Source organism: Thunnus maccoyii, chromosome 20 (genome assembly GCF_910596095.1).
Source record: "Thunnus maccoyii chromosome 20, fThuMac1.1, whole genome shotgun sequence".
Taxonomy (NCBI): domain Eukaryota; kingdom Metazoa; phylum Chordata; class Actinopteri; order Scombriformes; family Scombridae; genus Thunnus; species Thunnus maccoyii.
Genome location: NC_056552.1, coordinates 6,561,027 through 6,671,098, shown reverse-complemented (window position 1 = coordinate 6,671,098; position 110,072 = coordinate 6,561,027). Strand labels below are relative to the sequence as shown.

The 110,072-nt window shown below is 39.9% G+C and overlaps 1 protein-coding gene and 2 long non-coding RNA genes across 5 annotated transcripts; 1 reads left to right on the top strand and 2 right to left on the bottom strand.

Moving 5' to 3' along the window:
• Window positions 1–716: 716 nt before the first annotated feature.
• On the bottom strand, window positions 717–2,842 carry LOC121886462. The gene is made up of 2 exons (XR_006092742.1): window positions 2,062–2,842; window positions 717–1,907 (listed from the first exon to the last, which is right to left on the bottom strand). It is a non-coding gene; the product is annotated as an uncharacterized LOC121886462 (long non-coding RNA).
• Window positions 2,843–18,992: 16,150 nt separating this feature from the next.
• On the bottom strand, window positions 18,993–26,846 carry LOC121886461. 2 transcript variants are annotated; one of them, XR_006092741.1, is made up of 4 exons: window positions 26,291–26,846; window positions 25,829–25,884; window positions 20,855–20,959; window positions 18,993–19,735 (listed from the first exon to the last, which is right to left on the bottom strand). It is a non-coding gene; the product is annotated as an uncharacterized LOC121886461 (long non-coding RNA). The 2 variants fall into 2 exon arrangements; XR_006092740.1 differs by lacking the exons at window positions 25,829–25,884; window positions 26,291–26,846 and adding an exon at window positions 21,967–22,654.
• On the top strand, window positions 20,687–61,333 carry meox1 (mesenchyme homeobox 1). 2 transcript variants are annotated; one of them, XM_042396435.1, is made up of 6 exons: window positions 20,687–20,805; window positions 20,898–20,973; window positions 48,299–48,421; window positions 51,342–52,336; window positions 57,073–57,245; window positions 60,981–61,333. In XM_042396435.1, the coding sequence occupies exons 4-6, from the start codon at window positions 51,823–51,825 to the stop codon at window positions 61,101–61,103; spliced, it is 810 nt and encodes a 269-aa protein (XP_042252369.1). In that variant the 5' UTR covers window positions 20,687–20,805; window positions 20,898–20,973; window positions 48,299–48,421; window positions 51,342–51,822; the 3' UTR covers window positions 61,104–61,333. The 2 variants fall into 2 exon arrangements, with proteins under 2 accessions (XP_042252369.1, XP_042252370.1); XM_042396436.1 differs by lacking the exons at window positions 20,687–20,805; window positions 20,898–20,973 and adding an exon at window positions 47,862–47,897.
• The last annotated feature ends 48,739 nt before the right edge of the window (window positions 61,334–110,072 follow it).

Below are 110,072 nucleotides of genomic sequence, written 5' to 3'. Positions count from 1 at the left end.
AGTGATAAAGAGTAAAAGACACAGAGAAAGAGAGTGAGGAAGAGAAAGAGTGCGTGGAGCTTTTTCTTTTTTTCTTTATTTATTTTGATTGCTCTTCAACTTGGGCGGAGCAGGGTTTAATCTGTTTTACTGGTTAACAAAAGGGCTGTCACAGTGGTATGATACCTCCATACACTGAGCTCTAATCGAGCATCAGCCCTTGAAACAATCCCACAACACCCAGAAATAACACAACACACAACTCAGCAGGCAACCACAACCAGCTCTCCCCGACTCTCCAGTTTTCCTGAGTAAACTGTTTAACCTTACTACAGCTTTACCTCTCACTTCACAAAAAGCTGAATATGCACTACTCCTCTAAATTAAAGCTGCACTATCTTTTTTTTTTTTTTAAATGACCAATACATCAAATGATTATGTGCAATGTGAAAGGTCACTCTTAGTGACATACCCATGGAGAATTATCTCCAAACTCTGTATAGTCCCACTCAGCTTTTGAGCCTCCTTTAGCTCATTGTTTTGGTTTATGAACCACAAAACCCTCTCTGCACTCTCATTAATGTCTTTTCCAACATCTATCTTGCCGAATTAAAATTTCCTCAACTAACCGGGTCTTTGACAATTGAAATTACACACTAAAGTTGCATGATATGGGCATGGATTTTATGATACTTAAGTAATTTCACACTAACTTATGTCACTTTGAGTACATCAACTCTGGTTTGAACAGACTTTATTTTCATTGTCAGTCAGAAAGGTAGCAAGCCACTCCGCCAAGCAATGGGACTTTACAGAAGAGCTTTTACAGACCTGTGTTTTTTAGTCTGGTTGAATTAGACACTTTTTCCTTTTCCCCCTTGGTGCAATTTGTTTGGCAGGTCTGAACACAGTAATCATACTCAGTTGCTAACCAAAACGACCATACCAAGACCTTTTGAGGAGGTGGTCTCAGTCCGGTTCCAAATGAACTCTGGAGCGGTTTGTATGTGGTGGGAACGTGATTCAACCTTGATCCAACTCTATTACTAAACGGCAGATATAGGACCTTCTTATGGACCTTCTTCCTGTGTTTATGTTTTTGCTCCCACCGATGCATCTGACCATTGAGCAGAGTGAACGTTCTCACATGGCTTTTAGTGATGCATTTTCTTTCGCTTGGATTTCTCCTTGTGTAAAATGCTTAGCTACTCATCCTCTGATTTGGACCGTAGCAAAAAAAAAAGGTAAAGTATCACTTAGACAGTAAATGCTTATGACAACAAAGTATAATATTTTAACAAAAAACATATTACATATTTCAGCATTATGAATGAACTGAAACTTCAAATGTGTACAGACAAGCAGTATGAAGCCAACATCAATTTCTAAGGATCTTTCACCAAGAGCTGGGTCTGGTTCAGTGTGGTCAGGTCTGGCTTGCACTGGACTGTATAGAAGAAGGTGCAGGTAACATGGATAATGGTTCTGTCTGCAAGACTATGATGTGCAAAACATTCATGGATCTGCCCATTCAAATAACACCATATCATTCAGCCCCGAGTGGTTGATCAGCTTCCAGAAGGGTATGTCCAGCGGGATGCCCTGGAGGAAATGAGGTCATTGGAACAGACTGTGTGGAGTAAATGAAGTAAACCATGCCGATCCAACTGTTTCGCCCCTGCATTTGACCTGTTATTCCTTTCAACTGGAAAACTCGAATTTAACTGTTAAAGATGACTTCATAGATATACCTCCTGGTTGTCTTTGAACACCCACGCCACCGAGGACGCTCCCCGCCAGCGGTTTCATACTCAAACAAAGCTCCTACACATATGTCCATTTTAAGACGCTCAAAGGTCTGCTGAGCACGCTCCCATCATCCTCAGGCTGTCCAGCTTCCAGACAACAAGAACAGGGAGGAGAGACGGCTGGGAGAAGAGAAGAACAAGTGAGGTTTATAAGCTCTTTGTTTTTTATTACTCAGTGTATAGTAAAAACATAGGGGAAGATGATTGAGAGAGGGGAAAAATAAGAAAGAAAGGTCATGAGCAACCTTTTAAATCACACAAAAACAGTTTGCACCTTGGCCTGTTGATCCTCTTGCACACCCCAAATAGAGGGAATTTGGAGGAAGGGTAAAAAGAGCTCATGTCTCCGTGCCAAGCATTACGTCTTGCCTTAGTCACCAACCCCTGAGCCCTCAGTCTCAGTCTCAGGCTACATTTGGCCACATGGCTTTGAGGAGGACAGCCACTTAAACAGATGATTTTTGTTTTCAACACAACCACAGAAACTGGAGGGGAAAAAAAAACTTTCGAATGGCACGAGGATGTCAGATTTCAGATCAAAACCTGCTGAACGAATACACATACACAAGGATTTCCTGTTTCACCATTTATTTGTGTGTTTCTTTTCCAAGTCAGTATCAACAGTATTCCTTCACTATCATTGGGCTTTGATGTTTCTGCCAGTTTTTCCAATATGCATTATGATTTGGCAAGGACTAAGGCTGAATTACAGTGGCAATGAAAACATTTTTGAGACAGAAATGTTTTTTCTTTAAGCTGGTGGTTTGTGATGTCGCACTGAAAGGAAAATGTTGTACACAAATTCAGTCATTTAAAGGCAAGGGTCACTTGTCTTTTGCTCTTCATGGGCATGCCGAAGAAGCCTTTTAAAATAAATAAAATCAAATACAAAATAGACAACATTTTTGATTTCTACTGATATTGTGCACCTTTTTTGACTTTTATTTCATATGATTTCTCTCTTAAAAATGACCTTTTATACTTTACCTTATTTTCAGTCTATACTGTATATAATGTTACAATGTTGGATGTCCATATTAAATGTGGCCAAAGTATCAAATAATGAGGTAAACATATGTAGAAGTAATGTGAGCAAAAAGCACTGGCTGCAGACTGCTCTGAACGCTTGGTTTCCAACTTTTTTTTCTACTTTCAGCCCATGCCGATGTCAGCTCCATGCACAGCGCACAACCTCACTGCTCCGGTCTGCTAACATTACAGCATTTTTCTGTTGTTTTGGGGGTAGTCATGCTGAGCGATGACTTGAGTTGAGCTGGCACGCCGTGAGTGTTTTTCTGCTTGTGCTATTCCTCCCTGCATTATTTCTAACTGATCCGCAGACCAAAGAGGTCCGAATGTCTCCATATGTTTTGTGTAGACTGGTTTTTAACTTTAGCATTATATAGTCATGTAAAAGCTTTTAATATGAAGCAGTAAAGGAGGAAATGTTGGGTTTACATTGGAGGTAACTTAAGGCTTCTGGAAAGCTGGCCAATCAGAACAGAGAGTGGGCTCATTAGGAGGGGGACTTTAAAGAGACAGGAGCTAAGACTGCCTGTTAAGAGACAGAAGCTGAACTGAGGGGTGGCACAAAGGGCCAGTATAAGATAAATAAGGAGTTTTTGAACTGTGAATCAGGCAAAGCTAGTGGAGTCCCAGAATAAAAATATAGAGCTGGAAATAAAGTAATAGGGGTAATAATAGATCCCCTCAAATCTAGTTTAGGCAGTATTACAATCGGCTATCATTGATAATTCCTATTGTTACTTACAGTATAAGTTCAACTGATACAGAACAACATGGGCATCCCATTTGAGTCCTCTTTCTTACCACTTAATGAATGCCACTCCAATAACAACTTAAGTTATTTAGAAAAAAATATTTTAGTCCTTTGGGTTACAATATTTAAATTTCTTCATTTACTTACTTTCACTTTATGCCATTTAGGAGTATGCTCCCCTTTGGTTTCCTAACTAGTCAATTTAAGTGTATCTCTTATCATTGCTATGCAGACGATACACAGCTATACTTTTCTTTCAATTCAGATGACCTAAGAAAACTCTCCACCTTGCAAGACTGCCTAACAGCTATCAAGGACTGGATGTCAGATAACTTCCTCCAACTTAACCCTAACAAAACAAAAGTCCTTATTATAGGCCCGGGGAGCATTTCTGAGAAAATTCAGCAGTGTATTGATCCTTTAGCAGTAAATGTTAAGCGAGCCTCAAAAAACTTTGACCAACACATGAACTTTGAGTGTCACATAAAGGAAGTGGTCCAATCCTGTTTCTTCCATCTAAGAAGCATTGCAAAAACCAAAGCTATATCATCCTTTTAAGATCTGGAAAAAATAATTCATGTTTTTGTCTCTCACTGTTCACAACCCTGAGTTGCTCTTCTGTATCTTGGCTCCAGTTGGTCCAAAATGCGGCTGCCAGACAGCTAACTGATACACGACATGGGTCACACATCATACCAGTGTTGGTGGCCAACTTACATTGGTTACTAATAGAATGTAGAATTGATCTTAAAATTCTAATAAAATAAAGCACTACACAGGCTGGCCCCACTTTATTTTTCTTAATTATTGTGTCCCCTGGCCATGGTGAGATCACTGAGGTCTACTGACCAATGCCTTCTGGCTGTCCTGAAAACCAGGCTTAAGACCAAGGGTGACCATGCTTTTGCGGTTGTGGCCCCCACCCTCTGGAACCGTCATCCCCTAGTTATAAAAATGTCTGTTGCTAGTTTTAAGAAGCTGTTAAAAACTCATCTGTTTCATAGGCGCTTTGTCTCGTAATGTGTGATTGCCCTCTGTGTTGCTTTTATTGTTTTTATTGTTGTATCTGACTTCTGTCTCTGCCCTCTGTGTAGTTTTATGGTTTTATTTTTTATGTTGATATTTCCTGTTTTTAACTTTTTATTTTATTTTATTTTTGTCTCAATTGTTTGCATTGTACAGCACCTTGTAACTCTGGTTTTGAAAAAAGTGCTTTATAAATAAAGTTTACTTACTTTTAAGCTGGGCAGGTAATGTGCAGTAGAACAAGCAGCCCATGGTTTGATGAGCTGGTAAGAACCATTAAAATTGTATCACATAAAGTGGCTAAAAAGTGTAAAATGCTGCAGAGTTTGTTGTTCATTCTCAGTGGAACTGGTAGTAATAGCAACTTATTCACATTACAGGTTCTGGTTTGATGTAAAAATAGGAGTATTAAAGAGTACCCAGTATTTGACCACTACAGGGCAGAGCTCAAAGCAACAGGGCCTTCATATAAAAATGGCACAATACACAGGTATCCCATCTTTGTTATCACCAAATGTGGGTCTAATTATCACTTGACTTTTACACTAGCTTCTGGTTTGGCCCAAAACCCCCTGAAAAAAATGTGTTCATCTGTTGGCTTACCATTTTCAAATTTTCATTTATTTACGTTGGCTCTTTGCCAAGAGTTTTATATTGTGAAGTTTGCTGAGAGACATCAATGCTTGGTGAGACACAAAATAAAATAAAAGTGGCTAAAAACTGTAAAAAGCTGCAGTGTGTGGTGTTCATTACCAATGGTATCGGTAGTACTAGTAATCCATTCAAGTTGTAGGAACTGAATTGATTAAAAAATACCAGTTTTAAAGAATACGTACTAAGGTTAAAATGTCATTGATGTGGATATAATGCAGATAAACTCTATGATGTCGATAGAATTCTTAAATGGTTGATAAAATACAGCAGGCTATTCATCACATATGTTTCGCAGAGTCCCTCATTGGCTTTGTTGAAGTAACTAAGCAAAATTGCACTTGACATAGATAGGGCCCATATTGGAGTGTGATCAAAACATGCTATATTTAACAAATATGCATCTGAGTGGTATGGGAACAATTGGTCTGAGAAAAGCCCCAAAACATGCTTATTGTCTTGTGAGGCAAGCTGCATTGAGCACACAAAATGCCCTAAATGACTTGAACCACAGCATGTAAGGTTTTGGTTTTTTAGAGCATATGACAAACCAAAGTAATATGATAATAGCAGGGCGCATGTGCTGTTGAAGTGCTGTAGCTTCAAGCGAGGATAACTGTTAAAACACAGTGCGACTCCTTCAAATGAAACATATATAGAGTTTCTTTAAAGGGTTTGTGTCTGTAGGAAGTGCATGAAAGAGTATACTTTAGATCCTTTATATGCACAGACACAAAGAAAAGCCATCACTTCGACAAAATATGTCATGAAACGGAAGGTCCCACCCATGCTTTACCTGAGTCCCTTTGAAAGAAAGAGTGCAGAACAGGATATCATTACTATTAAAGAGGAAACAAGGCTTAACCATTGCCAACAACCTGCTATTAAAAATGTGAATACCTTATTGTGTTGGTGGTCTAAGCTCTGAATCTTAAAATAACAGGGTTTTACATGGTTCTCACTCCCCCTAGGCAGTGAGTTATAGCCATGCTTGTCTTTGAAAGATTTTCACTTTCCTTATAATCGACACACTCATTCACATGCTTGTTCACAGAAACCCCTAGAAAAAGATATTTTAAAAAAGGATTTGCCCTCTCTTACTCCTCGATTAGTATTCTGAGAGTCAGACAAAGAAGGCTGCGGCAGAATTAATAGCCTTTGACATTTTCAACTTCCTTTCCAGGATCCAGTTTGATTGGTGGGGAGGTTTTGTGTAGGTGATGATAAGAATGCCGGAAGGCAGGCTGACATTGCAAGTCCCCAGACAACGGTGTTCATTAGTAATGTCTTAACCTGAGCCCTCTTTTGTTCAAGTCGGCTTCTTTTTCCCTTTGGGGCAGAAGACTACAAATTCCAATGTATTTATCACCTAAAAGTAAAAGCCAAAGAAAAAAATTAGAAAAGGAGATTTTAATAAAATATAGTATATAAAGATGGATGTATCAAGGTGTGACGTCACGCATTTGTTTGCATTGGAGCCAGTTTGAAGCCCAGAGTTGCAGCTTATGGTCAGTGCCATCTTTTTTGTTCGGAGCCAGGACCTTCCAAATAAGGAGTGTTGCCTTTCACGCTCTGGAGACACACCAACGCTCACTTACCAGGAACACCAAGCGGTGCAGACTTTTGCTAACATTAACTAACTAACAGGGCAGGTCGTTATCAAGTAACATTAAATTTACTGAAATATTGCGACAATAGTCCGACTCACTGCCAGTTCGGAGCTGGGGAGTGAACTGTCAATCACAGCTGTCAATCAACGCCCACATAGCAGACATCAAAACTACTATTCATCTTTATATCTTATTAATAGAGAAATGATTTTCCAAAATGACCACCAGCACACTTATTAGAGGGCCCGAATATAGAGATTGAGTCCATAATGACTCGTTGAAAAAAATTACTGACTTAGTATTTCATGACAGAAGTTGGCTTTTTTAATGAATGGGAGTCTATTGAAGCCAGGATTTTTTGGAGCTAGCATCTAGTGACCGTCAGTGGTATTGCACTTTAAGGGACTTCTGCAGTGGCTTCAATTTCAAGCCGTGGTTGTTGCCGCTTGGGCTAATGTTGATAAATAAAGGATTTTTAAAATTCGTTAGGCATTGGGTTGGTTATTTTCCCAGGCTGTGTGAACAATAAATATGATCTTGTCCCTGCGGACACTGTATGTGACTTATAGTATTTCATCATGGTCTAGTCTGCAAAATGATCAAGGCTGATCAGTAGTGATTTATGAGAAAGATACACAGACAAGATGACTTGGTTTACTCCCACCTACTGATAAATAACAGCTGCGGTGAAAAACAAATACTGCACATCTGTTAAGGAGTTGTTTCAAGCTTCCTACTTTCTCAAGAAAGTTTGTGGAAAACATGCTTTATTGTTCACCTGTGGCTACAGACTGCATCCTCTCTGACATGTTAGGGCCTCAGTATGCTTCAAAGGAAGTGCTTTGAAAAGAAAGTTTGAACTTCTCTCTTTTTTTGTACGTACGAGTGCATTTGAGGAGAAACTGTCCATAGGTGGACGCCGTTTTTCCCATTCACACAATTCATCATGTGTCGGCCCTCACTATGACAGTAGGCTTTCAAAATATCACAAAAGCACCTACTTCTGCTTCCTCTAATATGGTCAAGCATTCATTTCATGCTGCCACTCAATGTTACATACCTTCGAGCCTAGATGGAGGCCCTTGTTTCATGCAATGTTGCTCTGTTTCACCAGAGAAAGCTGAGAAAGCATTACGGTAGATGCAGATCAGAAGAGACAAGTTCATTAGGTTCTAACCATTGCATCTCTCTAATCTTCTGTTTGTTTGTTCCACTAGCACATGAGCGCCCAGGCTGTGTGCCCCTCTCTGTTTTCTCCTGCTCTCTCCCTTTTTATCCTCCTGTTCTCTCTTGTCTCTCCGGCATCTTTTGCTGGACCATCACCCATCCTGGAACCTCTCTGCTTCCCTGGCTGTCGGTTTTAGATCTGGTTCCCCATCCTGCAGGAGTTCAGTCTCACCTCATGTCTCTCTATCTGAATGATATCTTTATCCTTCTTTCTCTCCTTTGTGAATAATATTTCTTCTTGTTTCCTCTCCCATTTATGTGAATGGTGTGATGTGAGTCTCCCTGCAGTCTATCCTCCCGCCAGGTCTCCATGTTGATGGAAGTCGCACCACATTCTTTATATATATTATAAATCCATTATGATTTTGTTATCCTGTTCAGTGCTGTATTTTGTAATATTTTGTGTTCTCTTCTGTTCATACAACATCTATTGCATGTCTGTCCATCCTGGGATTCTCCTCTGTTGCTCCTCCTGAGGTTTCTTCAATGTTTTTCCTTGTTAGAGGGGTTTTTTAGGGAGTTTTTCCTTATTTGGATCAAAGGTCTAAGGACAGGGGATGTTGTATTGCTGCACAGACTGTAAAACCCCCCTGAAGCGAATTTGTGATTTGTAATATTGGGCTACACAGAAAAAAATGGACTTGACTTGTCTTGACCGGTGGTCAATTAATGACTTAATCTTGTGCTCTTGAATTTTTTACTGGACATATGCATTTTTTTCTGTTTAAGCAGCCTACCTGCATGCTTGCCATCCTTCCTACTGCACCTCCCAACATATATGACTTTTCATGCTACACCTTCCACTCTTCTTCACATCTCTGCAATGCTGTCACGGCACACAGTCACCCTTTAACCTCACAAGCAAACCTCAGGAATTCAAATTACCTCGTCAAATTTGTCCCCTCTTCTCCCCTCTCCTTCAAACTTCTCACACCCTTCCCTGTCCTCTCTTCCAGCCAGCCATTTCTAAACACGCCTCCCGCTCAGCTGACGAACACAGCCCGAGACAAATCACGCCACATATAAACAGGAAAGTCAGTGAATAGACCTGACCTCCCTCCGTTTTACATGCCAGCCACCATGCTGCCTGTCAGTCAAGAGTTGCTGGCCCGTGAAGAGCCCTTCGTATGCGTGTGATGTTTATAGTTTTATATTCCTGTGTTTGATCTTCACATGTCCTGGCTTTTGGTTTTTTGGTTTATAGAATTTTCTCCCACTGCATTTGAGGCGAGGAGCGTGTGAGAATGACTGTGGGAGAGTGTAATAGCACTTGTCAGAGGAATATCTGTCACAAGGGAATAACAGCTCTGTGGTCAGATTCACAGTGAAAGGAAAGTTCTCTGCTTTCGATGGAAGGATTTGCATGGGAGTTTCCATTGAAGATGCTGACTTTGAGGGTACACATGCAGCACAATTTGATTCATCCTTTAATTCTGGGCATTATTTTTGCTGCCAAACGCTGCGGCCAAACAAAGATTCATAATTTTGATCAGAATTTCCATACAGTTTCCACTGAAGACATAGCAAAGATGGACAGTCTTCAATTCTGGACATTATTTAAAATTCAAAACATCATTGCAGAATTTCCAATCACTCTTGCAACATAATGATTTTCCAAAGAAATGCAGCTGCCCAAATGTAAAGGGTGGATCCCCTTAATGGTGCACATAAATCTGAGGTAATGTTCACCACGAAGGGTGTGTGTGGACAAATCTTCATCATATCCACAAAATACAATCACTTGACAGCATGTTTGCTTATTTTTAATTTTCATGTGATTAGTCATATTTCTGTGGTGGCAAGGAAATGGATTATTATTATTTGGGCCAAATATTTAATGTTCCCATTATTTGAGTGAGCGCATAAACAAATGCGTCATCAGCAATTCATTGCGCGTACAATAACACAGAGGCTGTTTCCCACAGTGGGGCCAGGCCTGGCAGCGGGGCTCGCCTCTGCCTCTGCCTCGGAGCTGCTGGGAGGGAGCCAGCTCAGGGTTCAGACCACCACAGCACTGACACACACACACACACACACACACACAGACCACCAATGCAGAATCATACTCACTCTGGGCTATAGCACACACTTGCACACAGTAACACATTTGTAGTTACTGTGGACACACACACACACACACACACATGCCACCATGGCTTTACTTTATAGGCACAGAGTGTTTGAAGCATTAGCATCACTTTTGATGTTTGACCAACTCGTTATTTCAAAAACCAGCTCAGTTTTTAATTTATAATAGATGTTCCTTACAGATTTATCAATTGCTGTGTTAGAGAGGTTAATTTGCTCCCAAGATCTGTGCAGTAAAAACTACAAAGAATCACTAGACTGACCAACAAACCATCAACAAGTAATACAGTCAAGTAATACAGCAGGACAAGAATACAAGATTTTCACAACTAGAACATGAGGTACAATAAAGGATAAGGCTGGTGATTATAGGCTTTCTATATTTTTCTTACTTCCAACAAATCTCATGTGCAGAGTCAAACCAACAATGAATTGATCCTACTTACAAGTTTTGTGTGTGTATCCAAAGCCTTATATTCATTATTCCTCTGTGCCGAAGACCTCCGTTGTTGTCCAAAAACGGTTAAAAACACATAATTGAGTCACACCATAGCACTGGGTGACATGTTCCTTCATTGGCGTCTGCTTTACGCATTGATCCCACCAGGCACGGCTGCGTTGCGTTCCGGCTGCAACATGGTTTTATTCTGTCCTCCGCATGGCATCATACCCCACCATGAGCATTTCAGTAGCAGAGCGTTTGCTCCGGCAACGCCAGAGAGAAGAGAGCCACCCCTCTACCTGGAGAGTAAGCCAGGGACCGGGGCATTCATGGCAGCAGTGGTGTTATATAAAATCTTGTGATTTTCTGCTTCCAAGATGAACCTCTCATCGTCCATGGTGACGAATATCCTCTGACCGATTGACTTCTGGCCTGGTGTCACCCTGGTGCACCAGTTATAACATAATGTTGATGTAGTGATGTCATATATGATTGGGAGTGTGCACAGGGTGTTTTATTTTGAAAATTGACAGATGCTCTATGCTGTTCCCGTGTTTGACTTCCTACCTGGCTCATCTGCTCTGTGCAGCTTGATGTAGCTTCCGTCAAAAATAGATAGGTGCGTATGTTTAGTGGAGCAGAGCGGAGAGCCGCTTCTGGGAGTTCTGGGATCACAAACATTCACTATAGTGGCTGCGATCCGGCTGCGTCAGAGCTGGTTGCGACACAGACGGTGGAATCAAGCTGTTACACATAACTGCTCTCCAGAGACTGAAAATGTGATTGCTGTTATTAGTCTTTGGAGCCGTTCCTAAACAAACTACCATAGCTGTAGTCTTTGGGGCAAGGGAACATGTCACTCAGTGGCAGTGTAGCTCAGTGACGTGTTAGTAGTAGTAGTTTTCGGACAACAACGGATGTCTATGGTGGAATAAGATATATCAGGCTTTGGATTCAAACCTTTTTTATCCCTAAAACTACAACCATTCATTTAGTGACGCTGTAGCGAGTAGTGGCGCTAACATTAGCCAGCTAAAACCATAATATCACAATATATTTCACATGCTTTGCAGTAATGTTAGCTTACCTGTCTTGTAGGAAGAAAGCCAGCTCAGGGTCAGACGTTAGTGGACTCCGTTTCTAAGCTAACGTTAGCTGTTGTACCCTGTTTGCACTGTAGGGGGACGGGAGAGAGGCAAGGCACTCAGGAGCACGCATAAACATCACATCCTTTGGATTTTCCCAGCAAAACCCTCCCGAGACCTTTACATAGAAATCAGTCCACCAGCTGTTATAAGCAACCAAGAAAGTCAGGGAAGGTCTAATTTTATTATCTCTTCACATTCTGTTTATAATTTTAGTTAATTTTTGAATGTTTTAAACTAAATTTTTTACATAATTCTTACATATTACACCTTTAATGGTCCATTTAGCACTTTATTACCTTGTCAATCTCTAACATTGACCAGTTGGGCTCAGAGCAACACTGATCAGCTTATCCACTCCAGCACAGTATTCTGGCAGTTTTCTTACCACAAACCTTCACATTTTCACAATAAAATCCAAAAGAAAGTGCAGAAAGGAGTTAATCTACAGTAAGTCACTGTATAATAAGTTAATACCCTGCAGTAAATACTGCCTGTTGAGTAGCTGACACTTAGTACTTAGTGGAGTTTGAAAGTTCATTCCTGACCTTGGAAACAGTTGTTTCACAAATAAAAATTCTAACTTACTTACCAGCTTTTTCCAGAAGAACGGTGAAATAGGGTTGAAAGTTCAGGAAAAAGCTAGTATGTGAACCTGGAAATAAGATTTTACTTCTGTACTGTAGTTGGCTGTTCTTTGTGGTGGTATTGCATATTGAAAGAAGAGTAGAATATTTTGTCCATCTTGTGATGCTAATGCTAATCTACAGTACTAACTTCAGCACTAACTACAGGCTCATACATAACTATAGACTTGAATCAACAGCTCACTGACTGACAAGAAAATGTATGTTTCACAGAGATGGTATCTATTAAATGACTGTTGTATTTAATTGCACTACTTCTTTCCCTTTATGGCCTTTGTGAAATTAAGGTAAGATTGCAAAATCATCAAATAGACGAGTATTTTTTTTCTCCTGAAAATGTGTATAACTTGTACTATAAGATCCGTGAGACAGATATCCGCTGAAGTGTTTTTAAATCTCTTGAACTAATCAACAAACCACATTTAGATCATTTTCAGGTCATTTTCGTACTATGTGGCAGGAAGTCATCACCACTGGTTAAAGCTAATTGCATCTTTCTGTCTTTAAGGACTTCATTGACAGAGTAAAAGGTCATGACCAGACTGCTCTGTCTTGGTCATCATTATAGCTCCAGGGAGTAATACAGAGAGAGGTGATGTCACCATGTATGGGGCCTCCTACACATTCCTGGATCAGACCGAAACCTCAAGCAAAGCAAAATGACATACGACTGCGCTCTCCAATTCACGCAAATGTCACCACAGGGCTACATTTACACACTCAGCATAAACCCGACATGTTACTCGTGGGGACGCAGGCTGTATTGACACGGTAACACACATCTGTTTTTCAGCACTTTTGTGGCACACATGCGGTCTCTTAATAACATCCTAAACTAGGAAAAAAAGATATTTTCATGTGGTTTGCCATTTATTTCTCAGCAAGGAAAAGATCACATTCATGCCATATCTTAAAATTATATGACAAATAATTAAACAGATCTTTTAGGCACGGTGCATGTCTGACCTGTAAAAGACAGCATAAAATCTGATGGTTAGCCATTTTGACCGCTTGAAATGTGACATTTCCTTCTCTGTACCACAAAGAGTTACAAATCTGAAAGTTTAGACGTGTGTAAGTAACCCCTAGTTAAGACAACGAATAAAATATCAGATGCATGTCACCTAAATCGAGGGGAAAAAAGAGATCTGAGACAGCAGTGCAGCCACAGTGGAGCCATTGTGAATCCTGTATCATCAAGATTAACAACTGCACTGCAGTCTGGATGTAGTCTCTGGGAGCTTGGAAGTGTGTTGTGAAGTTATTGTAGCATCTCAGTCCATTTCGTGGGAGCCTTTCCAGAGTGCAGAGGCTGCAGTGAAAGCCCACTGATCACTTCTTCATTCTTATGGTCTGACATGCTGCACTTGCATGGAGGAAAATCTGCAATCTGAGTGAAATATATTGACCGCAGGGAATACTGAGTAAAACCACAGTGCTGGTCATCTGGTATAGAATCTAAATCAAAAGTGTAAATGGGAAATGTCAAGAGAGACCGCTCTGATTCTCCTTCAACCAGCAATAAAGCAGCGTGGCAACAATTTGATGAGATGCAGTCAGCCACTTGTGAACATCCCAGCAAAGGTGTGGTTGATTTATCCTTTAATCCTCAGATGACAAGGCAGAGTGCATCAAAAAAATCTGATGTGTGTATGTGCATGTACAGTATGCATGTAGTTATTTCTCTGTATATGTGTGTGCTCTGGTTAGGGGAAAAATACACTGATTTCTGACTTCTGATTTGATCAGATATATTTCCTTTAGTTGGGTTGCTATTTACAGAACTACTGTAATGACTCAGAGCGCCAGCATGCATGCCGATACCCATCGCCAGAACCTGGAACGTGGCCATGTCTGAGCATTTGACTGGGTGCACAGACACGCAGCATGACCTTCAAATATTGTAGTTTGTATTTCTAGGCAATAGAGAGGAGGAACACAATAAGAGTTTTCTTTTGCAGTTCTTGAATCATTTGTTTGTGTTTAGTACTCTTTGCAGTGTACAGGTTGAATTATGGGTATGTGTTAGGCCATGAAGGCATGAAGCAGCCCTGCATAAGGAACAGGTAAATACGAGGAAGAAGAAGAAGAAGAAGAAGAGTTGAGAAGATTGATTCCACTCTCATATTTGTGCAGCCGGTTAACTTAGCTTCACATACAGACTGGAAACAGGGGGAAACAGCTAACCTGATTCTGTCCAAAGGTAACAAAATCAGCAAGCACCTCTAAAACTCACAAATTTATGTCTTGTTTGTTTAACCCCTCTGTTTCCAGTATTTATGCTAAGCTAAGCTAACTAACTGGTCTGTTGATGAAGCCTGGTATAGAAATGGTTGTAGTGAGGTGTGACATCACCCACTGGTTTGCTTTGGAGCTGGTTTGAAGCCCAGAGATGCTGCTTATGGTCGGTTGCATCTTTTCAGTTGGGAGCCAGGACCTTCCAAATAAGGGGTTGCCTTTCATGCTCTGGGAACACGCTCCACTACTTCAGACCGATGTGAATGCTAGCCCACCAACCAGTGCATGCTTGGGCTAATGTTAGCAACTTCAGCTAAATTGTGCTAACAGGGCAGGAATTGTAATCACGTAACATTCAATTTACTGAAATATTGCAACAATTGTCCAACTCAGTGCAAGTCCAGGAGCTGGGAAGAGCATCAGGTGAGCCAACTGTCAATCACAGCTGTCAATCAACACCCACAGGGTAGACATCAAAGCTACCGCAAGTCTTCAAATCTTATTAATGGGGCAATATTTTCCATGTAAGTACACATATTAGAAGCTTGTAGAAAAAAATACTGACTTATTATTTATATGATATAATAAAGAGAAGTTCACACTTTTTGAATGGGAGTCAGTTGGAGCCAGGGATTTTTTGGAGCCAGCATGTAGCAACCACCATTGTACTTTAAAGTACTTCCACATTGGCTTCAGCTTTAAGCTGTAGTAGTTGCCTCTTGGTACATACATGAGAGTGGTATTGATCTTCTAATCTAACTCTCTGTAAGAATGTGAATAAGCTGCTCCTTTAATGCTCTGTCAACTAACAAATTCATGTTGCATGCCACTTCTGGAAGCAACTCTGTGCTACCACAGCACTGAAGGAGTGCACAGAAGGAGTTTTCAGAGACAAACCTTCTCCTTGAAAAGAGCGACCAACCAACTGCGCTCACACTGTGATACACACACCGTATACACACACGCACACACCTGACTTTATACTCATCAATCATCCTTTTTCCACAAGAGTGTCCTCTAGGATTGAGTCTTAATGTCTGTTATGAAATCTGGACCATGTGTTGTAAACCAATATTAGTTTACAGTCCCTGGGCCTTTCAGCCTAGTTTGGTCCTGTGCCTAAGTACTCCTCAAAATCAAATCCATTTATAATGCAGTGGTGCATGAACATTTGCTTTCCCTTAAAGGCCCAAGCTGGATTTGAAACAGCATCATTAAAATCACCCTGTCAGCTTTGTTATAGCATGCGTCATTGTACTGAAGATATTTTTTGACTGACTGACCCAGACTTTGAGTTTAACATGTCATTTTGGAGCTATTTACAAACTTTTCACTTCACTTTTGGCTACTGCTGGACACAGAAAGTTGCAAAGAGACAATTTTCCACCATAAAATTGTTGTGCATTTCTTTGACTCGAAACTAAACCCACACTGCGGCTTCAATGCAAGAAATATTTATATGTAGATGCAATGTCTTTTTCTCACCCCTCCCTTCACATTTATTCTTTTCTCAACTGCAGTGGAGGGACAAAGGGCTCCTCCCCTCAGATCAAAATCCAGACAATCTGACAGTGATGAGGGAGAAGGTGTGGGAAACATGAGGCCCTCTGCTGGGTGTGAATTTGTGGTCAACAGGAGGGAGACGTTTTCCTCAAATTTGCATTATTTCTCTGGATGACTGCATCATTAACACATGATCTAGCAGCTGTCCTGATGTGTAATAAGATTTTTTTCTTTTGTAGGGATGGAGTGTTAGATGAGTAAGAGACTACACTACATTCCCATGCGGACAAACAGCTATTTACAAAAGTGAAAACAAGAAGGCAGAATAGAACAAAAGAAGGACAAAAAGACAGAGTGTTTTATAGAAAGCAGACAAATGCATCAGTGTAATTATAAGCCTGCAGGGGTTTTCGTTTTGTGCCATGACTGTAATCAAAAGAATGAATGTCATCATGTGTTTGTGTTCAGGTATGCATATGCAAGAATAAGCCTGTATTTGTGAGTGTATCTACCCCACTTCGAGGCCACGTTTGCATCCACCCTCTGGGGTTTCCCTGCACAGAACCCTCCCTGACGCCGCACCCAAGAGAGAAGACAGGAGAGCAAAGGAGGGTCTCTGCCTGACAGCACCAGGGAATGACTCCCTCCAAATGCTATGCAGGGTGACATCTGCAAACCATAACAACCCCCTAAAAATGTGATACAAAGAACAGGGCCACGGCCTTTTTCTGCTCACATAATGAGGCCAGGGGATAAGCATCTTCATGGAGCGAAGGAGGAGGAAGAAGAGAAAGGAAGAAGAGAGGCTCCTTGAAGTTCAACCCAAGTGTCAACTTTGTTTTACACAGATGAATTAATAAGATGTCACTTTTTCGCTAAACATTTATATTACACCTCTCCGCTGTAATTACATGCATGACACACTCCATAAGCATCATCATACTGATTGATTCAGTATGTTGGTGATAAATTATCCCAATTGTCATCATTAACCGGGATGTTATTTATCAAAATTATTTCAAACTGTTGCTCTTTTGCACTCTTGCCTAGCTCCACTCCACTTTGACAAATACAGACTATTATTACACTCAGTCTTTGATACAATCTATGCAAGGGAGTAGTGAGCTTGGAGGAAATTCACTCTGCTGCATGATGGCATGGCCTCTGAAATTCCACCGCTCTTTCCTGCCCCAGCAATTGTTCCAATTGTGTGGGTGCGTCGAGTCATGGCAGATTTGGGGCCGGGGCAGTCCTGAAATAGAGGCTGGCTCCTTCAAGGATCAACTCCATCAGACGCCAAAGCAGCCTGAGGACTTACTGGTTCAACATTTGAACATGGAGACCAGTTTAACCCAGTTTTCTATTTACTGCAAATATAACATGTTATCTATAATTATTTCTATTGAGAAATGTTAGAGGTGTGACTGATATTCAAAGCTTCTGGGACACTCGGTATCAACTCACACAAAGTGTTTTTCAGATCATTAAAAACTCCAGAATATCTGATATCAAACTGAAATAAAAGGGCCTGCAGACCTCAATCAGTGCAAACTTACCCTGCGTATCAAGACTTCTAAAAGCTTAGGCGCAGTCATCCCCTTGTCAAAGACAAAGTGATATTCAATCAGACTGAACTCGGATAAAGTTTGCTTGTCTGACCCAAAGAGGGAGTCGACCAGATGTCTTATCTCTGTTTAAGTCAGTGGAGGATCAGTGTCAGAAATGCCAGCACGCTCCACCAAAGCCCCCCGGCGATTCCCGGTGCAACTCTACCTCAATGGCCGACTTACAGACAGCTGAGGAGAAGCTCCGCTGCTCAGACTTCACCTTGGCTTCCTCTCATTTCCTCCTCTGTTGCCATTTTTTGTTGAACACATGTAATTGTGGTGTACTTTTCCCCTTTTCCTTCTCTGGCAACAGGGAAAGCCCTGTGAATTCATAAGCATTGAACCCTAATTGGGCTAATGGTGGTGGTATATCTAAATTACCTCCCTCCATCCATGAGGGTTGCTGTGTTTATGTCTGCTGCCTTGGGTAAACTCCCCCCCGTCCTGTCATTTATCGGGGCACTTGTTTGTTGTAGAATGCAGCTCCACAGCAGATCTTTATCGGCTTGGCCAACTGACCTGTCTGGCCCATGCAGACAGTACAGCACAGTACTGACTTTTTTTTTCCTCGAGACTGTATTTTCTAACCACTGTTTAACCACGGAAGTCTTTTGAAAGAGCTGGAGTAGCGAAAATGATTAAAAATGTACAGCAATTTCATATGGTTAGGACTGGGGATATTTTATGTTATTGAAATGTACACAACCTAAAACAGGCTTTGACTATGAAAATACATAACTTGCAAACATAAGAAATAAAGAAATTACTGCTCTGAAGATTTAAAGTAATAGTTGGTTTGACATTTTGGGAAATATATGCTTAGAATAAAGAATGGTTCTCTCCAAAGTTAAAAAATTCTAATCTAAATCTCACTAAAGCTCACCACCTAAAGCAACATATCTTGATTGTTTAATTCATACACAAACAGTAATGTAAAAACCATTTCCTTGGGAGTTATATGCTCCCACAGACACGAGAGCGGTATGTGGCCCCTGACACGTCAGTAACAATCTGTCAGTGCACATAAAAACTCTCTGTGTGTGTCAAACACAAGCAAGTTCTGCAAATCAAATCAGGTCTAAATAAGTTCTGCTAACCTGCGGGTTTGTTTATAACCTGTCTGATTGCTTGACTGCTTGTGTTTCTTTCCCCATCTGACCTCTTTTTTTAAAAGAACAGCCAAAACTGTGAAAAATAAGTTAAATTATAATAAACTGTAATTTTCCTTTAAATTAACTTACATGGGTCTCTGTCTTGAGGCGACTTTTTAACACCTGGCAAGAATGACTGCAGATTACGTGACGTATCATTTTATTTATGCAGCACTGCTTCTCCCCTAGTGTGATTAGATCATATTTGTTAAAATGAAAGCCAAATGACAAATAAGAACTAAAAGCCAAGAGCTTGTTAGAAACAGGCAGTACAAACAGTCATGGTACAGTATTTATCTACTCTGACCATCCACTGGGTATTTGATGACATGTTATTGTTCTCCTACGCAGTGAGGAGGCAAAAATGTGTCTACCAGACTCTGACAGAAGTTCCCATCGAACAGAAGTCATGTTTATAAACCAGCACTCTGAATACTAACCCAAATAACACTTCCGACCCCATTGAGAATGAAAACAAAACTAGGAGAAGGAACCGCACTGCGGTTCCTCGGTGGCCATCACGCCGCTCTCTTCCCTCAGGAAACATCCCACTGCTACTCCCTCATAACTTCACTGTTGCATGTAGCTCGCTCCCGCCAGTGAGGAGGAATAGTAGCACTGACAGATGGGATGTGTAGGCCCGCATCAGCAGACCCTTGTTAGGCTGCAGAGTCACATCCTCCTGCAGTGCCTGCCGGTGACCTGAGGTGACCCCTGGCTGCCCCTCCTCTCCGCAGGATCCATGTGAACACACTCTGCCTCCATGAATCCTGCTGTTGACACCCAGAGTGGTGTTGAGGGAAATCCTTCAGAATAGAGCTTGTTCCAGCAAACTGAGAAGCGAAGAAAAGGCCTTTTGTTTAATTTAGTCTCTGATGCATTCAGAGTTTTTTTTTCTCACCAGCACAAGCCTACTTCCTCTTTCGCTGCTACTTTGGGAAGACAAAGAAAACATATGACGGCTGGCGTCCTTTTTCCTGCCCTTGTCCCATCTATCTAGTGAGTTTATAACTGTCTCCCCCCAATAATAAAACAAAATATTGAACGTGACAGTGAATACTACTCAGTGATGAGATTTTGCTCTACAATCCACTACAAAAGCGAAAGTAGACATTTCACAAGATTATTCATCATTTTGTCATGTGATTAGAGCCTGATAAAGACAAGATTAAATGAGATTAGACAAATGAAAATAAACAAGAGGAAGGGAGACGAGAGGAAAGGAAACAAAAGTCAAGAGTCAAGACGAGAGGAGAGCAGATGAGAAAAGAGGAGTCAAAATGAGATAAGCCAAGATGAGGAAACGAGAGGAAGCAAGACAAGATGTGAAGAGATGAGAGGAGGGGAAAGGAAAAATGAAGGAGAGGAGTAGAGATGAGAGGAGACAAGAGGAAGGGAGACGAAGAGGACGGGAGTGGAAACAAGACGAGTTGAGAGAAAAGCTGAAGAGAGGAGATGAGACAAAATGAGAGGAGACGAGACAAGAGGAGACAAAGAGGATGAGATAGGTGACATGACGAGATGAAAGGAGAATAGAGGAGGAGAGGAAAGGACAAAGGTGGAGAAGAGTGGAGACGGGAGGAGACAAAATGAGAAGAGACAAGTCAAGAGGAAGCAGAGGAAACGAGATGAGATGAGAGGAGAGGAGATAAGACAAAAGGAGATGTGACTAGACTGATCTAAATGAGAGGAGAGGAGAAAAGAGGAAACGAGGAAAGCAGTTGAGACAAGATGAGAGGAAAGGAGACGAGAGGAAATGAGTGGAGATGAGAGAAAAGGAAAGAGGAGATGAGAGGAGACGAGACAAAAGGAGACAAGGCTAGACTAGAGGAGACAAGAGACAAAAGGATAGGAGACGAAACGAGGCAAGACGAGAGGAGACGTGAGGAAAAGGAGCAAAGAGGTGTGTGAAAACTCATTTTCATGCTCTCATTCCCTCCTCGCTTTCTCACTCCCATTCTTTTCTTCATTCTCCCTAATTTGCTTGCTCCCCAGTGCCTGCCCTGGTCCAGGTTGAGGAGTCCTGGAGCGAAGGTCTGCGTCAGAACCTGCAAGGTCTGCAGGAAAAAAGGTGATTGAAACCATGTGAGATGAAGCAAGCTCTGGAATCAGCTTTCCATATGAGCTAACCCCCGAAACCTTAGCTGACAAAAATCTGGAGAGGATGAAGAGGTCCCAGTGTCCCACACCCAAGCATAAACACAGGCATAAACAAAAAATAAGAAAGCAATATCCTTATATGCTGGAATAAATTTGCTTGTGTACTCAATGCAGGTGCCAGTTATATACATACACTTGACACAAATGATAAGTTGATTACAGAGAAATTTGATCAAAGTGACATTGCTAACACATCTCTGGTATCAATTATACACCCTTGTGTATTCTCACGACAACACACCCCTCCCTTGGTGACTTTGTACCTGGGTTTTCCAAAACACAAACAGACGCGTCAGATGCTATATTTGCATCGCATTGAAAACAGTGACACGTGACGCTAAGTGTCAGGAATGTGATGAACAGGTTTCGATGAGATTCCTAATGAACTGAAACACCGCAACATTACTCGGCGCCCTGCGTCATCGTTACTGTATTAGGAAAATCCATCCCCGAGAAGAACGTGTCATTACACAAACACACGTGTGTTTGTGTGTGTGTGTGCGAATACGTTTGTTACGGTGAAATTAAGAGAGGTTTAGAATCTTTCACTCCCTCACACACACATACACACACGTACTGCCCAAACTCCTTTGTTTGTTTGTTTTGGGTGTAACTTGGAAACCATGGTGCCGGGCCACACATCGCTTCAGTTTCAAATGGCAGTAAAGACATACCAATCCCGAGTAGTATTACAGTATCTCTCTCTGCTTTTTCTCTGTTCTTATTGTCTCTCTCAGTCTGTTGCTCTTTTCCTTCTTTCTCTCTTTCACACATATACAAACACACACACACACATACACACACACACACTCACTGACAGATGAGAACTGGCTTCACTGGAGCTGGCAAAGCACCACTGCAGCTCAGCTAATCACGCTCAGGCACTGCTCTCAGTGAACTCAACTGTTCCAGTGGCGTGGCCAAACTCCCATCTCCACCACCGCTGCTGCCACCTTCTTTCTTCTTCTGTGTCATGCAAAAAAAATGCCCTGCCATCGATACCAAGAAGCAGGAAAAACATGCTAGCAGGGGGAGAAATGCTGTGATCTTTTGCAAGTTAGCTGCACCTTTAAATTTTGTTTCTGGGTGTGCTTATTTATTGCACTTATTTTCTGTCACAGTTTCCTACGTCTTGAAACATGTCATCAGTAACTCATTCATTAATCACCCATTAAAAAAGTTATTACGTTACTAATCACTCAACAGCAAAAGTAATTATTTGTAATGCTCAAAACAGTTTGTTTTGTTACTCAGCTCAGCTCTGTCAAAGGTGTCTTCCAAGCAGTAACTATGACGGCTTGAGGTTGAAGCCAAAGGGGAAGTACCTTAGAGTGCAATGCTACACACAGCCACTTGATGATGGTTCCAATTGGCTCCCATTCAAAAAGCGTCAATTTCTTTCTAGAAATGCTAAGTCAATAACTGTTTTCAGTAAGTTATTATGGTCTCAATCGCTAAATCCAGGACCTCTAATAAATGTGCTAGTGGTCATTTTGGAAATTATTGCTCCATTAATGAAATTTGAAGACTTATAATCATCAAAACGCTTTGATGTCGAAGGTGTGGGCGTTGACTGACAGCTGTGATTAACAGTTTACTCACCTGTTATCCTCCCGGGCATTTGCACTGAGTCAGAATATTGTTGCAATATTTCATAAGTATAATGTTACTTGAATGATATGACTGCCTTGTTGGTGCAATTTAGCCAAAAGTAGCCAGCGTTAGCCCAAGTGTGCACCACTCGACGTTCCCAGTAAGCTGGCATTAGCTTCGCTCTGAGATAGTGGGCCGTGTTTTCCAGAGCGTGAAAGTCAACATCCCACATTCCTTATCTGGAAGGTCCTGGCTCCAAACAAGGGGAAAAAAGATGGTGCCGACCATAAGCGGCAACTCTGGGCTTCAAACCAATCGGTGACGTCACATTTCGCTTCATTGATCTTTATACACAGTCTATGGTGTCTCCTAACAACTCCAACACATTTTTTGTATTTAAAGCTGCATGAATTTTGTTTGACTGCTTAGAGACAGCAGAACAAACTGTCAACACAACATTGACATGTTGTTGTAAAGCAGTGAAGTTGTAATGGCAAACACATTAGCAAACAGTTTCCTATTTACAGACAAAGAGACACAGAACAACATTAGCTTTCATTTGGAGTTATGGTGCAGACCACCTGATGAATACAAGTCCAATATTCATTCTCCTTGCTAGGCAGTTTACAGTGGGTTTGTCAGAGTGTTTTCGTTGAAAACAGCTTCCTCTGGTGCTGGTTTGTGAAGCGGGAATCCAAAGCAACGCTCCGTACAACTGAGCAGAACTACACAGTTGGACGACAATTCTACGATAACTCCTTTCACGTTGCATATAGTCATTTCCATTAGCTCTAACATATGTAATAAACGAAAATGAGACGTGTGCTAGCTGCACATTTCAAAAAACCCCGTCTCCAGCACCTGTGCCAAGCTAACGTTCATAGCGGATCTGTCTCTCCACTGAACATACAGAGATGAAGTTGATGTCAAACCTCGCATCCAACTCCTGCGAAGACAGTAAACAAGCTAACCCCTAGTTTAGATTAGTAACTGTGATGAAATCACTAAATTCTAAACAATAATAAGAGTAAAGCCTGTAAGACTCTACTCCTAATACCATAATGCTCCACACTGGTCTGTGATAATCCAAAAGCAGTGTTATATTTCTTGCTTTTCAAGTGTCAAATTTCTAGCTCTTCAAGTGCATTTGTTTGGCCCTCATTGTCAAGTCTGCCTTTTCAAACAGAACAAAGTTGTCAGAAACCAACCACTTCCAACAGACTCCAACAGATACTCAAGTGGCGCCTGGTCATTGTGGTCTACCACCATGTAACCAGCCCAGGTTACACATATCATATCTGTGGTGAAGTAATCAATCCACCAGGTTATCCCCCTCCTCTCATCCTCAACCAGAGAATTAGTACAAGATGGTTTGCACTGATTTAGGCTCTTTTAAAGTGGTCGGCCCTTGGTTAACCGCGACACAACATGTGGTACAGTTCCCCTTCACCGCGGGGCCGCCAAGGACAACAGGGCTGTGACTGTGTGTTCCTGGGAGAAAGAAGGGGAAATGAAATGCTGACATAATGGTGGATGTTTCACGGTGGGGGTGTATGCGGTGTTTTCTGTATCAAGGTCATGGTAAGCAAATAAATGTAATGCGCTTGGACACAAGACAAGAACAAGTTTCTATTTTTGAATTCTTTTTAACGAGGCTGAAAAAGAGCATCATCAAAGTAGACACTTGTATTCCTGTTCCAAAAGTGTTGGCAACTCAGGATTACAGTATCAAACACATGTGTCTCTCAAGGACACGCTATATTTGTTTGGATCACCAGTAGGCTTTAACCAAAGATGAAGCTGTACTATTCCACTGTTCCACATTACATCCTCTTAATGTTGCTTTTCATGTAAGAAACCTAATGTAGCAAGCCTCCTGCTGATACTATGAAGGATACAATATTTTTCACTACAGAACAGAGTATAATGAGCACTCCACAGACCCCTTTGGACATACTGTGTCCTGTAAGTCCCGTCAGTAGAAGTCAGTGATTTCCCCCCATGGTCATGGCATGAACAAAGGACGCACGGGTGTGTGTCTGTCTATGCGTGTTTATGTATTCCCGTGGGTATTTCTTGTGTGTCAGTGTGGAGGTGGGGCCGTACTCGGAAGGGAAGTCAGAGCAAACTCAGTCCTAAGACGAAAAAGTCTCCCTATTAGAGGAAAACAAGCGTGATTGGAAGTCAGCAATTACCATGTTGGAGATAACGAAATGGGAGAGATAAGGGTGCCACGATTTAGTTGAATAGGCAAATCCCCTGTAGGCTTCTGTGAATGCAGCTCCACACGCACAGCACACGCAGACTACATAAATAGACACGAGTCTTGTCTCTGACCATTCTTTCACTCAGAGAGATGTCTCGCTGGATTAAACATATTCCCTCATTACCCTTGCCATATTCTGTGGGCATTTTTGTCATAATAAATTATTGTCCGATCAGAAACAGTTAGTGTTTCATGTCCTTGTATCGGCATTTCCTACTAGTTGGTCATGACACCTGCACTGAAGAGGGTGGGATCTGGATCTAGCAGGAGATGGTATGAACAAGAAGTGAGGCAGACGTGTGTCATGTCTGTCTACTCCCTCCATAGGTCAACAGTGATGAGTTAGCAGTGGAAATTATGAGATTTACTGTGGTCATGTGGTTGCTTTTTTTTCCTAGTCCAGGAATGAAAGTATGAAACACCACAAGAGGCAATTGAATTTTAAAAATATTTTAGAATAAAGGTTTGGGCTCTAGTTACACCGGCAGACATATACGTAAATAGACTGTAAAAGTAGTTTATAGAACAGGACAAATTATAATTTTTATGCCTAAAAGTAAGCAAAATTCTTCACTTGCTTATTTTAATGTTGACTGGCCCCTATAAAAGGAAGTTACTGCATTGCTGTCTCATTACAAGTTCTTTTAGTCTACATGGGCATAATTTATAACACTTGACAAACAAGGCAAAAAAGTCATTTTCTCCATCTTCAGTTGTCTTAAAATATGATACATTAACACTATGTATGTTAAAGACACATAAAGCTTTGAGAGAGCAACTGAAAACAAGTGACAAAGGAGTTTATGTATCAAATCCATATAATTTGTATTAGTTTTAAAAATGTCCTCTTGCAAAAATATGCACCATGAAACGAAGTACAACCCCCAAGCAGTGGTGATTCACTTACTCTGAAGATCTACTCCACGATGTCAGGAGCCCAGTCAAGTTGATTTTGATCAGCAGCTGGCAGAATGGTACACACAGTCAAAAGACTCATTCAAGATAATGGGAAGGTGTGTCCAAACTTTTGACTGGTTCTGTATACCCCCCCAGCGTACACACACAGGCTTCACAATCCCTCTGGGAGCCATAATCTTTTAACAAATGCACGTGTCTCTTCTTGCTGCTAAAGTTAAAGAGATCATATTATGCCCCTTTTTTTTCAGTTTAATATTTTCATTTTTGTGGCTTATTTTCAAACATTTGCATGTTTTATGGTTATATTTGGGTGAGTGATGCCATAATTATGTGGCGGGGCTCAGAAATTTGTAAAACCACACTTATCATTTTTAAATTATACAAAAACGTTAAAAGCTTTTCAATATTACAGACCATAAAATGTTATTCTTCAACACTATAGCTCACATACCTTGATGCCCTGTATAGACCTATTGATGAAGTATTTATAAGTATAGTTTTTGACGGTATGTCATCTATTTATATTCCACTGTTCTTAACTGTCTATTTATACTGTCTATAGCATTAATGACTTTATAATTTTATTTAAAGATCGACACATTTTTCATAGTTAGATGAGGCTGGCACAGCGGAAAACTAATTGACAGAGTGCAGCAACCAATAAGGAGAAAGCCCACCCACAGTTGGTGTAGTAATGGTACCAGTAACTAATAGTAGTAACTCGCCATTTCTCACGCAGTAACTCGCCATTTCTCACGTGTTTCACCATTTCCTCTCGCAATTTTCACTCAGCTTTTGTCCGGTTTGGCGCCACTTTTTCTGGGTGACCCATGCTCAGGACAACCACAGGTAACGGATTGTAGCCTACTGTAGCCAGGTAAAACCAGGGCTCTGAATAAAACTCACTGGTAAATTGCAATGGCCACAGCTAAGGATAATGTTATCCAACCTTTGAAGGTTTTGCGTTTCTTCTGCGACTGTCTCTCCTCTGCTCCCGTCTGTGTGTGTGTGTGTGTGTGAGCCCCACCCTCAGTGAAACACAGACAGCAGAGGAGAGGAGAGAAACTAGCGGGACCATAAATTACAACAAAATGCAGTAGAGACTCTCACACTGAGCTGAAATGAAACAAGTACACATAAGTGAGGTAAATCACATAAATAAACATATTTTGTTTCTTTCAGGAGAGGCGGGAAGGTCCCGTCGGCTCGTTTAAAGGCACAGTTTCTGACTTTAAACGAGCCATTTCTCTGTGGACTGAGCGTTTAGATACTTTCACAGTATTTATATATCACCTAGATCTACTTTATAATCAAAAAAGAAATGTAAATCTCCTTTAGCATAATAGGTCCCCTTTAATTCATAAATACAGAGAAACACAAGGCTGTATTTATTTTTTATTGCCCAAAATTGTTGGACAAAAATAACTTTCTGCACAAATTCTGCACAGAATTTTGTCTCTAATTTAAATCCATAATTTAACTCCTCCTCTCATCGGTGATTTTTTACAAATGAAATATTGTAATAATATGGGCTACAGTGGAGCCATGAAAGCCCAACCATCATGATGCAGCAGTGGGTCAGAAAGTGGCTCTTCTGTGAAATCCCATTTTGTCTTTGTAGTTGTGTTTGCTGTACAAATAGAGACGTACTCAGGAAGGGCTGTTTATGGGTGTTTCAATAGCAAACTTAGCTCTACTGTGAAATCTGATGTTAATCTTGAAGCTTGTTTTAAATGTCCCCTCAATTGTTCAAACATTATTTCTGATATTAATCGCTTCTTACCATAATATTGTTAAGCCTGGTGAAACTACCCCACCTATTGTGCAACGCTGTTAGTTTTGAAAGGGGCCCATATTGATTTTTCTAAATATTTAGGCTAGTGTGTTAAATTGTTTGTATTAAATTGTATTATTTAATAAAACAGTTCTATGAACAAACACATGTCGAGTTATCCAATTAGAGAGAAAAGCATGAGTGTGTGTGTGTGTGTGTATCTGGTGTTTATATATGGGTATATTTGTTGGTTGTGTTTCTATGTGCATTGTCTCTATGCGTAGGTGTCTTTACATGCATTTTGTATAAACGCCCTTGCTTATGCATGTGTTTATGCACGTAAGCATGGACACAATTGCGCAGAACTTTGTGTATCCATGTCACACAAAAGCAGAGTTTCTGTTGGCGTCCTGCCTCCGCTCCCTGCCAGAATATCCACACACTTAATCTCTCGCTCTTCTTCTTCTTCTGCTCTCCCTCTCTCCTTTCTTCTTCTTTTTGTCTCCCTGCCTCGCATGCCAGCCCCTTCATCAAAGACAAGAATGTCTCTGAGCCCTGTGTAAAAGAAGACTCTTCAACAGCACACAAATAAACAGGAGTTGTTGTCATCATATTTACTTTCTGGCCCGGTCCCAAAGACACAAACTCGCCTCTTTACTAAGCCACGATTTTATTGTTCCTCTTCATGTTTACTTCTCCGGCGAGGTTACGGTTAGATTCAAGGTTCTGATCAGCCTTTTATGATAAGCTCCGTCCTTGCGTTTTGGCCAGCAAAGTAAGATAAAAGCCCATGTGATGGCGTATACTAGTGAGAAACACAGACGAGCTTTGAAACAGCTTGCCATTTTCCTCCAAGCAATGACATAGCCGACAAGCAAAGCATAATTCAAAACACGATAAATCAACGCATATTGCAATGGGATTACGATAAGAGGAAAAAAATGACTAAAAGCTTTATTCTCAGGCCCAGTGAGTTATGGACTGTCTGGTTCTACCAAGAGCAACGGTCTACATTCTGAATCTGTATAAATAATCATCGGGAAAATTAGGACTACTTGAGCATATAAGGTATCGGTCAAGGCTGTGAGCACCATATGTTTTCAAGCGACGCTGAAAAGCCCGGTGTTACGACCCAAGTCAGAATGTAAAGAAGTGTTCTTTTCACATGACGCAGCTGCAACAGATTCACAAAACATACAAACACCTGTTAATATTTTTCCGTGAGCCAGCGGAGGCTTTTCATTGGAAATAGCAATAAAGGGATTCACTGCCTCGCAAAATCATGATGCCTGTCAAGCTGACATCTGAGTATCAGAAACATGATTGGGCCATAATGTCTTTACAACCAGCGCAGGCTGTTACTATGTTCAGACACCTTCTTCTGTTTTCCTGCAGATCCATGTGGGCTTTGTTACTCTTCCATTACCGTGATGGATCTTGGGACCGCGCTCAGTAGTGGAAAGTGACGTTGATCTGGCCAGATAATACTTTATGCTAGTGGGATCCCACAAAATTATCAATTTTTACAACACGATGTAAAAAGACAAACCTGTAGAAATCATAAAGGGGGCAATAAAATGACATCAAGAATTTTTTGTTTTTTAAAACGTGGTGTGCTGCCAGCTGATGTTTCTTTTTCCGTCTTATCTCGGCCCTCCCATCTATGAGCAATGGGTTATATGGGGATGAATAAGAGAGGATCAGAGGCTCCAATCTTTCCAAACACTGCAAAAACAAACACGTCACGGTTCTAAAATTAGTCTGTGTAAAAGCATCTATAAATAGCATATACAAGCAGCGAGTTTCCACGTGAAAAGATCTATCTGAAATCCTGTAAAATCTCTGTGTAGACTAAACGAGTTGTGGCGTGACTGCAGGGGGAGCTACGTCATCTGAACCCTTTATATGAATACAACTTTGATCAATACATTTCAATACATCTCAATACTTCTCAATACATCTACAGATCACAAAGGACAGAGGCAGGCAGGAAATCCTTAACTTTACTCCTTGACCCCATAAGTGGATCTTATATGATCAGCCTATATTATTCCACTCTTTTTTTTTTTTTTTGCATGATTACATAAACAGACAACAACATAAACACCCACTCATACACCGTACACATATACATACACACACACAGGAAATACAGGGCATCCGTCTGACAACTAATCACCCTTAATTGTGTGCTAATAGTGAAAGCAATGCATGTAGAGGGGGAAGGAGGAGCAGAGTGGGAGGGGAAAAAGGAAAATAAACAACAAGCAATAGGAAGGGGAAAAGGGCAATTTCAACTGAAAAAATATTAATGTAATCAAGGCAAATTAGTAAGTTTGGGATAACATTCCTATGGTTCGGTGTGTTTATTTTGCAAGCAAGTAATGGAAACTAGGTAGGGTTGAGGGAAGGCACAGAGAAGGCCAGGTCAGATACACTCACCCACCAAACTGCATGAATGCCTGCACTTTAATTGCCACTATTTTCTAAACTTTTACCCTTTTGTCTGTTTATTTGAGGATTATGTATATGCATTGTTTCACTGGGGCTTAAAAAAATAAAGTTTAAGTCAATAACAAGCAATGGTTCTCACAATTGTGGTGGTAAAATGCACACAATTGTTCTTTTTCAATCAATCATGTCAGGGTGGAGTGTCTACAAAATTTGTTAAATTCAGGCCAAACAGTGGATACGCTTCATCGAGAAGTGTTTAGTCACCCTGACTCACATTCCCATTCAAATTCAATTGCGTAAAGGATGGTGATTTAGCCGAGGGAGCACATACTGTTTTGTTTGTGTGCCTGCGTGCGCACACGTATATACATTTCTGTGAAACTGTACATATAGTATGGTTGATAATGTGAATGTGTGTGTGTGTGTGTTGTGTGTGTGTGTGTGTGGGTGGGAGGGAGGGTGTGGGTGTCTCAGTCGGTTTTATTTCTCCCCTGTTAGCCGAGGCTGAGTGATGAGCAGTGGGGAGGGAGGGAGGGTCGAGACAGCAGCACAGAAACACTGTGATGCTTAACTAAACAAGATGTGCTTTAGGGCTTGAACTGTGCACCGTCCCTCATCTGACACACAAGCGCACAAAGCTGTCAGACACACACATAACGCACTTTTCCCAGTCCTCAATTACGTACGCACTTCTGAGCACACGTGCAAAGACACCAGTGACTCCTGTTTATTGAGTCGGATGTTAAATTATCCTCCAGTGAGGAGTGCAGAGGTTCACAAGTGTTGAAACAGACTGTGCCTTGTGTGAAAGATATCCAAACACACGTCCAAGTTCCCTCTGGAGACGGTCCTGTAAGAGCTTGACCAGGCCACATCACAGACTAGATCGATTCTAGCTTCTTCTTGTCCAAGAGCTACAACAATCCATCTGTGTACTGCGGGATGTGAAAAAAGGCAGTCCTCTATGAATGTCAGTGCATTTATATTTGTCCAGAAGTCCAAGAGGTACCTGTGGTGCAGGTCTGTGTCCCAAATACTAAATGATATTGATTCTATATATTTAACATAACTGGATTCTGTAACTTCACTTTGTTATCTGTGGAAATACAAGACTGATGAGCTGGATTTCAGCAGAAAATATATGTATTTTTCTTAATCAGAAGGATTGAAAGTGGTCCAGGTTGGATGGCAGAACATCAAATGAAGTACGCAGTCACATAGCTCCCACTTGTGGTTATACAAAATACAACATTCCCTCTACATATCACATACAGTAGGGCTTCACTAAAGAGATTCAGTAAAGAAACTCTGTTGCCCAACGCCGCAACAAACTCCAAAACAAATGACAGTGATGTAACAGAATCACACTTGCCATTACTCTTTGTATATCAGGACAACCTAACCCATGAGGGAGCCAATTTTGGGAAATAAACCTCAATAAAAGTTTCACAATGTAGCCTTTTCAGTCAGCAGGGCCTCGTTGTCAAACAGCATAAACAAATATGACGTAACCGGACTGGTGTGAAGCACAAAAGTAACTCGTTGTCTATGAATAATGAGTGGTCACGGTCTCGGTTGGTTTGTTGTCAATTGGAGACAGATGTGGGAGAGAAGGGAGCGCATGGGTGGCGTAATCTGGGTCAACCTCACATGGGGAGAAACAAGCAAATCCAAACACAGTGGTCCTCCGCGAGTATTGTTTGACCTTTTTTTGTGATGGCCGTTGAGTCATTGTCTTTACTGTGGCAGCTCCCACTGGCAACAACAGAGAATATTTGGTGTCAAAAATATCACATTGAGGTCAAGACTGACACTATATTTAGACAGTTTGTTTATTTTTCATAAAAGAATACATTTATACATGGGACCTCAGGTTGTAATATGCACCATGATGTCTTAAATACTAGACAAATCAGTATATACCGCAAAGAAATTTTGTTAAAAACACAAAAAAGAAAAAGAAAAAGAAGAAGTAAAACAATATTTATAACTTTGTACCTGGGAATACTGCAAATTTTATTCTGTAGACCATATAGTTTTTCACCATGCCATAAAATAGCTCATACATATATATATCCTGGAGGATTGTTTTATAGAGAAAATAAATAAATAAGTAGGGTAGATAAAATAAAATAATGCATTACAGGTTCTCAATTTGGCAAAATCCACACCATCGTAAATCCTAGGCCTTTGTTTTTGGCCAATATTAACACAGTTTAACAAGATTTCATATTTTGGATCATGGTCAACAGTCACTGATGAAACAATAATGCGTGACGATGATACTGAGAGGAGATGCAGCTCAAGATCATGGTTTATTTACTCTAATTCTTTAGGAATAAGACACCAGGCAGTTGTTAATGCCAATAATAGCTTTTAATATGCCAACACCTGCTTAACAGATGTGGGTGTGGTTAATGAAACTGTAGGGTGGCAAGCCTGAGTGTAAAACAGATGGAATGATAATGATAGGTGATAAATGATATCTGTGCACCGTAAATCCCACTTTACCACATCACCTGCGCTGGTTTAGACTGTTTAAATGTCACAGAACAACGGCATGTTCTCACAGTGGGAGGTCTTCATTACATGTGGCTTCATCTTGTCGTCATCTTGTCGAGTTTGCACTGTTTTTGGAGCTTTTTCAGTCATTTAAAGCTGATTATGATGATTATTTGCAAGAAAAAATTACTTTAAAGTCAGTTTGGAGTAGTTGTTTGGTATACATCACCAATTTAGAAACTCCAAAGATTGTCACATATTGTTAAATCTATTTTTTTTTATCAGATCTGGAGGTATATTAAATAATTTGGCCTCCTTAATAGAAGCTTCAATGATGTGAAGGTGTTGCTGCAGTTATCAGACTGAGAGACAGTAGGGAGGCCATTAACAGCACAGAAAGTTTTGGCTCGTACACTGTACTCAAAGCTGCATTATCAATATTTTTGTATTTAAAATGGATCAAATGACTATGTGTCACTTGAAGGTGTTGCTTTTAGTGATGACCCCACAGAAAATCACATGACTCTGCAGCTCTCCTCGGCTCTGCGGAGCGTTTTAGCGTCTCTCAGCTCTTCGTTTTGGTTTTACAGTCCAGAATCTTACTGTTTTGATTCAGTGTCACCACTCTCACCAGCTCTGTGTCCTGCCACAGCTGTTTCCGGCTAAATAAAACCCTGATACTACCGAGCGGCTTGCTAACACATTCACTATGACAACTTTGTAAGGTGTTAAAATGTCAGTGTTGAATCTTAATGCCCTAATGCCCCCCAAAATTAGTTAATGCAGATTTTTAAATTTATTTTATCTTAATATTTTTTTGAGGTATTACACCATTTATTATTTTTCATAGATGTTGCTGCAGTTTCAAATGTACTAACCATAACATATGATATTTTCTATCCACTTGGATGAAGTTATCACTGTGAAAGACAATGATTACCAGTTTTTTTTCTTCTCAAAATGTTAAACATAAAGATTTCCAAGGGTTGGATTCACTCTGCTTAAACTGAAATTCATCCGGTAAATACATGCTGTAAGAAAGTATTGTTTTATCCCCAAAAAGCTTCAAGCTCCATTCATACAGAGGAATTTCTCAAATATTGATGCATGATTACCCCCGCCAGTTTCAATCACGATCAGAATGAGGTTTCAGCATCCAGCTGGGAAGTCAGGGATGGGGATCCACAATAGAGCCAGAAAGAATTGTGAGTTGCTTTTCCTTTTTCTCTTTTCTCTCTCTTTTGGAAAATGTTCACAGGTCACTGTTCATGGGGTCAGTAAAAGGAGCTTTAAAATGTTTCTATTGGCATGGACTCGCATGTCAACAGGAGTTTGGCAGAACAAGAAGACGCTACACATTTCAGACCCAACCTATGAATCTACTCATACCCCAGGCTCCCTAGTGCACCTGACCTGCAGGAGTTGGAGACGGAGGAGGAGAAGGAGTTCTTGATTTAACTACGCTTCCTTTCTCTTTTTGACATCCAGCCATCACCTTCGTTCCCTGAGGGGAGCAGAAAGGTCACAGCGAAGCCTTTATTCTGGCTCGGGTTTAGCAACACGCAGCTCTGGCCTCCAGAAGAACTCCTATTCTCTCTGGCACATGTTAAGACGCTCTATCATCTCTCTCCCTCTTATACTCTCCCATGCTCTCTCTTCCCCATTCTTTCCTGTCAGATCTGTCTTCACAGGGGCTTGTAAAATTACCTGGCAAGAACAGCTTAAAGCACTGGACAGGACCAATGTCCCCAGTGTCCCACAAACCTTTACAAACTTTTTATTTTCATTAAAATGAAAAGTTGACTGAAAAGAGGTCCACGTTTCTGTGCCAAAGGGTCAATTATTACTGAATCTGCTGCAAAGTAACAAGGTGATTCAATATAAATTTATCCAATTCCAATCTCTTCTGAACGATGGGTATTAAATTTAATTTACTAAACATGTTGAAGCCATTGTGGTCCAAAGGGTGTGCATTTTTGTTTCCTCTTTCTTGGACGGGATTGTTGCTTCACAGTGGTTTCTGACTGTGTAGTGTTTGGGTAATTGTTTTCACTCTGTTCCCTGGCAGGACAACTTGTGAAGACACAGAAAGTATGGTTGAGTGGCCCATATTTTCAAACGGACAAACAATCCAAGTATTTTAGGCAATAAATGAAACAAATCTGTAAGATCTGAAATCTTACGATATGCTGTATAAATTGTGGACAAAGGGGGAAAAAAAAAAAATATGCGATGCAATCTCGCTGTGTATTTCCTCAGAACTTTTCGCATCATAATAGTTGACAGATTTGCAGACAGAGACTCCACCTGCCATCACTTAATTCCTTTACAAACTGTTTATTGTCTCAAGATAGTTGTGAAAGTTATTGAGATATCAGAATATGTTTTCTTGTAAAAGTGAATATTATGTTCCCTTTTGACAAGCAGCAGAGAACATTTTTACCCCTCAGAACTCGGATTTCATTGACTCTGTTGTGTTAAAACTATTATTATGAGATCACTGGAAATTGATATATAAATAAATGAACAGTCAAAGTCTCTCCTGGGCCACAACCTAAAAAACGATCCTACAGTGATGTCTAAGTACACAGTAGTTTTTGAATTAGGCTACATCTGGTCCATGCCACATGTAGAACAAAGTTGGGAAAACCAAATTAAACTAAATTTATCTTTCATCATTCATTCTCACATTTTATCATCTGTTGTTATAATTAAATAAATACCATCTTTTGCTGAGTTGAGAGCAAAGCCAAAGATTAAATCCCACATATGTCTGAAACTCCCTCAACATGAGGTAGAGGGCAGTGTTGTATAAAAACCCTTCAAGAGGTATTCTCATCCACTGATCCTTGAGCTGTCATCAGGTCCAAACAGTCCTTATGTAGATTTAGATTCATATATAACAGATTGACTGGACCTTTCCTTGGATAGAGCTGGCCATTAGACACCAGGTCAAAGATGTCCGTAGATGCTGGTGATTGAGAACACATGCAGAAAAGCAGGTTGGCTGTGAAACTAAAGCTCCATGACAACACTTGTTATGCAATGTGAAAAAAGGCAGTAAAATAAAATAATACAATTGCAACAAATGATGTGTAACGTTGAAAAAGAAATTTTGGACGGACGTGAAAGAGTGTCCATGAAAAGTGTCCATAAGTGTAACCTTGAGAGATAAACTATAGCAGAAGTTGCATGCATATATACACAGCTGATAATGTAAGCAACCACAAAGCATCATTTTAAGTGTGAAATTAGACCAGAAATACTAGAAGACAAATCTGATTGTCTGGTATTAACACTGACTACAGACCATCTCTCACATTTCTCTCTTTTCACGTCTGTTCTCTTTGTGCACATTCTGAAAAAGATGAAATTCCCAAAGTGGTTTGATAGCCTGTTCCCCCTAAATAACTGTTACACAGAAGGGAGCATCCATCCATGATTTTAGCAGAAACTATAAAATGCTTCACCGGCAAAAGACCACAGAATATATCATTATATTTAATGTCCTTTTTTTTTTTTTTTTTTTTTTAACTGTTAGACGTGCCCTTTAAAATGCATTTTTCAAATGGTGAAAACAGTCTGATTTATCATTTGATTGTTGTAACATTTGAACATCACACTCATTCATCACTTTGAAATGTGGCAACATCATCTTCTTTTTTATTATTCATCAAAATGCTAACGTTATTCAAAAAAGGGAGATTTTATTTAAGAGGTATCATTAGAAGGTCATAAAATGTGATGTTTTATTGCAGTGTTATGTCTGAAATTTTAAAAGCATAAGTGTTATAAATTTCATGTAATTTACACTATAAAATTCTCATCTTTCCACACTAAAACAGTGGGAAAAAAAGTGTAAGAGACCTGAGTAGTGTGTGTTTAAGCAACATTTTCAGTGTCATGCTCAAGGGTGAATTTAAAGCAACAAAAACAGTGAAGCTGATCACCACTAATGTCTTTGGCAGTCAGTTCTGTAACAAGCCGTGTACACAGCATCATATTTCCTTGTACTTGTTTGGCAGTTGTCTCTCATTTCGTGGTTGCAAAACATCTCTCAGAAAGCCCCCGGGGGAACCCATGGTTGGATTAGATACATGAGAAAGCCACCCAGGCTTCATCATCACATTATACAACACTCAACGAGCAACGTCTGGTTCAGCTCAATTCAAAGTGAAAGTGATGCGGTCCATTTTCTCTCTCCTGGAGGGAACTTACGTGGAAGAGAGTAGACCAGGGGTGGTGGTGGTGGTGGTGGTGGTAGTGGGGGAGGACTGGTAGGGGGGGTTGGTTGTGGTCAGAGCACAGCCATGGGAAGGAGAACATGGAAAAATTTTGGAAGTGAAGTACATCCATCCACAAAAATCTTGGAAGTGAAGTACATCCATCCACGGAGGTGACAAGCAAACTGAACAGGACTTTGGAGGACAGGATGATTATTCTGGAAAACCACAATCTGATCCCCAGACCTTTTATGTATGACACTCACACACAGGAAAAACATTTAACAAACACCCACACATATGCACATAATCAGAGGAATAAGAGTGGAAACTCACATTACTAGTGTTGAAAAAAGATATTCCGATTCTTCACTCAAGTAAAAGGAGCTTTTTATTACAAGTAAAGCATTAAAAAATTGGTGAAAGTAAAGCAAAAGTCCTCATTATGGAGACTGATATCACATTTTTATATATATTAGATATGTTAGATTGTTTATGGATGGATCTGAACAGTAATTCAATATTAAAGTTTACCAACTTTTGGTGGGATCATACTGTGATAATATGAACATATTGTGTCATCGTTTTACAAAATTCTGCTGTCCAGATTATTCTGACTTCAAGCAAATTTTAATCATAAGCAAACAATTACTAAAAAGTTCCACGAGAAAGTATTTGACATTTTTTAAAGGTTTTTTGTTGTTGTTGGCATTTTGCCTTTATTTGATTGTTGAGAGAGACAGGAAACAGGAGAGAGAGAGAGGGATATGACATGCAACAAAGTTCCCATGGCCGGACATTACCGTTATATTGTATGGCATTTGCCTTTAACCATCCGGCTACAAGAGTGCACATTTGTAAATGTGCTAGATTTGTTCACAACTAGAATATTTCTATCTGGGGATTCTGTCTATAATTAGAAGAGATCATTGACCTTAAATACTTTGTATGGATGCCAGGAATGTATTATTTCTTGTAAGAGTGTGGGATTATTGTTTTTCTTACAATTACATGATAAGAAAATGAATTATGGAATGCTTTACTACTGTATATGAAGAGTTTTGTCTGATGTAATTCACAGTAGTGGAACTCATTACACCCCTCGCTCCTCACATTTTTGCATACTTTTGTTATGGTCTGTTGGTCTATTTCTCATTGTTTGGGTTAGACCCCTTAGTTCCAGTTAAAGGAAACCTTAGTGCTGCAGCATACAAGGATATTTAACACAATAGTGAGTTTCCAACGTCGTAGGAACAGTTTGGGGAAGACCCTTTCCTGTTTCAACATGACAACGCCCGCGTGCATAAAGCCCGGGCCATAAAGAAATGATTTTCCCAGTTTGATATGGAAGAACATCACTGGCCTGCACAGAGGCCTGACAACCACATCCAACACTTTTGGGATGATCTGGAACACTTATTGCCATCCAGGCGTTATCGCCCGACATCGGCGGCCGACATCACTGATGCTCTTGTGGCTGAATGAGAGCAAATCTCTGCAGCCAGGTTCTAAAATGTTATGGAAAGTCTTCCCAGAAGAGTGGAGGCTGTTACAGCTGCAGATTAATGCCCATGGTTTTGGTTCAGCTATCACATATGGGCGTAATGTTCAGATGTCCGCATACTTTTTTCCATCTTCTGTTCTATACGCCTGTTATATGTTTTCTGGGTAAAATCCAGTGGAGGTAAAGTCGGAGAAAAAAAAAAACGGAAATACTTAAATGAGGTTTGTGGTACAGTGCAGTACTTTGGGTAAAAGTACTTTCCACTGCTGCACAATATGCAGTAATGTACACACATGCAAAAACACACTATCACACTTATCCAACATTACACAATACCGCAAGATCCGGGCACACACCTTCATCTTCTTTCTCACTTTCACCTTGTCAAATTAACAGTGTGCTATGAAGAGAGGGAGCAGCAGCATTGCCGGGACGATGTTGGAGAGCTTGATTGAAGGGCTTCCGAGAATTCTCTGGCTTTGTTGTGCAGCTCCCCCAGCGCAGCAGCCGGAGGTAATGGCTTTAGCAGGGGCAGGTACACAAAGCTCCAGTGGCCACAAACCGGAGCTGGACAAACTTTACTGTTGACATCTGGAATTTCTTTCCTCCCCTTCATTTTTATTTTCTTCCTTTCTTTAACTTTTTGATTGAGGACTGACTCACTCGGTACAGTATCTATCATCGTAAAAGCGTCAGCCAGCTAAATATAGACATTTGTTTTCTTGTGCCTATTCTGGCACTGCATATTTTACCACACATGATATCATGCCCTCCTCTGCTGTTGGCTTGACCGCACACTGAACCCCTATAGAGTTTCACTGGTATATGTACACACGGGGTAATTATCATAACGGAGGCTGTCACTGCCAATTTATCTCACATCACAGATACTTTGTGTCTTATCATACCCTTGTCTGCTGTGGCTTTGACAGGGCAGACAGCGCATTAACCCTAACATTACTCTGACTGAAGCCCAAGAGTTTTAGTGCTCAGACATTGTCATTATACAGTGGGAAATGTCACTGCCAATCCATTACATGCCTGGACTTGTCTCACTTGAATATGCAGCTCTCATTATTTCCACTGCAGTGATTGCACCTATAATTCAGCACATAAATACATACATATAAATAGATTTTTTTTTTTTTACTGAAGCTGAATCTTGTAGAAATTGGCATCCTGTTGTTGCAGTTTGAATTCAGGCCTTTTTTGTCATATTGTTTGCTGTCTCTTTATATATTGTCAAACATACCAGTAACAGCAATGTCATCAATCCTCAAAAGTTACAGCACAGTTCCAGTGAGGCATTTGTTTATCAAGACATACAGTCATGCTAGCAGCTCTGTGAGGCTGTGCAATAGTGCTTTGAGCTAAATGTTAGTGTCAGCATGCAAAGTTTCTCACAGTGAAAATGTTAACATATATACATACACATTTCTATCAATACATCCAATAATTGTCAGATATTTCACTTAAAACCACAAGTGGGGCTATTGGAAAATTCACCAAAGTCTTTAGGACTGCACCACACCACTAGCATGGCTAAAAACTCAAAACATCACTTTTTCTTGATTCTGAGAAGCATTAGTTTGACAATATTCCACTTACTAGCTCTTTCCAGAGCTTTCATCTGAATCAAATGGTCTTCATCGGCGTGTGGAGTCTGCTCTGTTGTTGTTGCTCATGTTTGCCTAACAGATCAATTCTTTCTTGACTTTGGAAAGTGAGCTCAAATGTCAACATGTCCACCTCGATGACAACTAAGCAAACATCTTCAGGTGATGAAGACTGTGTGATCCTGTTGAAAGCTCTAGAAAAAGCTGGTAAACAGACCCTGAGCTCACTTTCCAAGGTCAAGAAATAATTTATCTTTTACGTCAACATGAGCAACAACAACAGAGCAAACCGTTCGATACAGGTGAAAGCTCCAGAAAAAAATAGTGACTGTACCATTAGTTGAGATTGGTTTGTCAAATGTGTAAAGATAATCCCAGTTGGAAGACTGGAATAAAAGGTTTAGGATTAAGCTGATATTATTTTGTGCAGAATTTGCATGGAATTTGGTTTATACTGGTTTTTAAGTCATCACAATTTCACAAGTAAGGTAAATGTAGATAGAAGATAAATTGCATAACTAACAAATAAATTATACATTACACACAAGTTTCCTAATCCACTTTGTCACAAAGATTAATAATAGTAACACCACCCCTCCCACCCCATAGTCATACATGACTGTACACACACAGACGCAAAAAAGTCTACAGTGAGACAAACAGGATGCTTCTAAGACAAAACCCACCTCTTTCATCTGTAAGGGTCCCTCCCTGCATCCCTCCTTTTACAGGAATCATATGAGGAAAGATTAAAAAAACACAAATCTCTTTTTACCTACATCACTGCTGGTAAAACTTATTTATATGCATGTGGACGTGCGATTGGAAGATGGTCTATTTATGCTTAATGCTGCAGGGTCCAGTGTCGGCCTCTTTCGTGTGTGAACAGCTTCATTCCTCTGCACAGCTTAAAAACTCAGTGAGCATGAGGGATTTGGTGCCCCTGTGCCTTGGGAGTATAAACCCCAAAGAGTTTGTGATTGAGGAAATGTTTGGCCCAGAGAGCTCGCTCCCTTTTGAGGTGTTTGCTAGCCAAGGCTGATCCTGACTGCCCTCCAGGGAGCGCGCTCAGTAGGCCTCTTCAAAGAGTCCCAGCTCCCAACGCAGGAAGTCCAGCCCTGTGCTGCTTGGAAACAAGACGAGGCAGACGGGAAGGAAGGTAATCCATGAACACGTAATAGTGCTACTGTCCACACAGCTACACACACACATACACACACAAACGTACAAGCATGTCCGATCAGCCCTTCCTGACACCCGCAGAAGCAGGGTTACTCCTTGGACCCCACAGACATTTAGTTTGATTTATCTTGTGTTCCATGCTGTTAAATAGCCAAGGTGATCACACGCAGCTCGGTAGATGATTCTGGTTTCCTGTATTGCAGCTGCGTGCGTGTGCAGAAACTGTAAAGGTCACTGCAGAGAGCAGCTCTGCCACAACGGCAGATTCTTACCTTCTAAAATACCCTGAAATTTGAATGAAATTTGGTATGCACTATCAAAAATGATGGATGGGAGGTTAGTTTTTGGATCCGGATTGATTGTCGAGTTGGCGGTGGCAAAAGCACAGAAGCATATCAATTGCACAATATTGGAAACAAGTGAATATATGATTTTTCTTCACGGCAATAATGCTGCTTCCTGCTGCTAAGCTGTTTCACACAAGACTTACCTTTCAGAAAAAGATTGATGACTAGCATTGTGTGTAGTCCTTGAATAAGATAAACAACTATGATTTAAGATAAACGTGTTTCTTATTACATGCAGGTATCTGGAAATTATGAAAACCACTAATCCAATCACTGTCTAAAAAAATATATATAAATAAAAAATCTGTTTGTTTGGACAAAACGTCCACAAGGAGATGATCTGACTCTTAAATGAGGGAAGGTTCGGGCTTATTTCAGCTGTTCCAAGTGAAAACCACTAGAGAGCAGTCTTCAATTGATTTTCCATGAATGAAGTATTAACTCATCCTGTGGCCCACAGCTGAGTGAGAATGTGGCTGGAACAAAAACCCAACGCAGTTGCCAATGAAATCAGTAGCCTGGCTTCCATTGTCTGACCCAACCTGGCCCTGCTCATATTATACAGTGTGTGGTGATATTGTGGCAGCAGGGAAATTAGTTTCTGTGGTGTTGTGTCAATGAAGTAAAGATTAGCTGTTTTCATTGTTGTAATGACCCAACATGGAAGGTGAGGCCTTATAATATGAGACAAGGTAACATGTTTGGTTTCAGTTATCTGAGAGTCAAGAAATTCTACTTATTCACTGCAGTACAAGAAGAGAAGAGCGATTTATATTTAAAAACCACCACATTTTGGTACGGTGTCAGGGTGAGTTCACTCCCAAGTCACGTATCTCACAGATTTTTGTTTAAAAACATTGTAAAAACTGAAAATATTTGGCTTTCAGTTAATGCCGCCAGCTGTAAAGAAAACCAAGGAGAGGAAATTTTAGATGTATTATGTCACATTTTGCATCAACTCAACAAAATCCTCACTAGAAAAATTTCTTTCCTGGCTTTCTCTTATTTAATCCATTTTTAGCCTTTGATAGCTCACTAAAAGACAGCACTAATGCATCTGAATCTTTTCATTTCACTAAAATAAAACAGGCTTCATAAGGCTTATGTTTACTGAGGAGTGAGAAACTGTCAATCCAAGACCAGGTGGGTCCTCAGAGATTGCTCTTTTGTATTTTCCCCCTACAATGTAGTTAGATTTGCATTGTTTTTTCTTAAAGCAGCAATATTTTTGTACACACACATGGTTGCTCAGAGTGACGAACACACACAGCCATGACCTGCCCAGCAGCAATCAGCAGACAACATTAGCAACTAGCTGGTGACACCGAGAAGGAGCATTTAGCCAGCGGTGGGTAATAACTCATAACTCATAACACAAATGAGTAAATAAGTAGGTTTCTTTTTTTAGGAACGGTAACTTTTCACGTTCCTTTTAAAACTGTGCTTTTCTTTTTACTGGAGTATTTCTTTGGGCCAGTAATCTACTTTTAACTTCACTACATTTGTCATTCATTCCTTCGTTACAGCTAGTCTGTTATTTACTCTGCGTTTTGTGACATTAATCGTAATGAGCTGTCATCCAAGCTGTGTGCAGGAGAGCTTTAACAAGTCTCTCTTGTGGTGCAAAACGACATGCACTTGTTCTAGATATTAATGAGCTTGGCAAATGCAAAAATTGAGAAAATCAGGCAAATACCTTTTCAGTTTAAGGTTCGATTGTTCTACTAATGTAACTCAAGTCGAGTACCTGCACACTGTGCCACTGGTAGCCTTTTCACAAGCCAGCAGAAATACTTTCACTTTCCATTAATGATGTATTAAAAACGTATTTAGTCTATGCAGAACAAATGTAGACTACACACTGTGTAAAGTCAGGTGATCACTGGATTGATTCTGATATATTAACAGAATCCTCTCGTTGGCAGAGCATGGCTTTCTTTTGATGGAAATCAGCCTTTCTCTAGTTCGCATTGGTTGCTATTTGTTTTATAGCGATGACTGATGGTAAATTCATTAACTAGAATGTCGGCGGTGAAACTGATCTTTGCTTCCACTCGGTAGGCTACCAGTTGTTATTTATTCAGGAAACAATCATTTTTGAGAGGCATAGGAAGAGAGCACATATGGTCGGATAAAACAGTCCTGTTGGGCTTTACACATGACGCACAGGTCTTCCTCTGTATATAGGTTTACCCTACTTCATTCATCGTATTGTGTTGGGTGCCTGTGCTATTGGAGAAAGCAAATCATATGCAGCGCTCTTCATATCAAAGCAAGTGGTTTGTTTGGCTGCATCCATATCAAGATAACCACACATAGGCTAAAGATAACAATAGTAGGCTAGGCAGCTAGCAGGTATGATATTTTAAAGTGATATTATCGATACCTTCATATTGATAAAATCAAAGTGCATTCCCTAGAAATAATCATGTTGCACAGTGGATATTTCTAACCTGATACACAGCGGATGTAACACTTATTATTCCACAAAGAGACTTGAGACTTGACTTGGACACGCTAAACAATATTAAAACACAAAGTAATTTGTACTTTGTGTAGTTTATTGACCAAGTACTTTCATACTTTTACTTGAGTACATTTGTAAAATGATAATTTCTACTTTTACTTGAGAACGTTTGTAAAATGATAATTTCTACTTTTACTTGAGAATTTTTTGATGAGAGTAATTGTACTTTTACTTGAGTACAACATTTTCAGTACTCTACTCATCACAGCATTTAGCACCTAAAGAGCAAGATATTTCTGTTGAGAGAGTAAAGGTCAATTCATCCTTTCCACGCCCACGTGGCCGCAGTCGGTCAGTGTGATGTAAAATTTGCCATCCGCCCATGTCTGCGTGGACCCCTGGGAGTCTGCACGCAGCTGAAAATTTGAGACCACGTAGACTGTACATGCAATCGTGCCGACTGCGCATGTGCTAGAAAAGCAAACAGGAATACTTGTCTCATCTACTGTATGTACTGTATTCCTATTAAGCAGTTTCTTTACTTTTTTCAACTTTTTCTTGTTGTTCTGCAACATACAGAACAACAAAAGTTTAAAGGCTTATCAGATAAACACTGGGCAGCAGTTTATAATATTCATAGACTGGATTTTACAACTCTGGAAACTTATCACGGCTGCATTCTTGTTTACTAGTGCACACATATGGAACACGTCTGTGTCCGCGGACCCCCGATTGTAGTATTTATGGAACTGTGTGTGCATCCATGGTGAGTCCACAGCTGTCTGCGGATGCAGAACACACAAACCATGAATTGGCCTTAAAACAGAGCTGACAGGACAGTGAATAGTGGAATTATTCATCAGGTGGACACAAACACGAAAAGGTGAAAATATGTCAACAGGTTCATTTCACATCCACCTGTTTTGCATTTTCCATTTGTGTATAAGAAAAGCTGAGAGGAAATGATGAAAATTCAGAAAAATGTCTAAATATCACAAAAAGTATTTACACGTGGCTGAGGTGGGAAAGTTGACATATCAATAAAAGCTAAATATGACTAAAAATAACTTAAATGTCTAGTTACGTTTCCACTCCACAAAAAAATAGCAGCAGACAAAAACATTTGTCATTTGGGATTTGTGTGGACAGAACACTGTAACACTCCTCAAATGAATACATGAAGCAGACTGAAATGTCATATTTCCATCATGTTTTCTATTTTTCACTGTTTGAGGTTTGACTGGCAAACTTACTCTTACTCCCATTTCACCCGCTTCCTCTGAAATGGTTTAATGGCCCCAAGTGGAAATATAGCACCACTGACTGTTGATCTTGACAAACCAACCAACTCCAATTCTTTGACAAAAAAGATGATGAATGGAAATGTGTATTATTTCAAATTTTATTTTGCCTATATTGTGGAAATTTGGTTAAAATTTGTGCTAAAATTGGAAATGGAGACCTAGCTAGGGTTGTGTTTACAGCTTGGTTCTACTGCCTCCAAGTGGTTAAAAATCAATTAATGCAGGTTTACAGTGACCGGCTGACCAGCATTGCCTTTCTGACCTCCATGCTATTTACTTTTAAGAATGATCTTGACAGATATATTGTGGTATAAACTGGCTTAAACTTGTCGGATATTCTCTGAAAATCTGACTGGACCTTTTGTGGAAAAATGGTAAACAACTTCACAATGTGAGATGATGAGAGGCCAAAGCCTTAGAGAGCTATAATATTCCCTCACAATAGCAAGAAACTGTTGCCAAGCACCTGATTCCAATCATATGTGATCATATGTGATTATTAGCACCTGTGGGTATCCCTCCTACCATTTTTTCCTCCCACACACGCATGCACATGTAAAAATGCTGTAATACTCCCAGACAGTACGTTTTCAGAAACAATCAGCAGATAGTTTACAGATTACTCCTAGTATCGGAATTATTGGAGTAAATAGTGTCTATGATGGATCTGACACCAAAATTTCCAGAGAATTTATATTAAAATCTGAGCCAAATCTTTGCAACAGAACCATTAGTGAAAAATTCTGAGAAATGTTCTGTTCTGCCCAAGCACTAATGAGCAATGATCACATGTACTGTTCATAGTTGCTGTAGAATGCTGTCTTTTCATTTTAACATTAATAAAATACCACCGATGTCACTGGCTGGTTTGCCCAACATGATGGCTGTGTGGTGATGTAATGGATCCTATGTAGTAAGGATGTTATTCAATAACCTTACATATGAGGCTATTTAAAAAGACAACCACAAAACATTTCACTTTAGCACAAATTCATTTCATTCTCTGCATCTGCATTAGATTTTATTTTGTGGACACAAATGATATTAATAAACATTCCTCCAACTGAGATTGGATCCTTTGAGATGGTTTAGCTATGTCAACAGCTTTGGTTGAAGTTAAGCAACTACAATTTTGGTTATGGTTATGGGATTTGGGTTAGGAAAACATTTTGGGCATAGTTGAATAACAAACTTGTTGCTTTAATCAATGTTTTTCAGCAAAGGATGGAATGACTGTATAATGTGAAAGGTGTCACTTGTGGGGATGAACCCACAGAGAGTTATCACTCAACTCTTGGGAATTATCAGCATCTTTCAGCTCTTTGTTTTGGTTTTCTGACTTGCAACTTTATTGTTTTGATTCAGTCTCAGCTCTTTGTGCATGAAACTATTGCTTTTTTTATTCAGAGAACCTAAACATCATTCCACTTGAATTTTAAGAATCTTTCTTCCCTCCAGAAGAACTGGCAGCATCCTTCTGTTTTGGCCAGCAACCTCAAAATCCCATCCATTTGTCAGAAAAGCAGTCAATCACTTTGCCAGCAAAGCTAATGACTTTAGGTGATGCTGTTGGCAAACTTAAGAGTGAAAGACACACCATCCTTTTCACTCACGGCTCCGTTTATATGGTCTTTTGTGTATTATAAATGGTTATTGTAACAGGTTGGGCATGAATAACCCCGTCCAGCTCTTTCACAGTCTTCCTTGTTTACAGCAGACCTCAATAAAAAGGTATACTGTATGGTTCACTTAAGCTTAAAAACATCTCACATCTCACTGCACAACATAATTACATGCTGTCACTTTGAAATTGTACATGTTAGCTTTGTATTAATAATAAATCAGTCTGTGGTTCAAATGCAGAAATATTGCTTTGCAGGAAGAAAAGCTTTTAAAAGCCAAACATACAATGAGCTCATAAAGGATGATGCAATGAGCATTAAATAGCCAGCATTGTTGGACCAGCTACAATATGAAAATAGCACAACAGTTTAAGGCCGTGTGACCATATAGGATGTGAGTTTCTGCTGCTCGTGTGCAGGTGTGGAAGTCTTTGCAAACAGAGATGCACTGATAAGAGTACGAAAGGAACAGTTCCTCAGACTTAACACTTTTACTTTTGATACTTGGATAATATTTTACTTCTAATCTTTTAAACAAAAAATCAATGCAGTTGCCTTACTGTTAATGAGGCATACTCCTCTGATACTGACACATTACTCAAGTACTCAATCGTTTAACATGATCAAAGTTCCATAACTTGAAGTGAATGTATGTAAAAATGCTCCCTGCAAGACAAAAGCCAGGGCTTCAGCCTGCTGTGACAGTTACCTCTACTTCCACCTCATGATGACATCTGATTGTTTGTGCATGCCCACAAACAGCTATCTGTCTCCTAGTCTTCATTGCTAAGGTTGTTCCATGGATTGTCGTCCACTCACATTTCAGATCGGATTCGGGCTCAAACATGACCAGAAGTATCTGAGAAGTTTTCATTTCAAGTAAAGTACCAGAAAAATAAATGAAATCCTACTACTATTGTTTGTCTACATAGCCTACTGAACCACCGGAAGTCTGCCGAGGGGCAGCTTCCTGGAGTTGGCCAATCAGAGCAGAGCTGGCTTATCAGGAGGCGGGCCTTAAAGAGACGGGAGCTGAAACAGCCCGTTTCAGACAGACGCTGAAGTGAGGGGCTGCATAAAGAGCCAGTATGAAACAAATAAGGAGTTTTTTTTAACTGTAAATCATACAAAGATATTTCAGTAGAGCCCCCACATGTAAATATAGACCAGGAAATGTGCATGATATTCTCCTTTAATGCTCTAATTTAACAGAAGATTACACGCTGTCATTGGGTTCTTGGCTTTAACAGCAGGAGTGAAAGAAACCAGCCTTGTTTATTGGCTCCCATCTGTCTGTCAGCTGGTCAGAAGAAGTTACACAATCATGCAATCATGGACTAAATTACTGATTACTGAGAAGTGATTCTTGGGAATTAAATATTCGCTTATTATGTTCTTCATTAAGCCTCTTTTTCCCTTTTCTCCCATCCGTCCTTCTCATGTTTATCTCCCGCTTGTCCCTAGGACAGTAGCAGAGATAAGGGGCTCCCACAGTCCGGTAAGACCCAGGTGAACATGGGTTCACAGGGGGTCAACGCTGTCAGACACAAGAGACTGATGGAGGGCCTTAATCCTGCCAGTGTCACGGTGATGGATCAAATGAAAACACACACACTTTACACTCACACGGGTTCACACACATTCATGCACAAATGCGTTTGGAAGCATGCAGACATGGACATATTTCATACAGTGAACCATTTTACATTTTGCATACACTAACTTACATGCATAACTCTCTATTTTTCTCCATTTTATACTCTCTCCCACACTCAAACACACACACTCTTATGCACATACCCGGTGCTAGACTGACAGAAACAGGTTGTCGGCAGGGTGAGGGGAGATGTGACTCACGTCCAGCTCATTTATCTGCAATTTGCGGTGTGTATGATTGAGATAGAGTTCACATACTCCCAAGCCTCTCAAACAAAGGGGTTCTCTCTTAAACTAACACAGACATGGCAGAAATAACAGTCACATTCACCATATTGTGCAATTCACTGAATGATATCATGTTCATCTTGAGAAATAGACAGTCCAGCATCTCTGTTCTACTTTATTTTATCTAATTCACTAAAGTAATTGAAGGATATTCTATATCTAGTGTTATATATCTTTATTATTGTTAAAATTAACAGACCAAAACCACTAATTTGTTAGTCTGTCTGTCAATACTTTCTGACTTCACAAATATAGAGTTTTTTTTTTAAAAGCTGGGCACTGTAGTTTTTAGCAAATGTCACTCTATCATGACTAAACAGTGCATTTTGTGGGGACTATTCTCATCTGTGGATGAAAACACATTTGGTTTGCTAGTGAGTATTTCAAGCAGCAGGATGTTGTATGTGGGATCAACTCAAAGTTAACCACAGTGTGTGTGTGTGTGTGTGTGTGTGTGTGTGTGTGTGTGTGTGTGTGTGTGTGTATGTGTGTGTGTGTGTGTGTGTGTGTGTGTGTGTGTGTGTGTGTTCATAGTAATGTCACCCATTGCAATGATGATGGGATTTCTTGACAACACACACACAAAAAAAATAGTCTTAAGAAGTATCCTTTGGTAATGTTCAAAACCTGTTTGTCTGCTTTTTAACATTCACGGAATATATACATATACATATAAACACCCTCTATCTCTTTCACTGAGACACGTAAACATGCACTAATGATGTATATTTTCTCAGCGCACACACAGACACACACTCTAATTTATACTGACACACAGATGGCCCCTGCTCTGACCACAAATGTAGTGTAACCCCTGCTCCCTGTGGTGCGTCCAGGACTCCGACTGCCAGTAAAAGCAAGGGATGCTTCATGGCTCAACAATTCGCTGGGTAAATGGAAAGGGTTTGGTGTGTGACCTCAAACACTCTCCTTTCTGTCTCTCTTTCTCTAGCCCACTTTCTCTTTTTTATTTCATTTTGACCACTCCTAGTTTCGTTGGCTTTCATTTAATCTGATTTGTCCCTTGTCTTCTTTTTATGTCTTGTGTTACTTTCTTTCTGTCCTTCGCCTTTGGGGCGGTGGACGTTTTGATCTTTTTTTGCTCACTTTTTTTATTCTCCTTCTATCTGTTTTCCACTCTTCTCTATTTCCTTAAATGATTATGTGGCAATCGACGTGTACAAAAGAGGATCAGATTATATTCTAGTATCCCAAGAGTGATAGTGAGTAATTGTAGCTACTTTTTACACTAAAATATTGGTCTGTGATATTGAAAGACTTTCTTCTTAACCGACCCTTTTTTTCTCTTTCTCTTGCTTTCTGGCTATGACAAAGTCACCAACAGAGGTACAAAACAAGTTCTCTCATTCTCTAAGGTGCACTTTTAAATCTTATTTTTCCCTTTCCTATTTTTGCTCTTCTTCTCTCATTGTCTCTATCTCTTGATCTTGCTTTCTCTCTCTCTCTCTGTCTCTCTCTCCCTTCTCGGTAGAGGTGTGATCCACCTCCCCCTCTGTCTGAGGTCAGGAGCAAAGTGAGGACACAAGGAAGGCAAACCTCAGCTCACAAATATGAGCAGTATGAAGAAAAACTGTGCATTTCTGTAAAGTCTGGTTCAGTGGGTTTATTGGGTAACGGATACGCTGAAATTGAGTCCAAACTTTGGTTTAGCCAAAAAGGTTTTAATGGTATTAGAGACATTACTTCATGGGGAAGTGGGTTCTATCATGAGTAGCCTGCCGAGATTAAAAATCAGTGATCAGAAAATTGAATAATTACATCTTTGCTATGTGACTCCTGTCACCGACAATTGCTACTGCTGTTTAATATCTCAGAAGTAATGAGTAGGAAGAGCTGCACACAGGAAACACAACACATTATACAGAATAAAAAGGCACCTCAGTCAGTGTTTTCAATGAGAAAAAAATTAGCTTGTATGTTTGAAATATGGCTCTGAAATTCCATATTGTGTTTCAGTAAAGTGAGAAAACCTCAAGAGGTGTGAGAGCCTGTAGAGCCAATATCAAATCCAGTACTCCTATCACCTTAACGTTAAGGAAAGTCCAGCTAGGTGGATTTGGGTGTGTAGCACAAGTACACACACACACACACACACACACACACACAAACGTGCACACGCACACACACATGCTTCCACAGTCATAAAAACAGCGAGAGAAAGAAAGACTTTTTAGATTGGAGAGGACAGGCAGGGATCAGGAGTGCAGAGGGAAAGGGTTAGGGTTAACTTTCCTCTAAAGGGTGTCAAAAAAGGAACTAAATTGGGTGTCAGAAAGCACTAAGGAGCTGGAATAAGTCGGGGTCCCCAGCTCCCATGTGGGTGGGTGCTCGCTTTATATTTTACAGACAATGTCCCTTTAAAAAGCCCCACGTCTGGAAAGCCCATTAGATGTGCATATAAAATTTCCCCCGTGATTAATAGTTGATGAGGCAGGGTTGGTTGGAGGGTACTACCAACATGTGGCCGGCAGGGCTCCTCCTCTGCAATCTCACGTTACACTCCATAAACTTGCCACTCTTTCCCACCTATACGTTTAAAAAGGAGGAGGGCTCACTTGTCAAGAATGCCTTAGAAGAGTTGTGAAAACAGCCAGCCCGAGAAGGGGAGTCATGCAGTTGCGGATGCAGTTCTCCTACCAAGCCACAAGCCAGTCAGATCAGTCAGGGAGAGAGAGACAGAGAGAAAGTGTGTGAGAGTGTATCAGGACCAGAGGCTCTAAAGGACGTCACACACACTCCCAGAGAGAGAGGGAAACACGCTGTCACAGGAAGGCGTCTATCCTCACGCGTTCTGGGCTGTGGAGGAGTCAACAGCCTCTGCCAGAAGTGAGTATTCCAGAGGTGGATGCAATGAAACGATGATGTGCATTTAGTCAGCTGAACTGGATATTTCTCAAGAGTGACAAAGATACTGATTTCCCACCGTAACTTTCTTTGTGAGGAGGGTTTTTGAACTCCTCAACACGGAAAGAAGACTTGTAATAAGACGCTATTCGAGAGTGTGTGAAGGTTTTTGCATCACCATGGATCAGCCAGCCAGCAGCTGCATGCGGAGCGCCCATCCCAGCAGCCCTATCTGGGGTTGCATGAGGAACCCTCACTCAGGGGTCCCAGGAGCCAATCTGCAGTCTCCCTACCAGCAGGCCCCTTTCTCCCTCCACCAGAAGCCCGAGTTCCTGGCCTACACAGACTTCTCCAGCTCTTGCCTGGTGCCAACTGCGCCTCACGCAGCCTACCCCCGTGACGACAGACTGTACCAAGAGAGCCCGGGGGGTTATCAGAGAGTTGACTGGCAGTTCAACCCCTGTGAGACACGGGTGAGAGCGTCCGAGGCCTGCCCGCCCGTCGTCACCCCCGCAGCAGTAGGTGGCGGTGGGGTCGGAGGGGCTGGCGTAGGGCCTGAGCTGGACAGTGTAGGGGGAGAACGGCTGCCAGGTGCCGTGTCCGGATGCCTGGAGGGAGAATATTCGCCCCAGAGCGTGGCATCGGCCGACTCAGACAAGAAGAGCTCCAATAAGAGGAAGAGAGATGTCACAGGTGAGTCAAGGCGCACTGGGACAGATGGGAGTCAGATGGGGTGTGCTGGTTTATGGGAAAATGAGAACATCCAAAAATTAATAACAGGAGCCTTATAAAAGGAATACAGTAATAAAATGCACATTTGGGAGTATTGTAAATGATAGTGGACATTCTTCCTTTTCTGCTGAACAGTGGTTTATATAGTGGTGGAAATATATAGGAAAGATGGGAGGAATATGCCAGAGAAGCAGCACAACTCTTGATCTGGCAAACTTTATTATTTACTTAGAATAAAAATGAAAAACTGATATTAATCCCTTTATTTATTTTTTTTTTTTTGCCAAACATCTGCAAAAAATAGATGCCATTGTTTCACCAGTAAACATTCAACAAATTTTGACTATGTCAAGGTTAAGAATTTCATCCGTAGCTTGTGCCACAGCTGGCATTGACACAACTTCTCTATCTGCTTCCTCAACCAATTGGTCTTAAAGCAGCACTCTCACCAGATTGCTATGTGAAAGGTGAGTAGGTGACAAGACTTTTGTGTTCAAGACACACATTTTAAGTAGCAGTTGCATCCTCTTATTGTTCGAGGCTTTTCAAAAGCTTAAAATGATTAATGGGACTTTTGAACGTTTCATTACGCCCCTGTATCCGTTGGAAATAGACCATTGTTTTATAACGTTCAAGATGCTGGCAAAAAGGTGACATCAGGCATCTGTGGTCAAAAGTCACAGGTGCTTCAGACTGTATTTATTTTGTGTCTGGAAAGTGAAATGAATCATTTTGTGGTTATTCGTTAATCAGCAAATTATTGTTAATTTCAGACTTTGTTCCAAAAACCAGCAGAAATCAAGTAAAAAATAATGTTCAGCAATTATTTTCAGTGATTTTCAGTTTTTCAGAGTTTATTTCCAGAACATTTTGCCACAAAAGAATGAGTTAATGTGTCCATACATTCTCTTTATGGTAAGATTTGTGTTGTAAGCATTGGAATAAGTAGCACTGTATGCTTTGGGATTATAGTGAAATTCATCCCCCGATCATATGTCACTCTTTCAAATAGGAAGCAAAAGTAACTGATATCCATGACAAATTAATTTCTAGAAGTTTCACATGAAACATTAACAATGAGGGCAAAAGAAATGTTTATATTTAAGCTAAATTTATAGGTGTGAAAGTTTAAATACGTTGGATTTCACGCTTGCAGAATGAAAATAAAACCACGTCCAACACATCTGGAGCTTTCACATTTCACTTTTCTAAACTAAGGAAAATGACAGCCTGTTTACTTCACTCCCCTCACAAAGATAATGATTTATGCAGTGAGACTGATACTTGCACCTACATTATATAGCTAATGAGAGAGAGAACGTTTGCAATGAATAACATTTCTACTTCAGAGAAATTCATGTACCCTCTAGTAAAACTTTATAGAATTTATTTTTGAACATTTTAAATGACATTTGTTTGTATGGAAAAAAAATTCCTGGCTCAGCATTTTACAAATCTTACTTTAATCCACTTAGAGTATTTGATGGGTGGAGTTTGCTCCATCATAACAGTCCAGATAGTGTCACATTAGTATGACTCGACCTCAAGTGCGTCACTGTGATTTGTCCAAACGTAACAACCCATATCTGATCAGAAAGAGCACGAATAATTATTTGGAAATGTCTGCAACAGACATGAACCTAATTGAAGAGGAGGTAGGGGGAGTACAGAACCCCCCCCTTACCCCCCCTCCCCCCATCCTCCCCCTTCTTACCTTATTGTAACCTCCACTCACAACAGTGAAAACATGCCAGACCACGTCTGGTAAAATCACTTGCCTGTGAGCCCACTTTTTACATTCTTATCCATTGACATTTTCCTGTCGTTAAGCTGTAACACAATCTCCCACTGAGTGCATGCAACATGTCTGACCACTACATCAGTTCTTGGTTTCAGAAAAGAGCCATTCAGTCTTGTATTGACTAGCTGGTAGAAGAGCATATATTAGGAAAATGTCCTGAAGGCATTCATATTACAGACAGAGCTGCTGTACAGTCTGCTTGTGTCTGTGTGTATTTATGCAGATATGGAGATGTGGTGCATGTTTCCAAAAGCCTAAAATCAAACTGGCAACTAATATTGACCTTAATGCAAAGTTTGACCAATAATTTATGTCTAGAATTAAATATAATATGTAATTATTTATGATTATAATGATGATGTGTATTATTATTATTATTATTATTATTATTATTATTAGTAGTAGTAGTAGTATTAGTATTAGTATTAGTATTATATTGAATTGTCTGGTAAATTGAGAACAAAAGCATCTATTAAAAAAGCTTTATTATAATATCAAACAGTAAGCTCCTACTTAACATTTATTAGCAGTATATAAACATTTAATAATAAATGGTAAAAAACACTATAATGTAATGTAGTCAGATATAAATACTTTTTTTGCTACGTACATGTTAAGTGTCAAATGTGTTTGTCAACAATTTAAACTCCTTTTGACACATCCACAGCTGATTTATGAACACTTAACGAGTGCTTGATAACACTGTATAAATTTATAACATAACTGCATGATCACACTCATGAACAATTCTTATAATGTGCTCTAAAACATTCATCAACATGTACAAATCATTCACAGGCGGGTTAACAAGTGTTAATAAATATGTTATAAACTCATGAAGACAATTCATTATATATAACTGTATTATATTATTTTATCAAGCATTCATGGATGCATATACGAGGAGTTGTAGTTGTTGACAAACACATCAATAAACACTTAAAATGTCCTTATATCTGCTTGTGACTACATTACAGTGATATAGTGTGTTATAAACCGTTTATTAATCGATTACTGCTAATAAATTCTAATAGGGGGTTAAATAAAGTGTTACCAATAAAACATGCTAACTCACTGTGAAATCATGGCTCCCACTTGTACACACACAAATTATGCAATCAATCAAACATGCATTTTTCACCAAGAGGCTTTTGCTTTTAAAACAATCGTTAATTTACAACAGCTTTTATTCAGTCCTGATTAAGAGAAACTACTTTAGCACCATTCGCACAAAAAGGCACCAAATGCTGTTGTCTTTGGGACCCTGCTGGGTGCAGAAGCCTTCTCCCCGCAAGTTTACGGCCTCTGGCTGTGCAGGATATTTATTGGGGGCCTGTTTAGTGAGAGCCAGAATGTGCCCTGCCAGGTGTTCAGTCTAGCTAAACCTGCTTGACGCAGCTCCAGACCAGACCTGATGAGGTCAGGCAGTGCCGGCAGAGCGTCAGTAATGACGCTTCAACAACAATAAGATGGTTTTTCAGCATGACACATGGATACTCTATAGCAGCTCTTTGTTTTTGTGCGCACACGTCAGGCGTTTGTTCACTTAAGCAGTTATGCACAACTTCAAACTACACACATGCACACATTATGTCCTGGTCTGCCCAGTCACATCTGGCCCAGGTATTGCAGTCCATTTCACATTCTGGCCCAATGCTCTGGCAAGCACCAAGCAAAACTTCTCACTCTGACAAATTAGAACCATTTTCTAGAGATTACATCAGCTGCTAGTGTCGCTACCAATGCACAATTATTACCAAACTCATTCCCTTCAATACACAGGAGAGATTTTTACTGAAAGTCAAACCAACTAGCCTTCATTAATAATATTCCTGGTAAAGGACCTTTTAAATTCTATCATTTCCTGAAATATAGAGGCGGATACATCCCTGAATCTTAGCAATAAACTAACTGCACAACTTTTGTTTTGTGAAAGCTTGGATAATTAGGCTGGGTTTCTTCACATGACAACAACAACAACAAAAAAAGTTTTAACACTTAACGTCAAAGGAGGTAAAATCACATTTACCATTTGACCCTTACAACCGCCATAGAGACATCGCAGGCTTTTCCTGATGTATGTACGTATTTGCTGTCATGTAGAGATGAGTTAATGTGAGTCTCTCTTGAGTGCTCCGGAGGGAAATCTTCAGACACACACATTTACACACACACACACACACACACACGTAGAGCTCAGACCTGGACACATCCGCACCTTTGTTCTTTTGTTAGAGGCTTTAACGATGTTCCGCTGCATTCCTCTCCTAACTCAGTCCCTCTGTGGCTGGATTGGTGGCCCCTGCCCTGCACCGATATGTTCTCACACACACCATGAATAAATGTACAAATCTGTACTTATATATACACATTAGTAGACAAATTAAAGCAGACAGGCAAAATACATACATGCAAATGCACATATATAGGAATACAGGTGGACGGGTCTCATAAGCTCAAGTCAGGGTGGTCGTTTTTTAAAGTGGTGGTTTTGGTGTTTACTATATAAGGGGCCTCCCACTAAAGTGTCTTTGGAGTTGTGGTTTGTTGGTCCATAAGGTCTGCTTAATAGTCAGCAAGAGCCTGGTCACAAAATGAGTGCAGAGCTAATTCAAATCAGATTAGCTGTGAATAAAATGAGAACAGAGCTGAGGATACATCCACTAGCAGAGAAAGAAAAGATTGGAACATTCGGACATATACATTTTTGTTCTTTATTCAACATAAATCTGATGAGAAGGACCATGAAATTCATACTGCACCCTCATAGAAAATACGGTCAGAATATTTTCCATTTAACCGGAACCAGCTTTGATAATAATAGTTGCAGGCAAATGGGGTGAGCAGACAAACCCACAAAGCACAAAATGCATTTCTTTTTCTGTTTCCCATCCAGATATCCAGGAGTCCAGTTTTAAAGTGGACTCCAGCTGCAAGGCCAGGAAAGAGCGCACAGCGTTCACCAAAGAGCAGCTGAGAGAGCTGGAAGCTGAGTTCACCCACCATAACTACCTGACCAGGCTCCGCCGCTACGAGATCGCCGTCAACCTGGACCTCACAGAGAGACAGGTACACCACGAATCTTTTGCATACGGCTCCCAGTAGGACATGAAAAATGTAATAATTATCAATTGTCTTATCTGCTCATATTCATTTTTTAAAATCTCTGAAATTTAAACATTTCATTTAAATATCAGGATCCTATCAATCACCCAAAACAAAATACAAAATGTAGCAGGAGGGTTTATGATGCCAACATTTTTATAGCTTGGAAATTTGTTTTCAGAATTAAATATTAGAAACAATAAAAGGTTTTGTCAAAAGAAGTGCACAACGGTCAGCTACCGTTATTATTTACAAATAGTTTTTTGGGGTTTTTTTTCTATTCCTGCTGTTGTGCTTCTCTTGAATTTCTGGGAATTTTACCAAAAAACAGAGAGATAAAGATCATAATATCTTCAAATTTTAGGAATTTTACCAAAAAAACACAGAAAACACCACAATAACTTAAGAGGCATTCAGTTTTTAAAAAGAAACAAATCTTCCAACAAGGTAATCATCTTTATTTTAGGTGTACAGAAACCACAGTATAAACGTCTCTCCTTCCACTATACAATAATGATAATGCATAAACATCGCATTTAAATTACAATGAACAGTTTTTTCCTGAATATTTTTCATCCTGTGGTTCTAGCAGAATGACATGCAGCTTTAATGAGTGGGCGGCAGGTCCAGACTTGATGAAATCGGGCTAACATGTGTAGATGCTGCTGGATAAAACCCCTGTCTGCCTGTCAAGCCCAGTGTCCCAGCTCTTCCTAATGAGGCCACGGTGCCACAGTGACCACACATACTGCCGTCTACTCCTAAATCTATTTCCCAGACCTCTGGAGCACACACACACACGCACACACACACACATACACATTCACACAGCCAGGTTCCATCTTCAAGCGAAGCTCCCACTGCAACTCGCTGACTTTTTCCAACTCATCCTACATGCTTTGGCTTTTTGCCGTCCTTTCAATCAGTCACGATGAGTAGACGAACTTGGCGATGAGGGGGCTTCAGTATGTGGGAACAGATTTATCTAACTCCCAGAGTTGCATGGTGGGGGAGGAGGGTGTCTGGGTGGGATGTGCAGAGGTCACCCAAAGCTTCCCTGACCTTAGATGCTAAACTGAAACAGTGCAGAGGTTGGATGGACACAGAGAAATAGAGCCTTGAGTTGCTACAATCATCCTACACAGTGAATTTAGTTTAACACTTTGCATGATCGCAGTTTTTCGCATATCATGGCTGTCCAGTGAAGAACTCTCCAAAATGTCCAAAAAAGCTTTGTGTCGTTGCATTTTGACACATTCCAACCACTGTTTTTTTTATGTGTTTTTAATTATTGGATGCTGTCTTTAATCCTTTATTTAATCTGAGAATGTGAAAAGCAAATCACGAGTGGTGGAAGAAGTAGTATAGTAGTAATAAAAGTAAAGTACAAAAGTATTAACCGCAAATTTTACTTAAAAGTGTCAAAAGTAAAATTACTTATTATGCAGAATGAGCCCATTCAGGGAGTTATACTTGTCATATGTATATATGTGAATTACTGAAATACTTTATCCAATGCATTAACATATGATCTACATTTTAATGTTGTCAAAGTGGAGCTCTGGGTAGTTTAATCTATTTTAATCTTATATTTTATAAGATTATTATATATTTTATATGCAATATCCTCATCTGCACACTAGCAACTATTGTATAAATGTAGTGGTGAAAAAAAGTACAATATTCCCTCTGAAATGTAATGTAGAGGTGTAAAGTAGGATAAAATTTGAATACTTAAGTAAAGTATAAAAATTTTACTTACAATTGTAAGTACAAAAATTTGAGTAAATGTACTTTGTTACTTTCAACTACTGAAAATCACCAAATGCTAGATTATATGTGCAATATACAAATTGTTTTAAACATTTATATCACTTAATCTGCTACAGTATATCAGCCTTATGAGTAGAGCTGACCACGTGGTTATTATTGTAGCCATGACGACAAGGCCATCTCACCTTAACAAAGTAGTAATTTTAACGCAAACGATGAACTTTCCCCTTAAACCTAACCAAGTTGTGTCTGTGCCTAAACCAACACGTAACCACAGTGTTGTCACATCATAAACTGATTTATTTTTCAACGGTGATCTGTAACGATTTTGGAAGATACAGATAAACGATGTCCTACTGATACCTCTGTGTGTCGTCCTGGAATGCAAAGACCAATGACCTACTTTATCATTCAATCTGGAGGATTTATAGACTCTAAAACATCTTAAGTGAGAATCTCAAACACAGATTTTCTCCCTTCAGATGCTTTTTCAGTCCTTTTCCCTGTTATTTTCCTGACTCTCAGGAAGTGTATGTTTTCGCTGCTATTCTCAACTTCGCAGTTAAATCATGATATCATGCTCATTTCAGAGCAGCACAGTGATACAGATGAGCATGGCCCACACTGCAAGTAAACTTACATCCTGTGTAGGCTGACATCCTGATAGGTGACTCCTTTGACCAACTGTCAATATGATACTCTCTGCCTGCATTCGGAGAGATTTTTGAGCCAAGTGCTTTGTACTGGCTATTCATGCTCCTTGCAAGGCCAATGCAAACTGAGCCAATTTATATAATGCACAGGGAGATTTGAGGCGGATTATTTGTCTGTTTTTCTGCTGACTGTGTCGCAAATTTTGCAAAAAAATTTGCAAAACAGAAAGAAAAGCCACGGTGATCATGTTACAAGTTCAAATGCAATGAAAAAAAATACATTCTGCAATTCTTAGTCCTGCGTTAGTGTTACCTTGTATAGACACTTGTATATACACTTTTTTTTGTAGTATTAAAGGTGCAGTGTGTAGAATTTAGCAGCATCTAGCGGAACAGACTTGGAAGAAATGGAATATAATATTCATGAGTATGTGTTAATTAGTGTATAATCCCATGAAAATATGAATTATTGTGTTTTTGTGACCTTAGAATGAGCCCTTTATATCTACATAGGGAGCGGGTCCTCTTCCACAAAGCCCGCCATGTTGCACCGCCATGTTTCTACAGTAGCCCAGAATGGACAAACCAAACACTGGCTCTAGAGAGAGATTTTCGCATTTTTGCGGCGACCGTAGGTTCTCCTACATACTTGGAAGGGGAGGGGGAGGGGAGGTGCATTCAGTTGGTTGCAATCTGCAACCTCACCACTAGATGCCGCTAAATCCTACACGCTGGTCCTTTAATGGTTATATACTATAGTAGGGCTGCAACTAACGTTTATTTTCAGTATCAATTAATCCACTGATTATTGTCTAGATCAGTGGTTTTGTCCCTGACAATGTCAACCAATCACAATTTACTGAACCTAAATTTAAATCGTCATATACAAGATATTACAAGAAAGATATTCAATTTGGTATCAAGAAAACCATTAAATATTCATATTTGAGAGGCTAGGACTTGTGAATTCTTGGCATTTTTGCTTAAAAAATATTTACAATTAACTAAAAAACTAGCAGATTCATTTTCTGCCAATCCACTTATGAATAAATATGCTATTTATCTAAAATTACTGCAAAAGGGGGACACCAAGAGGTAATTTATCTGAGGCAAATTTAGCTCAGATTTACCTCAACAATTTTATCCACGTATGACATTGCATTGGACCATTAAACACAGTACCTTTATTAAAATCATGAACTCATTTTTAATTTGTCTCTGTCAACGTTAACGCGTATTCTGATGTAGAGTTTCCTTTGTTTCTCTGCAACAGGTGAAAGTTTGGTTCCAGAACAGGAGGATGAAGTGGAAGCGAGTGAAAGGAGGACAGTCAGCTTCACCCAACGACCTGGAAAATGACGACATAGACTCCGCTGCCTCGCCCAGCTCCGAATGAACAAGAAAGCCGGCGCAGTGAAAAGGAGACACGAATGTCCCTCGGAGAAAAAGGGCGACTGGACACCAATGCAGCACAGTGCAACCTCTGCCCATTTCTATGGAAAGGAATCAAATAATTTTAAAGACTTTTTTTTATTCCCAGGCAGAAAACACTGGGCATCTCTTGTTGTTTTCTATTGTAAATAGTTGATTTATGTCCATAATGAACTGCTTTTTTTTTTTTTTTTTTATAAACCAATGATAAATATTCTGTTTGAGAGGCCACCTCTTGATGCAATGACTGTGGTTAGATATTAAAGATGATGACATAAATGGCAAATCTATGGTCATTGTAGATCAGTGACAAAGTCCGTACAGCAGTTTTAAGGCCAGTGATGACATATCAGACCATGATGTGATTGTGGTTGAGTGCATCCCCTTTGGTTCCATTATTGTAATCATGGCCTTTGACGCTTGACTACAACCACCTGGTATAACTGAGACTGCACAAGTGTTGCCAAGCCATAAGTGCCTCCGAATATGATTTTTTTTTTTTTTTTTGTAAGTTTTTTCCTAGAATATAGTTTTTTTCTGTCAAGATTTTTTTTTTTTTTACTATTCTTTTTTATACATTTTGAATGTTATTGATAAAACACAGATGTTGCCTGTTTCTGCAAATAGAATAAATCATCTGCTGCAAAATGGGGAAAATATCTTGATAATTTCTTCCACCCGCAACACTTGAGTTGTGATTCAGCAGTAGATAGGATCTGTAATCTTGGCTGATGCCTTTATCACGTAGACTTCTTGGTCAGACATTATTTGAATTGCTTCGAGCAAAATAATAAGCAGGTCGGTGCCCACAGAGTTCTTCTCTTTCATTTGTGTTTGATGTAAGTTGCTGATATCAAAGGTATAAATCATGCGTGTGTCTGTGCGTACAGCATATGTGTGCAGACAGTACATATCCCTTTAAGCAGCTTACTTCCAAAATTCTGAGTTATCACCCATATTTCAGATTTTCTTCAGAGATTAAAACAGGTCTGGTGTTGTGCTCCTAAATGATTGTTTCCATAGTTTGAAAAACAACCGGCAATCAGAGCTGCGTAGGCGTGATTGAGAATGAGGATGTCATCTTTCTGTGCCACGACTAAATAAGCGCCACGAAAATAGCGACAAGCGTGGATGAGATAGACACAGCTGCACCTTTGCCGTCACCTGTAACTTTCCAAACAGACACTGAAAATAAAACTGAATAATAAAGTGAAAACAATATGGAAATTCAGTTTGATTATCATGCTAAAAGCATATGTTCATGTGCATATTTGTGTTCATGCACCTCATGGGCATTGACCCAGATGCAATGAAACAGTTACACAGTTCAGTAAAATCTTCCTGTATGGGGACACAATCTTATCAAAAGGGATTATACAGCCTGATGTGAAATATGGGTGTTCTGTGAGAGCCCCTGCGACAGAAAAAGCTCCTTACGAAATCCCTTCCGATGATGGCATAATTATCTTCATTAATATCTCATATGGAGGTCGGATATCCCTGAGGTCAGATTGGAATCAGCTCTCATCAACGCCCACCTAGATCCTGGCTATAGCACCATAATCCTTAAGAATGTTTTCATAGTGGCAAGTGGCCTCCTGTAGACCCAACGCACATCATTCTGATTGGTCTACAGTGACCTGACAAGCACTGACAGCACATATAAGTACATAGATCTGAGTGTGTGTGTGTGTGTGTGTGTGTGTGTGTGTTTGTGTTTGAATAGGAACATTCATTTTTGCACACCATCACTGTCATTCCAGTCAGCTCACAAAGGGCCATTAACCTGACAAGGTGGAGTCAGGCTCCAAAAGCTAAAGTATTTGGCCCCTGCACACTATTTTCAACGGAAGCATCTGGATGGGGCCAATTTGATCTCAACCTGAGTGGAACCTAGACAAACCCACGCACGGGGCCCCCAGGACCAGAGGGAAAAAAAAAGAAAGAAAAAAAAAAAAAAAAAACCTTGCTGGCTGACCACTTGCGTATGATGGAAAAGGGAAATAATAGGTGGGTATGGGTGAAAAGACGGCTTCTCAAGTACAGGATGTTGTTGTAGCAGGTAGCCAGTCATCCAATTTCCTGCTTCCCAAAGAAAACAAGAGCTTGAGCATAGGAGTCCCCAGACTTACAATGGTGGGCCTATGCTCAGACTCCGGCCAACCAAACAAAGCCTTCAGAGGTTACTGCCCTTTCAGCTGGTCTGCAGGGACTAGAGTTGGCGGGAGGGTGGGATGGTTGTTCCACACACATACACAGAGTCGGGGTCAAGTGTTACTGTACGTCTGACCCCTCTGGGCCCCCGCTGCAGCTGCTGGGGGTGGAATAACTCCAAGTCGATCCTGTGCCCGGTTCCCCCCTCACTCAGCCTCTATTAGGGTCTATTATTGTATTAGTGGTAATAGTAGTCAAAATAAACCATGTCCAATTGTAATGATAGTATTAATATCAGCAGTGTAAACTAATGAAACTGGAATGTTGTTCTTTCACCATAGAGGTTCCTTTTAAAGACACAGGGGTGGCCAAATTTATGGATTAGATTTAATTTGGTGGTATTGTGATTGCGGGATGTACAACCATGCCAAAACACCCAAGAAGGCAGAAAATTTAGGTTTCCCTTTCACTTATCTGTAGGAAAATAGTTCATCAAGGGAGCAAAGACATATTTTATTACCTCGTCGAAAGCTTTCTACACCTTGTTCTGTTTTTATTGATTTAAGATCAATTGATTTGCTTCTATTTCAGGCAACACATTTCTACGAATACCACACTCCATCACTACAGCTGAGTTGACAGTTGCAGTGAATTTATGGCTGCGGTAGCGACCAAAATTAAGGACGGATATAATCCCGGCAATATGTCCTCCGCCGTGATTATAAAAGCAGATTCGGCTGCAGAAAACATTCTTGAAATAACTCCTCTTCGTTGAATACAACCTTCTCTGTGGGCAAAGAGCAATAAGAAAACATTCGTCAGAGTTTGGAGCAGTCAGTGACTTCATTCTCAGCCCTTGACAGGAATATTCTTACAGCAGGGTTTCAACATACGGAAGATATTGCCACTAAAAGCACAGATTACCAGAATATTCAGCCAAGCAAGTTCTCAAGTAGACCACGTCACCGGCACAAAGCTAAAAATGTTGCATTTGTGGAGAAATGCAACTTGTGGTTTCATGAGCAGCTGCGCTACACCGTTTCCATTTTAAAACATTTCCAGTTATGACTCATTCATCTGGATAAAACTGTATTAATGAAAAATGTGTCATGCTGACTGTTAACCTCAAAGCATTCAGAAATACCGTACAGTAGTTGACACCACAGTCTATATACAGGTACTTACTGGAATTGATTATTTTATGATCTATAATCTCACGTCATCCTAATGCATCAATTAGCTAAAACAACTATTCTAAGGCTGAGTGAGTTTTTAAACATTACATTTATATATTATATTTTTTACAAATATATGTAGCCATAGTAACTTCATTAGACAGTATACAGTTCACTGTAAAAACCTGAAATTATTCACCTTGATGTGAATTCTGATTAAGCTAAACAAAAAAAGATATTTGCTCCAACTACCTTTACTGCCAGAAGACATTTTCATGTCAAAAGTTATATCATTAAATTAAATTTTCTTTTATCATTGCAAGAATTTTTACTTTGTGCATTTAAAACTTGAAAGTTTTTCAGAAGAAGAAAAGTTACTAAACAAAAGATTATTTTGAACTGTTTGTAATTTTGTTAAAAACTTGAGAAGTTGAGTTCTGAATGTTTCAGACTCAAAACTCAAAAGTATCCTGATATTTTGAGTTTTTTCCAGCTTTTATGTTTTGTTTTCTTTTAACTGTGTGTTGACTAAAAGGAAAAATTGGACAGAGAAAGTCAATGGATGACATGCAGCACATAACACCGGCTGCACTTGATGCTTTAATGTCTGAAGTACATATTCTGGACCTTCACCTGTGCTACACAGGAAAAACGTTTCTTTTGAAAACCCAGTGCTCTGCTTCGGCTCCGGCTCTTGGCGGGAAACATCTTGATGGATCGCCGGAGGTGTGAAGGTCAGCTCTACGAGAGGCAACCGTAGAAATTAAAGCATGTCATTCTCCTAGTGGGCCCTGCGCTCTGCTCCACAAGCTCCATCTGCACGCTGGTGTTGTGTACTGAGACAGCGGCTCGCTGGTAACATCAAAGACTCTTTCTACAAACCTACCAGGCTGATGTAGAAGAGCTGCTGTGAAAATCTGAGATACTGAGAGTTAAGATAACAACAGTGAGATAAAGTTGTAGGGGTGTGTGTCTGAAGGAGGACTGGGAGGTTTGGTGTGTCTGTCTGTGAGAATGCATTTTAATAAAGTTGGATAAGATTAAAATGATCTCTTTTCATTTTGGTGGCTTACAAAAATGGAACATGAAACAGTGGAATATTAAAATAAAATAAAAAATAATTATTAAATAACATGTTTTAAGACATAGAAATACTCTACTTTGAATATTAATTTATGTCTGATATGTTTTTTTCCACAATAAAAAGTTTAATTACCTCGTTAGAATTTTTTAAAATTACATCTACTTCTTCTCTCTCATTGAAAAATCCTGAATCTATGAATATGCAAATATTTTTTACTCTAAAAGGTTTAATTTCCATATTCCAGATGTCTCCTACTTCACTGAAATGTCCATTCTCAGTGCGTGTGCGTTGGAGGCTTCAGGTTACTTGCGTAAGTTGCATACTGGACCACGATTGGCTTCCAAACTAGCTGTGATGTCACAAATCATGCTCAAACTCTTAAACTAAGATTTAATGTGAGCACTGAGAAACTTTCCACTTTCAGCAGATCAATGTGAGGACTTCTAGTATCAAACTTTGCTCATACATCATTCTGCAGAGAGACGCTCAAACATTCAAGTAAAGTAACAATAAGCAAAACACATTTTTGAGTGGAGGGGCACTTTACATTTAAATTCTGGACATTGGTGATATGATGCATGGATTGTCTTTGACAGTAATTAAAGCTCATCTAACATGATCTCTGTGAATGCTCGACATAAAAGCCAGCAGTCCTCAGAGACATTTCACTCTGCTTCTTGTTATTTCTTATCTTTTTAAATCTTACAGTAAGGTTCTGTCCCAGACATGTCTGTATCACCTTGCCGAAGACTGCGAGCACACTGGGTTTTGTCAAATGAAATGGACCCAAGAGAAACTTAATGTAACAAGACTGTTCTCCTTTATTCCTGGCCCCTCTGCTCTGCCCTCTGCTCTGTGATCCCTGATCCAGTTGCTTGCATAGGGGCTGGAAGCAGTGGACACACATCCTCTCTTTCTTTTCATCCTTATTGTTATTTTAGGCCACCTGCAAATGTATTTCTCCCTTTTAGCCGCTCTGCGTTGTGTGTCTGTTTTCAGCCTCTCACACATGTGAGACAGAAACCGCCGAACAGCAAGAAAGGGAGGAGGAAATATGCGATGTCTTCCGCACATCCTCCCAAGACGGCCGTTGTGTTGAAGGAGGTATACAAGGAGCGTGTGTTTGCATGTGTGTCATGTCAGAGTGAACGTGTTTGCATGTGTGTGAGCTTGTGTGTCAGTCTGAGTACCTGTGGGTTGGTGAACAAGCCTGGTGAGTAGACCTGTGTGTACTCAGTCAGACGTAGTCCGCGATGGACACTGATGCAGGCCGCCTCTGCTCATCCCCCCCCCCCTCAAGCCTCTTGTCTCCAGTGATTAGCGACTCCTACAGGAGTTGTAAATCTTCAATTTCCATTGCACAATCAGTCAAGCTGGGCCAGGAGTTGAGGAGCTGCACAACATTAAATTATCTGAGACTTCCTGCAAAGGCTCCTTTGGATGTTGCGTCTTAAGCGAAGTGGATACCAGAGCCTCAGGCCATGGGACTCTGGTATATGGCTCCCTCTGGTTGGTACTTCTGACCTGCTGTGTCCAGCCTGGTGTGGAGCCAGGAAATCCAGCAGCAGTTTGACTCCGCAAATCATCACACAGAGGACCACTCAATCACAGTGTTTGCTGAGCACAGTGAACATAGAAGGCCTTGTTCACCAGAGAGCACCCAGTGAGTACACACAGCATGAAAAGTGCTGGTTGGAGAGTACGGCTTCACTGTCCAGCTCAAATACATCAACAAAACCAGTGAAAAACAATGATACATGTAGTTGACAGGAAGAGCTCATCACAAGGTCCACATACCACGTTTTACTAAAGGGAGTTCTATGACAATATTTTTGAGTGAGTCCTAATTGCCAAACTAAGATAGGTAATCACACAGAGAAGGATCACCTTCATAGTTAAAAGAAACCAACTTTGACTGTTACATTCTGTGGGTGAAAACAAACAAAAAAGCAGAATCCAGGAAGTCTTGCTGAATATTAGTCCTTAAGTGGCGCAGACAGCAATGGAGAAAACAAAAAACAAAACTAAGGCATTTCGTCTTCAAGTGAAATAATACATTTATTTTTTGAGCACAGGCAATCAAACAGACCAACACGTATCAACTCAAAGTCTTCATCAGGGTCTAACAGACACATAATTAATCTAAATTATATACCAGCCGTGAGCGGCATTTAACCCAACCCTATGGACAAATAAATGACCAATAGGGAGTGTTAAGACAAAAAACAAAAAACAAGTCCTATACATGCATAAGTGCCAAAATGTGTAAATCTGCAATTAAGCTTGATTACAATAAGTGATTAATATAATGAATCAAGAAGTACTAAAAATACTCAACATCTACTAATTAAACAGTAATATTTAGAGAAACGAAAACCATAATCTATTCATACAAATATCCCAAAAAACACATGAGGCCAACTTCATATGATCTCAATAATTTCAATTAATTTCAAGAAAAAGTAATATACAGTTAGATCAAACAAAAAAATCTAAGTTAATTAATATATTTAATACATATCATTGTTCCAAAAAGACTTGCAGTAAAGCAATAAGTGAGTGCCTCCGCGCCTGAGGAGGTTTGCATAAAGCTCCAGTGTAGACAAATAAATCTCAATTTAACATATGGTTACGTAACCCACTACAAAGTGATCAAATGATTAAAGCAAGCACTATGGTCCATTACCAATAAAAATGACGTATGTAAAGAATGAATAAACATGTCCAAATTTGTCAGATTACACTATATTATGCTCAAACAGGTAGCAATAAATTATTGACATATAAAGACTCTGTAAATATAAGTGGATCGCAATCACTAGACACTAAATACTTACATAATGTTTAAAAGGAGTAAATATTTTTCCAAAGTTTTTACATTAGTTTCTGATTACTGGGAATAATATAAGTACATAGGACAATAGATGAAAACAACAGATATCAGAGCAATAGCAGGAAGTCTACCTCATCATTCAGTCTTGGAGATTTAGAAGCTTTTAATGTCACAATCCAAAATGTTTCTCATTGAAGAAGTTTTTTCACATTCTGTAAGAATCTACACATTTCTCATCCCCACAAGTGTACCAAACCAAATGCAAAGATGCAAGTAGATGCAAACAGATACAAATTTACTCTGGGTGATGTGAAATGAGGCGAAGACACATCCACGCGAGATGAAAATGTCTCAACACGAGTGAAAAATTTGCAGATCATAAATGTACAGAGACAAAAGGAAGAAGAGAGACAGTGGGAAAATAACAGCACAAAATGGAGCTCCAGGTTTCCAGAACTTGGACTGTGGAGTGGGATGACATTTTTGTAAGGGTCAAGTTTTAGAAAGTTTCAGATCTACTGCCTGTATCAACATGACATAGGAGAATCTTAAACCTGATCTCCAATTTAGTCTTATTTATGTCACAGCATTGCAACAAAGTTCTTGATTCTAAATGTACAGAAAAAAACAGTAAAACATTATAAGATGCATACCGACCTATAAGGATGGAGGTATGTCTGATAGAAAAACATATCAATCAAATACATCAACAGCTTCTCTCTCTCTCTCTTCAGAACACTAGACTTTGTCTTTGTGGTAAGTCAATCCTACATCTAGAACCTCTTACCCTCTGGTGCAACCAGCAAGCCCCTCCATCATGTACAAAAGCTCATTCAGCCATTGTGACCAGGTCTCCATTCACTCTCATACCCCGCAGGTCCCCTGTCCAAACAGCCCAGGCTTGAGGAGCGCTGGGGAAATGGTCCTGGAGGCAATGGCATTGTCCATCAGAGGTATCATCCATCAACACGAGGGCTCCCAGAGTGCACCGAGATCAGACTGCTGTCATAAAGGTGTCATGGCTGCCAGACAGCTAGGACAACAAAGACACACATGTCTCTTAACTATAAGGATCCACTGTAAGTCTGGTTTCTGGAGTCTAGTTTCACAGAAGCATCTGAAGATTAAGAACACTGGAAAATGCAGATGCAAGACCGAGGTAAGCTTTTCCAAGTTGCCATAGATCACACAAAATCTAATTTCCAAGCACTTTAATCCAGTTGTATTGATAAGATTGTTGTCATGTAGAACTTCTCTGCAGCAGAAGTGTTGTGACTCCTGACAGACTTAAGCATTGTGCAATGTGCAGTGTGTTTCTCTCTTCATAAATTGTAAAATAAGAGAACTTTAAAGCTGCACTAATCAAAATGTTTTACCTTGACAAAGCACAAAATAACTATATGTAATGTTGACAGTCATAGTGACAAATCCACAGAGAGTTATCACCCGTCTCTGCAGTTCCCCTCAGCTCTACAGAGGCTTTTAGCACCTTTCTGCTCTCTTGGTTTTCCAGCATGCAGCTAAACTGTTTTGATCTGATAAACCCATTGTATACTACCAACACCAAACCAACACCAAACAGCAAACTGACAAAGTTCATGACCAGCAGGTGAAGAGGTCAAACAACAAGCAGCTATAGAGCCAGATATTTCCCTCAGAGGTTGGCAAAGAACAAAACAGAATTAGAAAGAGGGTGAGTATTGGACTTACAATCGTGACATTCATCAAGTCATGTTTACGGCTTGTTCCACTGCCTACAGGTGGCCAAAATCAAAAATCAAATCAATAAATGCAGCTATAATGTCAGGATATTTTGGGAACCATGCCCATAACTGTCTGTACCTCCAGAATTTATTATTCTGGAGGTGTTTGTGGTGATGTTTATGTAAATCGTAAATTAATCATAGTGTTAGTTCAGGCAGAGCACTGAAATTACGCTTGTATTGGCTGATTGGCATCAGCTGTTTTCAATATGGTTCACAATCATTGGCTCCTTTGCAGCCTTAGAATCATATTCATGCTGGTTCACAGTGCAGAGATTAAAATCTGACTGTTTACTCTACTCATTACATTCATGCCAACACCACTTGCTGCCACAGTTCCCTCCACCACCCCAACTTCCTCCTTAAGTGGTGTCAAGTATTTTTTTTGTCAAGATTTATTTCAACTAAGATTTATGTTCATGTACGTTTATTCAGGGGGATTAGTTCTTAGAATTATTGTTGCTGATTGGAGCCAATAAAAAAGAGCAAAAGAGCTTTACTGCTATAAAAAAAAATCAAATTATATTGTTACTATGGTCTTCAAAACTCTCTGTAATATTAGATAAACTGAACATGATATCAGATAATCCTTGTTTTTGTTTCATGGGAAAAAAAAATATTTGTGATAATGTGAAAGTTTAACTCATATATACTAAGCATATTTGAGCATGCAGATGAACAATAAGTAATTTTAACAAATATGTAATTCTCTCATATGTATTGTTCTCATATTATGTCAGAGGCAGGAGCTGATTTCAAAAGAGCCTTTTGTGTTAGCATGAAAGAGAAGAAGTTTAACACTCACTGGCTGATCAATAAATAGCAGGGTTACTGAGCATCAGCCGCACTTTTACTGCCCCCAGTAAATTCCAGGGATTTGGGTTTCCATACAAAGTTTTAGATGCAAGATGGCAGAGGTTTTTGAGTACAGGTGTTGTCATAAAAAAGATGACCAGGATCCAACAATGGGGAGCCTGTATGAGGTAATGCCATCAAAAAGGGCATGATAGCAGCAACACCAGCAGGACATAGTTTGAGTTTGAACAAGATGTCATTTTGAAGAGTATGGGGTGAAATGTGAGTTTCCATGTATAGTAAACATGGTTTAGTCATGGGAACAATGGGGAAAAATGAGCCAGTTTTATACTGTTCTAAACTATATTTTTACATTAAACAAATAACAATGCTGTAGTATATATCAAAAATTATGGGGTTATCATAGAAAACATCTGTTAGCATCCGATAGGTTGGTGACCACATGTTAATGTTAAATTCATTTTCAAATGGTGCAAAATGTCCCGACCGTCTGGTACACAAGCAGACTAAAGAATCTACACAGATATTTGCAAATAGTATTTCATCCAGGTCTGCAGATGATTTCAATAAATGCAGATGCAGCCACACAATGAGAGCAGCTCCACTTGAAAATATACAGACTTCCAGTTCTGTCCTCTCTGTATTTTAATGATCTGTGGGGGGGACCATGAGCCAAGACTGTGTTCACCTGTGCCAGCACACTCAGTCTGGCCTGCATCCAAACCAGCTTTTAGTAGAACCAGAAATGGGCTCAGCCGTCGTGAACCAGGGCTCTCTAAATCTCTTCGTCCATCCAATCCACCACCACCCATCCATCTATCCTGCTACCCATCTCTCCACCCACCCCCTCACACTCCAACTCCCACTGGCCCTTGAGTCTGGGCTTTACAAGCCTGTAGCGTGACAATGTGTGTAGGTGTTTGTCTACCTCTTGGTCTCTGTGTGTCTACTTGAATGTGTGTGTGTGTGTCTGCATTGCATCTCTGCAGGTACAGTGTGTGTGTGTGTGTGTGTGTGTGTGTGTGTGTGTGTGTGTGTATGTGTGTGTGTGTGTAGTGTTCGGTGTCTAGGAGCCTGGCGTTTGTTATTCTCTCTACAGTCACACTGTCTTTCATCAGGGCCCGTCCTGCAGCCCACAGACTCTCAGTATACAGTTTCATAGTCTTGGGCCCCTGTCTGCTGTAGCACGTGGGTGGATGATTTCTAACACATGGGAACCTTGGGAGCCCACGCAATGCTGGAACAATAGAGGACCTGTCAGTATCAGGGCACTGGAAGAGGACGAGACGGCAGGCGGTGATGATGTCAGAATCATTCACACCCACCCACACTTCATCCGCCCCTCTTGGCTCTCAGTCACAGAGAGGCATGCACGCATACAGAAGCATCCACAAGAGCAACAGAGATATTACTTATTGCATATATACATATACTTATAATATGTATAAACCTATATATATAGTATGTACATGAACACGAGCATGCAAATATGCACATCAACAACCCATCTCAAGTTTGAATTAAAGGAAGATTCCTGTTTATCACAAGATGGGTTTTATGCAACTTTGACTATCATTTCTATTGGTTATGGTAGCACTCTACTCACCAAAGTAGTTGCTTGTATCTGGGGACACATTGCTTCAACAAGGTCTCACGCATAAGCAGTCAGACCTTTGTTAAAAACTGATTAATTTACTGGCATACAAACAAACTGCAACTCCTGTTTACCTGCAAGGCAGAGCATATACATATCCTCCGTGATTTCCAAGTTTTTAACTGTAATATCAGAGAATCCTTTTCACTATTCACTGTGGGTAGTGACATCTCCCCCATAATCGGCTGTTAAATAGAGCAGAAATATTTTTAAAAAACTATAATATTAGATAGTTGGGGTTTTTTTTTTTTTTGTTCCACTCATATCTTGACAAATGGAGTGAACCACACATAACTATTGAGACAGGCTATGTTCCAAGACTGCATTTTTGATAATTTATGTTATAATAAATGTCAGTGTGACTTTGAATAAAGATTTTCTTTCTTCTGGAACAGAACCCAGAAGTTATGGTTCCACTGTGGTTCTCTATATAGATTGTAAACAAGCCAGCAGTTTAACTAGATTACCTGAACCACTTTATTTGGAGATTTGTGAGTGCACCAAAATTGCTATTATTAATCCCTCATTGCATAGGAAAACAGCCTGCATGACTACGATAAGTGCAGTAGGTAAAAACTGTCCCAGAAAGTCGGTCTGTGAACTGTAATGGATGTTTAGGTGAGGCCTTTCATGTTTCTTTTCTCCTTCAACTAAGTTTGGCTAACCTGATGATCTGACCATCTGACTGCTTGTGTGTATTTGGTGAGTACAGTGTTATAATTACAAAAGACAATGACAAATTATTCCTAAAACTACAAAAATAAGACCCAAGTTGTATTAAACCAGAATTTCCCCATTAAATCCTATTTTCAGGGTCTCCCAAATCTGCCAGAAAGATTAATTCTGTATGTCTGTATACAGGCCTAAGTGTATGCACTCATATGTGTGTGGGTTTGTGTGTGCACCCTGTATGTACAAAATCCCACTTAAAACCCTGAGGATTAGGGCTCTCAGAGCAGCCGTTCTCCAGCTGCAGACCTCTTGCACGCCCAGTGGATAGCAATCTGACTTCCCGTGACACCTCCGGCTCCCTGAAAGTGAGAACCAGCACTCCAGCCCCATGTGAGCAGTGGATAGTCTGCATGTTAGCAAGTTGGCAGCATGAGCTTCACCAGGCTGGCAGATGTCCATGGGATTTGGCTTTATCCTGAACATTATTTGTCAAGTCTTGCTGGGGTAGCTGTGGATTTGTGCGGTGTGCAGACATAGATGTGTGGTGTATTTGCAGAAAATGAGGAGGTTTTTGTTGGAAAAAGGGCAAGATGATAGCCAGTAACTGTACACCCCTCCTGTCACATCTTTCTGCTTCTTTCTCCACCTCTTGAAGAGGAACCAAAAGACAGACATTTGGCTCAATTTCTCTTTATTGTCTGGAAGCAAATTTAGAAGCAACAGTAAAATCCATCCTGCTCGTCTGCCAGTGTTGGAAAAATAACAGGCAACACAATATGGTTGAAAGGGAAGGAGGGAAGGTGGGTAGCTTGGGTAATGAGTGGAGTTGCTGACTATTTGGGGGTTTAGAGTCAGGGAGAGGGAAAACAGGGCAGTTCCCAGTGGTAGACTGGAGTCCGGCGAGGCAACAGCACACGCCAAGCGCAGAGAGTGAGGAAAGCAATCCATCACTGGAGGTCCACAGGAGGGGAAGGGGGGACGCTACACTGGGCCAAACCATAACAATATGTGTGTGTGGCCATTGTTAGTGGGCCAGGGTCATTGTGTGTTGCTAGTAGCCTCCACACCCTCTTATTTCAGTGGGAGTCAATACACGCAGACACTCCCAAGAGGGGGGCAGCAGGGGGGGACCTTTGGGAATGTTCATCAGATAAACCTTTCCATTCATGCACAGATGCCAAGCGATGGGAATGCCCGGTTTAAAGTGAAAGGAAAAATAATATAGTAGTACTGGTTCTAATTCTCATATTTTTCTCAAAGTGAGAACACCTCCAAATATTATTTACAAACTGTTTAAATTGTGAGTAATCTCAGGCCTAACACTGATTGATTGGTAACCATCTTGAAAAGTATGTAGGCCTGTCACTGATTGGCTTTTTTCAATTCTCACAAGAGAGATAAATACAGATTATCCTCTCTGTTGACTGATAATCATAATTCTGTGTGTACATTTTGGAATTCCCCAAGGCCGCACCCTGGGCCCCCTCATGTTTATTTATTTGTATTTGGTTGATATGTTGTTTACTGGTTTTGTTTTTTTCCATTTCCCACTGTTTTACTATACATGTGTGCTTGTTTTGTTCAGATGGTCACTCATTGTTATACTCTACTACTCTACTCTTTATTTTCATTGTTTAGTTTTCTTAATTTTAATTGCTTTGTTTTTAACTTTTATGTATTTCCTTTTCTCCTGAAAATGCTTAATACACAAAATGATGATCCATATAAGAACTGGAATAACCAATTAAAGCTACAGAAGGTGAGTTTAATAGTTACAGTCACTGACATATAATGTGATTCTTGTCTTGGTAAACTGACAGGTTGTTATGCCAGTCAGCGACCTAGCTGGGCTTAACCAAAACCACCCTGAGATTACCTCTGAGTTTATTTGGCTGTTTATTCTGGGCTAGGTTAGCCCCCTCCCACTGACAGCAACACGAGCCATTACTGCAGACCATCTGTGGACACGGGTCAGTGTTGACCTACCGCTCTCAAAACACCATTCAGCTTCACCCAGAGGGAATCAGTCAGACCAGCAGCAACACAACATGGTCAACAAGGAAATATAGTGCCCGTCTTTACTGTTTAGACTTGTGATCCTACCAAACTACATTTAAAAATGTTACGCCACATTCTGATGTAAGTTCTGATTCACATACTGATGTAAACTAGGATACTAATAGATCTAAATACCATGATTTAATAAATGTATATTAAACTTATTGAGAACCTCTCAGTTTGTCTGAGAAATCATATCATGCACATACCATAAATCACCAGGGAAAAAAATTCAAGGATCTGCATTGGTGGGGGTTTGTTGTTTAATGTGCTGGTGTCAAGTCAAGCCAATTTTATTTGTATACCCCAATATCACAAATCACAAATTTGCCTCAGGGAGTTTTATGGTCTGTACAGCAATACAATATCCTCTGTACTTAGACTCAATTCGAATAAGTAAAAACTCCCTAAAAAGCCCTTAAACAGGGGAAAAAAATGAAAGAAACCTCAGGAAAAGCAACAGAGGAGGGATCCCTTTGCACAGACGTGTAATGGATGTTGCGTGCACAGGAAGGTACACAAATTACAGAATACAGTTTGAACAGGATAACAAAATTATAATGGATTTATAATATATATATGAAGAATGTGATGAAGAAGATGCCAAGCAGCCCTCCAGGTGTCACCAGAACAGAATAGGACCTGAGCTACATGACCTCCATCAACATGGAGACCTGGCAGGAGGACAGAGTACACATGCATACTGGGGAGACTCACATCACACCGTTCACATAGACGGGTGAAGAGACAAGAAGAGACATTATTCACACAGGAGAGAGAGAAGGATAAAAACATAAAGAGAGAGAGAGAGACATGAGGTGAGGCTGAACACCTGCAGGATGGGGAACCAGATCCAAAACCTCAGGAAATGGCACCGACAGCCAGGGAAGCAGAGCGGTTCCAGGATGGGTACTGGTCCAGCAAGAGATGCCTGAGAGACAAGAGAGGACAGGAGGAGAAAAAGGGAGAGAGAGACAGAGAGAAGAGAGAGGGACACACAGCTCAGACGCTCATGTGCTTCTGGAACAAACAATCAATGGTTATCAGAACAGTTGCAGTAATCGATAATCTCATCAGCAGGACAGCGCTTACTAATTCACTGAGACAGAAACCGACTCGCTGTGCAGTACAAGGTCATGAAGTACGCAATTAGAGGCAACTAATTGTAGGTTAAGGCAAAAAGATGAGTTTAAAGTTTAGATTTAAAGGATTCAACAGACTCGGATTGTCTGATGCCAGCAGAGGTACCCACAAGAGCCCTGCATTTTCAGAGCGAGGAGCTCGAGATGGAATATAAGGTTTAAGGAGATCAGACAGGTATGATGGGGCATGCCCATTTAGGATTTTATAAGTCAGCAGAAGCACCTTCAAGACTGATCTAACATGGATAGGAAGCCAATTTAGAGAGGCTAGAATTGGTTAGAGGATATGGTCAAATTTTCTTAGTTAAGATTCCAGCTGCAGTATTTTGAACTATCTAAAGACTTTTAGTATTAGTACGTGGCAGACCTGAAACCAGAACATTACAGTAATCAAGTCTGGATGAAATAAAGGCATGTATTGAAGTCTCTGTGTAACCATGGACAGGGAAGACCGAATTTTAGCCATGTTACGCAAGTGGAAAAAGGCAGTCTTGGTGATGTCTTTAATGTGCTTATTAAAGGAGAGACTGGGATCAAACGTAACACTAGGACTCTTGGCTGGCACACTTTGTGAAATCACACAGTTGTTAAGCGTAACTGTTACTTGATCAAACTGGTGTCTGTGTCTAGCAGGGCCAATGACCAGCATCCCAGTTTTATCCAAATTTAGAAGCAGGAAATTCCGTGACATCCAATTTTTCACAGCAGCCAAGCAGCCCTCTAATTTAGTAATTTGAGTATGATCATCAGCCTTTATAGGCGTATGCAGCTGAGTTATCATCCATGTAGCAATGGAATTTTATTCCATGACTATGTAGAAATTGGCTAAGAGGTGAAATATAAAGAGAGAGAGGCAGAGGGCCAAGAACCAAGCCCTGAGGTACTCCATATTTGACATCAGATCATTTAGAAATAATATTAATATAGCAGACACACTGTGTTCCTTCAGATAAGTAGGACTTAAACCAAGAGAAGGCTAGGCCAGACACTCCAAAATTACAATTTAATCTGTCTAATAGTATACAGTGATCAGTGGTGTCAAAGACTGCACTGATATCCAGCACTAGAAGCACAGATGTGGAATCTGAATCCATTGCAAGTAGAAGATCATTTACCACTCTGGTTAGAGCAGTTTCAATGAGAGCCAGTTGAAAAGGCTAATATATTTCATTTTCTTTTATATGAGTCAAAAGTTGTTGAGACACAACTCTCTCTGGTACTTTAGAAAAGAATGGAAGATTAGAGACTGGTCGATAGTTATTAAGAGACACTGGATCAAGGTGCAGTTTCTTAAGAAGAGGTTTAATCAAAGTACAAGACAGACCTGTACTTTGTGTTTTTTCTAAGAAACTGGGAACTACACATTCATAGCTTTGTAGAAAACCTGTTGGAGATATGAGCACTGAAAAATAAGAAATGGATCTGAGGAAGTCTTCAGGAAAGTATGTCAGTTTTGTAGTTACGGCTTGGAATTAATCTCTTTCGGTCTCAACACTTCCTACTGTCAGACTGCCCAATTATTATGGCTATTTAACACCACATCAAAAAGAGTGGCAAATAAACCAAATACACGCTAGAATCTCGGGCACCAGCTGGTGTGAAACCAACGGCCTGTATCCTTTTCCTTAATCCCATCCCACAGTGGACAGGAACTCTCACAGGGACTGTACAAAACCCTCGCCTTTCGGCAAAACACCTGGTGAAGCCAATGGCCAAAAATGCCACCTCCCTGCTATTCATCATCATCACCAGTTTTCATAACCCCATAGTCAGTCTTCATCACTCCGTCCTCTTCCATCATCTACTTTCTGTTGCTTGACTCACCGCAGGTCTGTACACACAAACATTCGTAGACAGGAAAGCTATCCTTACATAGATTACATTTAAGTTTGCCTCTGTCTGAACGGGAAGTCTCAGCATCCACAAGTGTCGGCTGCCTTGGCTGTAAACCAATTCCTGCCAGGCTATCACCTTACAGCCCCCCAGTCCCTGAGTTATTACAGCGCGGCTGTTCACAGCAGCACTAGCCCAGCGTGGTCTGGTCTGGTCCAGCCCAGCACTGAGCTCAGCAGTCAGCCACCTCACCCCCCCTTACAATCAAACAGTGCACCGAGGGCTTCCGCCACAGGTGTCTGTAACTTTCTTCTCCTCCTCCTGTCAATTCTTCTCCTCTTTGACGAGAGCTTTAATTCCCTGTCCTCTCACTGCTTCACTCCCTCCCACGCTCCTTCTCTCACTCGCTCTTCGGCTCACACAGCCGCTCCAGATTGTTCTCATTTAGTCCGGTGGGTTCAGGGCTCTGTATCTCACTGCAGACCCCAGTGCTTGCTGTCCGTCTCTCTGTCACACACACACACACACACACACACTCCTTTCTTCATCAATCCTGCTTTAGGTTTTACAAGTCTGAGCAGCTGGTTTGGCTACTAAATCTCTGGGGATTTGGGATAGTTAAAAAGATAAAGCTTGAGGAAGGTGACAGAGGGAAAGTTCAAGCCTCAACACCAAAGGCACATTACAAAGGTCCTTCCCACCTCCTCTGCCCTAAATGACCCTCTCCCACTGAATGTTGAACATGAAAACTAAATGAGAATCCGCAATAAACTGCCTAAAAATAATTTTAAAATGTAATTCTCAGTTGGTTAAAACTATGTTTGGACAGACAGAAGCATTGCATAATAATAAACGATAATGCAGCACCCTCATTTCAATGAGCCCTCTGCATTGGCATAGCAGGGGGCAACAAAAAAGCAACCTGGCTCAACTTTTGCTGTAATGCAATTCAACATCATCCGGTAACACACAGTGGGGGCCAGTCAAATACGCGCACATACACATTTTGGGTAGATCACTTTGACACAGATTCAACAGTTTTGCTAGACAACCCTGTGTTTTTATGATAGCGTGGATGGAGAGAAAAAGATGCGATCAGCAAGTTAGTGTGGACTTACTCTCAGCTTGACAGCAAAGGTCTTTTTCTCAGATTCTTCTTTGTTTGTAGGACATGCCATATTGCAATATGAGTGAGTAACAGACAGGTCAATAAAATACCTAAAAATTTCAAATTATTTTTATGGCGTGTGTAGCTCTTATGCCAGTTTCTTTTTTATGTCCTAAAAAAATACACAAAACACCAGCTGTGGCACTGCTTATGGCCATAAAGTCACCTAAGCTCTGTGTAATTTCCCTCCGACACAATCGACAGAAAGTGAGAAAGTGAGAAGCTGTCCAACACGGTAGCACCACCTCTCCCTCAGCTGTCCCGCTGAGTGGGAGGCCATGTTGTTTGTGTTGTGTAACTACCACTGGTGAACCAAAGCTCCAGCGGTAATAAAGCCCAAAAATCACAGCCTCTAGTTGAATATTTACCTTAGACTAATCTGACCATGGTTTATATCATCCGAGCTCCGTGAGTGGATGGAAACAGACATGAGGAGGAGGAGGAGGAGGAGGAGGGGGGGGGCTACCGCTGCGCCCAGGCACCTCGTCTTGACCTTTTGCGAAAACCAGTAGACACTTTTGAGGAAACCTGATCAGCAACGAAAACAAGTATGAAGTCAGATCTTTATTTAAGGTAGTCAGCAGGAGCACAGATCTGTGATATCCACAGGAGAGGAGACAAGAGGGGGGTGAAGGAGGTATGGGAGGGTGGAGTCCCCCACCCCTCCCTCCCTCTCCCTCCCCTCCCCCTCCCTCCATCCTTCTCTCTTCTGAGTTGTTTTCTGAATGCCTGCCAGGAAAGTTTAATGGCTGTGGAATTTGGACAGGAAAAAAGCGGCGCTGGAAGTTTCAGAGGAAGTGGGGATTTGTGCCTCACGAAGGCAGCACCTCTGTTTGTGTTGTCCCAGCCTGCGAGAGAGACAGAGGGAATGAAAGACAGAGGAAGAGCGTCAGAGAGCTTTTCCAATGAACAGCAAAGGCCTCTTGGGTAGACAGACCTCAGACAGACAGGCCATGATCATTTAACCTCACATATACATGACCATACATAGAACAATACAGAGCCAGACTTCCAGGCACACACCCACACAGCCATGCACACACAAATATATTCACAAACGGAGATGCTAAACACATGCACATGCACATTTAAAAGCAAGCAGATGCACAAACACAATGTGCAAAGGTAACGGACACACAAGTACAACCGCAAACAACCACACACATATGCGTAACACATACCCACACACACCATCACACACCATTTACATCTTCTCCTGAATTGAAACAAGATCTTCAGTTCAACACACACTCACATCTAACCTCAGGCCAGCTGTTTCTCGCTGCCACTTCAGACAGTAGTAGACAGATGTTGCACTGGCAGATACTTTCCGTAGTTTCAAGACATTTAGATTCACAAATGCACAACAGGAAGAGTTAAAAGGGATAGGGTTTGAAGTTTAAAGGGTCAATTCACCCAAATCTAACCATGCAGATAGAGTAGTTTTGGTTGAAGACTTACATTTAAAACAACATATCTTTCCAAAAACAGACTTTGCTGTGAACAGTTTTCATGGAAACTACTTTCTACAGAAGAAAAACCTTGTGTTTTCTGAGTATGGGTGAATTGACCCTTTAAACTACCTTGACATTTTGGGCTGTCTGAGACAAAAGTTAAACAATCGTGAGATAGACGTGGTAAAATCTTTGGTCGTCAATCCAAAACAGTGCTCCTGTGAGACACGTCCACCGATGACTGATTTGAAGCTTTGGAGACCAAAGACAGTGTCAGAAATTTGAGACCAAATACTCACAATGCGACTGCTGTTATGACCCACATCTACAAACAAACCAATCAGAATACAACATGAAATGACACAGAATACACTGGCTGGTGTGACATTATATAAGTGCATTTTTTTTTAAAATAAAGTTCAGGTGGAAAACACACTTGTTCTCCTTAATATGTCCGTGACACACAAATCAATGCATTTTTAAAACATAGGAGCGGCACATGGATGACATGAACGTGTCTCTGCTCTCATATACTTTTTAAAATTTACATTGTAGTGCTACAATTCACCATGTATTCAGCACACAATCTGACATGCCTGAAATGGATATCGTACAGTCTGAAACAAACTGTGACCAAGATTTTATTACACCTGGCTCATACAATGTGTCATGCAATAAACTTACACGATCATTATTGTCACACAGTTGGTGCCTTTAGTCAAGCCAAGTAAAGGTGTCAGCCCTGACTGACTGACCAAAACTTTTGATGACCATAAAATGTAAATACATGAAGCTATATATCATATACAGATCACATAAATCTATAAATAAGCATTTTTGGTCTTATTTTTTAATACTGTTGTCCATGATGTCTACCAACTTTAAAATCCGTGGTTCTGCCTTCCCACAGGCTCTCAGGCCCAAGGCTCTCACCCATGTCACCACTTAATGGCTGTACATCTGCCTGGCTCCCCATCCTTCACCCCACACCTCTCCAAGCCGAGGCCCAGAGACAGATGGGTAGACATGGGGACAGACAGGCCAGGCGCCCCCAGCCAGCCAGTCAGTCATTCGGTCCCTGAAAGAGGGTCCCGATGCTGGAGACCACTGTATCTATTACATGCAACCATAAAAAAACACTCATGGGTTCCTTGAGCTTGCACCATGCCATCAGCTATCAGGGGATTCCTTAACACTCACGTGGATGCACAGACACACACATAAACACATACTCACATATGTGCATCCAGAATACACACATCCTTACATAGCGGCATTAGAATTGATGGGGACACATTCACCTCTCATCACTATGAGATGTTACAGAGCCACTAGGCAGTTCATTAAGACCTTTTTATTGGTGGATAAACTGTAGCATATGTCAGTCGGAGAAGTGGTTTAATGACTCTGTGTTTTTCATCCAATAAAGATCAAGATTCAAAGGATGATTACGGCTTATTTGTGTAATTTTGGCCGCAATTCCTGTCGTTACTAATAACATTGTGCTAAACAAGTTCATTGCTGAGATCTGGGAAAGCAGCAACATCACTAAAAACATCCCTGAGAAAAACAACATGAGCAATTAAGGCTGGCAATTTTCTAAATTTTAAGTTATTGTCAACATATTTGATGTGCAGAGCCAAACCAACAAAGGATTGATCTACTTACAAATATCGTGTGTGTATCCAAAGACTGATATATCTTATTCTTCTGAGCTTGTTGTCCAAAAACGATTAAAACGATTAAAAACACATCACCGAGCCCCACTGATGCACTGGGTGACATGTTCCTTCACTGCGAATAGTTTGGTCACATTTGTTTGTTTAGAGAGAGTTTTAAAAACTAATAACAGCAATCATGTCTTCAGTCTCCGGGAAGTAGTTCCGTGTAAGGCAGACGCCATTGAGCATGTGCAGGATCTGTTTACAGAGCTTTGCTTGCTTGTTGTGCTACATAGTTGCTGCCAAGTTATTTACAATGTACAATGTAGTACACCTGAAAAACCACCAGTGAGCCAAACTCATTCAGAAGAGAAAATGAAGGCAAACTGTACTATCTTTTGTAAACATCCGTCAGTTTACAGATCCACTTCCTGATTTAAGTTTGACCTACTGCACTCACGGTAGTTGTGCACACACACAGTTTTTCTGTACAAAGAGGGGTTACTGCCAACATTTCAGGTGTGCCTACTTTTGGTTTTACCTCCAAATAAGATGGTTTAGATACAATAATCTGGTTGAATTGCTTGTGTTTCTTGCTCTGTACGACTTTGTTGTATTGATATCGCCTTGTTCCCAAATCTTAGCGGCTAGTTTAACAAGTACAATGTTGTCACAACTGAAAGAACTAAACTGGAATTATCCTTTAATGCAATAAAGTTGCAAATCTGCTCCAGCTGTTTGGTCACACTCTCTCCTCTAATAGAAGAAATCCACAACAAAGTAAATATTCAAAAACAAAAGCAGTGGAGTGCTGAAACAATTAACAGAATTAAATGCTGTTAAATAGTGTGATAGAACTGTTCGTTGCACCGCTATCCAACTGCAGCACTGTTGTGGGGGGGGAGGGGAGGGGGGTGTTATGTTCAACACCTTCAAAGACAAACACACGCAAAAGAGGAAATGCCTATCAACAAATGGCCCCAAAAGTGAAGTGACCGCTATATAGTGTGTCCCCTGTCACATCACCTGTGAAGAAGTGGATGATGGCGGGCGTTAGGGTAGTTAAATCCAGTTCGGGGTTGTTAGTGGAGAAAGCCCTCCTGCCGGGTCTGGAACATAACGTTTGACACCGCTGCCTGACATGAGAAACAAACTTTTGGCACCAGGGTCTGCCCTAAACAAACTGGGAGCTCTCGATAATAGAAACAGTATACAAGTCAGGAGAAATTTGTCATGATCACAGATTATACTTGACACATGGTATTCCTCGACGTGGAAAGTATTTTGTGTTCTTGTGTTCTGGTGGTTCTGGGAGCAACTACCGCCGAATAAAGCAGTTTTAAATTCCATATGCTGTTGGCAATTATGTTGTTTTCTACCCACAAGTAATGCCTTTGTCGTCTAGGTATCTGTTTTGATTAGCCATCCTGTCAGAGCATGGGGATCAACAGATCAATCTTAAAACCTGCTGCCAAAAGAAAATCTTTGTGAGAATCTGGTATTACTCATGTTGGATATATCTGCAAATAGGCAGACAATATTCATCCCCCAAAAATTCATATGGTTTATATAAACCTCCACAAGAATTTTATGAGATTTATAGAATATTTTTAAGAGACAGTACCGGTTATTTATGGTTAGTTCTTATTACTTATAATTACAAAATCCTTTTTTCTGAATAGGATATATATTTATGATTGCACTAAACTTAGGTTGAAACAAAGCATGTTAATGTATGTGTCTATGTTTCCTTTCAACTGTTACTCACACTGAAATAACGATCTGTCATCCTTTCTTATATGGCACAATATGGATTCAATATATGTTATAAATTCAGTCACCTCATACTGTATTCATCTATTTCTTAAGGATTCAACATCCTCTCTGCATGTTTCAGGAGCCACAATACTCCCTCATTGCAGACATTTTAAAGAACATGTAAGAAGGTAATAAATCTGCAGCCACAGTATGTGCTTCTTTCAACAAACTCATGAACTGCTTTGCCATAAGGAGCCAATGTGTGTGCCACACATGTTTAGGGAGAACGAGTATGAAGGGAGTTTTTGGGAAGTTTGTATGTGAGGACAAAAGGGTGTTTCTTCTTGCGCTTTTTCTCACTGACGCCCACGTTTCTTGATACATTTCTTATCCAATCTTGGTATATCTAGATTTACAGACTGCACAGCAAAGTCCTGACAGATCTCGTGAGTCGCTACCTGTAGCAGGGGGTTCCCTGTCGACCCACCTCAGGCCCAGGATCATTGCAGCGGGGTGGAACAGCGGCTGGGCCTGTTTACTCAGCTGTGGGGCTCCCCAGGTCCAGGGGAAAGAAAGGATGTGTTCAGGGCCTCATTAATCATGGTCGCTTCGGAAGAGATAAACAGGCAAGGCCCAGCAGGGATGCTGCAGCTCCTGCCACTGATGGGGGGAAGGGACAGAGGAGAGGAGAGGTGGACGGTGTAGGGGGGGAAGGAGGGGGTGTGGTGGGGTAGGTGGAAGGCCAGAAGGGGTGTGGATGGGGGACGAGGAGAGGAGACGGTGGACTCGCACACCAGGGGATACACCATAACACTTGCTCTTTGGTTCCACATCTGCATGGCTGCACAGGCTTGTAAATCTACATTCCTTGTCTGGCCGGATGCAAACACAGTGTCTGATGCAAGTGCATGAACCAAAGGTCATTTCTTTAGACAGTGTTGCATTGTTTGTGCATTTTTGCAATGATGCCAAGTTATGTGTGCACTAATGAACATGGATCAGCCCACATCCTCTCAAGAGCTCAAGAACAAGAATGTAAATACCAGTAAACTAAAACTTTGTCTTCTGTGAGTGAGATGATTACATATTGTATATGAATACATATAGCACATTAATTTGCTGCCTATAGATGCGATGTGCTTCTCAGATAAGTAACAAACTAAAAAACAAAACAACCACATGCAGTTTAAAACACAACTAACAAAACTAATCAAGGAAAAAAATAGTTAACAACATATTAACTGTGGAGTACATCTCATGCAATCTGGATAAGTATTCCAGCAGCTATAAAAAAAACAAAACAAAAGCTGCTTCAGCAGGTTTTGATGGCCGTGTAGGGCTTTACAGTCAAGAAGTTTCTAACATTTTCTAATCAAATCTGAAAGTGCAGAGAGCTGAGAACAGGTGTGATGTGATCGAATTTGTTCTTTCTTGTTAGGACTCTGGCAGAAGTATTTTGAATTTGCTGTAGTTTGTCCATTATCGTTTTAAGTAGACTAGTGGAGGAGGGTGTTACAATAGTCTACCTGTACCAAGAAGCCTTTCATTTGTGACTGAGTATTTTGTATATTAGTGCGGAAACAATAGCTGGGAAACTACTTGTAATAGATACTTTTTCCATATTTTACTTTGAGAAATATGAGCATTTTCTACTATACCCCTTTTCTATGTCACTTCATTTAAGGATACATTTTAAATGTTGTTTAAACAAAAACAGCAGTACAAGAACTTAAATAAAAATAAAAAACAGTCTAAATTGGCAAAATGATCATTTAAATCAGGAACTGTCATCAAAGAATAAGTAAACAAGATTAGGAATCTGACCAGACATTCAATGCCAAGTTTTGGTATTTTTGTAGACTTTTAGACTCTTAGACATATTTTTTATGTACTATATATGCATATATTTATGACTGTTTTGCAAACATTACTGTATGTTGCAGAAAAGAATTGGGTCTGTTTTACTTATTAATTTGGGAATTCTGGGCTCCAACACTCAAACCACAAATATTGGGCTTATTTGATATGAATAAAATGTTCTCTCCAACATGAAATAGTAATGATAAACAGAGGATTGGCGTTCATTACTGTTCTCTGTTTCACTCTGTTGGCTTGAATCCCACCAGATCTTTCCTTATCTCTTTCAGACTCCTTGCATTCTCATTAAAGAAAAGCATTCTTGAGAGATCTGTATTCAACTGCAAGAAAAAGACAGAGAAATAGTTTTTCTGTCAATCTGTCATGCGGACGAGACACCGGGTCAGTGCTGTGTTATTCTACACCCACAGGCTCTGAGAAGGGAAAAAGAGGACCTTGGAGAAACCTGCTCTGGCTAGGGTCTGTTCCAAAAAGCCCACCGTTATTACCTGCTTCTCTTCTCCTCGGCCTGTACACGTCTTTCCAGACCTCTCTGTAACAACCCCTTTGTGTCAGAGCAGGCAAGATTTCACTCATCTCCTGCACAATATTTCATCAGTCTGAAGGGAAAAAAAAATGTGAAGGAAAGAGACAGACCAATCAGTTTGAGGGACCTGACAAATGCAATAAGCCAAAGGTTTATTTCACTGCTCCCTCTAAATGGGTTTTAAGATATTGTATTACTCTGTTTATGTAAGTCTATTTCTTAATTACAGTGTGTGTGTGCGCATGTGTATATGTGTTTGTGTGAGTCTGTCTGCGCCCGTGTGCATGTGTCCTTGTGTCGTACGCTAATTGGTCTTGATAGGCTCGGAAAAGTGACATCATTACCAGATTGTCTGGATTTCCCCCAGAGGTCAAACAAGTGGGCACGATTGAAATACTGCTCCATGATGCGGTGAATGAAACGGATCCATGGAGCAAAAATATAAGCTCTGCTACCATGATACCTCCATCACTGGTGAATGTAACCGGTTCAGACACTGTAAAGGACTGAGGGCAATATTTATGTATTTCAGTTGTTTTAATCTTGAACTTGCACAGAGTAGTTTGATGGAGCTGAATTAGATCTTCTTGAGCAATATTTGCGTCAGAGTCATTCAAAATAGCAAAATGCTATCTAAAACATCTGAAAGACAAGAAACCGGGAGAGAGAGAGAGAGAGAGAACCCATCTAGACGCTACGCAACCTCAACTCCTGTTTGATCTTTGGCTCTGAGTTAAATCTTATGACATCATCTTGATATGATATCATAATAGGGCATTACTGTATGTATCATATAAATGAATAAAAGCACCATAAAGAAATGAACCGTATTACATAATGCTGCAGCAATTTTAGGATTATGTCGGAGGAGGATGAGTTTTTATGAGTTATTGTAACTAAAAATAAACAAACCCAGTAATGTTACTCCATAAATGTGCCATCCAGTAGAGTACTACAGTCACACATCAGGATCGTACAGGAATAGGGATTTTTTTTTTTTTTTTTTTAAATCAGACATGTCCTTAAATTTCTCATTAATTCTAGTGTGGCAGAGATAACTCAATGAAGAATGAAAGTTATATTATTATATATTTAAAATGCAGTGTGGTGTTTTAACCAAAATTCCCTTTTGTGGGACAATTAACAAAGGTAAGTATGACATGATATGATAATAAAACATAAAGTCTCTGCTGGGATATTTTTTAACTGATCATTCTTATCATGTGAGGGTGAAAAAGAGAATATAAGTAGATATTTCAATTCAGTCACCGAAACATTTAAGATTTGTTTGACACATGTCTGTAAAGTATTTTAAGTTTTGCTTTAATATTAAAGTGTAACTTTTAAATGTTATTATATTATATAATATCAAGCTGCATAGGCTATAGCCCCTGTGCTATCATCCTTGTGTTGTATTTAAAGGGTTTGGGCTGTTTAAGAAAATAATTCATTGGCGCCACCTAGTGCTCATTTGTAATATTGTAATATTTACATAGCTGATGTTCTTTAATACAAACATGTAAACCTCATATGGTTTAATTGTTCCAAAAGGTGTTCTTTGATACGAATGTATTACAGTATATTTCTATTTAAATTATATATAATTATATATTGGACTGTAACGTGATTCCACATTCAATAAGCCTTTTTCACAGCAGACTTATCATAGTAGTAAAAGCACAGGTGTTACTAATAACATTAACGATGACTCTGTACAATTCAAATGTGCCAGTAATCCATGACAGCGTGACAGTGAGTCAGCGTACGCAATAGCAGGGCCCTGAAACTGAAGCAGCTAAATGGAATTCAGCCATCATTAATTTTATTATTTACACCACCTGTGCTTTTCCTTCTGTGTCAAAATTTCCTCTGTGGAAAAGCCCAAAACAAATTTGTCAGCATAATATGAGCCACACACAAAGAGGCAGAGACATGAAACTATGTAGTTGCCTAAAATTTGTTTTTCCTCTTCCAAACTATTAACATGGAAGATTCAGTAAGAAAACTATAAATTAATAAAGTTTTTCTTACATTTAACTGTGTGAAATGTACTGAGTTTCAGCTCTTTCAGCCTGAACTCTTTTAACACATGATCTTTTTTCTTGTTTTTGTTGCCCAGTCACAGAAATGCAAACACAACCACACACCAGCAAACAGTAAAACACAGGAAGGCACCTTTGTATCAGTGACTCACACTGTTACACTGCCCCAAAGCAGCCTGAGTGACAGTTTTGCTCCCCACCTGCGAGAGTGTGTCCACTGCTTTCAAAGCCATGTACTGAATCAAACAGGTCTTTTTTTCCAGTATTGATTTCCCTGTGTTTTGTGCTAAATTATAGTTGTTTCATGATGTGTGTGTATGTTCTCCACGTGGAGCTGCAGAAGGTGTGAATACTCATTACATCATATTTACTTTATTTCATCAAAGAGTTCTGATTTGTAGAAAATCAATGTAATCTGTGGTCTGTTCACTGACCTTTGTTCTAAATATGTGACAAATATTGCATCAACACTATCAGTATAAATATTGTGCTCTACCAGAAGTGACCTTAAGGGGGCATCTGTGACTAAATTATGGCCAGTGTTTTTGCCTTTACACATTTTCAGTTCATAAACGCCCCCTTTCCTTTCAAGAGATCCTTACTGGAAACAGTCAGCAAACAATGAACAGGATAAAACATCAGAGATGCACTGAGTACATATTCCTCCTTACACTCCTCATTCATTAACAGTGGCACTGAATATGACAGACTCGTCATCCGGTTGCCACCATCCACCCTCAAAAATATTTACTCAAACCAAACACAGCACCAGAATTTTATCTCACCCACACTGTGTTGCCTGGGGACGTCACCATAAACCTTATCGTCTTCTCTCAGTTCATCACCTCTGCCATCTGCTCTCACTTACATGTTTCTGCAGTACCAGACACATTTATTCAGGTATAGATATGGTCAGAGAGTGGATACACTTACATAAAGTAAGCACAATGTTGTTTTATTCCCGTTATTTCCGTTTCTCTTTTCCTTTCATATTGTCCTCTGTTGAGACCTGTACAGATGCAGCCATAAGTTAACGCAGATAAACAAAATGAAAACGAGACTGCACACGTCCACAGAATGTGTTTTATGAAGGAGCCTTTTTATGATGGGATGGGAATATTATTTAACAAGACCAGGCATCAAGGAAGGAAATACTTTAAATTGTTATTTTTTAAAGGACATGTTTGATTTTCTGGGAAAGACACTCTAATTAATAGCTTTCTTGCTGAGCGTTAGATCAGATTGATACCACTCTCACGTCTGTCTACTGAATATGAAGCCATAGTCAGAAAATGGTTAGCGTAGCTTAGCATAAAGACGTCTTGTCATCACAGTAAGGTTGCCAGGCGTAGACAACAGCCCAGCATATAGAACCCTATAAAACCACATCTTGTCACTTTTACCGTTTGGGTATTGTGCTAATAAAAAACAAGATGAAAAATATTAATTAATGAGCTTTAGAGGTGCTTGTACACACTTTATTTTTTTTAACCTATGGACAGAGCCAGGCTAACTGTTTCCCACTGTTTCCACACTTTATGCTAAGCTAAGCTAACCGGCTGCGGGATCCAGCTCCAGCTTCATACTGAACGGACAAACAAAGAGTGATATTAGTCTTCTGACTCTCAGCCAGACAGTGAATAAGTGTTTTTTCCCAAAATGTCAATTTTTTCCTGTAAAATGAGACCATGTAACTTCTGCTAATGAGAAACCACTGTGGCAACAGCAAGTGACAATTACAAAATAGTGTAACAGTGCAATGAGACAAGAAGAGTCATCAAGTCAATGAACTTACTCAGTAATGTCAGTTACACAACAATATCGACGTACATTTATGGGGCAGCTGTGGCTCACGAGGTAAAGCGGGTCATCAACTAATCAGAAGATCTGCGGTTTGATCCCCGGCTCCTCCTATCCGCATGTGGAAGTGTCCTTGGGCAAGATACTGAAACCCAAATTGCTGTGAAACCCAAATTGTGAATGTGCATTAGATTAGATCCTGATGAGCAGGTTGGCGTCTTGCATGGCAGCGTATGAATGCGTGTGAAGGGATGAATGTTGACATGTATTGTAAAGCACTTTGATTGGTAGGAAGACTAGAAAGCCGCTATATAAGTTCTTGTATATGTTGCTTTTAATTTCAACTTTTCATGTGTAAGAGGTGGAATCTGTTATTTCTTTTCTCAAAAATCACATTACATTACATTACATGGTCTCACTTTAAACAGTTCTTGGGTTTGCTAGACTTCGTAACAGTCAAAGTCAAAGAGAGCATTATTTTAAAAGTACCTTACCATTCAATAATATTCCCATTGCATTTAAAAATATTTTTAATTTTGTTTACTGTAAATTAAGTTACATTAAGGTGAAAAAGCTTGTGAGTAAACTCGTTTTATGAATGTATAAAACGCAATAAGCTCTCTGCTAGTTGTCTTACTAAATCAAGTTAATCAATCATTCTATCTTTATCATACAATCAATTCCCATGTGAAACTGGACTCCAAGCCAGATCAATTGGCATGACTGTCAAAACATGTCCTCCAAAGATCTTAAATAACAAGTGCCTGAATGACCTATTTAGAATCACTTGTGATTATGCAATGGTATGTGTAACAGAATAGCACAGGGAAAATGTTTTCACTGAACCAGACCCACCCATATCAAATGTACTCTGTGTCATAATATGGCATTATTAGCTTCAGTGATACAGCAAAGGTTGTTTTTTTTCACATGCAGTAGGCTGTTAATACTTAATAGTTATTGTAAATCTTTCTAAATGGCCACATGGTTGTGATAATAACTAAAGCCTTTTACATAATGGAACAGGCTTCTGTTTGTGTGAATGTACCATACCATGGCGTCACTGCCATGGTATGGTACATTTAACCATGTATCTCCAAAACATCAACTCTTCACGGGCTAAGACAATGTCCCTATTTTCAGCCTTGTGACGATGTATTTTTCAGATAATCCATTTTAATTGTTTATGTAAGTATATTTTTAATCCCATAAAGGACCTCTTGACCCTTATATTTATCTGAAACAATCAAAAGCACCAAATTTGTAGATGCATGGCTTTCACTAGACGAGAGGTTGTATTTATTTTTAAAAATGTCTGTATCCATAACGAAACATGGACACTTAGCCAAGACATGGTTTAGGTATATACAATACAATAATATCATTCAAGGGAATGAGAAGGTGTGTCCAAACTTTTGACTGGTACTGTATGAGGCCAAGCAAGACCCCATAATATTTTTGTATGTTTTTCAGGCTTTACCTTCAAATCGGTGATCATATCTCCCACGAGAAAGTAACATGAGGGACACGTGATACACCTACTCTCATCTCTAGAGAATTCCCTTGTATACGTATATGAGAGGAATGTGTGGGAAACATGCTGGTAAAGGATGTAGCAACCAAAGCTGTAAACAATACAGCAACGAAACATGGTTCACCTGCCAAGACAGAAACTGGTTTGAAAAAGGAAACGATATCAATTAATTCTGCTTTACAAGCTAATGAGATATTACATCCCCTCAGGTCAAGGTTAAAGGTTCAGTTTGTGAATGTATTGTATTGTATTCTATTCTATTTGCAACTATGTGTGAGATCCCTGTGCATTCCTTCTCTCGTGTTGCCAGTAAGGTGATTACTGAGTATCATTTCCTCTAGCTGTGGAAACCCATTTTCTGGGTCAGTGGACCCCTCCAAAGGACTGATTGAGTCTTAAAAGGGGCTCCCTCAAGCATACGTTTGCTCTCCTTGTACCCGAGACAATGGGCCCAATGCACCAGTAAAGCAACAACGCCCTCGCAACATTACTGGGAAATGCTGTGACATCAGAAGAAAAGGCCGCTTAAGTCAACATCTAGGTTACATCTCATAGACCCTTGGTCTGATTTACTGTCCAAATGTTTAAAATATTGGTAATGCTATATTTTACAGGTCCTTTAATTTTATACTAATTTCCTGGACATTTTCTGGAGTCATTTACAGGAATTTAATGTTAAATTTTTAAGACGTTTTATAAAGAGGGTGGTGCAATTTGGTACAAATTATGAGAAAAAACTGAAAACAAGCGTTAAGTTTGATAAGTTGGTAAGTGCCGATTCATTATATTTGGGTTCATACTTAGTTAGGTTGCTGATATGCACAGCAAACTAAAGTAACACATTTCCTGTATACTACCGAATTACATAACCCTTTCAAAGAATTAACAGTCACTACATTTTGGAAATCACTGAAAAAAACCAGTATGCTTATATATCTTCTGACACACAAAACACTGAAAACCAAGTATTTTCTGTCAGTTAAAGAACTGTCAAGAGTCTGATTAAGTTTTGCAAATTAACAACTATGTATGAACCCAAATACAATGATGAATGGGTTCTTACCAACTAAACCAACATTTGTTTCTGTTTTTTCTTATAATTTGTACCAAATTGCACCACCTTCTCTGTAAAATGTCCTAATGTCCTAAAAGTTAACTGTTAAATACATGAAAATTACTCAGAAAAGTTCCATGAAATTGGTATAATATTTAAGGACTTGTAAAATAAAGCGCTACCAAAATATTACCACAATGGTGAAAATCCTTCAGTGGTTGATTTGGGACTAAGCGAAGTTAAATGCTAACTCAGAGCCTTTTAGAGAAAGTATTGTGCTTTGGTTAACAAGCTAGACCTACAGTATGTTTCACATTAATTCATTATTAAATTTAATATAATTTGGATAAATTGGCAAATAAATAAATTGAATAAATGAACTGAGACATTGGAAATTGATTAAAATGTCAACCTCATGGTGGCATTAGACGAATAAAGGTCAAAGGATCACCAAAGTCATTAGGATACATCAGCTGGGAACTATGGAGTGTCTGAACAAAAATGTATGTCAGTTTATCTTGTGGGTGTTGAGATATTTCTCTGGATAAGTGGAAACTTTAACCTACTAACACTATAGAAATCACCAAAGGACGGCAGTTGAAAATTAGCCAATTAGCTAACACTGGCACATTTACAGAAATGTTAATTAATGTGCGTTGTCCTTATAAATAAATGAATGAATGAATAAATCCTGTGAGCATCATGAATATGTGTACTGAATTTCATGGCAATCCATCCAATAGTATTAGAACAAAGTGGTGGATCAAGTGACAGATGGAGAGCCATGCTGCTAGCCTGGTTAAAAGTATTGCAAACAATTGGTTGAGGAAGGATCAGTCTAAATGTAACCAGAAATTATACAGATTCATGTTTTTTTGTGTGAGTAAAGGTCTTTAAAAAGATGTTTTTATCTTTGTGAAGTTTCAGCCTCATCTGCTCATCATTCGGCCTCAGAATCGCTCACGCATGGCAGCAGAGATGGAGAAGAGGAGAGTTGGAGGAGAGAGGAGGAGGATGGGAGGGATCCGTTCCTCCCTGTGTAATGAGATTCCCAGCTAATCAGTGACTTTCCTGCTTTATCTCTGCCATCAGGACACTCGGGAGGCCGAGTAACCCAGGACGAGCTGATGTCATGCTGAGATGGGTAAAGGGGGAGTGGGGGGGTGAGGTGTGTGTGTGTGTATGTGTGTGTGTGTGTGTGTGTGTGTGTTTGTGTGTAGGGATGTGTTCATCTGAGAGTTTGTGTTTGTGAGCAGGAGATTGATTTGTGCGTGTGTGTGTGTGTGTGTGTGTGTGTGGGTGTGTGTGTGTGCGTGTTATTGTCCTCAGAGATCCAGAGATGAGGTTAAGTCACATGAGGATGACTAACTGTGCCCATGGACGAAATGATGTAACACAGGCAGGAGTAGTGAAATGTGTGTGTGTGTGTGTGTGTGTAGTCCTGTTTATTTGTGGGCACCAGTGTTTTGCTTCATGTTGTGTGTTCTCACAGGTGTAAATGTGTGGTATGTCAATTACATGTGGTTTTCTGCATTTATACACATTCTTGTTTGAGTGTTCGTGTGTTTGAGAGAGAAATAAACACCGAGCAAGAGAAAGAAAGAGAATTCCCTCCACTATACTGTAGCAGTGGATGTCAGTAAGTAAACCATGATCATAATACTGTATATCATTATATATCTTTAAATCTTCAAACTTGTTTATTAAGCTCTATTAGGCAAAACACATGGATTTCATCTGATAAAATGGTTGATTGAGCTCTTAAAGAAATAGATTTACATTTTGGCATATATGCTCATTTGCATTATTGAGTTCAACACCACTCTCATCAGTGTGTTAAGTACAGAGCTGGAGCCAGGAAGCAATTTCCTTAGCTTAGCTTAACATAAAGACAAGAAACAGAGGTAGACAGCTAGCCTGGCATTGTCATAGCCTTGTCATCTAAAAATGACGAGTTGTGCCTTTACAGAGTTATGTGCTGTATTTCTTGGTTTCCTGGCAACCTCACAGTAAACACACCAGGAAACAGAAAGTGTCAAACTATTTATTTGAATAATTTTACACTTGAAAATGCTTATTATAATGTCAAACAAAACCTGAAGAATTTTATAAGATTTTGCATTTCTATATAAATTTTCATTTTTTGAAATATTTAGAATGTTTTAAAAAGAAGCAATTAAGAAATTATCCAAATCTTGAGACTGCATATTCTTCTTTTTGTGTGTGCATTTTCGTGTGTACTTATGTATTTGTCAAACCTGGTACATTGCAGTTCATGTTATATGTGCTTTTGTTTGGATTACATTCCCTAAGTTTAAGCCTTGGGTACGATAAATGGACTGCACTTATATAGACCTTTTCTGGTTTTATCGACCACTCAAAGCGCTTCACAATACATGCCAACATTCACCCATTTACACACACTTTCATACACTGATAGCTGGGGCTGCCATGCAAGGTGCCAACCTGCTCATCAGGAGTGATATGATGCTTCCTATTCAAAGCGCGCCGCCACTGCTCACCCATCCAAACACACACTCACCAATTTGGGGTTCACTATCTTGCCTAAAGGACACTTTGACATTCCAGCAGGACGACACACATCACACCCATCTTGTCATCTTTATATTGGCTTCCCATCAAGTTTAGAATTCATTTTAAGGTTCTTGTTTTCACTTATAGAGCCCTGCATGGTCAGGCACCTGTGTATATCTCTGACCTGCTCCATCCTTATATCAACAGTAGGTCACTTAAGTCATCTGACAAGGGCTTACTGGTTGTCCCTCACTCCTGACTAAAAACAAAAGGTGATCTTTGAAGTGGTGGCTCCAACACTGTGGAACGCTCTTCCTATAGATGTAGTTCTGCACTCTCTGTTGATACCTTTAAAAAGTAGTTGAAGACTCATTTATTCAAACTAGCTTTTGTCTCTTTTCATACCGTCTGATGTTTGTATTTTGTGTTTTTTAAGGTATGTTGTTGCTTATGTTTTATTGTTTGTTTCTTTTATTATATCTTATACTATTTTTATGGTTTTATTTCCTTAACAATTTTACTCTTGTGATCCACTTTGTGACCCTGCTCTGTGAAAGGTGCTATATTAGATAGACTTTATTTACTTCACTTACCTACTTACATGTGGACTGGAGGAGCTGGAGATCAAACCCCCAACCTTTGGATTGGTGGACAATCTGCTCTACCCCCTGGGCCCCTACTGGTTTATTATTAGGGTATGTATTAGGTCCAGAAAAAAAACACCAACAGTAGAAAGACCTCTGAGAAAAAGAAATAAAGAAAACCATGACAGTCTCAGTTATGTTCATCATCTCTTTGGCATGACATGGTTTGAACATACTTTCAGACAGACAGGTAGGCAAACAGAGAGACAAAGAAGCCAACAAGTATAAAAGCAGGTAGACAGGCAGGTCGATAGACAGGCAAGCGGGCAGACAAGCAACATCTCCCTGATTGCCACAAGAGGTGTCCCTTACACTACCCCACTCTGCAGTCAATGGAAAAATGATCTCACTCCTTCAAACACCACTGACTTCATCCCCTGATGTTAGGCCGAGAGAGGGCTGACATCAGTGTAGCCCTACCTGAGTAGAGCAAAATATAGCATGACATGAGCAGGGAGTGGTCACTCAGTATTTTGCCCGCAATACGAGCCCAAGTTTTCTCAATGGAATATTGTTTTTATTATGTCATGCCAAATGGCGCTATACCCTCATAACATGTACTGGGGAAAAAGAAAACAAGGTGGCATGTTACATGAAACTGCTCACACCCTGTCAGTAATAATCCCTTATTGTATAGGCAAAAATCTACAGTAAGCACAGCAGGTCAAAATTAAAAACTGTGATGGATGTTTTCAACAGACTTTTGATTTTAGATCTCTTCTTAATAAGTTTGGCTAAACTTTTTTCTGTCTTTTAATCTGTCTGACCGTCTGATCGCTTATGCTTCTTGCCTCTTTGGACTTTGTAATGTCGCCATGTTCCCAGATCTCAGCAATTAACTAGTGTTAAGTACAAAATTAAGAATTATGACCAAAACTATTAGAGTAAGATCCAATGAGTAAAAAAACAGAATTATCACATCACTTTATATGTGTTCATAGATACCAAAGTTTCTTGATCAAATTTGCACACTTCTTGTGTGGATACCTGATCCAGCTAGTCTTTGGAAATCACATGCTTTATAAGGAGGCTATTTCTAGGGATACACTGTTTAACTCCTCCTGAAGTGTGTCGTATTAGGAAACCAAGTGACTACACAGTACATGTTTATTGTTTTGATTAAGTGAACACAGCATAATCCCAGCATTAGGTTCAGTCCCAATGCCTACCCCCTTCCAGTCCTCCTGTTAATACCATGATGGCGACTGTCCCACTGTGAAATCAGCAAGTGCCTGAAGGCTCCTTCTCCGAGTTTTTTGGCCCTTTATACACAATTTTTGTCTGTAAAAACTGTTTGTATTGTTTGAACTTTTTCTTGAGGCAATTACCCACAATTCACAGCTTCACTGCATTCTAAAGTTAAAAATAGGCATGACGGGGAAAGTCCAAAATCCTGTGTGAGAAAGGTCTGTAAGTGGTAATTTTACAAAGACCTTTGTATTGCTTTTGAAAGCAATCAATAGTGTCAAATGTAATAATGTTAATGTGGGTACATAGGTGACAAATGTAACCACTGGTATAGTAGTAATTTTTAAACTCTCGACAAGTCTGCTGTGTGACTTTGATTTTCATCCAGAGGAACACAAAGCTCATATCAAGGTACAGCCTCTAAAGTAAACCGCAATTACCATAAATGTAGTGCTAATATCATGGAGAGGGATCCAGCATCTGTCAAAGGAAAGCATTCATTAGGGCCACATCGCAGAAACCCTCTGGCATTTCCACCCCCAAGGACACAGCTTATGGTAATAGCTGTTAAACCACACTGCTCCTGAACTGTTAGTCCCACATACATGCACCTCCATCAAGGGCAGTCATGCACATTCCTGGCCTAGTGAAGGCCCAGATGGCACAGGATGGCACGGGTGCCAGTCTCACATAATTCTCTCTCTGTCTGCTCACTTCAAAGACCGTGTGGAGTGCCAGGCATTTTGTACATGTAGGGCATTAGCTGGCTCTTACAGGTGCAAAAGGTCACCTTTTATCTTTGGATTTATAATTGTGTGTGTGGGCCTGTGTGTGGTTGAAGAGAGGCTTCTTTGTAGTGATGATAGATTCATAAGATGATACATAAGCTATGTCGCCAATGATTTCCATTTTTCACCACAAGAGCATCTGTTATCCTCCATAAATCTATTTAAAGGACCAGTGTGTAAGATTTAGAGGCATCTAGCAGTGAGGTTGCAGACTACAACCAACTGAATACCCCTAAACCTCCCCTTCCAAGCATGCAGGAGAACCTACAGTGACTTGCAAAAAATGCAAAAGGCCCTCTCTAAAGCCAGTGTTTGGTTTGTCCATTCAGGGCTACAGTGGAAACATGGTGGTGCAACATGGCGGGCTCCATGGAAGACGACATGCTCCATATGTAGATATAAAGGGCTCATTCTAAGGTAACAAAAACACAATGATTCTTATTTTCAGGTGATTATACACTAATGAACAATAATAATAATAAAAACAATATGTCAACTATGGTAACATAATGGTATGTGTTCCCCTCTAGAATGTGATTGTGTTATGTGTTCCATTCTAGAATGTAATTGTGATGTTGCGTTCTCTTCTAGAATGTCATTGCTGTATTGCTATTGTGATAACATGTGTTCTACTCTAGACCATGATATGTTTTATTCTGGGATGTGGCTGTGAAGTTAGTTGTACCATTCTAGAATGTGATTGTGATAGTGTGTGTTCCATTCTAGAATGTGATTGTGAGGTTTGTTATTCCATTCTAGAATGTAATTGTGATACCATGTGTTCCATTCTAGAACATGATATGTTCGATTCTAGAGTGTGGTTGTGAGATTAGCTGTTCCATTCTGGAATGTGATTGTGATAGTATGTGTTCTATTCTAGAATGTGATGTGTTCCATTCTGGAAGGTGCTTGTGATGTTAGTTGTTCCATTCTAGAACATGATATGTTCCATTCTGGAATGTGGTTGTGAAGTTAGTTGTTCCATTCTAGAATGTGATATGCTCCATTCTGGGATGTGATTGTGATAGTATGTGTTCCATTCTAGAATGTGATGTGTTCCATTCAGGAATGTGGTTGTGAGTTTAGTTGTTCTATTCTAGAATGTGATTGTGAGAGTATGTGTTCCATTCTAGAATGTGATATGTTCCATTCTGGAATATGGTTGTGAGGTTAGTTGTTCCATTCTAGAATGTAATATTTTCCATTCTGGAATGTGATTGTGATAGTATGTGTTCCATTCTAGAACGTGATGTGTCCCATTCTGGAAGGTGATTGTGATACTATGTGTTCCACTCTAGAACATGATGTGTTCCGTTCTATTCTGGAATGTGGTTGTGAGTTTAGTTGTTCCATTCTAGAATGTGATGGTGATAGTATGTGTTCCATTCTAGAACGTGATATGTTCCATTCTGGAATGTGATTGTGAGGTTAGTTATTCCATTCTACAATGTGATATGTTCCATTCCGGAATGTGTTTGTGTGTTTAATTGTTCCATTCTAGAATGTGATCGTGATAGTATGTGTCCCATTCTAGAACGTGATGTGTTCCATTCTGGAAGATGATTGTGATAGTATGTGTTCCATTCTACAATGTGATATGTTCCATTCTAGAATGTGATTGTGAGTTTAGTTGTTCCATTCTAGAATGTGATTATGATAGTATGTGTTCCATTCTAGAATGTGATATGTTCCATTTGGAATGTGGTTCTGATGTTAGTTGTTCCATTCTAGAATGTGGTTGTGACAGTATGTGTTCCATTCTAGAATGTGACACGTTCCATTCTGGCATGTGGTTGTGAGGTTAGTTGTTCCATTCTAGAATGTAATATGTTCCATTCTGGAATGTAATTGTCATATTCTAGAGTGGAACAACTAAACTCACAACCACATTCCAGAGTGGAACATATCACGTTCTAGAATGGAACACATACTATCACCATCACATTCCAGAATGGAAAATATTACAGTCTAGAATGGAACAACTAACCTCACAACCACGTTCCAGAATGATACATATCACGTTCTAGAATGGAACACATACTATCACAATCACATTCCAGAATGGAACACATTGTCAGTTTAGTTGTTCCATTCTAGAATGTGATTATAATAGTATGTGTTCCATTCTAGAATGTGATATGTTCCATTCTGGAATGTGGCTGTGAGATTAGTTGTTCCATTCTAGAATGTGATATGTTCCATTCTGGAATGTGATTGTGAGGTTAGTTATTCCATTCTACAATGTGATATGTTCCATTCCGGAATGTGTTTGTGTGTTTAATTGTTCCATTCTAGAATGTGATCGTGATAGTATGTGTCCCATTCTAGAACGTGATGTGTTCCATTCTGGAAGATGATTGTGATAGTATGTGTTCCATTCTACAATGTGATATGTTCCATTCTAGAATGTGATTGTGAGTTTAGTTGTTCCATTCTAGAATGTGATTATGATAGTATGTGTTCCATTCTAGAATGTGATATGTTCCATTTGGAATGTGGTTCTGATGTTAGTTGTTCCATTCTAGAATGTGGTTGTGACAGTATGTATTCCATTCTAGAATGTGACACGTTCCATTCTGGAATGTGGTTGTGAGGTTAGTTCCATTCTAGAATGTAATATGTTCCATTCTGGAATGTAATTGTCATATTCTAGAGTGGAACAACTAAACTCACAACCACATTCCAGAGTGGAACATATCACGTTTTAGAATGGAACACATACTATCACCATCACATTCCAGAATGGAAAATATTACAGTCTAGAATGGAACAACTAACCTCACAACCACGTTCCAGAATGATACATATCACGTTCTAGAATGGAACACATACTATCACAATCACATTCCAGAATGGAACACATTGTGAGTTTAGTTGTTCCATTCTAGAATGTGATTATAATAGTATGTGTTCCATTCTAGAATGTGATATGTTCCATTCTGGAATGTGGCTGTGAGATTAGTTGTTCCATTCTAGAATGTGATATGTTCCATTCTGGAATGTCGTTGTGAGTTTAGTTCCATTCTAGAATGTGATTGTGATAGTATGTGTTCCATTCAAGAATGTGATTGTGATAGTATGTGTTCCATTCTAGAATATGATATGTTACATTCTGGAATGTGATTGTGATAGTATGTGTTCTATTCTAAAAAAATGATATATTCCATTCTGGAATTTGGTTGTGAGGTTTGTTGTTCCATTCTAGAATGTAATATGTTCCATTCTGGAATGTAATTGTCATATTCTAGAATAGAACAACTAAACTCACAACCACATTCCAGAGTGGAACATATCACATTCTAGAATGGAACACATACTATCACAATCACATTCCAGAATGGAACACATTGTGACTTTAGTTGTTCCATTCTAGAATGTGATTATAATAGTATGTGTTCCATTCTAGAATGTGATATGTTCCATTCTGGAATGTGATTGTGATGGTATGTGTTCCATTCTAGAATGTGATATGTTACATTCTGGAATGTGATTGTGATAGTATGTGTTCCATTCTAAAACATGATATGTTCCATTCTGGAATGTGGCTGTGAGGTTAGTTGTTCCATTCTAGAATGTGATATGTTCCATTCTGGAATATGGTTGTGAGTTTAGTTGTTCCATTCTAGAATGTGATTATAATAGTATGTGTTCCATTCTAGAATGTGATATGTTCCATTCTGGAATGTCGTTGTGAGTTTAGTTCCATTCTGGAATGTGATTGTGATAGTATGTGTTCCATTCAAGAATGTGATTGTGATAGTATGTGTTCCATTCTAGAATGTGATATGTTACATTCTAGAATATGGTTGTGAGTTTAGTTGTTCCATTCTAGAATGTGATTATGATAGTATGTGTTCCATTCTAGAATGTGATATGTTCCATTTGGTTGTGAGGTTTGTTGTTCCATTCTGAAATGTGACATGTTCCATTCTAGAATATGGTTCTGATGTTAGTTGTTCCATTCTAGAATGTGGTTGTGACAGTATGTGTTCCATTCTAGAATGTGACACGTTCCATTCTGGAATGTGGTTGTGAGGTTAGTTGTTCCATTCTAGAATGTAATATGTTCCATTCTGGAATGTAATTGTCATATTCTAGAATGGAACAACTAAACTCACAACCACATTCCAGAGTGGAACATATCACATTCTAGAATGGAACACATACTATCACAATCACATTCCAGAATGGAACACATTGTGAGTTTAGTTGTTCCATTCTAGAATGTGATTATAATAGTATGTGTTCCATTCTAGAATGTGATATGTTCCATTCTGGAATGTGGCTGTGAGGTTAGTTGTTCCATTCTAGAATGTGATACGTTCCATTCTGGAATGTGATTGTGATAGTATGTGTTCCATTCTAGAATGTGATATATTACATTCTGGAATGTGATTGTGATAGTATGTGTTCCGTTCTAAAACATGATATGTTCCATTCTGGAATGTGGCTGTGAGGTTAGTTGTTCCATTCTAGAATGTGATATGTTCCATTCTGGAATGTCGTTGTGAGATTATGTGTTGCATTCTAGAATGTGACATGTTTTATTCTGGAATGTGGTTGTGAGGTTAGTTGTTCCATTCTAGAATGTGATTATGATAGTATGTGTTCCATTTTAGAATGTGATATCTTCCATTTTTTAATGTTATTGTGTTATTATATGTGAAAAACATTACTTCATAGGCAACAGGAGAGCAGTACATACTAAGGGAACATACAGAATGACTCAAAACATTCAGCTGAGGTGAGTTTTTCTATAACTTCCATATCCCATCAAATTAACCATCACCCATGGTGGGACATGTGCGGTCAAGCTGAGCGACCTTGCGTTATCAGGTCTCCCAGTACCGGATAAACCAAAGCTAAACACAACCGCCCACTTGTTTAGACCTCCACACAGGCTTGTGTGTTGTTTTGGTGGAAAGATCTGGAGGCATTGTTTACACCACAGAGTTTACAAGGATTGAGAGTCATTACAAGCAGGAATCCAACAAAATTAGGCAGGCTCCCTTGTGAAAACAGTACAATATAGGATTGCAAAACCATGAAACCCCAGCAGAAAATGTGGAGCAGAGATCAGAAAAGCTAAAATAACTTGCTATTAATCTGGTTTTGTTTGATTTTCAACTCAATACTGAGCATGCCATTATTCTGAATTCATAATAGACGTCTTTATCATCAGTATGCCAAACAGTCCTACCATTTACATATCCTGCCTTTGATTCGAGGTAGTTTTGATGGAGCAGAGGCCATGCCCCAGGGCCAGCTCCACTGGTTTTCCCCTTGTATGCATAGATAAACCAGCTGCATCACTATAAATGACATAACATGGGATTTTTTGTCCCCCCCAAATTACCATGGAAATGATGTGGAAAATGGGATATAAATGGAAATGTGGGTGAAGAGGGCCCTGGCGGCAACAATAGGAGGGTTTACACAAAACCAGCGCTATGTGGGTAGTGAACGAGTGCGCAAAAGAGAGACGGAGAGAGAGACATCAACAAAGCTTCTCTGTGTCTCCTTGAAGCCATCCTGCTTTTAGAACAAAACAATGTCTCCCACAACAGTCTTTGGTCTCCATGATGTGTCTTTGGTTAGTAACAGAGGGCTGGCTTTAAAGTGTGAATGTGTGCATACACATGAATGTGAATACATGCATTTGCATGTGTCTTTAACAATGTTAACTCCATTGATTGAATATTTTGATTCCATAGCAAATGTTTCAAAGAAAAATAAACTAAAGAAATTTTTTTTAATTTTATTTAAAGCAATATATTATTGTCAACAAATCTCATAAAAAGACCAAAACAAACAATGAATGTATCCAAAGCCTGATGTATCTGTGTCATAGAGCTCCAATATTGTCCAAAAATTATTAAAAATAACATAAATGAGCCACAAGCACTGTAGTTTATTTTGAGGCAATCCCACATGCCTCTCCAAATGCCATAAATACACACTTGAGCACAAAATGTCTATCAATCCGCAGCTGAGAATAGTCTCCAACAAATGCACTATTTACTCATCTTTGAGTAAAGTTTTTTTAAAACCTACAGTTTTAAATTTCAAGAAATAACTGAGCAATTTAAAAAATGAAACAATACTTTTGTGATCAGTTATTTTTCCATTTCCATTTTCAGTAGGAATAAATAGGTTTGTCCAAATAGGGAAGTCAGAGACAGACTATCGCAATGTCAGTCATTTTATGGAATTTGTTGACAATTTTAAAAAAAATTACAGAATAATGCCAGCCCTATCCTTGAAAACAGGTAACAAACATTTAGGTTTAACAAACATTTTCAAGGTCTATTCACATTGCCCCATTTTTGATATTCTGTTCTGATTCAACATATTATAGGAAAAATGTAATTCCAGTACTCCCCCTCATTTGTTGGAATAAACAAATGAGGGGGAGTATTGGAATTTCACTTCATGTGAAAGCTGAAGCGTCTGTTTAGAGGTGAATAGACTACAGTCCTGAGGGCCACCAAAATATCATGATAAAAAGGCGGTTATTCATTTTAGTCCTTAATATTTTAGACACAATCTCAAAATAGTTCTGCCAAAAATGATGTAACTTTTAGCATGAATAGAACATGTGACTTAAGTTGCATGGGGAAGTATGACATCTGTCATACCTGTCCTCTACTTCTGGAAATATTTCAGACAACTCGGCTTTAGAAAAATGGACTCTGTGCAGGACTTTGAACTGTACGAGTTCAGGCTGGGCACAGAAAGAGCTTGTATGGGTCCTTTTGATAGCCCCTTTCTACCCTTCCTCTGTGAATTCTGTGCCCAGCTCCTGCTTACACACCACCCTTGTTTTGGTCATGGAACACTCATCAAGTGATAAGAGCTGACAGTAGATTTTGGAGATCAGTGACCTCTGTTTAGGGTTCAACTCAAGACAATCTTCCCAGGGTTGTTTAGGGGGTATAGAGGGGTAGTTTGGAAAGAGGGAAAATGCACCATGTCGGACCTTAAAGTAGCAGAATAGGTGGGTTGCTAGCAGTCCAAATTCAATGGAAAATTCTGTGTAATTGTAAAAGACACCATCATTACATAGAACTTAAAAACACTTTATGCCTTTGTTGTGCCATTGCAGAAAAATAGTGTCTGTACATGATGGGGAGAATAAATAGTTCTTCAATAGAGGTGTCCTAAAGGAAGCTACAGGAATTTAAAGTGGCGCCTGAGCTGACACCAGATCCAAAGGGTGGATCTCACTACCAGATTATCTGTTAAGCCAGAGGGGTAGCGCAGTAGAGAGGATGTAAGTAAAGCTTTAAGAGATGATGAATTACAAGACTGTGCCTCTAGTCTACACCATGGAATATCTGAGGATCTAAGCCAGTAAGTTGTCTTATGAATGTGTACTGACCATAATATAATTGAAAATTAGGTAGCATGAGACCCCCTACCATTACATTTTTGTAACAGTGATTTATGAATCCTGGGAGCTTTTTGTTCCATGAAAAAGGTGATATAGACTCATCAATAGTTTTGAAATAATTTTTGGGTAAGAACAACGGAATACATTGAAACAAAAAAGGAATTTGGGAAGGAGGTTCATTTTGACGACATTAATCCTTCCATTCAGTGACAATGGCAGGTTGCTCCATCTTTGGACATTGGTTTTAACTTGTATCATTAAAGGGGAAAAGTTGGTGGAAAAAAGAGAGGACATGGTTCGTTTTATACTGATCCTGAAGTTGTAATCCAAGGTTGTTAATTGGATAGCAAGTGCTTTTAAGCAGGTAGGCTTTATAACCTAAGAATGAGCCAAAATTTTCCAAAATCGATTGGATAAAAGGGATGCTTTTGGTTGGTTGGTTTGGTTTGATACATATAATAATAAGTCATCTGTGAATAATGACAATTTAAGTTCCTTATCTCCCTGGAGGACTCCCTTAAATGGGGGGATGACCTCAGTGCAATCGACAAGTGTTCTGGGGGGGGTAAAGGGCACACCTGCCTGGTCCTCCGTGTCAATGCAAAATCGTAGGATTGGGTATCATCATCATATGAATGCTGCCCTGTGGAGATGCACAGAGAAGGCGAGTCTAAGATACAAATTTATCACCAAACCTAAATTTGGTGATAAACTTAGGTATAAATGAAAAACTTAACCAAGTGAGCAAGCTAGATTGGGTGCATTCAAAACACAATGTAGAATGGGCAAGACAAGTTTCATGTCAACTCTATGTGAGACATTAAAAGATATGCTCCCAGTTTACCATGGTTATCCTAACAGCCAGCTTAGGAAAAAATACTGCCAGCTTTAGAATTCAGTTGTGTTATATTTTACAAAAGAAAAAGGGGGGAAAAAAGAAAAAGGAAAAACATTTACACCAGTAATTTGAGGATTAATCCACTTGAAAACATACATAGTATCTCATATTAGCCCATATATATTGTCTCATAATGTCTGTGTGTACTTTAAGATGGTGTTAAAGCTTTGCCAACTCACCAGAGACATCTGGAGACTATATCCCACTACCTCAAGTATCAACAGGTACCATCTCAGTCCCCACATGCTTTGATAAATTATTTTGATAAATGCCTCGTCCAGCGTCTTGATCTCCCTCTCCTTGTTGTTGTATGTGACCCATAGATGGGTCGGATGCAATGGACCAAACCAGACACCTGGAATCTAAGAGCTGATCTGACATCATTGAATTGCATTGTGGATGTGGGCTGTTTTGGCCGCGAGGTCTGGCAATACGGAAATAGTCATGCCTTGAATCTTGATCTACTCAGTTCCCCCGATTTCCGAAGAATGTCTGCACGATCTGAGAAATAATGTAGTCTGGCAATAACTACGTCGGCCATGGTTTAAGTGTGCAATGTGCTCTGTCTCCAGCTTGAAAGCCTCTTTGGGCAGGGTGGTTACTGTGGCAGTCATGGACAGACTGGCATCCTCGGGAACGTCAGCAATCCTGATGTTGTTGCGGTGTGATCTGGATTCTAAGTCTTTACATTTATTATCAAGTTTGATGAGTTCCACAGAGAGACGTTACACTGTTCCCTAGATTGTGGTGATATCATCTGTGTAGGTGGATGGAGACCACTCCACCTCGCCCACCATGCTTTTCAGCCCTGACAAATCTGTTTGAATTGTAGTTAAACTGTTGGACAACTCATGGCTTGTAGTTCGGTCCTGATAGATGATAGATTGTCTCCTAAAGTAGCTTTCAACTTGGCTTTAAAGGTTTGTGCAATGTTGTCGCGGATTGAGGAGAGAAGTTCATGTTTAAGGATCTTGCCTGCTGTATCTGCTGGTGTTGAAGGAGCTTCCCAGTTAGGTAAGTCACTATGAGGCGAGGCCCTAGCACGTTGAGCAGGCCGCAGTTGTGCCTGAGACGCATTTCCTCCTTTATTTGGTTCGGGGGGCATTTCGACGAGACCAGTATACCCAGTAAATAGCTAAAAAATCACCCCTAGCCTGTTGTGTCAGAAAGTTGCAGATGGAAAAGTGCCACAAAAAAAAAAAGCTGTGGGTTAATTCTCCCGGAGCTTCCGCATCTCACGTGTCATGCCACTGAGCCATAAAGACTATTAAAGAAAAATATATAAAAGGTGAAAATGAAATAAAATTCATAAAACATTTGAAGCAAAAGCCTGGCTAAAAAGTTTATGTTTGCAGATATCAACACTTTCAGCACACTTATTTAAGACATTTTCGCCTGTTTCAAACTGTTTTTTGCGGTGTGTGTATGTATCTGTGTGGAGGAGAATTTAGTGTGTGTGTGTATCTTTGTGGGGGAGAATTTAGCTGAATTTAGTCAGCTTTGTGTTTTATCTGGCAGCTCAGCTGGGCCAGTGCAGCTGCATGGCAGTCACTTCTCTTCAGCGCTGCCAGTCAAAAACACCCCTATAAATGCTATTGTGCTCACCTGATTGATCTTTCACAGGCCCAGGGTCGGCCAGACATGCTGACTTTGGAGGGGAATGGCAAGGAATGGTCGGTGAACAAACAAGTGAGCCAGTGTCTGTGGCAGAGGAGGTTGGGCCGCAGGTGGCTAGGAGGCACGCTTTGGTTGGCGCACTAGCCTTCGTCAGATGCCAACAGTGACATTTCCTGACTATGGCTATACACAAGCAGGCATCCCAGCAACGATGTAGTGTCCTGGGGGAATGAAGAACAGGCCTTGGGTGGATTTTACAGCACACACAGGCAATGGAGGAGCAGATGTATGGGAGTGCACAGATGTATGGGGAGAGCACATGCATAGACGCATGCATTAAACATGAAACACACTCACTTTCTCATAAACACACTAATAAAGATCTCTTTCTGTCTCATCCTCTTTCTTCTCACACACATACACACACACCTCCACTGAAGCTCATCTGTTGCTGAGGGGCGGGCAGGGCTCAACTGAGGCAAGCGAAGCCTGTCTGGGGCGCTGACTGAATATCACTGCCAGGAATTCCACAGGGGTGGTGCACGGGTGGGAAATCACTCGACGTGTCTCTGTGTTCTGAAACCCAGCAAGCAGTGACAATCCCCTGCACCAGCCTCAGGAGCACAACACCCGGAGGTGTAAATCAAAATCCATGTCAACAGAAGTGACTTACAAATCAACTTTTAGCAGAGTTCAAATACAGTATGTTCACTGTTTAGGTGCTCTCTCATAAACGAGGCACTGATGCTTGTCTGATCAAGGCAGTTCTCCAAGATCAACATGATATAGAGTACTTTAACGCCCTAAACAGTGAGATCTCTCCAGGAAGGTTGCAAGTTCAAATATTCCAGCATTTGACCTTTAAAGGAAGTGCTCTTTGAGTTTTAAAAATCAGGCAACAAACATGACTGGCTCTATTTTGTCTGGGGTTATTTTCAGGTATGTATTGTTTGCTGAGGAAATAGTCTTCTGGATATAAATCAGGCACCTTGGTTTTACCGCAGGCAGGACACGAGGCAGCCCTGGGGGGTCCAGATTTGGCAGCATGGCATAGTAAGGATGTGAGATAAGTCAGGGAACTTGCGTGGAGTTGATATTATTTTTGGTAACCCTGGAACAGAAACTGGAAAAGGTTTGTCTCTGGGTACAAACACACAAGCAAGTTACAAGGGCATGTGAAACACCCACACACTCAAACACATACACACAGTCTGCCCTGTGTTTCACACGATAAGTGTTTGCATTAGAAATCATTTTCCAGTTGGCATGGCACGTGAGAGAAGCTGCTCTTCCTCGGAAGCCCGTTCAACACTCCAAACAAACCCTGACGGCCTCCAGCCTGAGAGTATGTCGTGTTTGTTTTAATGGTCCTGATGCCCAGCGTTCACAATGAAAACTAATGTTATCCATGGCTTAATAATAAGATGACAGATTTGTTTTTTTTTAGGTATTAGGAAAGTTACACAGTATGAACTATACAGAATATGAAATGTTTAGTGTTAGATGACTTTTTTATTGAGATTAACTTAATGTAACACTTTTCAATCCCCAAACAGCACATTAGTGTATATCTAAAGATTTTTTAGTGAGTGAACTTCAACATTTGATGAGGATATACGGTATAATGCACTAGTCAAATCCACCAACTTGTGTAGTCGGTGAAAACAACAGAAACAACTGAGAGAGACCAAAAAAAATGTCTTTTTGCGGGAAGGAATTTATACATTGGCACACATGGATTGAACCCAGATGGTTTAGTTTTGGTTCTGGCATTGCCTGGCAAAGCACAGTATTGCTTGTTATGGGAAGCCA

What these genes read in the sequence shown, in the direction of transcription:
- meox1 (XM_042396435.1), top strand. Translation starts at nt 51,823, where the DNA reads ATGGATCAGCCAGCCAGCAGCTGCATGCGGAGCGCCCATCCCAGCAGC. An exon ending in GAGGAAGAGAGATGTCACAG is followed by an intron (nt 52,337 to 57,072) that starts GTGAGTCAAGGC and finishes TTTCCCATCCAG; the next exon opens with ATATCCAGGAGTCCAGTTTT. An exon ending in TGGACCTCACAGAGAGACAG is followed by an intron (nt 57,246 to 60,980) that starts GTACACCACGAA and finishes TCTCTGCAACAG; the next exon opens with GTGAAAGTTTGGTTCCAGAA.